The following is a 144,179-nucleotide window of genomic DNA, read 5'->3' as shown; positions in this document are numbered from 1 at the left end:
ATAAACAGAAATATTTAAAAATATACAAAATAATACATAATAAAATGCAGAAAATTCTGATTCTGTGTAGAATAGAAATACTTCATTACAAAGATTAGAATTATTCTGTACATTCAAGAATAGGTTGATCCCAGGCACAGTGGCTCACACCTGTAATCCCAGGACTTAGGTAGGGAAGACAGGTGGATCATTTGAGGTCTGGAGTTCAAGACCAGCCTGACCAACATGATGAAACCCTCATCTCTACTAAAAATACACACACACACACACACACACACACATAGCTGAGCATGGTGGTGCATGCCTGTAATCCCAACTACTCGAGAGGCTGAGGCAGAAGAATCACTCGAACCCAGGTGGCAGAGGTTGCAGTGAGCCGAGATCACATCACTGCACTCCAGCCTGGGCAACAGAGTGAGACTCTGTCTCAAGAATGGAAAAAAAAAAAAGAAGAAGAAGAAGAAGTAGTAGTAGTAATAATAGTGGTGGAAAAGGAGGTTGGCTTTGCAGAGCTGGCAGAAATATATGGAAAGAGAAAAAATATATAATATGAGCAAGAGCACAGAGGCAAATATCATTATTGTGTGGGAATCAGAAAAGAACAAACTGGTTACCTGAAAGTACTTTCCATGACTGTAGAAATGGTTTCTACCTTACTCACTGTTTTATACACATTACTATTACCTGTCCAACAAATGTGAATCAGTAAATAAACCAATCAATCTGTCAATAATGATCATGGCACGTTCTTACAATAGAGTTGTGGGAAATAGGTATATACACATTTAGAACGAAATCAAATTACGGATGATTTTAAGAGCCAATAAAGAAGGCAAGGCAGGGACCCATGAAACGAAGAGAATATTTGAGTGAGATTTATCAGGGGATCATAACAACATGCACTAGAAAGGTTCTGCATTTGAAAGAAGAGAAGCCAGTTGAAAATATGTTTTAGTAATACAGATATGTAATAATCAAGGTCTTGCATTATTTTCATAAAATTATTTAAAACACATATTTAAGAAATAAAAAGGTATGCATAGTGCTAAAAATAACTCATAACAGGAGAGTTCAAATATTATATAACTTTTTGACTGTTCATGTTCAATATTGCATTTTTGCTAATTTGGTGATCTGTTGTTCTTGAGTTGCACTTGCCTCTAATTATTTTCTTTTCTACTGTCTTCTTCATTCTCTCATCCCTCTTGTTTTACTCTTGAACTTTTATTTTTCTCTATCAATGTATGTAGCTTAAACAGTAAATACTAGAAAATTCCGGTTGCTGAGATTGTAATTATAATTGGCTACATTCTAGTTGCACAACTCTAATAAACTTAATTTTGACTTTGATAATATTTAATAATTGATTTACCCTAGAATAATGTTTGAAAAATAAAAATGACATTTAATAAAAAGTTGCTTTTGATCAGCAAGAGAGGTTAATATTCTTAGGTATTGTCTTGGTATGTATGCAATGTATTTATATTATAGTTAAGGTAGTATAGGTAAATGCCAGAAATTTATGGTCTGTTATTAAAAACTTTAAAAAGTCTAGACAATATTTCATAACTTTGTTTATATTTTATAGACTGTTATTTTCTTCACTCATGCCTTATTAATTTCCCATTAAAATTCTAACTTCAGCATATAATTTAATATATATCTATAGAAATACAGGTATTTTATAAGTTAAGAATATGTGAAGTAATAGGCAGTTATACAGCATCTTACGTTATATAGAATGCAAGCTGAGTCAGAAGACAAAAAAAACATAATTAGAAGAATTGCTGGGATTACAAAAAATAGAAAAGAAATCTAAGCCACAGATAAGCTTCAGTCCCACAATTACCTGCACCAAGACTGATGAAATTATGAGAAGAAAATAAAATATAAACCCATTTTCATGGATAATTTAATATTCAAAGTAGTCACTTTCACTCTTTCAGGCCATTGGGGGAATGATGCAACCAATTTAATGAATTACCACCCACATTAATGGCCTAAAGGGGTGGGGGATGATATACTTCCTCTGCTTCATATTACCAGGAAGTTTTAGCTACACTGAAAATCTATGTAGCAGGAGAACAGAAAACATATATTTATGTCTTAGACGGGATGGAAGCAACAAGTAAAATTTTTTTCTGATGAAAGCAAAAAAAAAAAAGAAAATTGATACCATATGCAGAAATTATTGCTGGATTTTAATGGGCTGAGATGGCCTTAGGAAGTAGAAAAAAATGACTATTAACTATTTCTAATGGTCCAAAACAACCTCTATCGCTACAAAAAATTGTACTCTACCAGTGCTCAGTAAATATGCTCCTCACTATCACCACTCCCCATCATGCTTGTGTTGACAACATCCATGAATTAAACAATTGACCTTTTAAAAAAAAAAAAGCCATGGTTACTTGAAAGCTGAGGTTTCTCTCTTACTATGCCAGTTTACCTAGTTTTGGTTGAGATGAGGAAAAATACAGCTGTGCATATAAAAGCTGTGTTCGCTTGAATGTTTGCATATTTGCCTTTGAGTGCAGGCATCTATCAAGGATACAAACCAAAGTGAAGCAAGAAGACTATTTAAATCACTCGTGGATCTGAGAGACAGAGAGAGACATCTACTGGTCCATTTACTACCAATCCTAAGTGCCTCCCCCTCCACTGTAATTAAGGTAACATTTTTCTCTTTACAGCTGACAGCCAAGAGCATAATTAGAGTCTAATAAAACATAGAAAAGTCACAAATGCAAAGTGAAATAAACAGTAAACACTGAGGGAAGAGAAGATCCCAGACTGTGATGGCTGGGTAATGCCTTAGATAAACTGTGTGCACATTGACACTGTCACGCTCTCGGCAGCCCCAAGTGTGCTGGTAGTCTGGTGCAGACAGACAGCTCAAATTAATCCCAAGAGGAGCGCATGACAGGCGAGTGAAGCAGACAATTAGAACGAAGGAGGAAATTGGAAGTGGCAAAGGTGTGAACATATGTCAAATTACAACTAAATGATAAATTACAATTCTGTCATTGGAATAAGCGGTAATTAAGAAAGATTTCAGCTATCCTTCTTGAAAAAAATAAGAGAGAACCACATTTTTTCCCCAGTTTAGATTTGTTTGCTGAATTGTTTCCATCCATCTCACACATGGTGCTGTATCTTTCTGACTTTTGAGCTGCATTATTTGTGTGCATTAAGGATAATTCTTTTCTTTCCTCTTCTCCATTTTCCAGACTGGCAGAATAATAGTGTCAAAATGAACAGGAAGCTGATAGTATCTGTTATAAAAACCTGCAGTGAGATTTAAAATAAATAAATAAATAAGAGAGGTTTGCTGCTGAAGCTGCTGCTGCAGTCTAATTATTTTAAACAAGCACTGCACAGTCCAGCTGACAATTAGGAAAGTCTGCTCTATGGCTTGGGGGATTCATATGAAACCTCATAATCACTGTATATACATCCTTTTCGTTTAGACAGTAATGAATGTGGGTGGAGTTTCTTGGCAGTTTTTGGTCACTTAACCGCAATTTAAAACAGCTGTGTAATTATCATGAGCGTTTGAATCCAACATCAAATTCCAATTTAGAGTTTGTAACACCTGTGGTTTGTAACAACCACTAGGACCAAGGCAGGGGAATGACAGAAACAAAAGTGCAATGCTGGCAAAAGCAGCCCTGGAGAGGGCACAATGTCCCATGGGGCTGCTGCATGCCAAGACACAGACAAGACAGGAATCTTCACAGTGGCAAATCTCACATGTAAACATAAGGTGCTGTGTGCAGGGAGGTTCACTTCAGCAAAGTCGAGACAGGATAGTCTGGTATTGAATTCTTTAAAAAAGCAGACATGTCTGACACATAACCCTTGCAAACTCTATTTTATTTAAATGAAAAAAATTAAAAATTAAAAAAAAACATGCCAATGGAAAGAGCTATACAGGTCCTGTACTCAAGATGAGGATTTGATTATTTAGCACATTTCAAAGGAGATAGAATTATTATTTAGTTAATATTCGATCATTAATTTTAGAAATGCAACAACAATAGGGAAGTAATAATGATAATTTATATGAGAATTTGGACGGAAATAAAATGTTTTGATAGGTAAGCAAAACATCTGCCACAAATCATTTTAATATTTATAAGATAAACTAAATATTCTTTGCATTATATTTACAGAAGAGTGACTAAATACAATTATATAGTGTTAAAAAAAAAGATTGGAATAGTGAAACTTTATCTTAGAACACACAGATATTTACATTTTTTTTTTCACCCTTCCTCTAGGGTAAAAAGTAGGCGAATATCTAAAAAACTAAATAAAATTCTCTAACAGAGAGGTCAGAAGCTCCAACGATCTTCTGGGATAAATCAATTTCTAGCAGCTGTGGCCAGATATTGTAGTTCAAGGCCTTGAAAGCTTAATTGGGGAAGCATGTTAAAAGTTAAAGGGCCAGAGTCATGTTAATTACATGAGGTTTTCCTTGTAGAAAATCTACCCAGCACAATGCTACCCTCCCTCTTCTGTAGATAAGGGTATGCTTCATCACATTTCTGTAATTTGACAGGGTTTATTTTAAAAGCAATATATTTAGGGTCATCTGTATGCTTCACAAGTAACAGAGCCTAATGTGTTCAATCATTGCTTTCTTAGTACAATTTAGGTTAAGAAGCCTCTGATATTGCATGCCAGAACTTTAGAAAGACCCAAATACAGAACAAATTGCAATCTGAGTTTTGAATCGTCCTTCTTTGGAAAAGTAAGGAGTGAGAAGAAAAAAGGCAGAATTATAATTGTTGTTCCAATACTGTTTACACCCAGAAATAGAAGTTCTCTTGTGGAAACTTGAATATAGGAAAGCAACCTAAAAAAAACTTGGAATTTTACTTCAAATGGAAAAAAAATTCATAAAATATAATCTGACCGAATTATTCTACATTTGTTAACTATAACAAAGTAAATGGTAAGCTATATAATAAAAGCTACATGTAGAATGATGTCAATAGTCAGATTTTAGACTTTGCATATAGAGAGAAACACAAATCAGGAGGAGCATTAGAAATCATTTTTCCAACCATCTAATGTTCCTCATTCAATTTATTTTCATAATGCTATCAGTATGCATCTATTAAGATTAAAGAGGTTAAACAGCCTTCTTCAAAGTTAATGGCAAAGTGTTAACTCCCTCCACAACATAATGCTGGTTATAAAGTCGATTTCTGGATGTTACCTGTTTTAATGGCAAGTTAAATCCTGTGTTTGCCACATCTGTTAACTTTCCAAAGAGCAGCCTCTGTTTTAATAACCACAGGGGTGTAGAATAATTTTGTTGAAAAGAAACATTGTTATACCACATGTTGCCTTAATATAGACTTTGGATATAAATGTAACATTAGAGACCTCTTTATCTAAAGATTCTCAACCTTAAATATACATGAGATTTGCATGGACTTCCTAGAAATCTGCATTTTGGACAAACATTCTAGGTAGTTTTCATGGAGATTTAGGCTCTACCCCAAACTCCCACTGGGCTGAGGCCCAAGAAAATTGTGAATACTGGAACAGGATAGCTGGGAATAGAGACCATCTTCTAATTTTCTGTCTTTTTCTGCCTATGGAAATTAAATGCTTGAGCAGATTACTGATATGTGCATTACAGTGGAATACTATCTTTCTGATTTCTATGTTCAATTACATTCTTAAAAAATAATTACAATTTGATAATCATGATTATTCTAAGTACATTATTTTCAATATTATTCTAAGTATATTATTTCCATTGATTCCAATTTCAAGGCTTTCATAATTTGGAGACACATATGAAGAGTGATAAGCAAAGCATTAACTGATTTTAGTCTATATGAAGTACTGAAGAATAGGAAAACATGAAATTATATAAGGAAATATTAAGAACTAGATCAAAGGTATCCAGAGTCTACAAGGTAGTTATTAAAATAAATAGTTTTCTTTAAATATTAAACGCTTTTACTGTTTAAACTCTCCCTATACAGTTGTTGGCACAGTTGCATACTTAATGGTTATATGTTCAGGTAATGATATTTCAGATACATAAATTCACTCTGAATATATTCTGAATGCTATGTTGAAATATTATTCAGTGGCCAATATCGAACTACATAAACTTGATTAAACATTCCACAAGCCTAATCTCAGCAGCAACGAATGGAGTCTCATTCAAAAATTTAAGAATGCTTTGTAAAGCATTGGTATATGTCCACTTTCAGTCTTAACAAAATAACTGGTACTGGACTTTCCCTCTCACCAAAAGAAAAAAAAAAAACTTTAAAAACTAGGAAAATAATATGTGTAGCAACTATTTGCCAGTGTTAAACAATAGGCAATCTAAGGCTGTGAACTTTGAGGTAATTACTGCAATCTCACAAGCTTCTAACTGGGAATATTTACTGTTCCAGTGCACAGAGAAGTGAAGCACAAAGGGAGTAACAATTCTGTTGCACTGAGGATGCAGAGATGAGAGTTCAAATCAGAACTTTTGAATTTTTAGCAGAATACTGGATAAAAAGGAGCAGCATAGAGTTAGAAAACAGAAGTCTGCATAGGGATTCAAAACATGGGCCTTAGCTAAGGGCTGGCCTGGACATACAGAGATGAAAATCCGCAGTGCCTATAGGTAAACTTTTGATGTTGGGCTGACTGCTGAATAGTGACACCAGAAGTTACAATCAGCCTAAGAGTGTTTGCTGACCAACTTGGCCATTTAGTAGAGATGCAGAAGGCCCATATTTTGGGTGTAACAAAAATGCCTAGAGCAATATTCAAAACTGATACAGAGCCATTAAAATAAAGATTAAATAAAGACATACAGGACTAAAAAGATTTTCCAGTTAATCTAACTGCCTGCCATAATAAAACCTAACAACATTTATTAAAATAAAAAGGCATACTCTAGAGGAAAGTTGAATAAACTATACCACATAGGCAAACCATCAGTTTTTGTAAATAAAGTTTTACTAGACCATAGCCATATATATTTCTTTAATTATATTTTGTTTCTTGTTTTTTTTTTTTTTTTTCCTTGTGGGGGGAAGGCAGGAAGGAAGGGAATAAGGACGGTAGGGAGGAAGGAAGGGATGAAGGAAGGAAGGAAGGGAGGAAGCGGGGAGGGAGGGAAGGGAAGAAAGGAAGTCAAGCAATGAAAGAGACATTGCCGACCTGGATCTAGAGGTTTACAAGTTTATTTCTTTTTTTTTTTTTTTTTTTTGAGAGAAGGAAAGAAAAAAAAAATAAGTAAAGGAGAGGAAGAAAGAGGAAGAGAAAGAGGGAGAGTAAATGGAAATATTGCTTTATTTTGAAAAAAATTGGGTATTAATAATGGCCAATGTTTCATTTAAACTAATGGGTAGGTGTGATGTGGTATTGACAAGAATGTATATTTTGTGTATTTGAAGTGGAGAGCTCTATAAATATGTATTAAGTTTACTTGTTCTGGATCTGAGTTCGAGTCCTTGAGATCCTTATTAATTTTCTGTCTCATTGAATCTAAGTCTCCTATCTGGGTGTTAGGATCGTTAGCTCTTGTTGTTGCATTGATCCTTTTACCACTATATCTTTGTTGCTTTAAAATCTATTTTATCCGATACAAGAATTGCAACTCCTGCTTTTTATTTATTTATTATTTATTTTTGCTCTCCATTTGGTTGGTAAATCTTTCTCCATCCCTTTGTTTTGAGTCTTTGTGTATCCTTGCATGTGAAACAGGTCTGGATGTAACATGCCATTGGGTTTTGGCTGTGTCTTTTGATTGGGAATTCAGTCAATTTAAATTATTTTTTGTTTCTTATTTCCTATTGTAACAGCAGAGTTAGGTAGCTATTACAGACAATATCTAAGCCACAACCTAAAACACTTACTATCTGACTTTTTAGAAAAATGTTTTTAAACATAGAGCTAGACTCATTACAATGTCTTACCACAATGTCTAACATACAATAAAAACATTACTAGACATGAAAATGAAAAAGAATATGATTAAAACTAACAAAAAAAGTAGTCTATAGAAATGAAAGAAATGACCCAAAGGTTGAATTAGTTTTCAGGAACTTATAAACAATTTTTATACATATGTACAAAAGCTTGAATAAAAATACCATTATAATGAATCTCAGCAGATAAATGGAAACTATTTTTAAAAGATCCAAACTACAATTATTAAACCAAGAAGCACAATATCTGAAGTGACATATACACTGGGTGACTTAACAGAAAATGAAAGCACGAAGAATTACTGAGTTTAAAAACAGATGAATAGAAATTAATCAATATGGAAAAAGGGCAGAAAATAGATTGAAAAATATTTATAAGAACTTGAAGGACCAGTAGGACAAGATCAAGCAGTCTAATATATATGTAATTCAAATAGCAGAGGGAGAGGATAAAATAGAACAGAAAATATATTTAAGATGTAAAATATAATGTTTGAAAAATTTCCAAATTTGTGAGAAAAGAAAGAAAACATCAACTGACAGATCTAAGAACCTCTATAAAACATAAATAAGGTAAATGCCTAGACAAGCACACTTAAGAAAATTATAATAAAAGCAAGTAGAAGCTGGAGGAAAATCATAAATGCAGCCATGGAAAAAAGAAACACATTATGCAATGGATAACAATAGTGCTGATAATATCAGACATTTTACTGGAGACAATAGAGGCTAGAAGGCAATGGCAAAACAGCTTTAAGGTACTAAAATTTAAAATGAGTTTCAGGGAGGGGACTCAAGATGGCGCTGTGAGAACAACCCAGGATTGAAGCCCGCATTGAATTCGCAAACGGTGAGTCAGTGCTGCATTTCCAGACTGATCTTTGTTGCCCACAGAACGGGGAAACTCCCAAGTATAAAAAGACACGGGACGCCAGGCAGTAGGTCTGCCTGGCGAAGCCGGCAGCCGGGGCGGCGGCGGCCGGCCCTACCCAGCAATCCCCACAGGGCGCGCTTGTCCGGGTGCCTTGTTGAACCGGCAACCTGAGACTTGAGAGGGCTGGACTTGAGACTGAACGAGACTTGCACAGTAGCCCAGCCCAGGGGATTGCAGGGACAGATTGGTTGGGATACCCAGTGGGACGAACAAAACCGCGATTTCAAACTATCCCGGGCAGACGGTCCGAGACGCTCTGTGGGGGAGGGGCGTCCACCACTACGGAGGCAACCTGCCCCAACTGATATACACGCCCACTGCTGAGGCAGCCAGCCGTTGCCGAGGCAACCCGCCCCAACTGAGATACACGCCCACTGCTGATGCAGCCAGCCGTTGCCGAGGCAACCCGTCCCTACTGAGATATACGCCCACTGCTGACGCAGCCTGCCGTTGCTGAGGCAACACACTACAACGAAGAGACTCCGCCGCAGGGCGTGGCGGAGACCACAGCAGAGCCCTCAGGAACAGCGCGAATCACACAACAGCAGGGCGGAGCCTCGGCAGCCAAACAGTGGCTAGTCTGCCTTCAAGCTGGGCAGGACACCTGATCGGACATCCAAAAATAAAGCCCAAACCCCTCAACACAGAGCATTTGAGAAAAAAAAAAAGGGTTGTTTAATGAGCTGTGTTGCAGCAGAATCAAACATAGCAGCCTAACAGCCCTGAATGAACAACAGAGTGCACAGCTCAGCAATTAAACCCCTATAAAGTACAAACTGTCTCCTCAAGCAGCTCCCTGACCCCTCTATATCCAAAAGACTGTCATTAGGCAGGCATCATCCTGGGACAAAGAGAGCAGAAAAAGAAACTGGTAGCATCCCTCGCTGTGCCACGGCTACTAGAGGTGCACCCCAGACAAGCAGGGTCTGGAGCGGACCTCAACAGTCGTACAGCGAAGGGGCTAGACTGGTAGAAGGAAAACCAAGCAACAGAAATACTTCATCATCAACATTCTGGGTGTCCACTCAGAGACCCAAACGAAAAGTCAGCAACTACGCAGACGACCAGCGGACAAATCCACAAAGATGGGAAGAAACCAGCGCAAAAAGGAGGAAAACACCCGAAACCAGAACACATCGCCTCCTAGAAAGGACCAAAACTCCTCACCAGCAAGGGAACAAAGCTGGACGGAGAATGACTGTGACGAAATGACGGAATTAGACTTCAGAAGATGGATAATGAGAAACTTTTGTGAGCTAAAAGATCATGTATTAAATCAATGCAAAGAAACTAAGAACCTTGAAAAAAGATTTGAAAAAAGATTCGAGGAAATGATAACAAGAATGGATACCTTAGAGAGGAATATGAATGAATTAAAGGAGCTTAAAAACACAATACGAGAACTTCGCGAAGCAAACGCAAGTTCCAATAGCCGAATTGACCAAGCAGAAGAAAGAATATCTGAAGTCGAAGACCAACTCAATGAAATAAAACGAGAAACCAAGATCAGAGAAAAAAGCGCAAAAAGGAATGAACAAAGTCTCCAAGAAATGTGGGACTATGTGAAAAGACCTAACCTACGTTTGATAGGTGTACCAGAAGGGGACGAAGAGAATGAATCCAAGCTGCAAAATACTCTTCAGGACATCATCCAGGAAAATTTCCCCCACCTAGCAAGACAAGCCAACACTCAATTGCAGGAAATACAGAGAACACCACAAAGATATTCCGCAAGAAGAGCAACCCCAAGGCACATAATCGTCAGATTCAACAGGGTTGAAATAAAGGAGAGAATACTAAGGGCAGCCAGAGAGAAAGGTCGGGTCACCCACAAAGGGAAGCCCATCAGACTCACAGCAGATCTCTCGGCAGAAACACTACAAGCCAGAAGAGAGTGGGGGCCAATATTCAACATTCTTAAAGAAAAGAACCTTCAACCCAGAATTTCACATCCAGCCAAACTGAGCTTCAGAAGTGAAGGAAGAATAAAATCCTTTGCGAACAAGCAAGTACTCAGAGATTTTGTCACCACCAGGCCTGCTTTACAAGAGCTCCTAAAAGAGGCACTACACACAGAAAGGATCAATCAGTACCAGCCATTCCAAAATCACACTGAATGCTAAAGAGCTTCAACATAATGAAGAATCTACAACAACTAACAGGCAAAACAGCCACTTAGAATCAAAATGGCAGTATCAAATTCATACATAACAATATTAACCCTAAATGTAAATGGACTAAATGCACCAATCAAAAGACACAGACTGGCAAATTGGATAAAAATCCAAAACCCATCAGTGTGCTGTATCCAGGAAACCCATCTCACATGCAAGGATACACAAAGGCTCAAAATAAAGGGATGGAGGAAGATTTACCAAGCTAATGGAAAGCAAAAAAAAGCAGGAGTTGCAATTCTCATCTCTGATAAAATAGACTTTAAAGCAACAAAGATCAAAAGAGACAAAGAAGGCCATTACATAATGGTCAAAGGATCGATACAACAAGAAGAGCTAACGATCCTAAACATATATGGACCCAACACAGGAGCACCCAGATACATAAGGCAAGTTCTTAATGACTTACAGAAGGACTTAGACTCCCACACAATAATAGTGGGAGACTTTAACACTCCACTGTCAATACTAGACAGATCAACCAGACAGAAAATCAACAAGGATACCCAGGGCTTGAACTCAGACCTGGAGCAAGCAAACCTGGTGGACATTTACAGAACTCTCCACCCCAAATCCACAGAATACACATTCTTCTCAGCACCACATCACACCTACTCTAAAATTGACCACATAATTGGAAGTAAAGCACTGCTCAACAAATGCAAAACAACTGAAATCATAACAAACAGCCTCTCAGACCATAGTGCAATCAAGTTAGAACTCAGAATTCAGAAACCGACCCAGAACCGCACAGCTTCATGGAAACTGAACAACTGGCTCTTGAATGTTGACTGGGTAAACAACGAAATGAAGGCAGAAATAAAGAAGTTCTTCGAAACCAATGAGAATGAAGACACAACGTGCCAGAACCTCTGGGACACATTTAAAGCAGTCTCTAGAGGAAAGTATATAGCAATAAGTGCCCATATGAGGAGAATGGAGAGATCCAAAATTGACACCCTATCGTCAAAATTGAAAGAGCTAGAGGAGCAAGATCAAAAAAACTCAAAACCCAGCAGAAGACAAGAAATTACTAAGATCAGAGCTGAGCTGAAGGAGATTGAGACACGAAAAACCCTTCAAAAAATCAATAAATCCAAGAGCTGGTTTTTTGAAAAGATCAACAAAATAGACAGACCACTAGCCAGATTGATTAAAAATAAAAGAGAGAACAACCAAATAGATGCAATAAAAAATGATAAAGGGAAAATCATCACAGATTCCACAGAAATTCAAACCATCATCAGAGAATATTACAAACAACTCTATGCGCATAAACTAGTAAACCTGGAAGAAATGGATAAATTCCTGGACTGCTGTGTCCTCCCAAGCCTAAACCAGGAGGAAGCTGAAACTATGAATAGACCAATAACAAGGTCTGAAGTTGAGGCAGCAATTAAGAGCCTACCTCACAAAAAAAGCCCAGGTCCAGATGGGTTCACAGCCGAATTCTACCAGACACACAAGGAGGAGCTGGTACCATTCCTTCTAAATCTATTTCAAACAATCCAAAAAGAGGGAATCCTTCCCAAATCATTTTATGAGACCAACATCATCCTGATACCAAAACCCGGCAGAGACCCAACGAGAAAAGAAAACTTCAGGCCAATATCCATGATGAACATAGATGCAAAAATCTTCAATAAAATATTGGCAAGCCGATTACAACAGCAAATCAAAAAACTTATTCATCATGATCAAGTAGGATTCATTCCGGGGATGCAAGGCTGGTTCAACATACGCAAGTCTATCAACGTAATTCACCACATAAACAGAACCAAAAACAAAAACCACATGATTATCTCAATTGACGCAGAGAAGGCATTTGACAAAATTCAACAGCCCTTTATGCTAAAAACCCTCAATAAACTCGGTATCGATGGAACGTATCTCAAAGTAATAAAAGCTATTTATGACAAACCAACAGCCAATATCATACTGAATGGGCAAAAACTGGAAGCATTCCCTTTGAAATCTGGTACTAGACAAGGATGCCCTCTCTCACCACTCCTATTCCATATAGTACTGGAAGTTCTAGCCAGAGCAATCAGGCAAGAAAAAGAAATAAAGGGTATTCAAATAGGAAAGGTGGAAGCCAAATTGTCTCTATTTGCAGACGACATGATAGTATACCTAGAAGACCCGATCGCCTCAGCCCAAAAACTCCTGAAACTGATAAACAACTTCAGCAAAGTCTCAGGATATAAAATCAATGTGCAAAAATCACAAGCATTCGTCTACACCAATAACAGACTTAAAGAAAGCCAAATCAAGAGCGAACTGCCATTCGCAATTGCTACAAAAAGAATAAAATACCTTGGAATACAACTCACAAGGAACGTAAGAGACCTCTTCAAGGAGAACTACAAATCACTGCTCAACGAAATCAGAGAGGACACAAACAGATGGAGAAACATTCCATGTTCATGGTTAGGAAGAATTAATATCATGAAAAAGGCTATACTGCCCAAAGTAATTTACAGAATCAACGCTATCCCCATCAAGCTACCATTGACTTTCTTCACAGAACTGGAAAAAACCACCATGAACTTCATATGGAACCAAAAGAGAGCCCGCATAGCCAAGTCAATTCTAAGCAAAAGGAACACAGCGGGGGGCATCACACTACCGAATTTCAAACTATACTACAAGGCTACAGTAATCAAAACAGCATGGTACTGGTACCAAAACAGAGATATAGACCAATGGAACAAAACAGAGGCACTGGAGGCAACACAACACACATACAACTATACAATCTTTGATAAACCCGACAAAAACAAGCAATGGGGAAAGGATTCCATGTTTAACAAATGGTGTTGGGAAAACTGGCTAGCCATGTGCAGAAAGCAGAAACTGGACCCCTTCCTGACACCTTACACTAAAATTAACTCCAGATGGATTAAAGACTTAAACAGAAGACCTGGCACCATAAAAACCCTAGAAGGAAATCTAGGCAAAACCATCCAGGACATAGGAGTAGGCAAGGACTTCATGAACAAAACACCAAGAGCATTGGCAACAAAAGCCAAAATAGACAAATGGGACCTAATGAAACTCCACAGCTTCTGCACGGCAAAAGAAACAGTCACTAGAGTGAATCGGCAACCAACAGAATGGGAAAAAATTTTCGCAGTCTACCCATCTGACAAAGGGCTGATATCCAGAATTTACAAACAACTCAAGCAGATTTACAGGAAAAAAACAAACAAGCCCATTCAAAAGTGGGCAAAGGATATGAACAGATACTTTACGAAAGAAGACATATATGAGGCCAACAATCATATGAAAAAATGCTCATCGTCACTGGTCATCAGAGAGATGCAAATCAAAACCACATTGAGATACCATCTCACGCCAGTTAGAATGGCGATCATTAAAAAATCTGGAGACAACAGATGCTGGAGAGGATGTGGAGAAAAAGGAACACTTTTACACTGTTGGTGGGAGTGTAAATTAGTTCAACCATTGTGGAAGACAGTGTGGCGATTCCTCAAGGCCTTAGAAATAGAAATTCCATTTGACCCAGCAATCCCATTACTGGGTATATATCCAAAAGACTATAAATCGTTCTACTATAAGGACACATGTACACGAATGTTCATTGCAGCACTATTTACAATAGCAAAGACCTGGAATCAACCCAAATGCCCATTGATAATAGACTGGATTGGAAAAATGTGGCACATATACACCATGGAATATTATGCAGCAATTAGAAATGATGAGTTCGTGTCGTTTGTAGGGACATGGATGAATCTGGAAAACATCATCCTCAGCAAACTGACACAAGAACAGAAAATGAAACACCGCATATTCTCACTCATAGGTGGGTGATGAAAAATGAGAACACATGGACACAGAAAGGGGAGTACTAAACACTGGGGTCTATTGGGGGGAAAAGGGGAGGGCCAGTGGGAGGGGGAGGTGGGGAGGGATAGCCTGGGGAGAAATGCCAAATGTGGGTGAAGGGGAGAAGAAAAGCAAAGCACACTGCCATGTGTGTACCTACGCAACTGTCTTGCATGCTCTCCTCATGTACCCCAAAACCTATAATCCAATAAAAAATTTAAAAAGAAAGAAGAAGAAAAAAAGAAAAAGAAAAAAATAAAAATAAAAAAAATAAAATAAAATAAAATAAAATAAGTTTCAGGTCGTATTTTATATGCAGCAAAATGTCCTTCAAAAAATAAGGCCAAATTTTCACTTAAACAAAAGCTGAGAACATTAATCACAAGTACAGGTACACTATAAAATAAATAAAAAAAGAAAATTATTCAATTTAAAGGGAAGCCACACTAAATGAAACTTCAATCTACAGGAAGGAATAATAAATACTGGGAATAGTAAGTATATGTGGAATATAAAATATTACCTTTTATATCTTAATTCAATGACAATAAATTACTTAACATTAAAAATAACATTGCACTTTGGTATTAATGAAATCTATAGATATACTATCTGGTTTTTATAAAATATGTGGAGATCTGTAGCTAAAAGGTAGAGGATACCAAAAGCACAAAAAAAAAAGGTAGAGGATGAATAGAATCAAAATGCACATCATAATATAATATGTAGTGAAATATAATAAAATGTTCTTAGCACTAAAGATACTGTGCTAAATTAAGGTTTTTATTTCAAAGAAAAATGTAAAATGATAATACCAAGATAAAATACAATAGAGAAATTAAAACAGAATACTAAAAATTTTATTAACCAAAAAAGGCAGCAAGTGAGAAATTAAAAACAAAATCAGATGGATAACTAGAAAAGAAATAGCAAAGGGATAAACCTATACAAACAAATGAACAATTATATTAAATATAAAAGGTCTATATTCTACAATTAAAACATTTGCCAAGAATGGATTTTTTGAAATACCTAGCTATATGCTTTGTACAGATAATTATCAAATACAAATAAACAGATAGGTTGAAAGTAAAATTGTGAAAACATATAAACTATGCAAATAATAGGTACAAGAAAAGTATGAGTTACTATATTAATTCCATATAAAGTAGACTATGGAACAAAAAGGATTACCAGAGATGAATAGAAAATATCTCATGAAAAGTTCAATCCATGAGAAATAATCTAACATGTCTAACTGTATATGAACTCAGTAACAATGCTTCAAAATTCCAGAAGGGGAAAAAATATCAAATTAAATGGAGAAATAGACAAATCCACAAACACAGTTGGAGGTTTTAACACCACTACCTTTGTAATCGATTAAATAAGTAAGCAACATCATTAGCAATATTGGAGGTTTAAATAACACTACTAACAACTGGACTTAATTAATCTTTATGAAACATTACAGCCAATACATTCATAATACATACATTTTTAAGTGCACTTGGAATGCTCTACATGATAGAAAATATGCTGGCTCATAAAACAGAATCAATAAATTTCAACACAAGTAGATCATATAGAATATAATATCTTTCCTTAGAAAGCCCCCAATATTTGGAGATTAAGCCACATACTCACAAATAAAAGAAGTAATTAGAAAAACAAATAGAAATATTGAACACTCACCCCAAGATCAAAAACAAGTCCAGATTTTTGCTTCTGCCATTTCCATTCAAAATTGTCATGGACAACCTAGCCATTGCAAAAATACAAGAAAAAGAAATAAAAGGCTAAAAGGCAATAAATGTTGGGAAGAACTCTTTTTATCCACATACAGCATGATTATTTTTTAAAAATGCATTAGCATTGTAGAAAATGCTAACACACAAAAACTACTAGAACTAATAAGTAAATTTTACGAGGTTTGAACTATAAGAGCAGTGTTAAAAAATTAATCACGTTTGTATTCTTACTGGTAACTGGGGTGGAAGTCAATAAACTACTGATTATTTGGTCTATTCTATTGTATGGATGTGATACTATTCTTCTCCAATTGTTGGCAAGACTATAGTTATTATAAACAGAGCAGTAAGACAACATTTTACATGGTGATCATCATGGTACCTTTGAATTGAATTAGAATACTATTTTAATTAATACGATATCATTAAGAAAAATAAAAACCACATGTTTGCATCCTAGCCAGTATCACTTTCTTGTTTCACTTTTCTGATGTACATATAAAGTCATCACATGTGAAGTAGTTTATAAGATACCTTGTTTGCCAAGAAAATTCTTTTCAGCACCTTTATGAAAATTAATCTACAAATGACAGATCTTTTGATGAACATTTCACTTTTGTCCTTTTGCTAGGATGCAGAGAATACTATGAACTGATAAGTGAAGTTAAATAATATGGTAATGAAAGAGAAATAAATACATATAATAGAGAGAGGAGGGAGAAAAGGTAGGGAAATATTTTAAAATTGTTAACGCTTGGTTTTAAAATGTTTGCAGTTAGGTCATATAAGAATTGTAATAAATGGAAGAGTGGTATTAGCTGGCTTATGCAGAGCTTCATTATTATAGCATTAAACTGACTGCTGTGCCATGCATTGCTAATAATTATCAATACCATTCTACCAAACTGACTTACCAATAGTTATTTATGAAGCCATTTGACAGAGATTCAAGAATTACATCCATACCAACTGACTAGAACCTAAATACTAAAGTATTTAGCCTCCACCACTGTGCACCTTTATAGCACTGTACATATTATAGCAGTCGAGAAGTATGCTTGCCACTTTTCTCTCAGAAATAATCCAAATAACTCTAGCACTAGCCTGTAAAACACAAATATTGGAAGAATATTTGTTAAAGTGTAATAATAATCTTTGTAAATGATAAGGAGACATCAAATAGAGTAACAGCAGGAAGCATATTAGTATTTTTGAAGAATAGTTATAGAAGTCCTAAAAATATGCATATTTCAACACCCTAAAAATCAGTGTTGTTTAATATTACCAAACATATAATTTAAATTACATCTACAAATAAAAGGGCAAGAAATAATATGGAATTTAACAATGCAGTGAATATTTCCACTTTATGAGGTTTGGATTATATTACAGCAATTTTTATATTTCTTTGAGCTTGAAATAAAAATATACATTCACATATCTTTCTATATAATTAATATCTTAATTTTTTCTTATTCTTTTAAAACAGCAAACAATTCTAGAGTCATTTTAGGTTCACACAAATTTAATAGGAAGATACATAGATTTCTCACATATTTCATGCCCCCATGCCTGTATAGCTCCCCCATCAGCAACATCATACCACAGAGTGAGGCATTTATTACGATTTATATACCTATATGGACACACAAGGTTTATTCTTGTTATCATACATTCTTTGGGTTTGAATAAATTTATAATGATATGCATGCATTATTATAATATCATATAGAATAGTTTCACTATCCTAGAATTTCTCTGTGCTCCATGTATTTATCCTTCCCTTCTCCCAAACCTGTGGCCACCATTATTTGTTTTACTGTCTCCAGAATTTTGCCTTTTCGAAAATGTCACTTAATTGAAATCATACAATAAGTTGTCTTTACGGATTGGCTGCTTTCACTTACTACTATACACCGAGGTTTCTTCTATGTCTTTTCATAGCTTGATACCCTATTTCTTTTCAGCACTGAATAATATTCCATTGTCTGGATATCTGGAGATATCAAAGCTTATATATTCATTCATATACTGTAGGTCATCTTAGTTGCTTCCAAGTGTTGATAATTGTAAATAAAGCTACTCTAAACATCCATGTACAGGTTTCTTGTTTGTGTGGACGTGATTTTTTAACTCCTTTATGTAAATACTACGAAGCAAAATTACTAGATGGCATGGTAAGAGTATATGTAGTGTTATAAGAGACTGCCAAACCCTCTTCCATGGTGGCTGAAACCATTTTGCATCCTCAACGGGAATGAATGAGAGCTGTTCTTATTCCACCAGATCCTTGCCAGAATTTTGTGTTGTCAATGTTCTGAATTTTGGCTATTATTGTGTAGTGGTATCTCAGTTTTTTAAATGTGCATTTCCTTGATGACATACAATGTGGAGCATCTTTTCATATACTTATTTTCCATCTAAATATCTTCTTTGGTGAGAGTTCTGTTAATGTCTTTGGCCCCCTTTTTAAAATCAGCTTGTTTGTTTTCTTACTGTTGACATTTAAGAGTTTGTTAAGTGATTATCACAGGGTTTTAGGATATGAGGTTAATATACAAAAGTTTGTGTATACCAACAATGAACAAGTGGAAATTGAAATTGAAAACATAGTACCATGTGCATAATGGGCATGAATCTATAGATCAATGCTGGAATAACTTGTATATTGATAATATCGAGTCTTCCTATCCATAAACATCAAATAGTCTTTCTTAGCTCTTAAAAGTAAGAATTAAGGATACCTAGTCCTTAAAACAATTTTCTTAGTTCTTTAGTCTTCTCTCAACAAAGTTTTATAGTTTTCTTCATATATATATTTTCCTGATTTTTTGCTTTTTAGTTTGAAGTGTTTCTAGAGACATGTATTTAAACTTATTGATTTTTTCATTGGCCAGTGACAAGTCTACTACTGATAAGCCCATCCAAGGAATTCTTCATTTCATTACAGTATGGCTTATTTCTAGCATTTCGTTTTGATTCTTTCTTAGAATTGCCATCTCTCTGCACAAAGCCTGGCCCTGTAAAAACATCCAGAAAATAAGTCTATTAACTGTCCTCAGTTTACACTGAAATTAAAGGAACACCCATATGCAGAAATGAGAAAGAACAAACACAAGAACTCCAGTAATTCAAATGACCAGAGTATCATATGTCCTCCAAACAACTGCACCAGTTTTCCAACAAGAGTTCTTAACCATGCTGAACTGGCTGAAATGACAGAAATAGATATTTTAAATCTCCAGGCTGATAAAGTCCAAAATCTCTGCCATATCTGAGTCTGATTCTAATGCTTATTTGGTCTCTTCTATGATTTTTGTCTTTTAGTATGCCAAGGAAGTTTTTGGTGAAAGCCAAGCTTTATACTGGGTAAATAAGACTCAACTAACTACACAGGACTTTAATGTGATGCTTTATATTTATCCACCTGAGTTGGGTCATCTTTACTGTTTGCTGTAGCTGTTATGTAATATTCTGGTGACCTTGTTTTTGTTTTCACTGTTGCCTGTGGATTTTCCCAAAGACTCCTTCTTAAATAGGGTCTAATGCTGAAGTTCTTTCAGCCATAATGTTCCATTACTATGCAGGAGCTTGATTGAGGTGGTGGTAAAGTGGCAGGAGGATACTACCACCCTACTATTAGATCTCTGTCTTTCAAGGAGTCTGTGTCCTTGCACTGTAACTTTTATAAATACTTCTAGGCCTTTTTATTTCCCCTCTTCATGTGAGACAGGGAAGCTCAAGGGGACTAGAGTAGGGTATTTCTCTTTTCAAGGTTGATTAAGTACTGGTAAAACCCAGTCAATTAGACTCTGCTAAAAGAGTTTTCCTTGAGGGCAAGTAATTTTTTAGGAGAACAGAGCACTCTAGGCTTCTTTCAGAATGGTTACTTTCCCCCTTCTCTGCCAGAAGCACGAATGTATATATCTCTTATTTTCACCCTGAGAATATGGTGGGCTTGTAGAGATAAAATGCACAAAGTAAGTGCTGCCCTTCTCTGCAAGATTGAGTCCCCAGGAGTTTTTTCTTGTTTGTTTTGATTTTGTTTTTTAATTTCTTAAATCAATACACAGACAATCTCTAACAAGTAGTCAATTACCCTGTAACTGTTACTATCAGAATCCGGAAGTGGCTTCTGTTCCCAGTAAGCAGTGATTCTCTGAATTTGCTTTTTTCTCCAGTTTTCAGATTGAGTTTTCTCTGTGACCTCGATTCTCTGATAGACTTAAGAACTGCTGATTTTCAGCTTGCTTGCCATCTTTCTTGTGATGATGGGAGTGACTACTTTCAAATTATTTCTATCTTGAACCAGAAACTGGAAGTCTCCACATGTTTTATGATATACATTTTTTATTTAACGTTTTATTTGCCAACTACTTTAGATTAATTGAACATATTTATAGGACTTATTTGTAAATTATTGGAGTCATTTGAGAGCTTGAAGATATCTAATATTGATCAGGCAGTATGAAGAACAGCGTAAGAACTCTCAGAAATTAGAAATCATAAAAAAATAAGGAAATAGATGTACACCCACAATCAGGAGACAATACAGAGAGGTTTGAAGGAATAAATATAAACCAAATGTATATAGTTAAGGTGATGAAACTAAGCATGTGCTATTTTGCATATTCCTACCAAGTGAAGCACTTAAGGAACATTAGTTCCAAAAAAATTTAATAGAGCTTATGGTTTCTCCTATAATATTTATCTTCTATTTGTTGTTTTTCTTTGCCAACGTTAGTTGATCTAACAGCTTATGGATATAAATTACTAACTGGAAAAATTCTTAAATCAGAAATAAGCTTCATAATCTTACCAAACAACACTTTTAATTGAACACATTATAGTGTGTAGGAGCTTTGACTCTGGAGACAAACTGATCCCAATTTGAAATTCAGCTCTCACACTATATTAGTTGGAATACCTGTTGGCGGGGGCGGGGGGAGAGAGAGAGAGAGAGAGAGAGAGAGAGAGAGAGAGAGAGAGAGAGAGATTGAGAATGCAACCTAGATACAGAACATAAAAATAGTTTAAACAGTTTAAAAACATAAAACAGAACCATTTATACAGTTTATTTCTCTTCCATGTAGAAGCCTGGGGAAGTTTTCTGGTCTGGCATTATAATTAGACAGTGCTGGGGTCTCAGGATCAGTGCATTGTGTCTCTTTGTCACACTCAGCACACAGCTTTGAGATATGTAACCAAGTAAGATTCAGTCTCTTTAAATATAGGACCTAGATGTTGCAAACAGCATACTTTATTTCAAACCTATTGACAAAATGTAGCAGTGTGGCTATATTTAACTGCAAGAGAAGATGGAAAATGTTGTACTTAACAGGGGTGTGAGTCACGTGCCTAATTTAAACTTAAGGTTTCGATTATTAAAAGGAGAAAGGGAGAATGGTATTGGGAGACATCTAGCAGTCTTCAAAATACTACTTATATGACCACAGGTAAGGCATTTAACCTCTCAGAGACTCAGTCCTCATTTGCAGACTAGGAATGTTGATCAAACATGCATATAAGATTGCTATTGAACATTGTCAGGCACTGGGCTGGGTAATGATGGATGTTAGTTATTATTATTAATGTGTATTCTTCATTTGAAAAACAAATAGGTAACAAGAGCCTCAATGGAAGTGTTCCCCGATCCTCTACTCATAATAAGTTAAATGTTCGCCCAGGAAGATTTTGAGGATTTTGAATTCAGAATTTGACCAAAATTTGCATCAGTGGTATTTCTATAGATGTGAAAAAAGAGCCATTAGCCAAGAATTGTGGTTATTTACCAATAATTTAAATTGACATTACTGTTTTTGATGGTCCTTATTTGCTAAAGATATACATTGGTGAAGCCATAATACTTTACTCGCGCTTTTAAAAATGAATCTATATGTTTTTCATTATTTGCTTATGATTCAAGGATAATAGCCCTTAGTTCCAAACTCTCTCAGATTCTGGTATGTTCCCACAAAAAATGTCCATGCAGAATCACCAAATAATCCATATGCCAAAGATTTTTAGTAGTTTTAACTTAAACTGTTTAAAATATTAAAAATTTAACATGACCATATGACATAACTGTATAGAAGCTGATGCTATAATATTTATATATTGTTTTTATTTTTTATTTAACATTGGGATTTAAAATTAGTAAAGTCACAATTTCCGGTAAGCACATTTAGCTCATATACACAAGATTTTTCTTTCTTCTGGAAAATGCTAATTATATATAATTATCATTAATTTAATTATCACACTTAACATTTGGGTGGGGCACTAAATATTTCATATGTAACTTTTACTTGAATAATGACTATTGAAGTTAATTCAATACACACTTCAAACCACAACAAATCCATGTCTTCAATGGCAATGATTCACGTGCAATGAATATTTCCTTACCTTGACAGAATTCATTTAGTCTGATTTCAACAACTATAACTGGTTTGTATACATCACTCTATGGAATATACACCATCATTATACTGTGTCTCAAACATTGGAGGTTATAGTGGATGCACTACATTGTGAAAAGTAAATCTACTGAATAAAATACAATTGATACAAACTTGAACTTGTATATAATTTTCAGTTTAATTCTGAAAGTTGCTTTTCCTTTAAAGACCCTTCTTCCCTCTCCGTCATCCATTTTCTGGATATACCAATGTATGCACTTAAAACCCAAAATAGCAATCTTTTTAACCTTCTAAATCTAGATCTCAAACTTGAAAAACACACTACTACATCAAGTGAGAAAAATAAAGGAAAATATAAGTTCTGCATTACAAACAAGCTAACATATAACTGCAGCAAATTGTGCACCTCCTTTATTTTAATATGCTGCAAGGCTATCTAGTACAGCACCATTCTGCTTACAGTTGAAGAAAACTCTGTACCTGATATTGACCTTTTAAAGAAACCAAGGACAATCTTTTTTACAGATTAAAAGACCATAAAAGTGCTAGTTCTGCCATTGCCAGAAGCACTAACTGAACCTCTAAAGAGAATTATTTGCAAGAAAAAAAAAAGATTTAGACAAGTTTCTATAATGTGCACCATACTTAACAAGAGAGATAGAAAGAAAAGTATATCAAATTAGCTATTAGGTAAAATGAATTAACAAGAGCGGCTTGATGTCTTCTGAGCCTGGAAATGTGTTGTGGTTTTGCCTTAAAAAAAATTCCTTATGTGTAGTCAGCAGGACTCTGGCCTTTTCACTTTTAGTATGCTTCTACAGTTAAGCTGCTCTGCTCCACACTCAAATAGCTGTCCACAGATGCTGCAAATTGATTTATCCCCAGATAATGGCTGCAGCTGATGGCCAAAATGTCACTGCAAAACTCTTTAGTGATTCAAGGTGTATTTCACCTAATATAACCTGATTTTAACCCTACTTTTACATGTATTAGCCTCTGCATAAATTCTTTAAAAAACATTCAAATTATATTTAATATTCAAATTTTCTTTTCTCACGTGTTTGGAGAATTTTTCTGTATCTAAACTTACAACATAGCCCTCAAACTATTGTAGAAGCTGCAGGAAAGAAGCCTTGCTACCCAGAGCTGGAAGCATCCAGGCTACACATAATGCTAGAGCTAGATTTCATTCAGAGGACACCAATTCAGATCACATTTGGGATTAAGTAAACATTACATAATTCCTCATAGTACCAGCAGAATAGGTTAATCAGAATGAATATGAATGACAGAAAAAAATTACCCTATTCTTTAAATAACCTTTAAGCATTATAAATATACTAGGGATCTATGTGTACAGAAAGTGTAACTGTGAAAATCTATGAATAAAATATTGCATTTTTTTAAATTGTGAGTATATATTATTATTTTCATTATCCACAAAGTGGAATACTTTCAGTTCAGGTTAATTCTCAATACAGATCTTCAGAAATCTTTACTAAATATGGTTTTTTCCTGAATACACAATCACATGTAGGGTAGAACTAAAATGGTTAAATGTTTATGAGTTAGGCCATTTCAAGTTTCAAAAATCTTGTGTATGAACTATTCATATGACTGATTTGAGCCTTTGAGGACATTCTTAGTAAGATGCAATATACAAGTAAGGATATTAATCTGACTTGGTTAAAGGAAATTCTAACTAGACTTCAAAATCTCCCTCTGAGAGTTTCTAAAAACATATTTAGTGGATTTTCCACTTCTGCTTTTAAGCAATACTTTATAGGCCACCATAACGAGTTCATTTACTAGTGATATCCAAAATACCAGGCAAAGTTATAATTTTACTAATACTTCACAAGATTTCTAAAATTACTTAGTATAACATGAATTTTTAAAATGCACATTGTCTGATCCCCATGTCTAAACCAACATTTTTTATTTCTTTAATGGTTTCTGGGTTTCCTGAATATTAGTGGCTGACCCAGTTTTACACATGGATTGAAGTCAGCCACTTTTAATGCTGAAGTAATATTATCAAGAAGATGGCTTTTTTCCAGAACCTTCTCCTTTTTTTAATATGTGCATGTTTACATTCTTCAAAACATGTAAACAAAAGTATTATCAACACATTCCATTCTAGAAAAACTATAGCAATTCTCTAAAAGCAAAGAGTTAATAATTTCAGAGCTATTTAATGTAGACTATTCCCATTTAGAGTATGTCTCAAATATAAGATGAATTATTCGACAGCTGATAAGGTCTACAGAAATTCCTAATTCACATAATAATAAAAAAATCACCAGACTTCAGGCATTTCAGTAAATAAAATATGTAAAATGCAGGAATAAATGAAAGAAATATCTGCAATGATAAATGTAAAGTAGAGAGAAAATTAGGTCACTAAATGGAGACCTGTATAATGAATCATTTGATGTCATATATAAAAAAACAGTTCAGTATTTATTGAAAAATGATTTTTAAATAGAAAGTTCATATACAAAGCATTAGTTTTAATTTGAGAAAAATAAGTAATTCCGTCATAATTAACATATTTATTACATAAAGAACAGATTACAATTCATTCCTTCTGTTCATGACAATATTAACAAATACCCCGTGCACTGAATTTCAGGCTCTGTAGGGTGATGAAGGAAAATGTAGAGAGGTTACAATTCTTAAATTAATGGTCATGTCTAAGAATCACTCACATTTCAGAACACTGACCACTGTACATTAAAAATTCATGGTGTTTTTAATTTTTTTTTCTTTAAAAACACTAATTTTTGTGAATAAAAATTTGTCAGTTATTGCTCTTAGATAGCTTGGGGCCAAGAACAATTGGCTGTGGGTTCAACTGGGTAATTGCTGTGCTTGAATTTTAACATATTGAGAGATAAATCACTGTGTGTTTTGATATACCTTTAAAAAAATCTTCTTTTCTCTTTAAATTATAAACTAATATAAACTTCTCATCAATGAGCAATCAACAACTTCTACAGAAGCGATAATATGTTTAACTTTTTAATTAATTTAATTTTACCTTATAAAGATAATTTCTCTTTATCATTTTGGATACCTATTCACTGAAATCAGGAAATTGGTGGCCTTTCAATATACAAATTTCATAAATTTAAAAATAGTATTCTTAGTGTTTCACTTGAGGTTATGTTATTTCATCTTTTATTCCAAGAAATGTTTCATTGAAGTAAATGGAAGGGAGTTTGTCCATGAGAAACAATAAGATCTTAATTGTGTTTTGCTGGATTTTTTTTCCTCTTGGTGAAAAAAGGGTAGAACTAGAAAAATCCCTGTTTCCCATTTATTTAACAAACATATTCACCTACAAAATAACTCCATTTGCTCCCTCCCATTTGTGTTTCTCAACTGGTTTACGACTGCAGCGTTTATGCTCATGTGCATCAACACCCGAGAGTGACAGGGTCTGATGTGTGTCTTCCTGCAGATGCAGTGCTCATGGTCAGGAAGGAATGGATGTGTAATACTGTGATGATACCAGCCAAGTAATATAATGTGGTGCCGTTAGGAACATTATTCATAGTTGATGAACACATACCTTTTCTAGTGAAACACATACATTTCAGAAAGAAATGCATAGATCATTTACTAAAGCACATTTATTATAGCAAAATGTGTACCTCAACTAATGAAACACATAGATCATAGAGTAAAATGATTATACTTACATTGAGCAGATTTAACCATTTATGGAGATTTTAGAAACAAACCAGTTTTTGTTCAGGCCAAAATTCGGGCCAAAGCAGAGTTGACAAATAATAAACTAAATATTTATATGGATTAAATATGACACAATATTTAATTATTTAATTGTATTTTGTATTTGACTGGCTATTTAAAACAATGAAGTTTTATGCATCTCCAGCTCTATAGTTTTAGCTACAGTCACTTATGCACAAATAACAGGATATATCTTTTAACATTCCTTCCAGTGAATTAACCAGCACTAAATATGAGTAGCAGTGAGAAACTGAAATATGATGTTTGGGGAAGGCAGGGAGCATTTGGGGGTGCCAATTTATTGCTTCCCTTCAAATAAAATTTAGCACTTGCCTTTTGACACAATTGTATTCCAGGACTAGCAGCAGATCTTGACACAATCTACCTTTATCTGCAGTAACAAATGCCAAGAAAAGCCAGAAATAGGATGTGAGTCAGTGCCCCTGCCCCTCCAGGGTCAGCAATAAACTATCAATTCCCACTGTATAAATTCAGTTAGCTCTGGCTCTCTATTGCCCTGAGGAATAGAGTGGGTCAAACACTTTGTTTATGACTAAGGAATCTCTCAGTACACCAAGCTTTGACCATAACCCTAACTCACCAGTGCTGGGGATAGATGTGAATTCCAGGCTCTTGTTTTAGTGAGAACGTAATTCACGTGCACAAACATTGCTCTGAGAAACTTTTCAGGATTGATCTGATTTGTGTCATTGTTCTGTGTTGTGAGTGAAAGACTGTTTTGTTCTGGCTTTGTCTTGAAGCCATGCAGAATGGCCTCTACCAACTTTTAACTTAATTTTGAAAGGTAAAACTAAGTCGAAGAATTATCTTCTCTATTTTGCTTCTCTTCCATCCTATCAGTACATGAGTTGACCAAAGATACAGAGAAGTAAGGGGAAAAAAAGCAAAATCAAATGTGAAAAATTATTCTCAAAGGAAGGTAAGCAAAGTGTTACGTGGATGCATAATAAAAATGTTTTTGTTCATTACTTAATGCAGTTTATCAGCCTAAATTTCAAATGCTTATCTACATTCAGAAGAAGTAAATCTTAATTTTATGTTTCATTTTTTAGGATCTTCTCCTTGACATTCAAGACAGTCTTCATTTTAGAATAAGACATTGCCCTGCTGATATTTGTAGTTGACTTGAGAACTGCCATCCTTTCCAACTTTGACTTGAGAACTTGGTTACAGATGTTTATTCTATTTGAAAGGTTCTATATAAAATGTCTAGTACATCATGATTAAATCTTTCATTTGTAGTTTGTTTTTGTGTTCCCTTCCCCCTACTGTACATCCTTGAGTTCTTGGGTATAAGAGGTGTAGGGGATAAATCTGAATTAACTGTAATATTCAACGTAATAAACAATGAATTTTTCACTGAGATTCTCCACGTTTTTCTTAAGATATAGGAGCTCATTTCATTATTTGTTGAACCCTCCAGTGACCCTGGGATTTCACTATATAATTTATGTTTCCTGATACAATTCAACAGTGTAATCTTATGATTTATGTGCTTCATTTATAATTTGATCATCTCAGTATAATGCATGTTTTTCTACATGATTTATGTACTTTATCCCATAATATATGTGTTTCACTATATGATGTATGTATTCATCAGCTATGTATTATGGCCCTGGTGGCACAGTCCTAGAAAGGGAGGTAGAATACCCCAGCCTGAGGGTAAGTCCCGAGGTTAATTGCAATCAATTCACCTTCCACACAATTACACTTTCATCTGCTGGAGCTTGTGAAGTGAGCATGCTTACCATGGCAGCAGCAGGGAGGCAAGTGTGCCAGTTTCTTTTTTTCTAGATCCAAGAAAAAGCAGATTCCATCAGCAGATCAGGAATTTGAAGCTCTACAATATGGTTTTCTTTGAAAACAACAACAACAACGACATATTTTCCATATTATTAATCACATTTCCATTTTTCTGATATAACCTGATTTAAGCTACAATAAATACATATTTACAGACAGACTGGCAACAAATAAACTTTTATTTCAAATAAGCAGTTTTTAAAAATAGTAATTATTTAAGAATCATTGAAATATCTCATAGGGAGCTCTCCACAAAGCACACTTTCCAAAGGACTTTCACTAAACTCCTTTGCTGAACAAACATCACTGAGGTCTATGTCAGGCATTTTTATTTTCTGAAGGCTTCTTTTCTGTTACATTTGCTCATCCATTCATTTACTCAACAAACACGTATTAAGCTCTTCCTTTGTTCCAGGCTAGTATAAAATAGACCAAAAGCCTGTCTTCATAATGTCTGTATTCTGTGGTAGGAAACAGAAAATAAGCAAAATGGGTGAGTAAAGTAAATGATACAGTAGACTGGGATTTGATAAGGGCTATACAACAAAATTAAGCAGGGAAAGGGAATTAGAGTTCCCAGTTGGAATTATGACATTTTAAAAATTAAGTTAGACACTTGATAAAAGCTTGACTGAGAAGGAGAGACAATTGAACAAAAGGAGTAAGTGGAAGAGAGGACGAAGATGAGTTCAAGGAGGTAGTAAGGGAAAGTAGACGAAGCAGGGCCACGTGGAACACTGCCAACATTTTAGATTCTACTTTGATCAAGGAGTGAGGCCTGTGGAAAAAAAAAGAGATATCACATGAGCTGACTTCTGCTTTGAAAGGACCACTCTGGGTACTCTTCAGGCCCATCTGTATGCAAAGGTAGAAAGATAGGGACTAGTTTGGGGCCATTGCAATAGTCCAGGCTACAGGTGAATGCAGATTGGTTTAGGGGGACAGTAATGAAGACAGTGAAAAGTAGTTGGACTCTAGATAATTTTTTCAAGTTAAGCTGACAGAATTCTAAGAGGGATTGGATATAGAGAGTGAAAGAAAGAAGCCAACTTATTTGCAAGGACATTAAAGTAGAAGCTTTAAGCGAATACTTGAATACTGCCGAATTATTATTCACTTGGAAAGTGCATATTGATAACCAGAAATTTACTGACCACAGTATTTTAGTTCATGTTTTCTTGATACATATTCACACCATGTCAAGTCCTTTTCATGTCTTTGTTCAGTGAGTATCAAATGCGTTATCTTCCAAACTGATTTAATCTCCAAATAGGTCAATTTGGTGTGTGTGATTATTTTTATTTCAGGAGTATAAATAAAGCAAAAGAATGGAGAAAAATTAAAGTGTATTTAGTTATTGTGCTTTGATTTGTTGAAATTATTTGAAATAATTCCATTTACATTTTGTGATTTTATCAATATAATCTTAAAATGCAATCATTTATAATGACTAACATTTTATTTAATCCCTTAATTACCAATTAGTAAAAAAGCATATAAATATATTATTTATGTTTAAGGTAGAATGATGTCTACTTAAGATATTAAAAATATTTCAATACATTTATAAACATATAGTTTTCAAACAACAAATAACATTTGTGTTTTGGCCATGAAATAAACCAAAAAATAAGATTTATTTCAATATTTCCATCTAAGCCAAATTTATTTTCAAACCAATTTTAAATTACAATGATAACACTATTGCCTCCCAAGCCCTAAAGATAGTACAAATGTTGCACATTTTTAAGTCTGAAAGGTAATTTTATAAATGTTTTAAGATGGGGCTTCAGGCATGAAATGCCTATCTTTAGAAAATAATTATTATTTTGGTATCTATAAGTAGGTTTCAGGAAAGAAAAGGATTAGAGAAATCTTGACTAATGTTTCACTAAGTTAGAAATTTTAAAAGAACATGCCTCAACTGAAACAATCACTTTAAAATACGTATTTTTTAAATTCAAATAAATACATTTTAACATTATTATCAGAAAGGATTTCTTAAAATTATTGGGATTGTGAATTTTGAAAGTAAAAGTGATTAGTAGTAATACAAAAGTAATTTCCCAATGTTTAAATATTATTCAACTCCAAAGGATGAGCATTCTTTATTTCAGTTATACTAAGTAGTATATTATAGGTAAAATGAGAGACAATTAAAAATATATGAAAATGCTTACTCTTTCCATATGTTTCCTTTTATTGTCCAATAGAAAAGTATGTTTTAATGTAATTTAAAAGATAGTTTTATAAATTGTGTGTGTGTGTGTGTGTGTGTGTGTGTGTGTGTGTGTGTGTAAAATCATTAAAACTGAGGTTTTGAGAATGCTCCATTATGCAGGATTTGAGTACATAATTTATGGGGTCCAGGCCCCACTATGTCTATTCTTTATGGCCTGGGAAATATCATCAACTCCTCTGCATCTTTACTTCTAAAATAGTGACGAATGTAAAAGATAGTCTATATGGACAAGGAGTGGTTTAATAGAAAAATCCCTGTGCTCCTTCACGTAGGAAGATAATTAGTAAAACTAAAAAGAAAGAGTCAAGGCATCCAAGTTTCCTTTACACATATATAATTCAAACACTTCTTATGTACTAATTACTGTGTTAATTTGTCAGGCATTCAAAAATAATTAAGATTACCCACTACAGAATGTATTCATTTACTAGGGGATTCAGTTATTTATAAACAATGTGTTAAAAGCTATGACAAATAAATAGATAGGGTGCTGCAAAGTGTGAAATAAATTCATCTAACCAGCTTGATCAAATCAGACTGAAAGAAAAGACTTCCATTAAAATTCCTGGAAAAGGTGGAACATGTACAGAGACATAAAAGGTAAGCACCAACTCAGAAGAAAGAGTAGGGGGCATAGTAGTAAAAGAAATTAAAGGAGCAAAGGCCCAGAGGTAATTGAAATACTAAGGCTTCAAAGGCTATAAAGATGAGCAGTCAAGGGCTTAACCAGGAAGGGTAGACAAAAATCAAATTCCAGAGTATTTGAATCTTATCCTGCAAAACACAATTCACCTTGCCTTGTGCTGGGTACACAGGTGTGTTGTGAATGGATTTACACCTGTGTCCCTTTCAGCTTTCAGATGAAGAGACAGACTCGGTTTAGCAAGATCCCCAGTGTAGCCATCTCAGACCTTGGACCATTGTACCCATTTTTGTCACTGCGCTCCATAAATATTATCATTTCCTGTAATGTCATGACATGAAAAAGTTAGGAATCATTCTTTGGTCATGGTAAGTCTTAAATAGTACCTGTCAAAAGGCAAATTTGTTTTAGCCAGACACATCTGCTCAAAGAAGTATTCTCCCCACCAATCCAGGACTGGGAGTCCCTTCCTATGGCAGGAGAGAACACAAGAGGCAGGCAGAACACAAAGGAAGGCAGGGTGCTCAGTCTGCACCTGGGCACAACAGAGCTACAATGCCACACCATCATTTCTGGGTAATGAGGGAAGCTGGCAGCCAGAATTTTGCAGAGCATATTGGAAGGAAGCAAAGCTTCCTAGTAATGCCTCTGTTAAACACTGGGCATTTAATAGGAATCTTGAACAAATGTATCTGCAAAGAAATGGGAATGAGGAGCCTGTTATAACAAAAGGGCATTCCAGTACAGATCAGCATGGGGCACTCGGGAGAGGCCTGTATAATTCAGCAAGCTCAAGGAAAGGAGGAATCCACAAGCACCAGAACGGAAACTCAATGTCTCAGTCAGATTTCTCAAAGGAGTTTCTCCAGTTCACTAGTGGTGAGAAGCTGTGTATTTACATCATATTTAACTAATGTTAGTTAACAAACATATTTCTAGTATTTTCAAGATTCCAAGAGCTGTTGTATGTCTTTAACAAATGTGGTTACATTTGTAACAATTATGGCTACACCTTGTAACAATCCAGTGAAGTTGTGTCAATAGAATCTATAAGCATTCTGATTTTACAAATGAAGAATAAAACTTTCAAGATTACACAGCTATAAAGTGATAGAGTCAAGATTCTACCCATTTATTTGGCTCCAGAATCAGTGACCTTAATGACTATGCTCTGTTATCTCATAAAACTCTACGTTCTATGATTATAATATAATATAACATTAGGGTATAACATAATAAATATATAATATGACATATCTGTATTCAGGCATACAAAATCTATATACCTTTCAGTTACTAATGTTTTTACTCCCAACAATCTATTTTTCATACACCCATAAAGAAAGCTCCCCAAAATATTAATGAAATACAGATTATACATTATCTTCCATGAAATCTTTCAGAGGTTTCGCATGGTTCATAATTTAAAATCCACAGTGGCCATGATGGTTTAAAGATAATCTATTATCCATTTCAACCTTCAGCTCCCAGGGTCACAAAAGTTTCTCCCTTTATCACTCAAAGCACTCTATTCAATTCACTTGTTTTGTTCTTCACTAGACTCTTTGGTGGTGGACTCCTGATCATTGAGATTGTTCCTCTAGCGTCATCTGTCATAACTCTTCATTGATCACCCTATCTGTAATAGATCCTTCCCACACCTTTTTAAATACCATCCTGACTTCCTCCATAATATTTATCATTCTTTGAAAAAAATACTTTAAATTTGTTTACTTTTTACTATGTATGTATTATGCCTATTGTAGAATATTAACACATGGAAGCAGTTCACTTACATGAGTCATGCCAGTACCTAGAACAGTATGGCATTACCTAGAACAGTATGGCATTACCTAGACAATTGGTGCTCAGTACTTCTTGAATATGTAAATGCATTAATTATCCAAGGAAACAGATTAGCTAAACGCTCAATCAATGATAAAATTATATTTATTTCTGAGAAAATCCTTTTAATAGCTAGTTAAAAATGAAATTTTTATTATGAAATTTCCTAATTTTTATAGAATCAAAATAACATAATGCACAAAACTGTGACATTTACAGACCTGCTTTGAATCCTGGCATCTTTAATTACAAGTTCTTTATGAGCTTGTGTAAATTATCTAATCTAGTTATGCCATGGTTTTCTTAAATTTATATTGCATCACTACATAGTGCAATGTGTAGACTAAGTAAAATAACATAAAATCTTTATCATAGAAATTGGAACTCAGTTAATGTTAGCTATCATTATTACTATTATTAAAAAATTAAAATTAAAATCTCCCTTTTACATTAAAAATTTCAAAATGAAGATATATTGCTTTAATTATTCACAATAAGATAATATTGCTGATTTGTCTAAAATATATTTTTATTATTATTTTGTTTTTTAGTTTTTAAATTAAGATAACGGTGTATGGTATACCATAACTTGATGATATTTTCTTTGAAAATAAGGAAAAAAAATAATTGCTCAATTTCAAATGATGAGGATTAGAATCCAAACATATTATACGTTTTTGTACAATGTTAGAAGAAGCAAAAATGATTTGTTTAGATTCAATTAAGAGTAAATGTACAAAAAAATTATCCAACATTTTATTTTAGCAAAAAGTATAAAATCTACCCTATTAAAATATCCAACATATTTATATTTAACATATTCAACACATAGCAATGTTCAATTATAGAAATTTGAAAGACATACTTAATACACAATGGTAATGACATGCAACCCATATCTATTTGTCAGTTCAGTGACAACTATGGTATGGCATTAGTTTGGTGACACTGCAGTTATGCAAAAAGAGTCCAAACTCTATATAAAGTATTAGTTACCTCACCTAAGAAGAGTGACATACTATAATACTAGTTAGCTGTTTTAGTAAGATACGCAAAGTGGTCATCCTTCAGAATGCTTAGAAATTACATTTCTGTGGCCAGTAGCCATTAGACTTGGAGATTTGTTTCCAGTCAGTGTTAATAAATGTTTGTATTTTTTTCCCCAATATCAGAAACACTTCATTGGTCAGTTGTCCAATTACAAAGATTAGAATTTTGTCTCACAATTTTTGGTACTACTTTATTAAGTCTAGGCCATCTACTCCCCTTCAAAAATCATTTATTACTTAATTTCTCCTCAAACTAGGATTTTAGAGGAACTGTAAGTCAAGAAGAAAATCTCAGACGTATTGAACATAATATATATATATTGGTTGACTGATAGTTTTTGCCTAATCTTTTACAATAAATAAATGCTGGAAACTATTGTTTCACTGGAGACTGTAACAGTAAGTGCAATTCTTGTTAGTCATACCTAGGAAAGTTATCAAAGCAAAATATACAGGTTGGAGAGCAAACAACCCAGCTTCACTAGAATCACAAAATGTGGTTAGCTTGCCTGGTGGCTGTATATATCAGAATACATGTTGTTTATTATTATCTATATGTATTTTTATAATTCTTTCCAGCAGGAAAGTTTTAGAATAAAGATTTCAAAACTCCTGAAGGAGAAAAAGGCTTGGAGTGAACTTTATACTTCTCTTTCGTTATTAGTCTAGTTGGGGAAACCCATGTTATTAGAGTAAGCTAGCTATCTGTTCATAGCACAAAATTCATATGATCTGTCTGGGAGGCACAGGAGTGAATAAACACAAGAGGTCATCAGCCATTTTCAAAATTTTGTATCTAAAAGAAATTATCATCAGCTTGTTCCTCAGCTCTGGGATGCATGGTTTCACTCATTGCAGGCTAAACCACAGCTACGGGACTGCCTTTCCAAATGGACATCTTCCTTTCTAAGTTAAAATCTATAAATCACGTATAAAATGCTTTCTAAGAAAAAGAAAGCCTATTTTTAGTTTCCCCTAGAAAACAAGCAAACTTGGGAAGGAGGAAAGTGAAATAAATGAGTCTGGTAAATTATAGTCATTAAACCATCTATGAAAAATCTCAATTATCCAGCCCCCTCTGCTGCTTCACCTAGGCTTTCCACACTGGAAGCTCTGTGAAGCTTAATAACTCTAAAAGCATCTAGATTTTCTTTCATTGATCAGATTGTCCTCTTTTCCTTTCTGATTTTCATCTGTTTGGCAGTGAATGTGAAAAAGAGGTTCCTTGAAGCAGCTCAGGAAGGAAGAAAAAATTTAAAAGGTCCAAGCAAATAAACTGTTAAACTGCAAGCAGAGATGTACAACACAGTTCTCTTTACATGAGGCTTGGGAGGCATTTTACTGAACTGTCTGTGAAAGAGCTATGTAAAGCTAGGGGATTGAGGGAGTTGAAGTGAGAAGGCACAAAATTGTAATGCTTCCCAGAGTGGTCCAGCTCAGTTCCATCCCCCAAGGCGCCTCCCCCCCACCCCCCTCCCCTTTCCTCCTCTAATGAGAGCACATTAAGCCTTTCTCAATGCCCTCATGTGCTCTTACACTGCAGAATCCTTGCATTGCAATGCACAATGCAGTCCGAGGATTTCTAACATTATAAAGAGAGAGAAAATGCTTTCTAGACAGCTCATCCAACCCCTCCCTGGCGCTCAGCAGGGATTTAAGTGTGTCTACTTCTACTGAAAGTAAATGCATGTTTTTGCCCCCAACTAAAAGGGACTTTTTCCCTGCTTCCTGCTCACAAAGGCATCCATATATTCTCTCTGAATCTTACTCTTACACTGTGGACATTGTCAGAATTTGGAATTGTAGACCACACACACATAGTTTATGCTCTCGGTTTATAATACTTTCACATTTTATTTCCTCACATACATTGCCCATTATTTTTAAGCTCTTCACAGAGATAAAGGAAATGTTTAACCTAGCTAGGAAAGCTGGAAGTCCAAATTAACTTCAGGAAAAATTGCTCCACTTTATTTCTATTTTGCTTTTATACTCTCTCTCAACTGTGTAGGAATCCGAGATTATGTTTTCAAAGAAGTATCCAAAAAACTTCCACCGTCCAGCTTCTTTTGACTTCAGTGAAAATTTAATATAAATAATTAAAATGAGAGTGCCTCTTCCTTTGGGATTTCCAAGATTATGTATGTACTATATTCAGTGAAGAAAAACTCTGAATGTTCTTTGCATGAGAAATGCTTTTCAAAGACCCGCATTCTGCTGTTGCTCAGCCCAAGGACAGTTTCTGAGTCACCAACTGGCACTACAAATGATGGACAGCAGAATGAAGATTCTGTTCCGACCAGAGGTTAAATAAAATACTTGTAGGAAACCAAGCAGCCCAACCCCTGCTACTGTCCTGGGTCTCTCCCCTGCTGGCAGAGTATTAGCAACATTTATGAAACGTTGACCTGATAAAAGCAAATGCAACATAATGATGGATTTAAAATAGGAGAAAGTTTGACTTATCTAGTGGAGGAAGAATGTATAAAGGTTTGTAGTTTTAGTCATTTTAGGTTATTCTTTTGTTATAGTTGTTTCCTGGAATTTAACAGTTAACTCCCGCCCCTACCCCCAAAGCAGTTCATCTACTAAAACAAGCTCAAAGCCGCAAGTGGGAAAAAAAAAATGTTCCATTTTTTAAACTTTCATCAAGGAAAAGAGCTAGCAGTGTTGGTGCTGTATGGGATTACATGACAGAGATTTGTCATGTAGGCTCCAGGTGAAAAATTAAATGTAAATTGTTAACTGATAACTGGGCATTGGAACTCCAGTCAAAGGGAACAACTATCACTCCTTCTATTTACCTTGCCCTGTATTTTCCTGAGGTTGTTTTTGAGAGGAAAACTACCACCCTCCCCACCCCTTTCAAGCTAAAATGAGCGGCTTCATCAGTCTCAGACTGCCTATCCGACAGAGATTCAGGGTCAGTTTAGAACAAAGCAGTCAAGCAGAATGCTGAGCACCTTGAGGACAGAACAGCTGGATGAAGATTTGCTATTTTCTCTTTGGTTTGCATTTTGCCAATCATTTTTTGTTCCTTGTCTCCCAGGTATAACTTCTATCTAATATAATTTATTCAAGTCAACCAGTATTATTGACTAATACCTATGTACAATGAAATAAAGAAATGTGCTGACAACTGGGAAAGGTGGATGATACTATAGTCAAGGTCTCCTTGACACAGGTTGAGCAGGGGTTTTTACCCAGTGTGTGACAAAGTGATTTTCTCCTGCACAGTTTTCTAGCTTTCCTGATAGATTTGTACCCGCACCTCAGTGGGTCACTGCTTATTCCAGGTTTACACCGGGCTCCTAGACATAAGAGCCCACCTCTCCTTTGCAAACCAGAAAACAATTTGCTCAGCCTAAGGGCATGAGGAGGTGCATAGGCCCTGATAGTCATTTATTACTATTACTTTGGGTTTTATTTATTTATTCATTTATTTATTTATTTATTTATTTTTGAGACAGGGTCTCATTCTGTGGCCTAGACTGGAGTGTAGAGGCATGTTTATCTTTCACTACAGCCTTAAACTTTTGGGCTCTAGTGATCCTTGATCCTCTAGTCTCAGTCGCCCAGGTAGCTGGAACTACAGGCATGTGCCACCACACCCAACTAATATTTTTACATTTTTTTTTTTGGTAGAGATGAGGTCTTGCTCTGTTGTTCAGGCTGGTCTCAAACTCTAGATCTCAGATGATCCTCCTACCTTGGTCTCTCAAAATGCTGAAACTACAGATAATGCCACTGCACCTGGCTCTAATAGTCATTTATTATAGGAGTTGGTACAATATGCTGAGTTCCCAGATAAGAGAGTGGTCACTCTCACCTGGGAATATTAAGGAAAAGTATGAGACATTTGACCAAACACATGATTTAATCCCTGGTATCTTGACTGGTTCAGCTCTAACCTTTGACTTTTCTTTAATTGGTCATCCATCATATAAGCTATCATTACTACCTGCAAACATGATTAATTACACCAAAATGTATTGTTTTTACATAGCAATTTACAAGTAAACCAAGTTCATGGGAATAAACACACACATATACTATATAAACTCTTCTAATGTCGGGAACGTCTAACTTCTACAGAGTCCCATTTCTTTGGTCTCCTCAAGGAGGTAACTGCCTCGTTATCAAATAATAGTTTCTAATCTAGTTTCCTCCCAGTTTTCTGCACGTGTGTTCTTTAATCTGTATGTTTTGGTACAAGCTCTTCAGAATACAGTGGTCACTCTAAGAGGTTCTTGAATTATTCAGCATCCAGGGACTTCTTAGTCTTAGAATTTACCTAGTTGCTAAGTAGAACCATTGTTTGTTCTAACTTTCAATATACTTGCAATTCCACAAAGAAACTAAAATAGAAAGTAAAATGATTTTGGCTAGCTCAGTATATGCTTAAGTCTAGTTTTGAGGCAGCTCTATAGCCAAGCATTTCTGACAAGGGGCATTTGCCAAAAGCAGATTTTCATACACTTTCCCAAGTTTTTAAAATTGAGTTTGAGGTTTTATTGCTTCTTTTGCTTTTTTTCCAAACTTAGTGGCTTTCTTTTACTGGCTTGTGCTCAGCTTGAGCATACAAGAAAATAAAATAAAAGTTAACATATATCATTGGAGATAGGCCTGAAGAACTAATTTGAATGTTTGACATATTTTAGTTAGATAATCTGACAGGGAAAATTTCAGGTCTTAATTAGATGCTTTAATTATTCCTTATTGGTAAAATGAATCTTTATTGATAGAATTTGAAACAAATTAAGAAATTAAACTAAAAACACTGAAATTTGTCTTTCCTTTGTTGTAATTACTGTTATATTTTCAAAAATATATCCTGATTGCTTATCTCTACACCGTTCTTTTCTTTTTTTTCCTAGCCTTTTATTCTTGTTTGGGATGCCAGAGAAAATAAGTCAGATTTAAAAGCCACTTCACAGATGTAGTTATTTTTTTCTGATTAGTAGTAATCATGGGAACTTTTTCTATAGAATATCTAAAATTTAAATGCAGTCTGGAGGAAGACAATACGCCTTTGTGTCTGTTGAGTGAAACCTCCTATTTGCCTTTGTTGTCTGAACGTATTTCACCCTTCTGTCAAAGTGTGTCCACTCTAACCTTTCCTTTCGCTCTGCTGGCATCTCTCCAGTCTCCAAAATGCATGTTTGACTCTCATCTGACACCTTTATCTGATACAGTCACAACACTTCTTTGCATAATGAGCAGGCATTCCCTACCCATCAGAAAGGTAATTAAAAAAATGTTTAGATTTTTGTTTTCATAGACGTAACAGTATAAATGCAACTTCTGCTCAATTAAGCTCCAGTATCAGTGAGAGGGGGAGGGGAGGAATGGTTCTTAAATAAGAGTGGATTTTATGCTTCTATCTTAAAACTGGAGATACGGATTTGTGATTTTTCCCTCCCCCATGGAAAGAAATCTTTAAATAAAGATGTCTTCATCTGAATTGACCACCGTTTATAAAAGCAAATCTGGTTGGGGCTCTGCTGCTTATGCTGAAGGAACATTCCTCCCCATTACAACGGCATTTGCACATTTATAGGAGGAATAAAGAAAAAGATGCATGATACATGTGAAGGAGCCTTCTCTCTGCCATCCAGAGAAAGAAGAACTAAAAGGATTATAAAAGTTCAGATTAAAATGATATAAAATCTAGCATTTGGCTCCAACACTAGTGCCTTGGTCCTCTGAAGCTAATCTGTATGCACTCTGTGACCTCCTCGCAGCGAACCCTGCTAAATATATTATTCCCACGGGGGCTTTCACTGCTGCTTGGTGTCAGAAATCAATATGTATGAGGCGCGTGGATGGGAATTTCTAATAGATCTGCCTGGCCCTGTGCTGCTTTTCAATATCTGCCTTGGACTATTAGTGCCGCCTCGGTGCCTGTGAAATAACCGAGATAATCTTTTAAGGTGCACTGTTAAGGTGGAACCCAAATGTTGCTGTTTCAATTAAAACAAAAATTATATTCATAAATCAGTCAGGTCTGTGTAACCTTGTATAGTCACTCTGGAAGGCTGATTAGAAACAAGGTGGGATTTAAAGCTTTTGGGAGTGCAATGTTATTTTTAACTTCTACTTAGAGTTTGAAGAAAGGTTTTACATTTTAAGTCTAATAATGTGTTATTTGGAGAGGGGTATAAGGTTAGAAATGAAATTTATAAATCTGACAGTTCTTGAATCAAACTGTGTGTGTGTGTGTGTGTGTGTGTGTGTGCTCACCTTAAGAACAGAGAAAAAAGAGTCATATGGTTAGCAAAGTCATTTTCCCCATATTAGATGGGAACACATTTGCACGTTGTTCTTTTTCATGTAATTTATTCACACTAAAATTATTGCATGAGTGATTTTTTTGGATAACTGTACAAATTAATTTTATCATCATCAAGCAATTGTGCCATGTCTTTATTTATACTTATATCCGTACAGCTATTTGGAGATAAAAGTGTGCAAGAAAGTAGTTCATTAAAGTTTCATGTTACCCGCCCTCATTGATGAATACCTTTCTTCAGTAGCTCAGTAGCCTGAGCACAGGGCAAAGGCGTGTTGGTCTGAGCAGTGTAGAGAGACCACAGCATCAGTCTGGGTTCTCCTTGTTTTCCTCTTTGTTTGCAGGTTAATGCTCAGAGGAAGCTGTTCTGGCTCAATGTACAGAGATGCAGCACCCCAAAAATCTAGCAAAGGTACTTCATCATTACTGGTAGTGTTAGTATCATTATTAGCATCAATGGAGAACAGGGAGGAGGTCTGTGACCCACACCTACATGCATCTGGGTCCTCATGCAGCAAGGCTGGGTTCAAATCCCTGCATGGTGTGGCACAAAGAGAGCCCTCGCCCAAGAGGATCATGTTTGGTCACCTTTAGCTCTGTTGCCTTGTGAGGCTGTCACCCTACCAAAGGTTGACGAACTGGAATATAACTCTTTTCTGTTTTTCTTCTTTTCTTTTTTTCTTGCACACTTCACTTAGCACAGCACAATCCACCTGACAACCTTCTGAAACGCCTTGACTGCTTGTCGGGCCTTCTCTGGACTGTATGTGAGGCCACAGCATACAATTGGTGATATGGGGCTCTAAGCTGAAAACATCAAAAAGGGAGCACCAAAAACCATAAGGCTAGTAACCCTCTGTTCATTAAGAAGCTGCCTTTAAATAATAGCTCAGTCTACTCCGTCTTTTTTTATAGTGATAGCAATATAATTGTTGAGGGGAAAAGTACATATTTTTTAAGAATACTCATTTTTCTATTTACTTTCTGATTTTCCAAAAATTGAAGAAATTGAACTTACTAAACTGTAAATATTACTCTCAGCACAAATTTCCTAGACAACATGTAAGAAAACTCCCTTTAAGGCAGTTTCTCTTTCACATTTTTTCTGTTTTAAAGATGCTATCTCACAGGTACATTTCTATGTGCTCTATAACTGCACTTCAGAATTATAAAAAAAAAAAAGTTTGACACACAAGAAACCAAACTTGTCTTTGACTTCTTTGTTCAAGATATGGAATTATATGCATTCACTTTATTCAAAATATCCAAAACCCATAAATAAAATGTAAATATTTATAAAGTATTGTACCACTAGATTTGTTTCTTTTTCTCTATCATCCAGAATGGAGAAAACAAGCCAGTCAGCTCAATTTTCAACTGGGCATATAACACAGTCATGATCTCCCATGAGAAATTCCCAGCAGTTTAATCCGTCTGGAAGTCCCTCTCTTCTAAATCCCCCTTCTTTCAAACCTTCAATTAGAGATTTGTGAAAATCATCTATGTGTTTTCGGCATCTCCTAGAGAGGTGTGACTTCGGGAAGCACTGGCCATAAGCTTCAGCATTAGTGAGGGGAATAATAACAGCATTTTATAAATGAGTACTCTTAACTAATATCAAATTTAAAAAGGGAGGAGGAAAACAAAACCCACCTATACAGTAATGTTAAACTGTCTGCTTCTATACTGGCTGAATAATAGTAACTTCCTGAGCAATGTAATTAAACGTAAAGAAAAGTAAAAAGGAATACATTTTAAAGGTGACTTCTTATCAAGATATTGATGCCTAAGATCAATTCAAGCAAAACATATAATAAAACAAACAGCAGCAGTGATAACAAAATGTATAATAAAAATGAGTATAGGCATAAGGTGTTTATAATAACACAAAGATACTATTTTTTCTCAATATTCTTAATATCTCATTTTTGCTTAATATCCAAAAATGCCTTGTTAATGAATTTGCATAATCTTTTTTGGTATTTCTTTCTTTCACAGAGTCACTACAATTATATCTGTTACAGAATGCCTGAAGAAATATATTGCATAACATCCTTATCCTCATTAAATATCAATTACTTCTGTAATAGTTTGAACACAAAGAGAAATGACCATTGAAATCTCATGAATCTATCCATCTAAGAAAACAGAGAACTTTTCCTTTGTGAACAGATGCTCCAACCTGGTGGTCAAAGATAATAAAATCTTTATTTTACAGTCAACATCATTGATGCAACATCTGTCATCCAGCCAAATAAGGGGAACATATATTCAATCACTTCTGCACATACCTAGGATTGAAGATAATTTGAAACATAGCATCAAGCTATTACCTAGCCAGAAAGTCTAAGCTCACATAGAAAGGCCAGGTTCATACCTTGGCATTTTTGTGCAAACCTAGAAGAAAAGGGCTTTGTTCCACAAGTTCTGTGCCCTTCCAATGAGATAAGAATTTCCTAAATTGAGATTTAAAATGCATATGAATTACTTTACTTTCTACCTTTGTGTTCATTTCTTTGCCCTTTAAGTCAATACACAAGATATATATAAGAACACAGTCATTGACTAAATACATCACAAATACGGGAAGGAAAGTGTAGAAGAAAGTATAAGGTAAATGAGTTGCCTCCTCCTATGAAATTATAAACTCCTTGAGGACATCAAACCCATTAATATGATTTGGCTGTGTACCCACCCAAATCTCACCTTGAATTGTAGCTTCCATATTTCCCACATGTTGTGGGAAAAAGCTGGTGGGAGATAATTGAATCATGGATTGGGTCTTTCCCACGTTATTCTTGTGATAGTGAATAAGTCTCACAAGATCTGATAGATCTGATGGTTTTATAAAGGGGAGTTTCCCTGCACAAGTTCTCTCTTTTGCCTGCTGCCATGTAAGACATGACTTTCATCTTCCACCATGATTGTAAAGGTTCCCCAGCCATGTGGAACTGTGAGTCCACTAAACCTCTTTTTAATAATAAAAATAATAATTCCAGTGTTGGATATGTCTTTATTAGCAGTGTGAAAACAAACTAATACACCCATCATCTTGTTTTACATTTTTCATAGATCCAATTATTAGGTTGGTACAAAAGTAATTGTGGTTTTTTCCATTACTTCTAATGTAAAAATTTTATTGGGCCTCTGTAAGCTTTGGCCTATGTGACAGACTCTGCAAATAAAAGGTTAATAAGGTTCAATGCCCACATAGAGTTTATATTCAAACAGAGGAGGATGATCTGCAAATAATAATTATTACACAGTAGTAAGTTCAATGTATCCTCTAGCTTCATGAAGTCAGGTTTTCAGTAAGCTTAACTCACCATGATAGCCCCAATGCACAGTCTTGCCCTCTCATATGGTTACTCAAACAACCAATGTTCAGCTTAAAAAAAAAAAAAGCCACTCAAGGTTTTCCTAGGAGAAAGAAATTTAATATCAGGAACTCACTACAAAGGACTTAGAAGAGCTACAGGAGCTAAAAAAAGGAAGTAGGAGCCAGCAAGTGCAACAATATGGAGAAGAAGATTACCCAGAGCTCAAGAAGCTGTTCTTATACCCAGGCTGAAACCAAGAACCATGTGCTGACTATTTGAGCTGGTGGAGGCAGTGAAACTAATGATTACACTGTTGGAACTACACCAAAGCTGAGCAGGAGAGACCCAAAGAAATACACTTGTGCTAATCCCACTGGAGGTGCTAATCCCACTGGAGGGGCTACTGCTGCTTCTGCTGTTAGAACAGCATTGCATAAGCAGGAGCTTGGAGCCCCTGCTGGGGCTGCCATGGTGGAAAGCATCTTCTGAAGCTGGGACTGAGAAGGAGCAAAGATTTTTTTTTTCTCTTCGGTCTTTGGATCCCTACCAGTGTAACCCATTGGTGAAATCTAACAGGTGGCCAGCTGACAAGGCAGACTGGAAAAGTACTTTTCAGGCTTTCAGCCTGCTGGGATACAAAGAAGGAGAAGGAAGGGTGAAAAAGACGCTAAGAGATAGGAGATATGTAGCCAGCCAGTAGCTTTTCGGATAACACGTGTTGAGTGAACAATTGACATATATAAAATAGATAAATGTAAAAGAGAAAGGACTGGTAACTCTGTCTAGAATTATGTTTAACTCTAGTGATTTCTAAATATTTTTGGCAGCAAAATCTACATTTTTTCAAATAAAATTGTAATAAGAAGCACTAACATATATTAAGTGACAAAAGCAGATACTTAAGTTATAAGTTCAAATGTATTATAAAACAAGTTACAAGTTATTGTAGAATTATTGAGAATAAATAAAAGCTGTTTTGATAAGTGAAAATACTTTTAAATAGTGATTCTAGTTGATATTTGCAGTCAAGAGCCATAAAATTCTAACTGAATATTAGTTTTCTTGAATCAAGCACCTATACACAATTGTAGGGTTTCAAGAAAAATTAGAACAGTTCGATAACCACAAAAATTAAAAATTAAAAATAATACATTTGAAAAAGTCTCAAATTATAACAGATATCAAAAGGTTCATAGCAATAATAGTATTTCACTATAGTGAATATTAATTTTAATATAGTTAATTATAAGAGATGTATGTATGTCCAGACAATATTTAGTTTGCTAAAATTTAACAACTGCATATGGCAAATGTTTTGAAATGCAAAGATTCATAAGTAGTTAATAATCTATATTTATCTATAGCATTTATGATACTTCATCTCCTTTTATAAGATCTGATAAGATAGCTTTGCCCACATCACTCCTTTGCTCAAATATTTCAATATTTCTTCACAGTGCACAAAATAAGCAATAAATGACAAGCTGGCCTAGAATTCAAGGACTCCTAATGTCAAGAATATAACTAATATTTCAATCATATCTTTCCAGATTTATTTAGATAAATTGTCTGCTTCAATTCATTGGTCCCTGTACATTATTCACATTTTTCTGCCTTTTCACTTTCAATCAAGTCATTTCCTTTATCAAATTTTGTTCCTCATTCTACCTCAGAAATAACTCTGGATATCCACACCTATATCTACTCCAGTTGCCTTCGTGGTATTTCCATCCTCTCTCTCTTTCACTCTCTTTCTGTGTGTGTATGTTTTGGGGGTGGGGGAGGGCTGTTGACAAATGTAAAACTGAAGTTGAGAGGACCATTTACCAAAATTCAAGTGCAGGTAAATTTTTTAAATAAAACCACCCAAAAGATGATAAAGGATGGTGAAGTCACAAAAGTATTTATGGTATATATTTTGCTCACAAGCACCTATTATAAAATTTAGTGCTAAATATTTGTTGAATTAATAAGATAAAATAATTTTCAGACATGCCAAAATATTATAACATAGATAGGCCTCTACCTAGCTCTTCTCACCATAAACAGATATAAAAAGCTAATTAAGGTATTCACTTACAGAACCAAAATTTACTTTCATGATCCTTCTCAATATACTATTTAAATCAGCCATTATTTAGCACTCAGAATGGAACAGAAGACAGTTATTTGCCATGCATTGACACACATCCAGTGTATTAGTGTGTTCTCATGCTGCTAATAAATACATACCAAAGACGGGGTAATTTATAAAAATGTTTAATTGACTCACAGTTCTGCAGGGTTGGGGAAGCCTCAGGAAACTTACACTCATGGTAGGAGAAGCAAACACATCCTTCTTTGCTGGGCAATAAGATGGAGAAGAGCTGAACAAAAGGGGGAAAGCCCTTATAGATCTGATTGTTATAAAACAAGAGATAGTAGAACTCACTCACTGTCATGAGAACAGCATGAGGGCAACTGCCTTCATAATAAATTACCTCCCATCAGGTCCCCCAACAACAGTGGGGATTATAGGAACTACAATTCAAGATGAGATTTAGGTGAAGACACAGCCAAACCATATAATTTAGTCTTTAGAATACAGTAATTTGTAATTTCATTTAATATTTAATGTTATATCAACATTTTGCTTGATCAACTGGACTATAATTCATGTGAAGACAGGGAGAAAATATATCTCCTCAGCCTATACAAGCCTCTACTCATAATGTGTAATTATTAAATATTGGTTTAAAATGATGAAATACATGCAGAAGCAGGGGATTCTGATTTATTTCTTTAATGCCCTCTGACCAATGAGTATAGCTCAGGAGAACTTAAAAAATTACTGTAGAACATGTTCCCATTGCTGAATGTTGGACTGCTATAGAGCATACTGAGTTGAAATTTCTGACACAAATCTCCTGAGGATCACTGTCAAATATAAGGCGATTTGAAATGGACGTAAACTCTTCTTCTGCCTCTACCCTTTTGCTTCAAAGGTATTCCGCAATTAGCGATTTCTTCCCATGTGCTTAAAATATAGCAAAGAAAAACAGTTTGTACTATTCTTTTTATCTGCAAGTTAAACAAATGTTGTCCGGTCTTGCAAACAATGATGTGATCAGCTCTTCTCTTAATGTTATACAAAAATAAACCCTCATCAAATGAAACTATACATAAATATTAATATAATCAGAGAAGTGGGGTAGAGTGATAGGAACTTTTAGTGCCTTTACTCATAAAATCAAGATGTAGGATTCGGTGTGAGTGGTATAAATCCAATCACAATTATCATCAAACAAAACAGTCATTTACCTTGGCAGCTTGGGTTTCACCATTTTTACAGGATGAACAAGACAACAGCAACTACACTGCAAATGAAGAACTGTCTGTCCATGAAGACTGACAATAGCACAGCTCTCTTTTTTAAGAAGGAGGAAAAAAATCCTTATTTTTCATCATCTTTCCAGTCTACCTCTAAAACACATCCTGAAGGAAATGACTTGTTTACAACGTGTGGAACAACCCATTGCTCCTATACTCTCTATTCATGAAAATAATAAGTTTGATAGCAGTTAAAGTGTTAAGATGAATCCAGTCAGGATCCTTCCAGCAAACTCTCATTCATCATGCCTGGCCCCCTATCATATCTCCTAGTAGCTAGATAATCCCTTTTCTATTTTGGTTCAGAGAGCTTTATGCACACTACCTCATTAACTTTACAAAGGGCTGGGTGTGATGAAGAGAAGGCAAGTAACCAATATGAGACCTGGAAACCAGTTGCTGAGTGCCATATGATGTACCAAATACCCATGTACAACTTATGCAATTGAGTTTATCAACCAAAATTTCTAATCATTTCTTTTGCTCTTACCTCTCTTAATGAGCTCATGAGTCTTTACATAAATGTACAGTAGACAAAGTTAAACAGAAAGTGAATTCTCTAGAAATATCCTTTAGTATATGTATCATTAACCAGGATGATTCTGTCAAAAAATAATTTTAATCAACTAGCTACTTTAGACTAGCTTTGTACTAAATAAAATGAGATTGGTAGCAGCAAGTTAACATTATCCAAATTGGCTATTTACCTACATGAATTTACCAGCTAACTGTTCAGTCTTCAAGATAACTTCTGTTGGGTAAACCTAACCTGGGTAGACATATTTTATTTTAGTTTAGTTCTGGGATACATGTGCTGGGCATGCATGTTTGTTACATAAATAAACATGTGCCATAGTGGTTTGCTGCACCTATCAACCCATCACTTAGGCATTAAGCCCCACATGCATTAGCGATTTATCCTGATGCTCTGCCTCCTTTCACCCTCTGACATGCCCCACTCTTTGTTGTTCCTCTCCCTGTGTCCATGTGTTCACATTGTTCAGCTCCCACTTATAAGTGAGTACATGCAGTATTTGGTTTTCTATTCTGTGTTAGTTTGCTGAGGATAATTGATTCCAGCTCCATCCATGTCCCTGAAAAGGATACAATCTTGTCCCTTTTTTATGGCTGCATCATCAGAGTGAACAGACTATCTATAAAATGGGAGAAAATTTTTGCAATCTATCTATGTGGCAAAAGTCTAATACCGAGAATCTATAAGGAACTTAAACAAGCTTGCAAGAAAAAAACAAACAACCCCATTAAAAAGTGGGCAAAGGACATGAACAGACACTTCTCACAAGAAGATACATTGTCACTTGTGATTAATCTCTATAGTTGATAGTCTTTTTCTTTCATTAGTTAAACTCAATTATAAAGAAATAATTTTCTGACAGATCCATGAGAATAGTATATTCAGTGTTTCATGTAGTATATTCAGTGTTTCATGTAAGTATGAAAAATGCTGGAAACATAAGAAAATAACCAAACTGGTCTCCAAAATGTTGTAATGATAATTCTGAACTTCATTTCAATGGTTATGAGCTGTATTAAAATATTAGATATTTTTTTAAACTGTAAAATGGAAATCATAGGTTTTAACCAAAATTCTGTATCATATGCATTAACTTCTCTTTGTAAACCTTTTCTTCATACTCTCTAACACAGTTTTCCTTTTCCCACCAATACTTTTATTCTAAATAACCAGTCAAGTATGAATAAGTGAATCACTCTATTTGGATTAATAATGAATATGAATTTATTGCACTCTTTATTGCACTCAACACAAGGACTAAAAATTGAGGAATACAAAGTACCACAACCATCAAAACATTTAACTATTTTTAAACCCATTACCTGTAACTCAACCCCTCGGTCTACCTCTATTTGTTCCCTATCTCAACAAATACCATCATCACTGTCTGTCCAGTAGGCTGAAGCTGGATACTAGTAACTCCTATTACCCATTGTTCCCACACACCTAGAAAAGTCCTTTTTATAATGTCTCTTTATCAGTTTTTAAATTGATTGCACCACCACTGTCTATGTCTAGAGCGCCACTGTCTATGGTCTGAATTATTCCCTGGCTCATCTCTATTCAATCCAATTTTAATATGTACATGCAAAGTTGTCTACTGGAATTCCAAATTTGATATTGCCACATCTCAACTCAAAATTTTCCTCTAATATTCTATTTTCTTCAGGGTAAAATTTAAACTTACAATAAACTGTCCTTCATAATTGGTCATAGCTTCACCCTCCAACCTTATCATTTTTACTTCTACTATTTCTGTGTGTGTGTAGCTTAGACTACTAAATGTTTATCAAAATCCATTCATTTTTCAACTGTTCACATAACAAGACTTCATTTCTCACCATCTCTTACCATTTGGAGTGCCCATGTGACAAAATTCTTACATCCCCGTGGGATGTAAGCAGAAATGATATGTGTCACTTCTGCATCAGAATAATTGAGAAATTTGTGTGTCTTTTCCTTGGTATCTTTTCCTATCTACCAGTTAAACGAGGAAGACTTAAAGACTCAGAAAAAAAAAAAAAGAGAGATACAAGACAAAAGGCTAGATCCCTGGATTATTACATGGGAAGCTGCTTTACCAAGACCACTGGCAGTGGAATAGAATTTGTGATTTATCTTTAACAGCAATTGATTTCCTCTTAGTTTGTACTTGACCCTTATCCTAGACACATACTTTCCCTAAAATGTTTCAGGTGCTTACTCAGTTCCAGGTTTGGCACATGATGCTGACTGTCTAGAATCCTCTGACTTTCATGTTCCTTTTATTTATCTCACTCCTGATCATCTGCTAGATTTTAGATTAAAATTCACTTTGACCAACTATCCTTGACCAGCTTAACCCTCTCTAAAGCCATACCTGTGCTCCTGTTATATGAATTTCAAAACCTTGGACCTACCTTATTTAAGAACTTATCACATACTCACTGTATTATACTTTCCTGTTGATCTGTCTATCCCACTAAATCTAGCAAGCTTCTTAAAAAGGAAGTCTATGACATGATTACTGTTGTATATTTAGCAGGTTACACAGGAAATGGTGCCTAGGAAGCATTTATATTTAAATTAATGTCATTGATAAACTATTTTTTTGAATCAATAAACTGATTATATTTATTCAAATTGCAAATATTTATTGATAACCTATTACATGACAGCTATTATGACAGACAAATTGATATAGTGGTACACAAAATAATCCAAGTTCTTGCCCTTATACAAATTAGTGTGAGTGGGGTAAAGATGAAAATTGTGCTAAATGTCAAGAAGAAAAATTAGATAGCAAATAAAAGAGTATGAGGGTGGGGGAACTAATTTGAATTAGAAAGTGAACCTTCTCTGATGTTGAATTCTGAAATAAAGTTTGCTCTCATTCAGTGGAAAAATTACCTCAATCATTATTTATAAATAAGGAAACTGTCAGTACAACATGGAAGTTGCATTGGTTCAGACAGATTTTTCCATAGCAATTCACTATTTTATTCCTCTAAATTCTCACACAGCTGAGTCCAGCTTGCAAGTGACAGAGTGGTATAGTACTATGCACGCTGCTCATTCGCCCCATGCTCCAGCTCTTAGCTTAGTCTGGCCACGTACTCTGTCATAAAATCAGTATTGCAGGGGTCTCCCTACTGGATATACATTTTTTCTTTATCTCTGTGACTCAGCAATCTCCACTCTTCATTAAAATACGTCCATAAACCTTCCATTACTGATTTTTATGGGTAAATATCCTGTATTTACTCATGTATCCCTTTATGAATAATTATGTTAACATATTTTTAAACTGTTAATATTTTCATTAGGATTATTACTGATTTGTATTAGCCCATCAATTATAAACTTTCAATTTTCATGAAAATATGAAAATTTCATGTGGTTGGTCCCAGATCTATTCTTGGGATATACACTTCATTATTTTTCTGTAAATTTTATGAAATGTAAGCTTCTCTAGGAACCTATATATTGGGTTATAGTCAAACTATATACCTTCCCTGATTTTCCTCTTCCTTCTTAAATTGCTTTCATACAGCTTTCTATGGAAATTAATAGATGCCCTGCTCTTCTTGCCATATACCAAACACTGGGCATGTCATTCGGTTCCATCTGTGTACAGAAAACCTGTCCAAATCTACCTGTCTGTGAACTTGGCCTCTCCATCCAATTTGGCAAGAGTTTTCTGTACACAGCATTTCAGACTTTATGTACTGTCACTAACAGAAATGAAATGTGGAGAAGACAATTCGGCTTATCATCTTGCAGTGACAGAACTCTGTGCCTGGTTTTTTTTGTCACACTAGGTAATTCCACTGTATCAGCAGCAGCCGCAGAGGAAATCTTGGAGTAATTGTCAACTCATCACTGTTCTTTGTTCTATAGCTTCATTTTCTTTAACTCCTTCTGTAATTGTTCTTATACTTCTCAAAGTTAGCCTTTCTTTATTATGCTTTCACTTTATTCCCTTCTTACATGTATCATATTAAAATTTTCTTATCACCAGACTTTGTGTGGGCCAGAAAGATATGCATCAAAATCTTTGCTTTGTGAGATCCAGTGCAGGTTATTTCACCCATCTGAATCTCTACTTTCTCATAAGTAAAACAGGAATAATTATATGCACAATTGTTTTAACATTTGAGTAATGGTATATAAATTTAAATTAGATGTCAAAAAATATAAAATCAAATTAAAAACAAAAACTGAGCAACTATTTGACAAAAACCTAAAAACATTAATATTATATTTTAACATGTTTACAAGATGCTAAAAAATACACTGAAAACCTAGTAAAAATATAAACATTGAAAAATATACAGCTTTGGAGTAAATATTCAAAAATACATAAGGAATTCAAACAACTCAGTAGCAAAACATAAATAACCTGATTTAAAAAAGGGCAATATCCAGGCTCAGTGGCTCACTCCTATAGTCCCAGGAATTTGGGAGGCCGAGGCAGGAGGATTACCTGACCTCAGGAGTTAGAGACCAGACTGGGCAACATAGTGAAGCCCTATCTGTAATCCCATATACTCAGGAAGCTGTGATGTAAGGATTGCTTGAGCCTTGGAGATGGAGGTTGCAGTGAGTGAAGATTGTACCACTTCACTTCAGCCAGGGTGTCAGAGAGAGACCCTATCTAAGAAGAAAAATAAATAAATAAATAAATAAGCAATGAACTTGTATTGACAACCCTCAAAAGAAGATATACAAATGGCCAACAGGTATACAAAATTGCTTGACCTCACTAAACAATCAGAAAAATGCAAATTAAAACCACAATGAAATATCATTTCACACCTGTTATTATAAAAAAATAATAAGAATAACAAGTAATGGCAAGGATCTGGAAAAAGGGAAACACTTGAAAACTACTGGTGGGAATATAAAGACATCTAGTCATTATGGTAAACAGTTTGGAGATTCCTCAAAAAATATATCTATATATAATTACCATATGATCCAAGAATCCCACCACTAGGCATATGTCCAAAGAAAATAAAATCAATATGTCAAAGATATGTGTGTACTCCCTTGTTTACTGCAGCATGATGTGGCTATACCACAATAGCCAAGATTATGGAATCAATGTAAATGTCCATTAATGGATGGATGAATATGGAAAATGTGATATATACATATACAAAAATTGAATACTATTTAGCCATAAAAAGAAGAAAATCCTGTCATTTGTGACAAGATAGATGAACTTGGAAGACACTACATTAAGTAAAATAATCCAGGAGCAGAAAGACAAATGCCACATGATATCACTCACATGAAGTCTCAAAATATTAATCTCCATAAAAGTAGAAAGTAGAATGGTGGTTACCAGGGACTGAGGTAGTTGCAGGGATGGAGACTGGGGAGATGTTGGTCAAAGGATACAAAATGTCAGTTTGATAAGAGAAGTTTAAATATATATATATATACTGTACAACATTATGACTATAGCTACTAACAATGTAATATTTTTTGAAAAATGCTAAGAGGAAGGATACAAATGTTCTTACCACAAAATAATTATGTGAGGTGATACATGTCAATTAGTTACAGTTAGTCACTCCATGATATATGTATACTTCAAAACATCATGTTATACACAATAAATACATACAATTTTATCTGCTAATTCCAAAGACAGAGAGGGAGAGAGAGAGAGAGAGAGAGAGAGAGCACTACACCCTTCTGGGTATATTCTACTTCTTTGAGAAGTTTTACACTTTACAGTTATATGGAAATATTATTGTAGGCCACAACATTATTCCTCAAACTAATTGTTGTGCAAAATAAAAATGGTAAAGTATGAAGTCTCTCTTAATAAAAAAATATTTAAAGGTCTTATTGTTATTCTTGTGTCATAACCATGCAGCCTGTTTAATCCTGGACTTTCTGTAATAGGCTTGACCCAATCTGATGAACCATAATCAGAGGTTGTAAACTTCATGGAAAAAAATCACTGGACTCAGGGTTGGAAGATCTTTACTGACATTTAGCTTTCTTACTAGCTGTTTGGCCATAGCAAGATACTTCTCTGAATTCAGGTTATAAATCACGAAAGATTTTTAATTCTCAGGATTGTTTGTGCAGGGTGACCATAAGCAGATAGGCAGCTTTTGTGTTGTACAAAGGCACCCATACAAGAGAAAAAGTAGGTTTAAAGCTACTACTGTCTGTTCTTCAGTGACCAAATTAGAAGTCCTGGAGTTGGGGCCATCTATCAGGAGGAGATGTGAAATTTTTCTTTCTAAAGTTGTCTTTCACTTATTGAGCCCTAAGCTTACATCTGCTCAGAGAGCGTGCTCTTTCTAGTTGACTGAAAGTTTCCACATAGGTTACCTGATTGTGGAAACTGTAACAACAACAGCAACAACAAATCCTCAAAAGGTAGTAACTGTAGAATTCTACACACATATAGAGTATTGTTAATTTTAAAAACTTTTAAGGAAAAAATAGAGCAAATATACAAATAGTTATCTAACAAACTAAAAACTAAAAAACTAAAATTATGGGAAAGACTTTAATAATACTAGTAATTGGGCAAATGTCAATTAAAATAGCTACAAAATATTATCTTTTTATAAAATTAGTGAATAATAAAAGTCAATATTGAGATGACAATGTATTGAAGAGACACAAACTGCTAGCAGTTTAATTGGTACAAACTGTCTTAATTATTTTTGCAAAATTTGTCAGAACCTTTTAAAATATTCTGACTTAGTAAATTTCCTGAAAGCTCACACCGTTAGCATTCTCAGAACTCTCCTTTTCCTAGGAAAATAAATAAAATATAAGGCAATCTTGCCAAGAAATTATGAAGACAGTCATATTGATGAGGTCACATAGCTAAAATAACTTCTTACATAGCATTCTGAAAAAAATGAGAGCTATTTAAATAGACACTTTTATGCCTTAGTGCTTCTTTATGTGATAGACTGACTAGACACAAATCAATTAAAATCTGTGAAATGTTCATGCATTTATATATATGAAACCGACTTACTTTATTCAACAGATAATCAAGGGAATATTGTTCAAATGCGTACTTTAGTTTACCAGATGTATAGCCAGAGGAGAAACTGTCCCTTATGTATGTGTTCATATACTTTTGTTACAATATTCCCAGATAAAATTTAATATGAAGAATATTTGCTATTATTCTATTTCTTTCTGGTACAATTTCTTGCTTGGTAGTTTTACATTAAAAAAAACTTACCATACTTTAAGTTCTGGGGTACATGTGCAGATCATGCAGGTTTGTTACACAGGTATACACGTGCCATCATGGTGGTTTACTGCATCCATTGCCTTGTAATCTACATTAGGTATTTCTCCTAATGCTATCCCTCTGTAATCCTTCCACTCCCTGCTATTCCTCCCCTAGCCTCCCACCCCCCCAGACCCTGGTGTGTGATGTTCCCCTCCCTGTGCCCGTGGGTTCTGATTGGTCAACACCCACTTATAAGTAAGAACATGAGGTGTTTGGTTTTCTGTTCTTGTGTCAGTTTGCTGAGAATGATGGCTTCCAATTCCATCTATGTCCTTGCAAAGGACATGAACTCACCCTTTTTTATGGCTGCACAGTATTCCATAGGGTATATATGCCACATTCTCTTTATCCAGTCTATCATTGATGGGTATTTGGGTTGGTTCCAAGTCTTTGCTATTGTTAACAGTGTCACAATAAACATACATCTGCATGTGTCTCTTTAAAAGAATGATTTATAATCCTTTGGGTATATACCCAGTAATGGGACTGCTGGGTCAAATGGTATTTCTATTTCTAGATCCTTGGGGAATTGCTACATTGTCCTCCATAATGGATGAATTACTTTACACTCCCACAAACTTAAAATAATTATTTTTCTAATCCATCTAATTCCTTAGGGTATCCCTTTTCCAGTAATTCTTTGAATTTGCCACCAATTTGCTGAATTAACTATCCCCACTTTTACTGTCCATGATCTCCTCACATTCTCTTTCCTTTTAACTAGCTTAAATTCTATTGTAAAACCATTTTAATTATTATATTTCATACACATGCCCCCCTTGCCCCCTCTATCTCACCACAGTTATTTCCACTTACATCTAATTCTCTAGTTACATTAGTTTACACCTTTGCTGCTGAACATGAATGGAGAATAATCCATAGCCATGTTGACTGTCTTTACTTTTAATCAATGACCACAAACTTCAAGTTAACCCTTATCGCAGCCTGATAAGTGTACTATGTTTTTCTAGTCATCTCACATTCCTTTTTTCTTAAACTTCTACTTCTCTATGTTTCCCCTCCTCTTATTCCTTCCAACCACCCCGTGGCTCAGATTATGACTTTGTTTTCTGTTACACTAAGAAAATAGAAGCAATCAGAAAAGATATTTCTTATTATCTTCTCACCAAATCTGACAAATCTGAATCTAATTTGATTATGGAGGCATTCTATGTGATTCATTTATTCTTATCTGAAGAATGAAACAGATTTATGTGATAGGTCCACTTTTATTCAATCTATTTCTTTTAGGCTAATGTTAAGGTTTCAGGAACTTACTCTGCAGTTGCTATTTGGGTGTGTATAACGCTTTTCTGATAAATTCTTTTTCTTTAGTAAATCATGAATCTATCCAATGATTCCTGTGAAAGTTAGCCATAAATTGTTATGTATTGGCATTGTCCATCTAATAAGAATATTCCAGCTTATGGGCCATGTTGCATAATGCATAGCATTAACATTCATCTAAGGAGTCTTATCTTTGCATTTTCCTTCCCAAGGCATTTCTGATTCATAGCCTTAGGTTACAATTCAAAAAACTACTACAGATAGGGAAAGCAGGAACCTGGTACAAATGCCCTTTCTCTTTCCAAATTGGTTTCAAGATCTATACCACTATGTAATACTGAACTATATGTGAAATTTGTGGCAGTTCTAAAAGAAGGATATAACAGTCTTTAGAGCTTTGGTTCTTTTATCTCATCTATAGTGTGCTACATATGTGAGATAGTTAAATGACAGTGAAAAACTGCTGCACTGAAAGTCAATATGAGTAAAAAAAATGATAAAATAAGTTTAGATTAAGAAATAAAAGTGTATAAAATTAAATAAATGGAATTTGAACACAACACAATAAGAAAGCAGCATGATGTACTGGAAAAGCTAAAAGGTCTAAATTCTGATCTCAGTTTTACTAGTTTTCAGTGTTGTAACATTAGTTTAACTCTTAAAGCCAGAGTTTCTTTAATTGTGAAATTAGGAACATAAGATGTCTATAACCTAAGGATATTGTAAAGATCTAATAATATATATATATGAAAGTGACAATTGAAATGTCTAGCATACTCTGTATATTAAATAACTTTATTTTTAATCATTTATTCAATTTTGCTAGTACTGTCCTTGTCATTTTTAAGTAAAAAACCCTTCATAAGCAATCTCAACCATTTTCAAAGCAGCAGCTATTTATACTTTATATTATAGACATTTGAGCTGGTGCTCAAATATATATCATTGGTTCAGGGCTTTTATTCGAACTCGTTTCTACTTGTAAGTGTCCCACAAAAAGCTCAAACCCAAAGTGAACTCGCTGTCTTTTCTTATTTTATCTCAAAATGTATCCTTCACTGTACTTGACATCTCATGAAATGGTACTACCAACCACCAAGCCAGTAACCTGGGGATTGCCTTAGGACTCTTTTTTTCACCTCCATTTCCAATATGTGGACAGGTTTTAACAGGTCTATCTTTTCAACATCCCTTTATAACACCATTGCTTTAATCAGCACCTTTACTTCTTCCCCTATGTTTTTGTTCAAGATCTTTAAGAAAGATCTTGAATCTTGTTTTCCTTCAAATGGGAATCACTGTCACCAAAGTAATTTGTTTAAAGGAGGCAAGGATACCATCTTCTGGTGGCCCCATGGTGAACAGAATAAGGTCCAAATTCCTTAGGTTGACACATTGACTCCCCAAGATCTGCAGACCTTTTTGAATTCATGGGCCACTGTAAGCTCTGGATATCGTGAGTTTGCTGTTGTCTACACATACGATAATGTCCCATGCTTTCTTGCTTCACCCGTTCTAGTCTCTCATGCCAGAAAGGCCCTTCCTCCTTATGCCCAGCTCTGTAATTTTATCAACCCATTGATGACCCAGTTCATCTTTCCTGGTATCACTTAAGCATTACTACAAGAAGCCCTCTCTGATACCCTCTCCCTATAGAACCAAATTACCTTCTTTTTTGTGACCTCTTCCTATAACTCCCAATTCATTTATATTTGCATGGATGACTCCATTTCTGCCATTCAAGTTCCTTACCGGCAACAACTGTATCAAATTTCTCAGGGTGTACCCAATCTGCATCAGTCAGTTCAGGAGACAGATGCCACAGTCAAAGTCTGCAATTTGAGGAGCATTCAGTAATGACACTATTTCAAAGAGTGTGGGCAGGAATTTGGGAAACCAATAAGGAATAAGATAGAATCTGGAAGCTCACATAGAGGGAAGCCATACTGAAGAGTAAGGGGAGGGAGTAATTACAGAACACTAAGAAGATAATTATGTGGAGAGGGCTTCCTGGGGCCAAAAAGCTGTGGTCTTTTCTACAGGGATGCCACCAACCTGAAGTAAACCCTGTAGGGAGAGTAACTAGGGCAGTAAATACTCCTGTTTCAGCATCCTCCCTCCCTGCCAGTATTTCCTATATTCTGAACGCAGTCCAGATGCTGGAGGGAAATGCATGCAAGCCATTAACATAGCCCATAAAGTTAGTTTTCAGGAGGTCCAGAGCACATTGGAACAACAACAAAAAATATATAGTACAGAATTTAAAGGAGCTGACAGATCCTAATAGTTTAAAAGGTGTGTGTTGAATGAAAGTTAGTTGAATTATTATTCATGTGCCTTTGAAACCTGTAAAAAAAATGGACAATAAAGAGTTAAACACAAATGCTCTGAAATAGCATTTCTGCCAGCTTTATACAGGATTACATTGTGCAGCCACTTAGCTGCTTCAGCAGAGAAACGCTTTAAAGGGAAAAAACAGGAAGCACTGGAGAGAAGGTTTTGTCATATTTCCTGGGGGAGAAACGTATTCCTGGTGGTGCTACCCAGAAGGTGGGCTTTGCTAACAAAAAGGTGATGTTTTTGGAGGATAGATGGAAAAAAAAATAGGAAGGCCTGCATACAAACACAAATAAACTAGTAGACATAACAAGAGCAATGTCAAAATAAGACACAAGGATAAAGAGAAGTGAGTTTTAGAGACAGGTGGAGAAAAGCAGCAGCGGCATGATGAGAAAGGAAGGAGAAAATGGAGAAATAAAGTGAGATAATAAGGATTTACTGCAAGGAAAGCAGGCAGTAGTATCAGGAGGAAAATGAGATATCTGCAGAAGGAATCTGTAAATCGCCCACAAAACTCATAACAACTGTGAGAGCCTTGGAATAGCATGTCTGCCAGCTTGGAAAGATTGCCCAAGAAATGACAGCCTGCTCACCCAGCAGGATCTGCAAGGACAATGCTGGCTCTTCAGGAAAACAACATTGTAAGACCAAAAGAAGAGAAGAAATGGTCTGGGACCCACACTATTCAAATCCAGACTAATGAATTCCTAACAATTAGTTAGAGATGTCTTTCATTAACTGTACATGTACAGATTAATTCTTTGCTAAACTGATTATCATTTTAACATTCTGTGTATATGAAACTAGCTTCAAATAAATCAAATAGTTGATTAAGCTTCTAATCATTAGGTGTCAAAATACCCCAACCAGGTATTGTCTATGAAAAAATACGTGACTTCATGGAAGTCAGAAAGGAAAAATCATATGAGACAGTGTGACACAGTGCTCAAGAATGTAGGCTTCAGTATCAGACATACATTTATGTCAATTCTTGCTCTACCACCAAGCAGATACATTAATTTTTAGTCTCAGTTTCTTTTTTTATAAAATGGGGATAGTGCTTATCCTTCCTTCACAGGTTTCTTATGATATTTAGAAGAGTTCAGACATTTTAAATCATACATAGTGAATGCATATTTAACACAATGCCTGGCACTCATTAATTGTTCAAATCCTGAATTATTACTATTTCCAATGGAGCATACTCTTTATTTGATTTGCATGAGGTTAAACTTTTGAAAACTTTAACATTTTGAGAATTATAAAAATATTGGGCAAATCTAAGGTATCATTGGCCAGACATGGTGGCTCACACCTGTAATCACAGCACTTTGGGAGGCCAGGGATGGTAGATCACCTGAGATCAGGTGTTCAAGACCAGCCTGACCAACATTTCTGCTAAAAATGCAAAAATGCCTAAAATCTCAGCTATTCAGGAGGCGGAGGCAGTAGCATCTCCTAAACACAGGAGGCAGAGGTTGCAGTGAGCTGAGATCGTGCCATTGCACTCCAGGCTGGGCAACAAGAGCAAAACTCTGTCTTGAAAAAAAAAAAAAAAAAAAAAAAAAAAAATATATATATATATATATATATATATATATCATTATTACATATAATTATTTATAATATAGGGGGATTGACTGAAAAAGTAGCTTAAAGATGGTAATTTTTAGTACATCAAGATGCCATATCTAAATAGTATTGTTGAGTCATTGTATTGCATTATAAGTACAGGGAAAGATAAATAAAGGATATTATTTTGTGAATTAACTACATATCAGTCAAACTATAACGTCATAATACCTAGTTATTCCAGTTTTTTAATCATATTTTTCTTGAGTTATATGGTTTGAAAAATAAAATATAGAGGAGCATATCATATTTGTATTATCTAAATCATTAATAATTTCAAGAGTCATTCTACTTTACAAAGTTTCTTAAAGTGTTAAACACATAGTGGGTGCTTAATGAATATTAAATTTTTTAAAAGAAATAGATGAGACTTGTTTTGATCAAAATTTTGGTATAAGTTAGGAATCAAGCTTGTGGAAATAAAGTTTTATTGATTATTCATTTTAACCAGATGAAAGTTTTTGTAAATATAACTAATGTACCTAGCTAAATAATGAACAGGTTTTGAATACTGAATTAATGGATTTGAGCTGAGAAATAAATTATAACACATTCCACATTCATTCATCATGCCACTTCCCAACTATCGTCAATAAAAAAAAGATGAAAGTTAGGTCAAAATTTATCCTTGCTTAAAATAATTCTTAACACTGTGGAATGTCTTTGCCTTAACTCTAGAAAGTATATTTTTGAGTCAAATAATTGTATTCTTTATTTCTATTTATTTATTTCTATTCTTTATTTCTATTTTCTAGAGAGTAATTGTAGAGAAATGTTTGAGAAATACCCTTGTTTAATCAGAAAAAAAGCAAAAGTAGCAGTCATTGAGGCTGCAGTGTGCTCAGGATACTCGCTAGATATGCCTCCTTGGTGATTTTTGTAGTTCTTGAAAAAAACTTAAAATATGAAAGGACCTGAGGTCAAATATTAGAGCTAGTTTTATCTAGAATTGAATTGTATATAGTCTGTATCTGGAACATCCATAAAATCAATTCAAAGCCATCCTCTATGCTAATGCCCCTGCATAAAATGACACACTACACTCTCTCTTCACTAACAATGACTAAGTTTGGCAGTGACATTATTTCTGAATTTGAGGTATAGGAAGAAAGCCAAATGGATATGTGGTTTTTGAAGACCCCCAAGTGCTTCTACTTGGTTTTCCTTCTTACCATCTCCCTTCTGAGAATCTCTGAATGGAAAATGAGAATCTCAATGTTAAATGGAATATACATCTTCTGAAACACACACACAAAACACTCATTTTCAGAAGCTAAAATTAACTGAGCACTTACTTTGTTAGACATATTTTGACTAAAATATATTGTCTAATTTGAACTTTAAAATAGCCTTAAGAAGTTGACATTATTTTCAACTTTACAGATGAAGTGCCTAGACACAGTGAAGTTAAAATACTTGACTAAGATTGTAGAGTAGGTTAGTGGTAGAACTGCGGTGTGGCCCTACGCTGTCTGGTTCTAGAGCTTGCACTCTAAACTATGAGAATATGTTGCAAAGAAAACATATTTTGACTAAAATATAAATAAATATGATTATTTTTACATACAATGCATAATTTTGTTGTTTGATACCACTCTGTCCTTGCTTCTGCTCTCAAGGCAGCCCTTCTACATTTTCTTTCCTTGACCAACTTCTATCCGTCCTCCAAAACTCACCTTAGTTACAGGCTGCTCCAAGACTTCCATTGAACAAACAAAAGGCAGTGGGCTTTCACATGTAATGCCATCAGAGTTCTTTATTAATTCCTTCTCCTACAAAGTTTTTATAGGTATCATGTGTCAGGCTCTGCACTAGACATATATATCATTTAAATTGCTAATTTTAAAAACTGTCTAGTTTTAATGGCAGGCCTTTATTAAACTTTGCCTCTCCAGAGTCTGGCAAAATGGCTAGCACATAGGCTGCTTATTATTTCTAAAACTAAAATAAAGCTCAAAATGTTGTATCTAGTTACATCAATATCAATGATCCACAGTAATAGACAAGGCCTTTTCAGAATACCAGAGAATCTCTACCAACATAGGTAAAGATTCAGATGGAACTGTAAGCCTCTGCTATTGCCAGTTTCCTGTAATTTGTTTAATTAATATGATCAACATTTTTAAGTACTTCTACATGTCAGGTCCTATGTTAGGCACAGAAGAGAATACAGGTTCCAAAACTGAATAAGGCTTATTCCCAACCCACAAGGAGTATATAGTCTACTGGAAGAAACAGAGGGTGTACTGGGCTATTTTAAATGAGTGTGATAAGAACCACCATAATAAAATTACAAGAAAAAAAAACACTTTGAATTGGACTGATTCAAGAGTACTTTCAAGAAAAGCAGACTTCTGGATTGCAACTTAGAGCTCTGCTTGGTACCAAAGGGAACTTCAGGAACCAAGAAGAGCCTAAATAGAAAAATTGCAGAGAAATAATATTTTGAGAGATTGATATTTGCCTCCTGTGATTTTTTTTTTGTTTTTATCCCTTTTCCTATTTTCCCTTTTACATTAGGGGAGAGATATTACAATACGCAAAGACAACCCTCTTTATTTTCAAAAGCCAAAGCCTTTAAATCTCAAAACACAAGGATTTTGCAGTAGAAGAAGCTAAGCCCTGAAGGATTAAAGGCATAATGTTTATTCCATAAACAAGGAATAAAGAACGAGACTTCCTCACACAGACTACGTAAAGATTCCACCAAGGAAAATGAAAAATAACCCAGGAGGAAGCTAGGGCTTAGATGCTGGTAGGTTTCTGGAAAGAACCCCTAATTCTGATCTACCCTAACTTTGAAAGTTATAATTAAATGCTTAGATAGAATTGAGATACCCAAACCAGGATGAGACCTATTTAAACCTAAAAATAAGAATTGTAAGATCTAGCCTTGATCAGGCACTTAATAGGGTCCGGCATTATTCTTACCAAATTTTATTTAAGTAATAATCAGATTATAAAGGAATTATCATTTTAGTTTCACCATTTTGTAGATGACAAAACCAGGTCACAGAGAAGTAATTGGCCCAAAGTCCCTCAATTAGAAATGGCAGCGTTAGTATTTGAACCACAGAAGTCTGATTCTAGATAGTGAAAGGGCTAAGGTAATGCTTCCCTTCTACCTCTAAAGGTTTGTTGAAAATAAGCTGACAATAGGCAGATTTATATGAGAAAAAGGCATAAAAATGTATTTAAAGCAGACTATCATGGAGCCATACACAAAGTATAAGATTTAAAGAGGGGCCAGATGGTTGAGACTTTCAAAAGTTCTATATTTAGGTGAGATGTAGGGAGACTTTATTTTGTAAATAACACTCTTGGGAAGCTGGTTGAAACCGAGAAGTTAGGGAAACCTAGGGTGAAACTACACAGGAACAAAGGTTGCTTTTTATGCAAATAAATTTTCTTAGATAGTCTCTTGAAGAAGCTGCTCTCAGATGAAAATCTGTCTGGGTGTAGTGAGGACTTGCAGCTATCTTCTCTCCAGTGGTAATTTTGTTCTTTTTTTTTTTTTTTTTTTTTGATGAGATTCTTAAAGAAGCAGTGTCTCAATGCAATTCCATTTCTTTGGGAAAGTTACTTACCTACTCAGATAAGGAAATTCCAGAGAAAGTCTCTCCTGGTGCTTCAGGAAAGTAAGAGGATCAGAGAGAAAGGAAGCCTGGGAAAAGCCAGAGAGAGAGACCTTAAGGCTGCTTCTTTAGTTCATCATACTAAAGCACCATGTTTTTGGATATCATTTTCTGAGTCCCAACAGGCTCAAAATCACTGTGCTAACTGAGGAAGACAGAATTACCTAAGATTTCATTTCTAACACAAGCTAGGATTAAAGATCAACATGAAAACAATGAGTTTGGTTATAAAAAAAGAAAGCAAGTTACATTTTTTTTGAGTAACTGAACTGCGGACATAATCACAATGACAGATTTTCCACAAATGACTTTTTAATTCTTCAAATGGTTCTGTGACTGTAACTATTATTATCAATTTAAATATGAAAAAGTGGATCACATATGTAAATTCATCTAAAATGTCATGATTAGTATGTATCTCAGCAGTATTTGTACTCAAGGAATTTGACTCCCAAATCTATATTCTCAATCACTATACCATTGATGTGCTAAAGAAATGGCGACTGCAGGCTGGGCATGGTGGCTCACACCTGTAATCTCAGCACTTTGGGAAGCTGAGATGGGCAGATGATTTGAGGTCAGGAGTTCAATACAAGCCTGGCCAACATGGTGAAACCTCATCTCTAGTAAAAATACAAAAATTATCCAGGCATGGTGGCACACACCTGTAGTCCCAACTACTCAGGAGGCTGAGGCAGAAGAATCACTTGAACCCGGTAGGTAGAGGTTGCAGTGAGCTACAATCACACCACTGGACTCCTGCTTGGGTGACAGAGTAAGACTCCATCTCTAAATAAATATATAAATAAATGGCCACTGAGGTATACATAAAAATGTGCTGCTTAGGCCAGGCACACCTGTAATGCCAGCACTTTGGGAGCTCGAGGCAGTCAGATCACCTGAGGTCAAGAGTTCAAGACCAGCCTGGCCAACATGACAAAAACCCATCTCTAACAAAAAATATAAAAATTACCCAGGTATGGTGGCTGGTTGCCTGTAATACCAGCTACTTGGAAGGCTGAGGCAGGGAGAATTGCTTAAACACGGGAGGCAGAGGTTGCAGTGAGTGGAGATAGAGTTACTGCACTCTAGTCTGGGTGACAGAGTGAGACTCTGTCTCAAAAAAGAAAAAAAAAAGTGTTGCTTAAATCTCTTGCTATGGGAAACATGACTGACTGATGGCCCCAACTACTGTTCCTCTAGGGCCACCTCTGCATTCATTCTAATGCTACACTTTCTACTGGTTGTTCCCATTCAATAACGATCATGGCAAGACAATGTATGGGACTTCTCCAACATGGATCTTATCCCTAGGAGGCTCCTCATCCACCTAACCAAATCTTTACTGAGCTGTGCTGCAGTCTGAGACTCTTCCTACCTAATCTCCTTTCTTCTCTTCTCCTAGCATAGCTATCAAACTTCTATCATGGCTAAAGCCTACCCTCACAATCTGCTGCTTATTTCCTCTCTAAATCTCTTACCTGTCCAGTTATTTTTTGGCATCTGTTTTTCTGTGGACCCCGACAAATAGAAGTGGTAGAGAAATGAGAGTGGTCTGAAGAAAAGACATGATGCATGGGGATTTGACTAAGGCTCACTAACCAGTAGTTTTCAGTGAAAGTCGAATCATGAAGAGTCCTTGACATAAGGCGAGGTTGCTGAAGATTTCACTGGGTGATGATCTACCTTGTAGGTATAATGGTTCAAGCATTTTAAAGAGAATCAAGTTGGCTAAATTGTATTGGTATTGACTTCTTGTATAGGGTAAGAAACTGAGAGCCACTAGTGCAAGAGCCAAAATTACTGGATAGCCTACAAAAAGCCTGTATCTCCTGGAATGGAGGAAAAGCACAGTTAAGTAAGTAGTATGCCAAAGATCTGAAAAAGTCAAAGAGACCCAGAATGCTTGGCAAGGGCAGATCTGTTATGCTAGACTTAGAGTCCTGGTTTGGAAAATCTGGAATTTTGGAATATGGGATGGGGACACAACCCTGAGGATGCTGGCTCTGCACAATCCCGTGATCCTTCAGAACATGCAAAGCAGGGGAGTTCTATATCATTTCTCAATGTTCTTGCAAGATTTAGCTGGCATGTATCCTCAAGAGCCTCCAAAGTAGATTTGGGTTTGCATTTAGAAAATGTGTCACCAAAAGGGCCAGAAAATAAGACTGGGTAAGGAAGAATTCATTGACTTGGGGGCACATTCTCTAGATTTAACTTTCTCCAGATTTAACATCCTGACAAAGGCCCCCCGGGGAATGAGCAATCTTGCTGCTTGTGTGGATCAGGCGAGGCAGCTCTTTCTTGGAACTTTGCTATAATCCAAAACCCATCCTACCCAGTCTTCCATCCTAAATGCAGGTGTCAGATATTCATTATGTCCTGAAAATTTCTCACAAACTTTTGCTCCTTCCTGCAATAAATCTCTGGTATCTCTTATCCTGTCCTATTATCTGCTTCTGGGTGGACCTATACTAACACAGAAAGTAAACACAGTCCTAGGTTCTATAGGAGAAAAATAGGCAATGAGGCTGAAAACGAAGCTCTGGATCTGGTCTAGCACATAAAAGCGCAGGCTGAGGAATCATGTCTTAACCTAATGAGAAAATGGGTGAGATTTATAGTTAGCATTTAACATAAACAACATTTGTTGTCAGTATAATAATTTGGGCTCAAGGGCAGGGAAAGAAAAAAAAGGGTTAAAAATCACACATTTGAAAGTTTTTTAAAATCTCAAAAATGTGAGGTAAGACTACAAATGTCTTTAGTGTGGATGCATGAGATGCTTATATTAAAATGCTTGACTAAGCAATGGCACATAAAGGAGCCCAGTAAGTCTCCCTCTTGCTCTCTCTCTTTGTTTCTTTTTCTTTTCTTTTACTTTAGAGGTATTTGAGAAATGTGAAGGCCCATTTAGGAGGCTTTTTCATTTACCCCAATTAGCAGGGCTCTGGTAAAATAAAAGAGATTGGACAAGAGTCCATTTAAGTTAAGGAAACATTACCAGATTGTATATGAAAAGTTACTACATTTGCAAATGAATATCCTGTCACCACAGATCTGTTGATGCCTGATGAAATACGATTAAATAACAATTAATGGAGTACTATTTGCCATTGGATATAAAGTATTTCCAGGGCTGAAGTTGGGGTGGAAGGGAGATCTCAACAAGGTAGGCTTCTTTCAAAGTTTTTAAAGTTTGTTCAGTGAAGTTTTTCTTTTTTATCCTCAATACTTTCCATTACTTGAAATTCTTCTTTTTTTTTTTTTTTTTTACAAAATGGATAATTTAAAATATATCAATTACTCTTTTAAAAAAACAAAACTAAATTGAAATTAAGTTATGCTGATATCAGCAATTTCTAATGTAGATGAGGCATATTCAAATGTATGCTTGTGTGGTGTTCACTTTTTTTGGAGAATTTTTTTGAGAAAAATTATATTTTCTGTAATTACATAAGTTTGTGACCCTTGCATTTTATGATACAAACTCTAAAAATTACGTTTTCTGGGATGAATAATGTAGTCGATCCACTTAGGTGATTTTTTCAAAGAGGAGGTGTGCAAGTAAGTAATTAAGCATTAAATTAAGCTAAATATTATAGACCAACAAAAATAGCAGTAGTTATATTTGAACTATCCACTGTCAAATGTTATAAGAATACTTTCTGTCAATCAGGCTGTTAAGATGTACATGTTTTAATGTTATCAATACTGGAAACATAAAAGTCTATTTTAAGATCTGCTTCATTTTAAAAGTTGGTGTTTCTGTAATACATGCATGCCTGTATGTGTATTACACTAATGAGTCAGGAGTGAACAATTCGAAAATTTGTAAATATGAATACAGATACATTAAGTCTAACCTATTTTTAGATAATCTGTTTTGTTTAGTTTGAAAGCATTCATTATCACAAATAAAAGAAACAATAAGTTTCCTACAAATATATTTAAATGTCATACTTCTTAAATTTCATGGCAATGTCCCTTGAATCAGATTTTTTATGTTATCTGTAATAAAGGTCTGCCTGTTTTAATCCAAAGAGAGTCTCTTAAGTGAACTCAAAGAGAAACCTAATTCAGAATTCAATAAATTTTTCTTTCTTTGCATTACCTATTTTAGGAGTTTTGTTTTTATAAATATATTTTTAATCTGTCTACATGTCTATATTAATATAAAAGGCCAAACTATCTTATACAGTTATTTTCTCTATTCTAAATTGGAGACCAAGAGGGAACAACCTTTATGTCTGCACAAAAGCCAAATATAAGCCGTATCTTTATAAAGCAAACATACTTAATTTTAGTTACTTACTTTTTTTCTATGTTAAATACTGACCTGTTGGGTAACAATTCAAGTATGTATTCAAACACTTGGGAATATTGCTTTGTTTCTCCAACATCAGAGGCTCCAGTTGTGTGTAGTTACTCCCTCTTTCTCTATTTAATAAACTAAAAAAGTAATAAAAATAAAATAAAAAATAAATAAAAATGTAAAATATATATTTTAAAGTTTTAAAGAAATGTAAGTGCCAAGAACATTGTGAGTTTCTATTTCTGCAGGTAGCTGTTACTGTGTTCGCCTGCCCTGCGTATACTCCTTTTTATTGTGGTAACAACTCTTCCTCCACTTTTTCTCCATACAGCGGCTCTCCTCTCTTCCCAGTCGTGTTGGGTCAGGTGAGCTGATTTTATACCCCTAGCTCTGGGTGGAGATATTGCGCATATTCACTTCACCTGTCCTGCCTGATGACCGACTTCTGTCTCTTTGCATCAGTGATTCAGGGACAGGTAAAAGATTCATGATGAGCCAGATGAAAATTCTCTCTCTCTCTCTCTCTTTCTCTCTCGGGAACTTTTTGCTAAGTTACCAACTGAAATACTGTATAACTGGAACTGCTGATGACCATGTTGTTTCTGAGAGTGATACTAAAATGATACTAAAAAGAGTAAAGCTCAGGTGAGGAACGAAGGGAAACACACCTGACAATAATATTCCCTAAACACCCAGACTCAGCCATGCTGATTTCTGGGCTTTTTAGTTACACAAGTCAGTAAATTGTTATTTTTCTTTAAGCCAATTTACCTAAAAGTGTCATTTGCCACTTAAAGAGGTTGTTTTAATTAGGTTCCTCTAAATAGAATAAGAGAAAAAAAGACAAGGAAGCGATACCTAAACAAACTTCAATGGAACTACAGCTACCTCTGTTAAAACTCTTCAGGCTAGGAATTTCTTCATATGATAAAGTAGCATGAAGTCAAATGCTTTCCTTGCTTCTGTATGGCCCAATTGAAGTTGACATCTGTCAGACAAGCCACACATGCTTGAATGACCAAACGTTATGTAAAAGGAACGTGAACTGCTAAAGAAATTGATATCTTTATTTTCTAAGGAGCTTCTGACATCTGCTTTTTAAGTTAGAACCAAGTCATTCAAAAACTTAGTTTTTCATTTTATACATGTGAGTTTGCTACGCCCATTCTTCCACATCAAGTATTATGGACTATTACTTCAAAGTATCTTTTGTATACTAGATTTTCTCTTTTTTCCCATCGTATTTCAGTTTGGGAGATTTCTAGAGACATTTCTTCATGGTCACTAATTCTTCTTTCCTCAGCTGTGTCACTGAAGACATTTTTAATCTGTTACTGTGTGTTTCATTTCTAATATTCCTATTTAATCTTTTCTCGTAGTCTCCATCTCTCTGGTGAAATCACCAATCAGGTCTTGCATGTTGCTCCCCTTTCCAGTTATAGCCAATGTCTAGGTACATTTTTCCTGGTAAGTTGGGGCACAACATGTCTCTTCTCTTTGTAGATGCCTCTTCTTAGGCTTGGGGCTAGTTGGTGTCATGTGACATCAGCACTCTCATAGACTCAAGAAAAGTCATGAATTTTCTGTTCATCTAGGTTTCTTCATTGTAAAGTTGGGAGTGGTACTCTCTGACCCCCTATATGCCTAAGTGGAAACCAGACTCCTGTATGCAGGATTTAGTCTTTGACCTTTTCAACAAAAAACAAACACATTAAGCCAGCTAGCACTACAAGCCATCGTTTACCTTCTCCAATTTTGCCATTTTTGTCTTCATAACAATGTCGGTATAGTCATTTAAGTATTATGTTACCTATAGTTTTATTGTCTGATAAAATAATAGCATAAAATAGGAAAATAACTTAGCTGTCCCAGAAATAATAAATAAGAACTTTCTTATGAGCAAAAAGTAATTGAGTCTAAGATGAACAACGTTAAAGTGTGCTGAGACTAACACAGTGTATTTCTCCATACACTTGCCCTCCTCTCTTCTCAGTCTTGTTGGCTCAGGTGGGCTGATTTTACAGCACTAGCTCTGGAGGGAGGGAGTGAGCATATTCCCTTCACCTGTCCTGCTTGGCTTCAATCATACTTATTGGGCTGAATCAAGCAAAGTGTAGGTTCAATAATGAGGCAGCAAAACACAATGAAAGAATCTGTGTAAAATGCATGTTAAAGTTGGTGGCTAAAATCTGATTTGTATTTTGGGATGTTGGAGCTTGTGTTAGTTCTCTGAAAACACAACCGTTCATATAGAAACCTATTGCTCATCTTCTACACAATCGAAATTTGCACACATTTCTATAGAAATTAGCATGACCATAATGGATAGACTTTTGCTGGAAAGGCTACCAAACCCACGGTGAATCATTTTCTTCATTCCAGATATAGTGTTGTGTTCATGTAGACCCAATCACAGATGTAATGGTATTCTGTATGCCTGTGTGTGTTGTGTGTGTGTTTATGCATATACATGACTAATTAATAAAATAGATCTTTCAAGTTAACCAAATAGAGTTATCATACAATTATACAGAAATTAATTATCCTATTAGAATTCCAGCTAAGATCTGTTTCTCTGCCTCCTCCCTCCTGTGGTGTCCTTGTCTATTAACCCTTAAATATAACATGATGTAGGAGCCACATATTATTTCTCCTTTCTTCCTTCTGTCTTTTCTTCTATTCTGCTCTCTCTCCTTCCCTCTTTCATCCTTTCCCCTTATTTTCTCTTTCTTCTCTTTATCCCTTTTAGTCATTTCTTCCTTTCATTCATTTTTCCCTGCCCACTATCAATTTTTCTGGTTCTAGTAAAAAAAACCTGATTTTCCCTGGAGAACTACTTTTCTTTCATTCTCAGTAAACATTGTGTGAAGAAGCAGTATCCTCTGCCCCAATTTTAAGAAGAGGCTAAGATTAACTAAATCTTTGCTTAGCCTCCTTTACAGGTTGTTAGGAGTTGAACACATGATCCAATTCAACCAAAGGAATCCACCCAGTATTAATTCTGAGATTTTTTTTCTGAACCTGTCAGGAACAAAAATTATTCCCTAAACAGTAATTCTTAGCAATGGAAAATAAACTGTCCAAGTGCTAGAGGCCACAAAAGACACAGATAAAGTCTCAGAATAAAACCCAACTGAGAGTACTGAAAGGACAGAGAGAATAGGATAAAATAACATGGGTTTTGCTTCAGTCTTTCCTCAGGACCTTCAGTCATCTGAGATGTATTCCCTTCACTGTTTTATCCATTGTGAGTAGTTACACTTTCTACCTTTTAAACAGAATAACTTAATATGAAATAAAATATTCTAAACAGCTTTCATTCTCATAGAAACCATTTACTCTTCTAGACAACAAGAAGGCTAGTTACATGAGTCTAACCATCTGATTTAGTGGTTCTATTTTAGCACATCAACAAAAGACTGGCAAAGTTAGAAATAAGGTTATAAAGATAAGGAAAAATTAACTTTCCATATTCTCTGTGATTTTTTTCCTCTTTCCCTACATAACTATTATGTAAATTGTAATTTGATTACAAACCTCAAAGTAAAAAATGGTGCACTTGATTTCCTTTTAAATACTTTAGGAGCTCTAGTGAAATACCTTTTCAAACTATAGCCCATTATTTAAAAACCTGTTTACTCACTATTCTCTAATAAACCTTTAAGTACTCTACCAAATTAGACTCACCTGGAAGTCATGTGTTACATCTCTATTTAAAAGTAAGTCAATGGGATAGTCACTTACCATATAAGCATCAAAATGATCCATAGAGTTTATAAAGTAAGATATATTAATGTCATGAACAAAATGCAAGTGTATCTTTCAATTACAATTGATATTTTAGTTTACTGTGGGTGTCAGCTGTAGAAACAATTAAAGAATTCTATTTAAAGTTACTTGAAGCAAATAACAGCTATATCAGATTTCCCCATCTAATGGAATTCCTTTTAAAGATAGAAAGGATCAACAGTTATTTTTTATCTAAATCAAGAGCAGGTTTATTTACCTATTATATGCCACTTCCACTAATAACATAAGGAATGTATACATAGATTACAAAACGAAGGATATAACTGTACAACATTGGCAGCGTGTGTGATGATTACCCACAAGAATTAATCAGCATTTCTCATGCCATACACAATGCAGTTAGAATAGAAACAGCAAATCTGTTCAAGGAATGCAAACAAGCTGCATAAAAGGCTAAACAAGTAAAAGTATATCATCAACTATGACTCAAATTACATCTTTAAATTGTGTGCCAGCTTCCTTTAAATTAGCTATTTAAGAACTTGGTCCATGATAGACTTTATAAACTGAAAAATACTGTATCTTCTCAGGTTCACAATTTTGTTATAATATCAGTGTGGGAATTGCATTTAACAGTTCAGCTTTTAAATTAAACTTTACTTATACAAGTGATATATTGCTGTGGATATCTATGTATTTTTTAGTATGGAATCTGTTGATGAGCCTCAGAAGTTCTGTAGCCATCCATGGTGACAATGGGGCCCAAGCTCCTAAAGAAAGTGTAGACTGTAGTTTTATTTCTAAATTCTTTACAACTCAAAATTCTTTATTCGTGTTATTTTTGTAACATTCTCAACATTTTCTACCAAGCTGTGAAATCAAGTATTTCAGTTTTTATTGTAATCATTGCTTATTTTCTTGTGCTGGATATACTGAAGTCCTTGGGATTTTAATGGCCACATCAATTACTATTCAGTTCTTTGGGGTTTGGAGCTAGTCATTATTTAGTCCTCAGAACTCAAGTAGTAAGGATTCAACTGCGATCTTGTGCTATGTAGAGATTCTGCCAGATAGCAGGTCTTAAAATGAAACTTAGGTCCAATAAAATTCTGATGCAAAATACTTTCTCTTTCCATATAAAATATAAAGAAATAATTATCTACTAAGCATTCCCCCTGGAATGTATTTTGGCTATTAGTGAATATGTTTATGATAAACTATGCAAAGTCTAGAGGATAAAGGAACAAGAATAGTAAGTAGTAAAAACTTTGCATTCTAATATTTCAATAGTCACGAACCAACTTCCCTTATGAAGGAAAGTTTAGGCAAAACTGAAAATCATATTACCCCTTTCTTGTGGTGGGAAGTGCACCCAAATTAATCTCAATTCTCAATTTGTAGTTTTTAACAACTACCCACTTTTCTATTCAAATATTTCAGTGCCTAGAGATATTAAATAGCAATAACAGAATTCTCTGCCTATGGAGTAACCATTCTTTTATTCCTTTACTTTCTTAATAAACTTGCTTTCACTTGACTGTAAAAAAAATAGCAATAATAATCTATTTCCTTCAATGGAATTGCCAGCGAAGACTATAAGGACAGTAGTTTGTGTTATACAAATTTTAGTAGAATTGTGCCTAATTTTTTAAGCTTACAAATTATGGCCAGAATCAAACTTTTAAATCAATACTTATATATGTGTCAGGAGAAAAATATTGTCATGTAAAGTGTAATTATTGCATCAGAATGATGTATATGGATAAACATAAATAAACAAGTACATGCTTTTACATGCAGTGGAGAGGGGATAAGTTGAGGGGGATGAATAGTTAACCACCTGTGGACAAAGGGTAAAGATTGGGGTAATACTTAAAAGAATGTGGGTTACCAGGAAAAGGAGGAACTGGAAGAATTCACTTGCAGAACTTATGCATGGGTTTCCACTTATTCTCTACTTTGTTCAGTAGCAGAGATGGGCAGTAACCATGTGATAATTATAGGGAGGGTGAAAGTACAACTGTTGTAGATGAGCCCCAGGTCTGACTTTGACCATCCTCTCTTGTATGTATCTACAATCGCTTCTTTAATAGTCCCCTCCACCCTATTTCCACTATCTTCATTCACTTGGATTACAGAATTAGCTTCCCCAAAGTGTTCTCCCTCTTTTCCCCTTGACCCTCTATAGTCTAGTCTCAACGCAGTAGCCAAGGGTGTCCTTTCATAATATATATCAGATTCAGATTATGTCTTCTTCTAATCAAACCCTCCAAAGATTTCCTTTCTCACTCTGAAACTAAGTCAGAGTCTTTAACACGACACTACACAATTTTGTCTGTTTTTTTTAACTATATTTTTTGCTCATCTCTTATTCACTGCACTTCAGACACAATGGGCTCTTTCTGGACCCTGAAAATTCCAGACCCATTCTTGTCACAAGGTCTTCATATCGGTTAATTCCTTTTGCCGGGTAGGCTATTTCCAAGTTATTTATGTGGCTCACTTCCTTGCTTCTTTCATGTCTTATTTCCAATGTCATCTTCTCAGTTAGGTTTTCCTTAACTACTCATGTAAAATTCCAATCATCTTCCTTACCTTTTCACGTTACAGGTATTCCTAATCAGTCTCATTTCCCCTCCTAAATTGCATTCATAGAACATATTACCATGTGATATTTGTGTGTGTGTGTGTATATATATATATATATGTATAATTTTATATATGTATATATGCATTTATACTTATGCATGTGTATATACTTATTTGTTAATAATGTCTTTTCTTCCAATAGAAAGGAAACTATGAATTGCCTAGATAAATGCAGAGCACATGGTAAATATCTGTTGAATGAAATAATTAATCAATAATTGCTATGAAAAGGTATAAGTTACTTTTAGAGCCTATAATAGATGAGTTTTGACAGTCACAATAATTAGGAAGAAATTTCTTCTAAAAAAGGAATCCAAAATTTCTGAAGAATGAAGAGGGATTATCCAGGAGAAGAGAAAAGGAAAGGGGATTCTAGGTATTAAGAATAATATGAGTAGCCAGGGGTAGTGGCTCATGTCTGTAATCCCAGCTACTCAGGAAACTAAGGCAGGAGGATTGCTTGAGACCAGCAGTTGACACTGCAATGAGCTATATCGAACCACTGCACTCCAGCCCGGGTAGCAAAAAAGAGCACCATGAACAGAATGTTCTGAGGTGGGAGGGAAAACCCATTTTGCAAATATGGGAAACTACAGTTTTTATTTATATGTATAAATAGGACTTGCAGAAACTGGAAGAAAGTCCAAGTGGTTGGAGCTTAGAGAGAGAAAGGAGCGACATGATATGTAATAAGATTGCAGAGCCAGATCCCAAATGGCCTTATAGATCCATTTGGGGTTTTATTCTAATAACAATGGGAAGTTTTCAATGATAAACATGGAATCACATAAATGTGTGTGTTGTGTTTGTTTTAAAAGGTTAACTCAAGCTGCAGCAGAGAAAATATGTTGAAGACAGATAAAAATAAATGAAGGGAGAATATTGTGGTAGCTATGAAAGTAATCTCCATGAGACACGACAGCAGTTCAAACTAAGCCAGTAGTATTTCTCAGCACTTTGGACTTACTCTCTTCTTTCCTGCCATTCTAATCTCTTTGCCTTTACCTCCAAGAGTGCTTAACTCTTACCTCCTTCTCTCAGCTGGAAAAATGTTGAAATCGAAGAACTTCACTCTACCATTTTCTACCGCTCCTCCACATGTTGCCTGCTCTTTTTACAACAAAGGTTTTCCACAGTTTTTATGTATTTGTATATTTGTTTCAGCCATTTGGCTGAGTTCCATGGTGATGGTAAAGTGTCAGGAATCATGTTTTGTTCATCTTGATATCCTCAATAGCTGCTACATTGAAGACACACAATAATATTTGTTGAATAAATGTGAAATTACGTCAGTTTGGTGGTCTGTCAATACAAAATGTTCATAATGTTCTTCTCAGTACTACTCTGTAGACATTGTGAATTATTTTCAGATAAAGCCTTTTTCTGTAGTCAAAGCATAAAAGCTACAGACCAAGTTATATATTAGTGATTAGATTTTCACTTGATGTTCAAATATATAAATAGCCCAATAGCATATAAATATGTCCCAAATGTTCAAATTATATGAAGATAAAGAAAGCACTAGAGAAATAAATTATATACATAATATTCAACAAAATTCCTCAAATGGCTAAAAATAGGATACAGTGAACTAAAGTGGCAACTCATTAAGAGTACCTAACAAGCCCAAAAGAGTTCATGTGTCTTCACCAAATTTTCTGATTCCCAGGGAGTAGATTAAGCATTATGAAATGCTGAGTCATCAACTTTAATTTCCACTGTACAACAGTGACAGAATTCTTTCCACTAGAGATTCTTAATAACCTAGACTGGCCCTCAGCTATTCTGAAGTATGCCCTAAACTCTGTTGAATAAAACACATATACACACATATACAGATTGATCTATCTATATACACACACACACTTGTGTATGTTTATATGTGCACATACACATATTAATTCAATATTAATGTTTTAAATAAAATTATAAGGCAAGTCATGGAAATAACTTTTTAAAAAAGTTTTTAAAATATAAAATAAGGATTTGTAGTTGTATTTGTTTTAGGAAAGTATCAATGGTTAATTAGTAACATTTAAATGTGTTCTTTACCGACTTCCAACTATGCAGTTTTCTGGAAGCCGTAGAACTTTAAGTAGAAGATTACCTTTCAGAAAAGTTGTAAAGAGAAGATCCTAACTCAAACCAGGCAAACATACTCTCCATCTAACTGTTAAAGAAGTCATGCAACTCAGTTCAGTATTAAAAATACTTTATACTTATGTTAGACATATGAGTAGCTTTAAAAGTAGTGTTCTTGGAAAGAGAGACATACATTGCTTCCAATTTGTGAAAGTATAACTCCTGTTAACTGGATTTTTTTTGTCATAAGTAACATATTGTAAACAAAGCACAGTCCTACGTAAAAAGATAATTTGGTCGATACTTCATTTTGTATAAGTACATTGAAATTAAGAAACATTGACTTACAAACTGGCCCCAAAAATCGGAATTTTAAAAGGTAATAATATAGATCACAAAACAATGTAGTAGAATAAAATATTAGAAACAAAATTTTGAAATAAGCAAGTTTTATGGATAATTATGCTACTTATGTAGTGTATGCAAATATAACCTGAAATTTGTGTTGTTTACTTCAAATAATATTTTCTTCTCCATTAAAAAAATGATAGTATCCTTAAACACAGAAACAGAAAACCAAATATCACATGTTCTCATTTATAAGTGGCAACTAAATGATGAGAACACAAGGACGCATAGAGGGGAACAACAAACACTAGGACCTTTCAGAGGATGGAGGGTGGGAGGAGGGAGAGGATTAGAAAAAATAACTAATGGGTACTAGGCTTACCTGGTTGATGAAATAATCGAAATAATCTATACAACAAACCCCCATGACGCACGTTTATCTATGTAACAAAGACTGCACATGTACCTCTGAACTTAAAAGTTAAAAAAAGAAAAGAAAGACCAGGTGCAATGGCTCACGCCTGTAATCCCAGCACTTTGGGGGGCCGAGGCAGGTGGATCACCTGAGGTCAGGAGTTCGAAACCAGCCTGGCCAACATGTAGGTGAAATGTAGGTGAAACCCTATTTCTACTACAAATACAAAAAAGTAGCCACCTGTGGTGGTGAGTGCCTGTAATCCCAGCTACTCGGGAGGCTAAGGCAGGAGAATCGCTTGAACCCAGGGCATGGAGGCTGCAGTGAGCTGAGATCACACCATTGCACTCCAGCCTGGGCAACAAGAGTGAAATTCCATCTTAAAAAAAAAAAAAAGAAAAAAGAAGAAGAAGAAGAAAAAGAAGAAGAAGAAGAAGAAGAGGAGGAGGAGGAGGAGGAGGAAAAGAGTGGAAATAAATGGACAGCAGCTTTTGTAGAAAATGCAGAAACAAAAACAACTTTTACCAATAAAGACACTTCAAAAAATACATGTTTGTGCGAAGTCCATATGAAATTATCAGACTCAATATCTAGATAAGTTATAGATACTCCCTGCCCCACTTGCCTTTTTGGTTTATTCAAACTCTCTTGAAATATTATTATTTTATCATTACATATAAACATCCAAATATTTGTATCCTTGATGGTTTCAATTAAAAAACAAGTATTACTCTGAAAATTCATTTAAAGCTATTTGCCATATTGTTGTTTCTTATCCCAAAATATGATAAAGAAGCACAGTGACTTACCTGAAAATTTTACTGAGTATTCAGAAACTCACATAATAAAAACTACCTAATTATTTTTTCTCACCATATATATTCAATTCTGTTGCCTTTGCCCTATTTTATATTTTTGATATACTAACAGAACACATACTAATGTTTAATAAATGTATAAAAATGTTCTAATATAATGTTATATTCTATAGACATAAACCCTTTTAATTGTATGAAGTTCTGTGTTTGAAATCATATTAAAGATTTCCAAGATATTAAACCATGTTCTACTTTTTTGTGTAGTTTATAAGGCATCAAAAAAATTGGACCTTGTACTGAGAAGCAGTGAAATAAGTGTTAAGTACATTCACTACCAACTAATGAGTAACCTGGGTACCACAATGTTCCATAATAAAAAAGTAACACAATAAAAATTTCATCTCAGAGTATTGCTGATGGTGGCTGAAGACAGAATTCCAGTGTTTCATATTTCTTCAGCACATTAATGCTTTCAAGTAGCATCACCAAGACTTTTCATTCATGGTTAAAAAAAATGCATGAGATATTTTCTCCTGGCACACTTATGATGCAGAAGGAAAGAGAAATGTTTGGGTGCGTTCAGTTATTCCTCTATTTAGACCTTTTGAGTTTTCAACAAAAATACATTCTCTAGAAATGGATATAGAATCATGTTCTTTTTTCTTTTCTTTCAGTATATGAGAAAAAATATATAAGGAGAAACAAAAACATCACCAGACTATTTTATGAAAGATTCACACAAAGCACTCATTCTGCTGACACAAGGGCAAGTGTAGAATTATAAAGTTTTTTATCATAAACAAAATTAAATTTTTATGATCATATGCTTACTGTTCAAAATCCCACAAATAAAAATTTATCATGGAAAAATAGAGGTATTTTGAATACTAAAGTCCTTTATTCAACAACACAGAAATTTCACAAAAACAACTTTACTGGGCAAATTGAATGTAATTTTTTTTTACTTTTTTTTTTTTTTTTTACAGTTTTGTACATGCCCCATAAGTGATTTTCTTTAATAAATACACTGTTTTCCAAAACCGCTTTTTAAATAATTGCACAAGCATACATACACCTTACACAAATATCTATTAGAAAATTTAATAGATAACTGCACAGTTCAGAAGAGGAGAACACTGTGGAAGGAGTACATTTTGTGGCCCATGTTCCTGAAATATCTGTTTTGCAATTGTGAAAATGGAATCCCTCCTAATATAGTAGCTGTCTTTTATTCACGAGGAATACAGATCTCAGTGTGAAATGCCAAATTTAATATAAAAAAATCTGAAACATTTAGCTGTTACATGAGAACCAACTGTTCGATATCACTGTGAATGTAACCATGATCAAAGACCCACTACGGCTTTTTGCTGAATGTATTTGACCCTGAATAGTGTGCTCATTTAACTGCTTTCCTTTTTTCACTATTTGATTACAGATACTTATCAGCTTAAAGACTTTATATGCTTTAGCATTAATTGCACAACTTACATGTCAGGGTTTCTGAATGAAAGGAAGGAAATATTCCTTTCTTTTAGTGATTGCTTAATATTAATTCCTGGTAAGCCCACCATCTCTCGCTCCCTATAAATGTGTTTAGAAGAAGGAAATTGAGTGTTGGGAAGTAAGCAACAGGAGACATTTTTATATACTCCTACAGTGGGGGAAGACTATTACTATTTTCTCTCCCAAGGATGGATACATTTCTCCACTTGTAGACAGACCGGCAGAATCCATGAGAAAGCCACTTTGGTCTGAAGGCCTAGAAAGAGGTTTGCATTAGCGATGTTCTTGGTGATGTTAGGGTGCTGAGTGACAACTGAAAAGGAAATTGGCTCACTGCACTAGGTACCAATGCCTCAAGTATTTTCCATGCTCTCCCCAAATGCTGGCGATTATGGCATCTCTCTATCCACACCTAGGGAGGACAAGATCCTGTGTGAGTAGACCACTCTTACAAAGTTTATTATTCAGTTTATCTGAGATATAATTATTAAGTTGTGTAGAGTTGTCCACACAATCTACATTCTGAATTTTCTTGACACTGAATAATGAAACATACAGTGAGGAATTTTTTTAAGTTACATTTCATTGGTATTTTAGAATCATGAAAAATGTAAACCTTCAAATCATTGCCTTAGGGTTATAATGATAAACTTTACAAGTTCTCAGTACATGGACATGTGAAGAAGAAAACTAGAGAAAAGTCAGAAGAGTTATATCTTTCTTCGACATCACCAATGAGAACTTTATATGCACCCTACGTTGTATACATGGAGTTTAACCAAAAACATTAAAAAGTGGGTGGTATAAAACAACAATATCAAGAATAAAAAACATAAGAGAATTAATGAAAAGCTACATTTTTTTCATTTCAGTAATCAACACATTTTCTTTCATTAAAAAATGAATTGACATGAAAAACACCACAGTTTACAATATACAGATTCATTAGTTCTTTTAAAAAGCAAACAAATAAAAGCACACCAAGACATGCAATACTAGAATGTATTTTAGACTCTCAGTACACTGCTATGAGATCTTTATGTTATTGTATGTCTAATATAGCCTGAATAGAAGTTTGTTTCACTTCTGTAATAACAATCATCTCATCATTTTCCAAAAAGCAAGGCAAGTTTATCATTCAAGTGTGAGGGTAAGTTTTCACTTACTTGTAATTAATTAGCAAATTGGTAAACAAAAAGAAAAAAAAGAAAAGAAAAGAATGGAAAAAGAAAAAGAAAGAAAACAACTGATACAGCTCTCATTAGTCCCACAGCAGTTGAAACTCTAGCTAGAAACCCTCTAAGAAATATACATCAAGTAAAAAGCTATCTCAAAATGAATACAGTATACAGCACATTTTAGCTTGTAATCATTAAATTCTTATCTCTAAACATGGATGGATGTAATGAATCATGAGTTGTTCTTGAAAACGCTTGTTGACCATAACTGTGGACCATGTATTCATACTCTAGGTCAGGTAAGTCACACTTGATTTTCACATTGGCATGTGTGCATGCTTTGTCCACCCTCCCCCCAGTAATCTCACCATGAAACACTCTTTCTGCTTTTTAAAAATATTTTATGTCCTATCATATCTCATTCAAAGCTACAACTAAATTTTTTAAAATATTCACCTGCTAGTCTTTCCTAATCTTTACAGCCTCTTCCATTGTACCATTACCCTTTCTCTTCTCAAATTATCTTTCTTCTCATGATTTACTTTGCTAACATTTTTCAGCAAGCTAATGGATGTAGAGGGTTAAAACAACTGGCTAGTGGAAAAAACAAAAAGTTGCAGTAACATGGCAACTTTGAAACTCTATGATTTTTGGTAAACCCTATTCTACTCCTGAAACTGAAAATAGCCTTTATAACTGGGACAAACAATAAACAAAATGAAATGTAAATATTTGTCCTGATAGGATGGCCTTAAGAACTCTATGATAAGAAAATTAAATTCTACATGAAAAGGTAGCACAAGTTCTATGAAGCATTAGATCCTTTGTGTGCAGGTGGTGGGGGGAGGGGTATGTCTTACATTTATGAGATTCCGCAGACCATAGCCCTGCCTTCTCAGGAATGAAAGCATCAAGTAATAACAAGAATGGAAATGGCAGCAATGGAGCATTTTTACTGAGGGACTAGGGGAGACCACTAGTCCAACTAGGTGGCTATGAGAAAAGAAAAGGAAAAGAGATAAAACGCTTCACTTTTATGAATGTGTTTACTTCTTAGTAAATTAAAAATATATCAAGCCATGCCTCAAGGCAGAAGCCTTCAACATATTCAAGTGTTAAAACTACCCATTTAAATTAAAATATTGGGGTACTTTTCATTCAGTTTTTTTTCCTACAGAAAAAATAAGAAAAAAATTAAGAAACAATAAAATGTATACAGCCCATGTTGGGCTGGGGAAAAAAGTCAGTTATGGATTTTTTCCTCCTAAGATATGATACTTTATTCTTTAGCCTAGAAAACACTTTTGTTAAAAAAAATTATACAACTGATTCTGCATTTTCCAACTACTCTGAGTACTCCGCCTTACAGTGCAACCCAAGACAAGTCAACTACACTAAGTATTTGGGAGGTATACCCTTCTGTACAGCTCGTTTGTAAGCAATGCAAGTGCATAACCACTACTCTAATATAGTGCTCAAAAGATTAATTGAAACTTTCATAACATCTTCCCCTCTTACAACAATACAACTGAAGGTAATTGGTGGATGCATCGTAATCTTTTAGTCTTATAAAACTTGGCATCAAGTCTCTATGGAAAGATGCATGGCAAAATGGTGCCAGTGCTGTTGCTGCTTCTAGAAACAACTGGCAAAAAATAGTTAAAGCTAAAATTTATTGCTCCAGATTTAACTTGCAGAACCATACTGTTGTGTACAAACTGTTAATCTCCATAGATGCTCAGACATGATTGTCTCCTTGTGTCTAAACACACAAAATACAAGCTGCTATCTGTACAGTTTACAGTACCGAAACACATATATTTGAAAATGAAGTATAGATATGTACTTTGCAAAGATACATGATTTTACAGCAGGGGTTTACCCAAACTTATTTTTTATAGCCACTTTCAAAATAGACAACAACTTCACTAGTATAGCTAAATTACATCAAAGAAAGAATCAGTGTATTGAAAGTAAATAGACTGGCCAATTCTCCAATCTCCCACATTATTTTTGTCTTTTTTCTTTTCTTTTCCTCTTTTTTTTTTTGAAGAAACCCCTATAACGTAAAATGAAAATAATTTCTGGATATTTTCTTCAGTGGTGGACTAAGCAGTTTCTTAAAACAAGACATTAGTTTGCCCTTCATTTCCAAATGCCTTGAAAATAAGATATACTACTGCTTTAAAAGAACCATCGGAATGCTTCAGCGCTGGGAACAGGTGTTCTCTATAAAAAAAGAGCAAGAAAACAAGTTAAGCTTTCTTTCTATGCCAATATAAAATTAGATTTTTCTCCTTTACACTTCAGCAATATTTTTAGTTACCAATATACAACATAATGACTTGTATATTTCAACATTTAATAAAAAGAAAAAATGCTCAATCTTAGAACATGACAATAGAATATTGAATTTAATGCTAACTTGCTGAATGTACTGATTAAAACACATTGGTTTAAAAACATAGGAAATGCAGCCTGAAACATGTATAGGAAGCACAATAAAGGGAAAGTTCAATCTCTTAACCAATATTAGGAAAGCCAGTCAGCACAGGTACTTAAAATCTGTATCTGCCTTGCAGAATGCCAATATTATTTTGAGTGGATCATCTTACTGTCAGGATAACACAGAAGGCACAATCATATAATGAAAAAAGAAAAGATTCACTTTTACTGGTTAGCTTTCTACATTAGTCGTTTCTCATGATATTTGTTTCAAAAGACACAATCAGCTATGCACATGGTCTTAAACGTGAATGAGACATATAAGCATTCTATGCAGTTAAAATGCCTACAGTTGAATTACTCTGCCTCCAGCCACCCTAACAATTGGAAAGCTGATGTTCAGAATTCAGTTAAGTAATTTATTCTGAAGATTTTCTTAAATGACAGGATAATAGCAAATATCAATATTACCTGCAACATATCAATTATTAAATTCTAAATGTATTTTATAGTCTAATGAGAACTATAATAAAAAAGCACACTGTTTCAAAGTGAGTTTGTATTTTCAGCAAATTAACATATATAAAAAGCAAATTGATACCAACAAATGACATTAAATTAAGCAAATGACATTAACTACCCTACTGAAATGTAAACATACTATTAATGGTACTCCGAAGAAATATCAAGCTAGCACCAAAGTATAAGCAATCCTCTTAACAAAAAACTTATGGTTACTATGAAGTTTGCTTGTTAGGTAAATGGTAGTTAAGCTTGAATTTTTTAGGTACATTAACATCCAACAATTCCTCACGCTATTTCCTTCTTTTAAATTCATTCTATACAATAAAACAATCACATGAATATACAGTGAAGATATGCAAGGAACAACAAGCTAAGGATAGATTCTCCTGTAAAAGAAAGTTGATTTCATTCCTTAGACCAGCCCAGCAAGCCTGTATGAAATGCAAGATGGATGCTAAGAATAAATAAGTCTATAAATTGATGTGTTGAATATAAGGTGCCAATATATTTACTAGGCAAACAAAAACACACGAACACATACATACACACACATTCCTTGTAATACATCTTAAAACATTGTTAATAGCACCTGAATTCTGTATTTCAGAAAATAAATACAAAATTCTACTAAAAATCCTCTAATAATTGAGGTTAACTTTTACTTACTTTCTCACATGTGTTATTTGGTTGGCATTATCCTATTGTAATTACGTCACCTAATAATATGTGTTGATTAGGATGTCAATTAGAAATCGATAAAATAAATAAGTATTTTGGAAAGCAAACCTGCTTTTCACTATCTGTGGTAAAATAACTTTTTAAAGGATTGTCGTCACAACCAACACAATAAATTTCAAAATGACTGTATTAAGAACAAATCATTGATAAATGACTATCTTCCTCCTCCAAGTCTGCATATACATATACAGAACAAAATTTACCTGTGCAGTGTTTTCTAAACAAAAAATTCATTATTCTCACGGAAATTTTACTGATCTTATTAACATGTTATGCCTTACTCCTGAGAGTTTCATGGTTTTCTCCTTTCCAGCTCACTATGCATACCTGAATCGCAATCATTGGATTCAGTTGGTTGGTGAGAAAAACCCCTTTACTACTTTCTAAAGTTAACTTTGAATAAATGTAGTAATTACATACTTTGATTACATTAATCATTATTAAGAAGCTATATGAAGTAATATGAAATAGAAATGCCCATCCTAATACTCATGCTTTATACACACACGTAAGCAATAAATGAAAACTTAAAAGTTTATACCAGATGCTAACTTACTGGCTGATGCCAACTAAGAATAAATTTTATATAAGTATGCACACTTATAGAAATGTAGTCATTTCTAACGAGATAAGTTAGATCCAAGCATATTCATACAATTATAGATCTATGGTTACAGATTCACATATGAAAAATAAACATGTGCATATATATTCATATATATTCACATTTATGTGTATATGTATGACATAGAGATGCCAACTAACTCTCAGATGCCAACTGGAAACAAGATTATAAATATATACTTATGTAATCTTGTATCTTGATAAACATATATGTTTACGAAGATAAACAGCAAAAATATATGGAGTACATTTTTTAAATGAGATGAAGTCCTTATGTTTTAGATATACTTTTAAATCTCTTTTCCAATTTTTTGCTCTTCCTGTGCCCCTTTCAGCTACTCAATTTTATTTGCTTTCAGCTACTCAATTTTATTTGGAACATTCAGGAAAAGCAAGCTTATACAATGCCATTAGGGTCAAAGGTCATTGTTGTGAGGGAAAAAAGATCATCATTTCTCAATAGCTGTTAGCAGTAAAAATTAATTAAATAATGCAAACATGAGAAAAGCAGAGCAAAGGTTTTCTACACTTACTTGATGTTACTGTGCATTGTGATATTACTATGCATACACTGAGACCAGTATGCATCCCCGGATGAAAGAATATGGACAGTTTATTGAGGAATAAGTGAGAAGGTAAGCAGAGAAGCCTCTTTTAAAAATTATTTATTCCTTATATTAAGATCCTTGAGATCAAGAAGCCTAAAAATGATTAGTTAGTAAATCACCAAATAACATGTGAGAAAAATTAAGAAAACTACTGGTGCAGTAATTAGAAAAATAATCAAGGCACACACCAGAAATTTGTAGTAAGATTTCTTTAACAGTTGTATTTCAGGATTGAAAATGTGTCAAAATTCTTTAGTGTCCCATAGCTTACACAAAACAGGTTTCTATCCAATCTCCTGCCCAATTTTCATCAGGAACAATGAAAATGTTCTTTAGGACTGACTGAATTTGTTTCAGACAAGCTGGGTGAAGCAACAATGTTTTCATAAATAAATTATTGAGTTAAACTATGGGTTTCTAATTAAGTTTGTCCTAATGTGGGGACACATATTTTCTTGTTCTGTCAACTAATGAGGTCATCCTTGTAAGAGAATTTTATTTTAAATGGTGCGGGGTACTCAGCACACCAATGTGGGGGATTAAATACCCTGACCGGCTACCTTAAGGTTATATAAATTCAAAAGTCCCAGCTAGGGATTCACACTCTTGATGAGATTATAGTGACTTTCTGAATCTCAGTGATGCTTGCAGGGGATCTTTATCCTGAGTGACAGGAAAGCCAGATTCCCCTGGAAGAGAAGGGGGTGGGGAGGTAAAGAATAGAATTGAGTTGATCAGCATTGTTTAAGGCAGCCTTCACTGTTCATGCAGGTGCAAACACTGACAAACAGCCGTCTTGCTCCCAGGAGGCCTGTGGAGAACCCTGCAGCCCCAGCTATTATCCAAGAACATTTTATATTTACTTTTAAAAATAAATTTTAAAATTAGTAATGTTCCTAGCAGATAGACATTTCAGTTCAATTTTCATTAAATCAGCAGTGAAAAATAAAACAACCTAAAATAGTAAAGCATTCTAAAAGTTTTCAACTTAAGAATTTTAGCATGTTTCTCTTTTCTTTTTCTTTCTTTTCTTCCTTTCTTTTGTTACTTTTTTTGAGATGGAGTCTCCCTCTGTCACCCAGGCTGGAGTACAGTGGCATGATCTCAGCTCACTGCAACCTCCGCCTCCCGGGTTCAAGCAAATCTCCTGCCTCAACCCCTGAGTAGCTGGGACTACAGGTGTCCACCACCACACCTAGCTAACTTTTGTATTTTTAGTAGAGACAGAGTTTCACCATGTTGGCCAGGCTAGTCTTGAACTCCTGACTTCATGATCCACCCACTTCAGCCTCCTAAGTGCTGGGATTACAGGAGTGAGCCACCGCGCCCAACCTCATGTTTTTCTTTTCTTACCTACTAAGCAGTCATATAGAAAGTGGTATCTTCAGGTGAAGGATACATCTACATATGCTTGTCAAAAATACGTCAAGTATAATAAAACATTGGCTCCTAAAAGCTGAAAATGGGGCATGTCTAACTCTGTACATATGAGGATATGTGGATTGGCCATTTATGTTTACGTATAGTACATAAAATGTAGCAGTATTTACAAAATTGCACTTAACACAAATCACTTTCAATAATGTCAGACCTGAGGTTTCAAAGAGGAAATTAATGATAACTTTTGATGCTGAAATTCACCTTAAATACATACAATTTTAAATTGAGATCATAATTATGACACTAGAAATGTATATAACTAAAGTTAAATATATCTTTCCAATATTTATTCATATACTTTATAATTTAAAAATTTCAGTGACTCACCGAGGCCTTCAAACTTCTACTGTGAAACAAGATGGCTCTCATGATTTCCAACTGGAGGTCACTATTTGGGGTACCATTGTTTCTATACTAATCAAAAAATAATTTCTTGTTTTCCCATTTATTATTAACTATGGAAACAAAAGTCATAGAATTATTTTATGATTCCCATATGAAGCATACTTTTTTCCCAACCAAACAAAGTAATTTCAGGCCGCAGTTAGTAATACCATTTATTGTTTAATCTTTTGAAATACTGTTTTCACTATGAGGAGTCCCATTATAAGTTTCTTAGACTCCTTGGCATCTAAGTCCTTGATATTGGAAACCCTCACTGTATTCAAGTCTATCAGTTCACACTAGAATGCAAAGACCTTAATGAATCACTGAAATTTTGCAGTGGAATGTACGTAAAAAAATATGACAAAAGATAATAATAGAACCCAGTGTTTGCTTTAAGTTATTTGATTATATATGTTTTGTTTGTGGCTACATCTAAAACTTTCAAACTTCAGAAATTTCTGGATGAACAAATGCAAGAAGATTCCTTATGGTGAAAAAAAGGACCCTTTTTCTGATTTGATTCACGAAGAATCTAAAACATTTTCTATATAGGTTCAGGATTATTTTACTGACAAAATTTCAAAATCTACTTGGAGAAATGGGAAACTGTATTATATACACAGTATTGTGAATGTGAATAAACAGATTAACAAAAATTAATATATAGTAATACAAATATTTGAATAAATAATTATGATATAAAATAATGCCTAGCAAAGGTGAGTACCTCCCCAACAAGTTTTTAGTGGAAAGATTGTTCTATATTCCATTTATAAATAATACTATAGTATAATACATTTTAGAAATTTAGAAATAATAATACATACAAATTTATAAATAATAAATCATTTCTAAAATGTATTATTATACTATAGTAACTATAATAGAGTTATTAGAAAGCATTGGTAAAGCATAGGTTAATAATATAAGAGAACTGTTAATGATAACCACACAGTCCAACAATTTATAACTATTATGAATAAAACAACATTTTATTAGTAATACCTATATTTAAATTTATCTGGAGTAATATAAGTATATAGTATTTCCACTTTTTAAATTGTACCTCACTTACTTTTTTCTTCTGCTCTGTTGTAATAAATCTGTATAGTATATGTAATATATAGCAGATTAATTTTTCTCATAATCCAGATTCATTTATCAAATAACTGTATGTCTTTGGTGTAATCACACCTTAATTTGGCCATTATCCAAATATAAGCTATGAACAACTTTCAACATCAACCACTAACTGAAATATTAGACCCCTATTTAAAAAGGGGAAAGCACCAAATATGTAACTAGATAATTTTGATGACATAACTTTTGGAGGCTTTAAATATGATTATAAGGAACATTCCACATTTTGGTTTCCAAACTGACATTTATGACCAAGCTTTCTTTGATTAATAATGGAGGACTAGAGATGGGGTTTTCATTGATACTGATTCTGCCTCGGCTGTTGCTCCTGTTGCTTTGTCTTGCACCCTACACTACAACCACCACAGTTACCATAACCACTGTGACAGTATGATTTTAGACTGTGACAGTGTGACTTTAGAAGGTAAACCTGGCTAACTTCTGAAAATGGAAAGATGACTTCATAGATTATGTTGTAAAGGTACTATGTCAAGTCCATATGGTGATAAAGATGGTCAGGAAAACAGCTGTTTAAAGGAGAATGTATGTACAGGGTGAGCATGTGTTGGTAGGAGGTAAAAATGACAGTTTAACATCATGATTCACAATGGTCCAGAAGTGACCAGAAAATTTACCTCCTTTTGGCTATCGATCTAATGTAACTACTTTAGTTAATCAAGTCTCTTGATAATGCTATGTATGTATGATTATATTCAGTTAAATTTTTGGTAAAAATACTTCAAACCACATCATTCTAACAAATAAGTAAATTTAGTGTATTAGAAATGGGTAGTTTAGTGGTTAAAATATTCTTAAACATAAAAAATAAACTACAGTATGAGGGTACCATGGTAAGCAGAAAGAGAAAAATCTTTCAATGATTCACAAATTTAAAAGGTATTTATCAAAAAATTGTACATATTCAACCTTATGTGTAAGAGAGAATGTGAAAGAAAATTAGAAGTAAAATTAAGATTTAAAAAGTAAAAATTAGGTTAACAAAATCAATACTATACATTTAAGAATGGCTGAATTATTTTATGTATATATATATTCATATGTTCATATTTCATTGGCTATATATATATAAATATATATGGCTATAGAATCTAAATTTATGTACCTATATATATACATGAATAAATATGTGTGTGTAAAAGTTCCACAATTCAACTTCTTCTCAAGTAATTCCTGTTGAATGCAACAATATAGCATTAGGTGAGCTCACTGGTAATTAGCCATTGAAATACAATGAGCAGCCTTTTCCAGAGCAAGTGGTTGGACAATTTTGAAAATCTTGTTAACTTTAAAGCAGTTAGTGAATTTGTATCAACTTTATCACTTTTTATTGAAGAGAAACATAAATATTCATATAAAATATTAGAAAATGGGAAATCACTTATAAAATCTTAAGAGGTGATATTTAACCTGACTATCAAAGCTATGATTTGGACACCCTTTAATTTATATGAAAATAGTTACACTTAATCTCCATAAGCAAATCAAAACGTTGCATCTCTTTTATTATAGTTCTGAGATTTGAGAAATATTTATTTCTTAATTACATAAAAGTGAAAATAAGTTTGACAGAAAAGTTCCTGTTAGGCTAAGTCAAGTAGCATTTTGAATATAGTCACTGAACTTCATTTGGCTCAGAATCTGTTATGAACCATCCAGCCACTGGGACACAGTCAGTGTAAAATTCACTGAATTTTATGTTTCTGCTTATTAACTACTGAGAAAAATTTAGAAAACTTTAATTCCAAACATTTCAGTCAACAAGATATCACCAAAATAATGCACTTTGAGTAAAACTATAGTTCTAAGAATAACATGTAGTTTTTGTTGTCCCTCCCTTGCTCCTTTTTCTTTCTTTTCTTCCCTCCCTTTTCTTTCCTTTTCTCATCTCCCTCCCTCTATTCCTTCCTTTCAATCGCCATCATATGGAATGCTCAAATTCACACTCTGACTTTGACTTTTGGTCTTTGCGCTTAATTCTCTTTTAAAACAATAAAATTAAAAAGTATACAGTCAACAACTAATTTAATTTTCATCAAATCTTTACACATTTCTTGTTTATAAATATACTTTGGTTAATCAAGAAGATAAATGCTATGAAGCATTTTCCACTACCATAACATCATGGTAGACATTTGCTCTTGTGCCAGAACAAACCGTCAAGTATTTAGATTCTAACTTCTCCTTAGGAAGTTTTCAGGAACTACCCCTTTTTCTATAAGTATCATGTGTTCCATCCAAAGTATATAAATATATATACTCAGTAGAACATAGCCACATTTAGATAGTCAATTGACAAGCAAAGTAAATAATAAGCTTAGTTTTTCACCATAGGATTTATAAGATGTAGTGATTGATATCCTTCACATAATCATTCCTTGGTAGCCTTTTTTATATGCACAATTCTGTATTTTCTCAGCAATTCTCCTTATGATTATTTAAAATGTACACTGGCATTTTGTACCATCAGCTCATTATAGGGACTGGATAGCCTCGAGCTCCCTACACACTGTCATTAGTTTTCCCATCTTGGCTTTTCCATTTCTAATTGCAGTTTGCAGACTTGAAAATCACTTTCAATTATTTAAAAAACAAAAACAAAAACATAATTTTCCCAGAACTAATTTTTCCAAACTGGAAAGAAAAATAAAAAACCCAAATACATAGTGATTCTAGTGGACCTAAACCCAGACCCATGACATCTTTCCACAAATTTTGAAACATTATTGCTTCTCATTTCTTATTTAAACCAGACTCAAGATGACCTTAAGCATGCCATTTCTTTTTGTCAATATGCTATTTCTGATTTTCCTTAAATAGTAGCAATCCTGTAACCTGAATTCCCTTCGTTTCTTCCTTGTTTTCCTTCCTTCCTTCCTTCCTTCCTTCCTTCCTTCCTTCCTTCCTTCCTTCCTTCCTTGTTTTCCTTCCTTCCTTCCTTCCTTCCTTCCTTCCTTCCTTCCTTCCTTCCTTCCTTCCTTCCTTCCTTCCTTCCTTCCTTCCTTCCTTCTCCTTTCTTCCCTCCCTTCTTTCTTTCTTCCAATATGATCTTTTCTATTCTTCAGGTAAAATGTAGGTTTCTGGCATTCTATAAAATATGACTTGAAATAAAACAGAAAATATAATACTACAGAATCACATGAGGTAGCAAGGCAGAGATCACATTAGTCTGTATTACTTATCTAGTCGTGGAGAACTAAACCAAGATGAGTCAAGCAATCCTAAGGCTTTTAAATAGGTGTGAGATTGCTTCAAGAATTTTCTAAAATTTTGATGTTACTATAATTTTATCAATTTGTCCATTTCTTAGACTAAAATAAAAAATATAGAGAATCTTAAAATTTTTATAAAAATTTAAAAATATAAATAGGCCAGGTGCTGTGGCTCATGCCTGTAACCTCAGCACTGTGAGAGGCTGAGGCAGGTGGATCACATGAGGTCAGGAGTTCGAGACCAGCCTGGCCAACATGGTAAAACCCCATTTTTACTAAAAGAATACAAAAATCAGCCAGGCATTATGGTACATTCCTGTAATCCCAGCTACTTAGGAGGCTGAGGCATGAGAATAGCTTGAACCCAGGAGGTGAAGGTGGCAGTGAGCCGAGATCATGCCACTGCACTCCAGGCTGGATAGACCAAGATACCATCTCAAGAAAAAAAAAATTAAATAAAATAAAATAAAAAATAAATATATATATATTATATTATATATATATGGAACTAAGTAGCTTAGATGAAGGACTAAGACCTAGAGCTAGAGCATTACATGGGTATTGAAAAGAGCAGAAATAAAGAGCATTTAGCATTCTTTAAGCCAGGATGTATGTGTGTATATACGCATTTACAAATATATGGGTATGTATGTATGTATGTATCCACAGAACTTAAACAAGTCTTGGAAGATAACAGTTCCACCTAAACATTTGTTAAATTGAATTGAATTTATCAAGGGTTTACTATGTGCTAACTAATATCATATATTCATGAATAGACAGCATAGGTATAGACCTGCCTGGAATAAGTAAAAGCACACTATTTGTAGAAACATTTCAATTTTACTCTTTATCTTGTTAACATTGATCAAATACAATTTCTTTCCTCACTACCGACTTGTTGTGATGTTGGTGTTGCTAGATTAGTGTTTTTCAAACTTGACTGCAACCAGTTATAAATACATTTTACATAGCAACCCATACACATACATTTCTTAAAGTGTACATAACTGAAACAGAAGTTGAACAATACTTACTATTACTACATGTGATAAACTCTTATATTTTCTGTTCTGTTCTATTCTAATATACCTTTTTTTAAAAAAAATAAAGTTTTACTCTGTCACCAAGCTGGAGTACAGTGGCATGATCTTGGCTTATTGCAACTTCCAACTCCTGGGTTCAAGCAATTCTACTGCCTCAAACTCCTGAGTTGGCGTGTGCCACCAAGCAAGCTAATTTTTGTATTTTCAGTAGAGATGGGGTTTCACCATGTTGGCCAGAATGGTCTCAATCTCCTGACCTCGTGATCCACCTGCCTTGACCTCCCAAAGTGTTGGGATTACAGGCATGAGCCACCATGCTCGGCCTTCTAATCTGCTTTCTAAAAACTCAGGATGGTAAATCAAAACATTTGTTTCATGGACCACAAACATACTGTCACCTGCAGTTTGATAAACACACCTCCATACTATAAAAAAAATTTTAATTTTCAAGGGTGCAGGAAGAATCAAAAAGTCAATCACTCCAGTGGAAGTGCTAAGGAACTCCTTTCATTGGCCAGAAGTCTTAGAGAATGTGGGGGTTCCACCCAGGTTAAAAGTCCCCTTCTTCCACACCCCTTCAGACTCCATGTTTGGGTCCCCTTCCATGAACACTCCCTTCATGGAAGCCGTCTTTCTCTCTCCTGGATTTCCCCTCTGGAGTCCCCTTCCACACTCTCCTAGAAGCCTGTCTTCCCCTCCTAAACTCCCTCTCTCTCTCAATCCCCTTCCACTCAGTGTGGAAGCTCTCTTTCCTCTCCTGGATTCCGTCTTTCTGGATTCTCTCACTGGGTGTGAGGAGAGATTTCCTCCTCTGGTTTTCTCCCTCTGGGAACCCTTCTAACTCAGTGTGAGAGAAGCTTTTCTTTCTCTCATTCAGTGTGAGAGTTAGTTGTTCCTTTCTCTCTCCTTCTCCTTTTTCTCTCTCTACATAAATAAATCACTTTCTACAAGCAAAAAAAAAAAAAAAAAAAAAAACCAAATTCCCATGACAAGAATCACATGAAGAAAATCTAAAGACCATGCCACTTCACAATGACTTTAACTCTACATATAGCAGTGTTACAAAGATCTAATGTGTTTCTCTTATGATGGAAACAAGCCAATGTTCTCTTCTGTTTTTCATGGACTAAAGGTAGAGCAGACAAAATATTTCATGTTTAATGGAAGACTCCACATGTTCTCATTTCTTATCCACCTACATATGACTGTTAATTTTATCCTTTTTTTCTTATCTTCACTCCATTAAGATCATCACTTATCTAATTTAATCTATTTAAAAAAATTGCCAATAGAGAAGTTATTCCCAAGCATAGTTATTTTTCTACCACTCATTCGCACATTAGTTCTCGCCATTTCCACGATTAAATTTATATGGTCTTCACTTAGAAATGTATTTAATGTTGTTTCATTCTCTAAATTTTTGAGATAATGTATCTTCTCTGGCATTTGCCAGATTTGCTGAAATAAGCAAAAATGTCCATAATTTTTCCTAATCAACAAATATATATCCCTTTTTCTTCTCATCCTACTTGATCTTTATCGTTATAGTATTATCAATAATCCAGTGTGGTTTGGTGTGGGGTTTTCTGTTTTTGTTTCTTACTCTTTGGGGAAAAAAAAAACAAAACAAAAAAACCCCAGCACTTTTAGCACCGTTTTTCCCATAGTCTGACACTTTACTTTCTCAAGAACGTTTTCTGAAATATGAATTTTAATGCAGAAGAGACACAAATGGGATACCATTTTCCACCCATCTTGGAAGTATTCTCTTTTAGTTACACTTTGGAATTATTCTACCAAATGTTTCAAATGCATAAGTAAAAATAATAACATCAGCTATAACACAATCTGTTTTTCCTTATCTCTAATTCATCTGCCACTCCTCTCAAGCCTCAGCTCTGACTCTCAAACCAAAAGTATTGAGTCAAGTCATTAAAAAAGTTATCTTCCCTTTTAAAAAATATTTTCCAACCTCTAAAAAGCTTTTGTAACTGCCAAAGCAAGCATATACCCATATTCCATTTTGTCAAAGTTCTTTCTAGACACTGCATTGCCTTCTGGCTTAAGTATTCCTTTCTCCTTTCTCATCTTTCTTGGTCAACATTACAAATCTTTTAGGGCTTATCACTGTTCTCCCCCAGAAAAACACCAGCTTTTTCTATTACCGCTTAATAACTGTCTTCGTTTTTTACAAATAGTCTGTTTTTAGTAAGAAACAAACAACAAACAACTGCATATAGCTACTTCATTTTTAAGTAAAAATGAATATCTACCTGTTTTATTTCCTATGTATACTCCTATGTATATATTTTCCAAATTTGTTAAATATGTTCTTTCCAATATTTGTTACATAGCTTTTCCAACTAGAGTTCATTTATTTTTTAAAATAATTCTCTTGACCTCACAAATTCACATTTAGAATATCTCTGTGTCTTGGAAATAGTCAAATCAAAGTATTGGGTTAGTAATGTGAAACATACACACATACATTTATGAAAATATATAAAAATTAATAGTGGTGATGTGTCCGTGATTTAAAAAAAAAAAGAAGAAAGAGCACTAAATAATTGAAATTGGCTCACCACATTGACTGACTTCACTGAGTAATATGCTCAGTTTCCTAAGACAATGCAAGTATAGGAACAAGGAAACATGTTTAATTAGATTTATCTCTTTCCAAGTGAACTCAAGCCATATCTTTGTCAAATGGATGATTCACACAAATATGCAAAAAACACATATCATTAATAGACATCTGGGCTTTAATGTCTGAAAACTATAAGTAAACTGTTGTGTTATCTATAAATATGGATGCCTTCTTCTCCATATTGATGGTTTTAAAATTGGACTGAGAAATTATATTTTTATAATATAAAAAATATATTTTTTAGTTTGCCAACAATATTAACCTACATATAATATTAACAAGTTATAAGGTAGGTTGATATTACCTTCATCGTATTGATGAGAAAATAAAGTTCAGAGAAGTTATGCTGATGTACCTAGAACATTGTTCATCTGTTAAGTTACTTGATACTAGTGGCTCTTTCCACAATTTCTTACCTATGTGGCCACAGGGACCACGGATTTTAAATAAAAAGAAATGAAAATCTAGAAGTTTAGTAGTACATTTCCTGAATATAATTTATATCTAGCTTTATATAAACCAAAGAAATACAACTTGAATATGAGGTATTTGAAAAAGTAATTGCTTGTTTGCCAAAATCTCTTTAGAAAAAAAAAAAATGGATTGGGAAATGAATGGTTTAAAGATTAAGAAAGTGGAAAACAAAAACTTCAGCAGGCTTGATTTCATACCTAGCTATAGATTCTTATTCTTTTAAAATAAATTTAGAGAAAGCTCAGAAGTTTTGCACAGGAAAAAAATACTTCTCATAATGTTTTAGAGTAGAAGTTAACAAGCCTGCTGGGATCCTTTTAGCCCCTGCAGAGCTAAGTCTTCAACATTATTAAATGGCTGTCGCATCTGAAGTATGGTGCAACATAACTCAATAAACAACAGAAAACATATGATGCTAAATGGAGGGAGGCTTTTCGATTACTCCACAGAATAATTCAATTTCAGGACAGGTGTTTGCATGTGATGGAACAAGATATGACTCAAGGATAAAATCACCCTTATGCCCCTCTCCCAATATTTTGAAGCTCCTAAGAATAACAGCAAAATGCTAGATTTGAAAGTATGTTTAAAAAGGACAGAAACACAGAAGCACAAATGAAGGAACAAACTTACACATGCACAAAATTCTCAAAATTTAAATGGATTACACAAAATATGTACTTTCTTTAAAACAAGTTTTTATCAAAGATAATGTTTCCTAGAATGCCTTACTTCCCCAGCTAAGATCATCTGACATTTTAATCAGCAACTAAAATTTATTTATTACTAATAAAATTTAAAGATTTTATTTTCAATTCATTTTTGCTTTTGAAAAACTAATCTGGGAATACAAGAGAAATTATAAAACAATTAGTCCTTTCTCCAATTGTATATTTACATGGGCCTCTAAATAAATCTTGAATTTAACTTATGACTTTAGATATTTCTATATGACAAATAGAAGAGTTTATTTTTAGTATTTTGTATAATGTGAGTAAAAATAAATTTAAGGAATTAAAGCATATCCATTTATATTAAATTTATTGAATAGTAGGACATTTTGTCAAGCTTTTTCAGAGCAAAATAAAGTAAAATGTTTTCTGTGTATTCAGGCAATCTGACCAATTGAGGTTCAGCAGTAAATTCTAAGAGCACCAACAGCTTCAGAAGACTTTCTTAAAAGCACACTTTCAACCTATGCCTGAGAAATATTCAAATAGTATGTTTAACTTTGTATCCAGATTTGTATACAGAATATTCCAACAATGTTTCCACTCCAACATGGATCTTGAGTCTGGAACTTGTTCAACAATGTTCCAACTGGAGTAAATATGGATCAAATGCCTGTCCTTTTTGCATGCCTTTCAATTTTCAGTGTTACAGGCTATTTTATTAAACTGTTCTGTATTTATCAATCTATAAGTCTGACTATGCAAAATTTAACTATAAATTTAGAAAAGTAGAAGACCAAGACTAAACAAAATATAGAGAAATACCTCAGTAACCAATTCTTTAAAACCTTGAAAAGCCACACAACTTTAATTACTTTCATCACTATACTTTTCATTCTTAAAACATCCAAATATTTTTCTCAGATTAAATGGAAACCTAGTTTATTTTAAAATTTGTTTTTATATGCTTTGTGATCGCTTGCTTATATTTTGTTTGATGATGGCTGAATTTTAGACATTCTTATGGCATAATTTATAAATGAATTTTAATTACTTTATTTTACTATTCCTAATTGCCATCTAAAACATGGCTTAGAATTTACATGTTGTTTGGATGGGTGAGACTACTGTTTTCATTTAGGAAGTGTTAAAAATGTATGCTTTGTAAGTTTGTGAACTGACAGTTAAAATTGCATGTATTTACTGTGTATACAACATGATACTTTGAAGTATATAAAAAACAACTTTAGCTCTCTTGTATTAAATCTAGCGATGGAAAAATAATCTCATTGAACTTGTATTGCAGTCTGATGCTTGGCCACAAATTCATTTTGTGGCTTTAGTCAAAGATAAATTTTTCTAAGCCCTTTCCTTATTATTTATAAAACTGAGGTGCTTTTTCCTACATCATTTACATGCTACACTCTAATGTTAACATACTATTATTTTGTTTTGAAACATTTCCTCTTTCACTTTTATACTCAATTATATATTTCCATTTTTTGATTAAAATAAAAATTTATATATTTCTGCTGGCAAGTTTCTTATTCTTGAGATGAAAACTTGAAAACTCATTTTTATAAACTATGACATAAAAGAAAAACTGGTGGATGTTTCCATTGAAGCCATGAAACATTTGTACAATATCTGTAGATATTTTTAAAATCACCAAACTTAAGAAATGTATATGTTCAATTATTGACTTGTTTTATTGTTTAGCTAAAAGCTCTTAGTTTGAGTGACACACCTATTTTATACAAGTTAATTTCCTCAGGAGGCAAGTGCCATCTTCCTGCACACATTACAGACAGTGCTTTGTCCAGAGTTTTACAATTGCCATTTATAGTTGGGGCTCTTAGAACTTAACAGCATATACACCATGTCCCTCCTCCCCTGTTACACTCTTCCTAAGTAAGTTATCAAGTTTGAGACAGTATTTGAATGTTTTCCGCCAACCCTTTTAAAAGCTCAACCTAACTTGTGGAAAAGTTATTGTTGGCCTGTACATTCAGCAGACAGATTTTTAAGAGATAAAAGAAAAGAAAGTAAAGAAAAATAAATTGGAACCATCCTTTTTCCTTATTTTCCAGTTTCTCAATGTCTTCACTGTAACCTGCCCTCGTTAGTTTCTTCTCCAGCTCAAGGAAAGCCTCGGTGGTGACAGTATGAAACTCACTGCAAAGAGAGCCAAGAGTGGGGCCAGGGAAACCTCCTGAGGCACTGTTCACTAATTCCATAAATCAACTAATGGGAGAGAAACCAGATCTGTGTGGTCTGTAATGCTGTCCCACAGAGATCAATCATGTCACCTGAACAACGTTCAGGGACTAAGAGGCTGGGGTTGCCCATGGGACAATGTTATCCTTTGAGTCATAACAGATTGGGATATTTTTAAAAGTTAGAACTTAGTATCAGAAATGTAGCTGTTGTGAATATAAATACTAAAAGATTATCTTTGCAAAGGACAAAGTGTTATCATGTAACTTATAAGGATCTCCTATATGATCACATTTATTAAAACATCTAGGAACTTAATATTTTTCATTTAGGATACAAGTTTTTTAAACAGTTTTTGTCACACAAGGGACAGACACCATTTGTAATGACTGCTTTGAACAATTAGTGGCTATTTTTTTTTAACAGAGTAATTGACTTAATGAACAGTGGCTATGCAAATATACAGAGCATAGTGTAACAGAAAAACTAAATGTTTTATGTGTGTTATCATATCAAATAAGATCAAGGGGGCATTTTATAAACACATTTCTAGGGCATCATAAGGTGCCTTTAAGGTGAGACTAAGCAGAAAAATAGAAATCAGTAAGGCAGTTTTAAAAGCAACACTAGAGAGGAGGTTTTGAAAAAAATGTGAATGAGGGTCCCAATACAACCAGGTGAGTCTGTCTTCATTTCAGTTTTCTCACTCTGAAAAAAAAAAAAAAATCTGACTATGCCTCCAGTCTTTGAGATGAGAACAAGTCAAAGGGAAGAATGGCACATGAGGCTTGAAGTGATCAATAAGAATATATATATATTATGAATATGAACCGGATGTTAACTGACAACCGTAATTCAAAGCCCACAAATATTAGCTATGGAGTTTACATCAGGAACCATAGGTGATATCCACAATGAGTCCCCACATAACTACCCTCAGCCAGGAACCCATCAGATCTCTAAAACATTTTCTCAGATGAGGATGGACCAAATTAAAGAGAGAAACCAGGTCACCAGGGGGACTTTTCACCTTCCAGCCATTCCTGTTTCAGCTTTGGGTCAGTCACGTAAGCCCTGTCACACTGACATGTGCCCAGCTGGCTTCCTACAACCATAACTGTGTGTTTGCATGTGGATTTAAGACAGTCATGATGGCATTGTCTTTTTTAATGATCTAGATAGAATCTTAGACAATTTTTAAAAACTTTTTCTTTCATTTAGCCAAACAGCCTTGCGCTAATAATCTTAGCCTCGAAGCACAACCCATGCTCTGATAGAAGGGGTCTGAAGTTAGAAGATCACCTTAAAAGTTCAAAGGAAAAAAAAACCCACCTTCCTCTCCTATCCATACCTCACCTTGTGAAGATTAACAGGTTTTTGTGCATGAGAATTTTTTAAAAGAAGAGAATGTAATTTTATGGGATTTTGTCATCAAAATGCTTGAGAAATTTAAATATCACAACAAGCTTGTATTAAAACTACCAAAAGAAAAGAAAATCATACCAGCATAGAAACTTGTACAGAAAACCTGCTGGTACTCACATCAAACTTCTCCAAGGTAATTATTTATTAAATCAGAATTATTCAGTTACCACATACTCTAAATTGGGATGCTGGTAGTGCCATGAGTCTAGCTAAAGATGAGGCCTAAGCGCAGAACCAAAATTATAATTCTAGATTCTACATTTCAAGAGGAAAAATGAAAGCCATGTTGTCCTTATCAATTGGAAATTAATAATTTCAATATGAACTGAATTTTAATTTCCCATAGTCCTTAGAGACCTAGAGAAGTTTTAATAAATTAATCCAGAAAGAAGATTCCAAAGCTATTTTTTGCCACCTAAGAAAATACATGGACCTGCATTATAGTTGCTATTATCTTTGCTCAAGGAAGGCTGTCAAAAAAATGTAATAAACCATTTAGGAGTAAAGTTAAACTTTCCAAAAAGAGACAATTTACCTTATAAAGAAGAAATGCAATATTTTGATGAAACTGATCATACTCAATAATGACATCAACATAATCCTGTTATTTTTAGAATCACAGAGTGCTATCTAGTTTGACTTACACAATTAAAGGTTTTTTTAAAAAAAAAAAAAAAAAAACGGTATCTTCTCTGTGTTCAAACCTGTCCCAAAGATCTTTAACCTTCCTCTTTATTCTTTTCAAGACTGCTTCCCAGTTCATAAAGAAAACTTCTCTAAGCAGTACTTACAATTTTTAAAAGAATGTACAGATACCCCTCAGATGATAACTTATGAGAGCCACTCTCATCATGCAATTCACCCCACAGAATATTCCCAAATGCTAAATCCACCACCTGCAGTCTCATGCATATATGAACATCTAATTATCTACCCTGTAAATTTTATCAAGGGATTAACTATAATTACTTGTCCACATTTCTTTGCTTAATATACCACCAAAACCATTTAGCTGTGATTTTTTTCATTTTCCCCCTTGTTTTGATCAGGACACAATATAAAATTTTTATCAAACCTATCAATCTCTGTATTTAGCATAATTAATAACCTCATTTAACAATTACTTTAGTGATCACCTGTTCAATATCTGTTTTAAGGACATACAGGTAAAAGAAATTATTATTAGCCATATAAGGTAGCAACCAAAACTTGCTACTTTGCAACCACAAAATGGTTACTTTGTCCAATGGAGAGACCAAGGGAAATACTTCTTTTGTAATGAGTTTTAGAAATTACTCATTCTGAAACTACATAAAATAATTTTTAAACAAAATCACCATCATCTTCCTGAAATTAACTAATTGTATCCCTTTATTCTAAGTCACATCTCTTTAAAATTTGAAGGTGGAAATTTGCTTTCTACACTGTTTCAGCTTTCTCCAAAAGTATCAGATATGCAGAAAATACAATAGAAAACATTCTCCCTTGATTAGGAGAAAAACTATTATAGAAACGGGTAGGAAATCCCCTTCTGAATCCAGGTGTTTCAGCTTCAATGAATACTCTTGTGTGGTTTGTTGTTTTCTGTTTTAATGAGAACAGGCTTGTATGCCACAAACTGTGTCCTCACTGTTATAATTGGGCCACTAACTTAGCCAATAAACTTGTATAGGATGTGATGTGTCCAGTCCTTTGGGCAAAGATGCCCCACCCTTTAATAAAGAGGAGGGGGCATTTTAAACCACCAAGGGAAAACACTGAGAACACTGACTGTGAAACTTCAGATTCTTCAAACCAATTACATTATGGTTTTCCCCAGAGATAAAAAGGAGGGGACCCTCTCTACCAGAAGGGCGGTGTCACGTGAAGTGAAGCTGGGGCGGGTGGTGGAGAGGCCAATCCTTTCGCAAACCACCTACAACTCTTACCACCTGAATGAAGCTTCAGAGATCGGGTACTGCATCTTGAAGCCAGACAAGAATCCCTGAAGGGGAGAGGGAGTGAGGAGGGAAGGGGGGAGACTGGGAAACAAGAAATCATCTCCTCTGACCTCTAGTGAAGTGCCAGGTTTTTTCTTTAGCTCTTCACATTTTCTAAATTTGCAGATCTGGTGTCCCGTTTTGCGGTTCCTGCAACTGCTGCAGACGCCACAGTTGATGAGCCTCTTGCAGGGCACGCAGACCCCACACCTTTTCCTCTTCTTCTTGGCTGGGTTGGCTCCGCCAGCTCCCCCTGAGGAGGACGAGGAGGAGGAGGAATGATTCTGCGGGCAGTCTGCCAGATTGGCAATTTGAAACGCACTGTCTGTGACGGCTGCTGAGGCTGCTGCGGGGGAGTGAAGGGCTGTCATGACGATGACCCCTGGAGGTAATGAGATGCCCCCTAAAGCCGGGATAGCGGAAAAAGTCCCCACGCGCTCGGGGAGATTCATTATCTCTGCTTCAGCAGCGCCGCATTTGAGCTTGTTCATGCATTCCCCCGCCAAAGGTCTGCAGTGTTCAGGGGATAAGGTGGAGAGGAAATTAGTATTTGCCATTTGCAACGACGGCTCTGGCGGGCAGCCAGCTTTCCCCAGCCTCTGGGAGTCGTTTCGGTGGTGCATGCTGGTCCTGCTGCCGCTGCCGCCGCCGCCGCCGCCACCGCCGCCGCCGCCACCGCCGCCACCGCCGGCGGGGAGGATCGCCGAGGAGGAGGAGGCGGAGGAGGAGGCGGCAGCGGAGGAGGATTTCCTGCCGCCCCCGCCGCCCCCTCCCCCGCCCCCGCCCCCGCTGCCGCCTCCCCCGCCGCCGCCCCCGCCCCCGCCGCTGCCCCAGAGCATGGCGGTGGCGGCGGCGGCGGTGGCCGCGTTGTCGCAGTTCCAAGGGGACATGCCGATGCGCGCGGCGGCCGCGGCGGCGGCGGCGCTGCTGGGGAAGATGGGGGTGGTGATGCGCGCGATCTTGGCAGCCTGTGGGAAGGCGCCCCCGTTGGTCTTGTAGAAGGAGGTGGCGAAGGAGCGGTAGCGCTCCATTTCCGAGTTGTAATCCACAAGGCTGTTCAGAGCCCCCTCGGGCAAGTGGCTTTCCTTGGGCAAGCCCGGGGCCTCCGGGCTCGGCCCGGGCTCCACGCAGACATTGGTGTTCATGGTGCAGGGGGGGAAGAAGGGGTGCAGGGTGGAAGTGGGGACCGCCTGGTCCGACACCTGGGTGGAAAAGGGGGAAAGGTGGGGGGGAGGGAAGGGAGTGATGGTGGTGTTGGGGTGAGGGCCGAGGCGGGAGGGGAAAGTGGGTTCGGGTGGGGAGAGCAAGGTGAGGGCTGCTTTATTCCTCTCGGGGGCTCATTTCCACACACGGTGAATTCCCAGGCAGCGTCTTCCTTTGCATTATCCTCCAACTGTTACAACTAAAATAAAGAAAGTCATTCCAACGAGCTGCACGAGGAAAAAGATTAAAAATAAATAAACAGCCTCCCTCACTAACCCACCGCCGACACGGAAAGCTCCCACATTCTTCCGTCAGGTCGTTTGCATAAGAATCATCAAGACGTGACCCCCCCCACCGCCCATCCCCCCCCAACGCTCCCAACCCCCGCTCCCTCCCTCCCCACAGCAAACCACAGCTCCTCCCCCCTATTCTTATAACCCTCCTGAGAAAATGTATTAATAACCGGGATACCCAGGGAAACAGGGAAAACGGGGGTGACAAACGCCTAAGGAAAAGGGCAATTGGAGTGCTAAAGACATGCAAATCATGGGTGGGAGGGCGATACTACCTATAAGCAGAGGGCATTTAAACATTATGAAATGTGTGAACAAGTGCTGCCTGGGCATGCAAATGCTGTAAAGTAGAAAACAGCAATGGCCCTATAGGAAAATGAACAGGAAATTAGCAAATGAAGTACTGAGAAAGTCTACAATACATCCGAGTATCAACTGTAAGCAAACACAATACAACTGAGAGCTAAGAGACTGCCCACATACAATCTGAACTAAAGAGGCAGGGAAAAAAGAACTACCAGCTGCCACAGTGTCCTTCTGTGTCTGCGGTCATTAGTTTGAATCCCAGCACAGCTGGCTCTGTTAGGGTCTTAATTCAATGGACCAAGGACAGGTCTCAATTGTACAAGCCATTTGGTGGTGGGGCTTGGTGAGGGTAAGAGGACGGTGTTCTACTTTTCTTTTTTTAAGGTAGAAAATAAAGATAAGCCAGATAATTATATACATATATAACCAATGTCTCAGATTTTAAACCAAGTGCCTGCAGCCTCTGTAAGAATATTCCTAATCATTCTTAATGGAGATTGCAGTCTATTCCCAAGACAAGAGGAAAGCATAGGACTTCTTGAAAAGGATCTCTCACAAGCACTGATTTTTACATTGAGTAAAAGGGGGGGGGGGAGCCTTTAAGGTGCTGTTTGCTAGAGAAAAATAACCAGTAAAATGATTTTTTTTTAAATTTTGCTCTTTTTAAGAGGAAAGTTTAATGTTAACTGGGTGTTTGCATTCATCTCCTTGCTTACAGGCCATTATTATGCTTTAAGGAGAGGTATTTTAGTTGTTTATTACAGAGGGAGAAGTACACCACAACCTTTTAAGAAGTAAAGCAAAGACATAAAGTGTATATACACCTAAAAAAAACAGTTTCTTTGTTTCCAGATTTTTTGGCCAGAATCTCTTTTTGTGACATGTTTTGAAGCCCATAGATTGGTCTAGAATGTAGAGTTCAGGGAATTCTACATGGGGCCCACTAGTCTCAGTCTCAAATATTCAGAGTTCAAAATGGTTATCAATTATAGTAATTATTTTATAATTACTTATAATTAAATTAATGAACCATTTATGCCCAAACTTTAAGTGCAAAAACTTCAAGACCTACTGATGAGGTGCTTTAAAAAGAGGGGTTTATGTAAACAAATCCCTAATAGGCAAAGTAAATCAAGATAAGGAACCTCACCCCAGGCTGGATTAGAAGCTTGCAGGCATCTTTCAATCACAGCAAGTCCCTAATCACTCAGGAACCACCTCTGTGGTTTCGCATTAGGGAAAACTGCTCCCTTCTGAGGTCTGAGGGCAATACAAAGGGTGCCCCAAAACGCTCTTGGCTAAATATTCCTGATGCTTGAAAGGGGTGGGGGAAGAACCAGAAAGAATATGCATATAGCCTCAGTTTCTGCGAGTCACATTGTAACTGCAAGACCATAATAACTGCCACTCAGTAAAAACTAGTTATGTCAACCATGCATTAGATATCATCACAGTGAGTGGAGGGAAATTTTTCAACGTTTTAGTCTTTTGACCTTGTTTCAAATAAAGAAATAATTTAATGTCTCTTTTTTAGAGTCTTAGAGTGGTGTTTCCGAACACAAGCTTTCCTTGCTTGTCTGATTGCCATCACCTCCCCCCTTCCTACCTCAAGGTTTAATACCACCAGAAACTGTAGAAAATGATTATGCCCGGTATCCAGGTCATTATTGTTTAATCAATGCATCTCTGGAGCATGAAAAAGGTACCTAAGCCACAGCTATTGTTTGGATTTTATTAAAAAGCAAAATAAAACACACACAAATAACTATAGTTCTATTCCATAGCTAAATTAGAGATCCATACTTCATGATCCTGTTTTGCCTTTAAACAATGTGACTGTACATGCCTAATATTGTATGTCTAGTCTACCAGAGACAGAGATCAAAGGTCATATTTAACATTCAGGAGGAGGGGCGGGTGCAGATTAATTAATAAATTAATATAGCGACGCTTTTCCTTGCTGGAGTCCAGCATTAATAATCTACTTTCACAATCCCAACGGACAGCAAACATTTAAGAGAAAAAAAAGCCAGAGAAAGAGAAAGAACAATCACTTACCAGTCTCTTTTTATTTGGGGAGCCTTAGAATTTGCAGACGCTGCCAGTCTGCCTTTAATTAGTTGCACATCACCCCCTAACACAAAGAAACACAAATCCAGATGTGTCTTGGCAGCTCCCAATTACAACTTTAATACTTGTAAACAAACTGTTGGGGAGGGGGGGATAAATAAATATGCGGATCAAAAAAAATACCTGTAAATGGCTTTTTTTTCTTGTTGCAGAGAGAAGGAGGAGGAGATGGTGTTAGTGGTGGGGGTGGAAGGAGGAGGAGGTGGGGGGAGAGGAAAGAGTCGAGTGTGAGTGTATGTGTGAGAGCGCGGGGCTGTTGTCGGTGGTCTCTCCTCTCCCAGCGCGTTGCTCTCCGTCCGTCTCCAGTCGCTGTGTGCGAGGGAGGGAGGGAGCCGGGGAGTCTCTCCTCTCTCTCTCTCTCTCTCTCTCTCTCTCTCTCTCTCTCTCTCTCTCTCTCTCTCCCCCCCCCCCACCCTCCCCCCTCTTCTCTCTCTGTTTGTGTGTGTGCGTGTGTGCGGTTGCTGGGGGAGGGGAGCGCGAGAGAAAGGCGAGGGAGGAGGTGTGGAGGCTGGGGGCGGGGGCGCGGGGTGGGGGTGATTGGCGCCGAGGTGAGGAGGACGCAGGGACGTGGACACCTACTGATGATTGGCTGCAAATTACACGGGGAACAAGAGGCGCACGCGGGCCAGCGCTCCTTTTCACAAATCCTCTCCTCGGCGGAGGAGCCACGTTTCCCTGCTCGCCTGCGGATCGCCCTCCCTCCTCGCGCCGGGCTCTCCGGCTCAGCCCAGCACGCAGGGCTGTTGATTATTTTCTTTGCTCTCGGAGATAATTGTTTGGAAGGGATGGAAAGAGGGCGTTTCCGCCACTCTGTGTGGGTTGTGTGTGCGTGTGTGTGTGTGTGTGTGTGTGTGCGCGCGGGTGTGTGTAAATAAACTTGTCTGGGATTTCTGGCTGGGTTGAGAACAGCAATATAAGAAAGAGAGAAAAGGTCATGTTTGTTTGAAGAATGCGCTTAGTTCTTACCCAATGGCCTGGTTTTAAATAAATTTCCTGGTGTACCCAGGAAGACATAAAAAAAAATTACTATTTAGATCTTTAAAGTAAGGGAAAACGGACCAGTGGAGTTTTTCAGACCCTTGAGATACTATTATGCCAGAATGTAAAAACTCGGTGATTTGAAGCTTGGCCAATCTGAAAATCCATCTCAATCTCTGTCTCTCTTCTACTCTTCTCTTCTCTCTCTCCTCCCAGCCCCCTCTTTTACTATTCCATCTGGTAGTTCCAAAGATTAAATCAAAATTTTAACTCACTGCCCTATTTTTAATTTCAAACTTTACTTAAACAAAAACTTTGGTATTTCAATCTATTTTATACTAGTATATGATTAACATTTCACTTCTTGCCACTTGGGAAAACACAGTTTATGAATTGAAACATAAATATTTTACCTCAGGTCAAATATAAATAAAACTCGTTCATAAATGCAGCTGTAAATTAACCTCTTCACTGCTGCCTCAAATAGAATGAGATATTTGTGGACACATGCTATCCTACTACTAAAGCATACTCTAGTGGAAAAGTTATGAAAATAGGTTATAGAATTATGCATCCTTTTAAACAACTTTTTTCTGAGAGAAAAACAGAGGCTAATGGTAAGTTACAGAGTAGGAAATAAAATCAGATTATTTAAATGATGAGTATGCAATATTATATTTTCAAAGAATCAAGGAAAATATGTTTTGTTTCTTTGATAAGAAAAAATGCTGAAAAACCATTTTAAACCATTTTATATTTGAATTTTCAAAAGATCAACTTTGACCATATCAAAATATTTCCAACTATGGAGGATAAATTGTTGATAGCAGGTTTAAAACTGTGGTGTGTGTATGCCTAAATGAGGTGCTGTTTCAAGAGTGGGCTACTACTGCAATAGGAAACAGGTGTATTTTGTAACTCATTGATTAATGTATATGTTTTGTAATGGTTAATAATTATTCAAGTTAATAAGATACTTTTATACCTGTGCTAATGCCTTGTAAAAGCAAAAAAAAAAAAGGAATTTTCCATTTGATTTTTTTGTTTTAGCTAAGCTTCATAGGAAATTTGTCAGGAAAATGCAGTCACTTTTTAAAGAGTGAAAACATGCTGGAAAAATGATAGATTCTTAAACATCTTTTCGCAATATTTAGAGTATCAGTCCAATGTTGGAAAATTTGTAGTTTATAAATAAGCAATGTTTCTAATCAAATAAAGACATCATACTTTCTTTTGCCAAATTTTCTTTTCTAGAAATTTTCCTTTTTGGAAATTCCTTTTCTCATGCTTTCCTTTTTGGGACTCTTCAAGCTTACTTTCAAAATGAAATCTTAAACACATGAGAGAAAATATGCTCAAAGTTCCAATGAAGTTTACTTTCCAGCTGATAAAGGAAAACTACGGAACACTTGATCTTAATAATTAATAATAGTAGCCCCTATTAGTGACCCATTAGTGTCAGATCCTGCACTAAGTAATTTGCAGATATTCTTTTTTATCCTTGCAATAATTCTGTAAAGTGCCTATTATTTCCATTTTACAAACAAGGAAATTGAGGCCCATAGAAATTTGGTAACCTAGATTATGTCATGAAGTAAGTATGTTACAAGTTTGAAATTTGTACCCAATCTGGTCAATTCCAAAGCCTTATGTTTATAACCTCTACCCTAGTCTCACTATTAATAATTAATCAATAAACCTCTGGATACTAGATCCTCAAATTTAATTATGATTGTAGGCCCCTAGTTGATATGGCATCAATTGAATTTATAAAATAAATTATAAACAATATACCTCATTGTTCTGATAGAGCATTCTGTTGCCTTTCTACTAGGGAATTTATTGCAGCTTTAGCCAAATGTGATTAGGGGAAATCTTTTTTGGATCTATCTCAAATCTATTTTTTTATACTAGTGTACACACATATATGAAACATGTCTCACACTAGTCTATGTTTGTCTTCTTTAAAATGATATATCAGGGTTTTGATAATAATTGCTGAGAACACTCAATTCTTTGTTAACTGTCTTTAAGTCCACAGTTCTATATGATGTACCAAAAAGTGAGGCTGTCTCCTCTGCAAAATGTCTATTACAGTTCCCAATTACCTGAAAGTGGTTTGTGCCTTTGCCCTGCTTTATGATTTTTTAAAATCTGAGCTAGGATGGAGTTCAAAGTTTTCTTAGATATCCTGATGGGAATTTTTTTAAAATCCCAACTTGAGCATCACATGAAAAAAAAGTATCCCCACTCTGCATAATTTTTTTCTGCTCTGAAATATTTTTAAAGTACTGCTACTTTCCATCACAATCATGACGAATATCATCATGAATCTCCAAAAAGGTAGCATATTCTGTTAAATAGACCTCAAAATTTTGTCAATACAAAAACCACAGAAGTATATGTTTTCTCGTTTAACAGTCCAGGGTGGGAATTTCAAATCAGAGACCATGCTTCTCTATGAGTGCTCCATAGATTAAGATTCCTTTCATCTTGGGGCTTTTACATCCCCAATGGACTCCTCATCAACTGTATCAAGCTGGCACAAGAACATGGAGGAGCTTCTTAAAGGTCTTGGTCTTGAGCTGGCACAAGAACATGATGGCTTCTTAAAGGTCTTGGTCTTGAGCTGGCACAAGAACATGATGGCTTCTTAAAGGTCTTGGTCTTGAGGTGGAACATAGCACTGTAGCTCACATGCAATTGTCAACAGCTCTTTACATGACACTGCTAGCTGCAAAGATTACTGGGCAGCCACCTCCAAGATGCAGCTTTATTACTGTGGGGTAGAGAAACAATTTTGAGAGACAGCTGGCTGTCTTCCACAAAGAGTAACACAGAAGGAGAATAATCTGATGAAGAGATTAAGTAGACCACAGAGTGCTGAAACTGACCTTGAAATTCCTCTGCTCCCTGAAGTTATTTTGCTGATTACCACTGAAAGTCTTAATGACTTTAGGGAAAGTTTGACAACTATGAAAGAACTAAGTTTTCTTAAATACCTGTAGGATAGCCAAGACAAGGTTAGACTGTTCAAACAAGAATTTACTGAAGAGTAAAGAAAGCAGAAGTAATACATTCAAAGGAAATAGCATAAATAAAAAATAAACTAACAGAGATAAATCTTGGGGACCTGAAGCTTGTCTGCTGCTGTTTTCAAAACCAAAGGATAATTTTTAACCTTCCACTAATGAGATGTTCACTATTAATCATAAGAAAATATACAACATGCAGATCAGATAAGGGGTGTGAAGCTTTCTTACCTACTATCCAAGACTCACATCTCAACTCATATTCATGGGCTCCAAGGACTACTTCTTTTTCCGTAGTAATTTACTCTGGATGTAGTAAATAATCACATCCTTTACAGAAGAAATATTCCCTTAAAACAAATAGGGAATAATTTCTTTAACTATTTGACTGGCCAAAAACCTACCTAGAATTTTTGTTTACTTGGCTCCTTTACCAGAATTTGAGTTGGTTAACATTGGGAATTGTGTCTTATTCAGCCTTGCATCCCACCCCATACCTACTATGCCTACCACATGGGTCTGAGTCATGCATATTGAAATAAAGTAGTACACATGAAATGTATGGAAGTAAATTCCTCATTGCCTAGAAGATAAAAGTGAAACACTCATAAAATGAATTTTATGGAGCCGTTCTCCAACTGGTTCCATCTTTTGTATCTAATCTGCTATTATTCCTTCCAAGAGTCTGCTATTCTAGCAGATCCACTTTGCTCAGAAAACTTCATTTGCCTTATGACCAGATGGGGAGGAAATCTTTAATTAATAATAAACTGTGAGCTAAAATGAAGTACAATTATTTCCATAAAAGAAATTTTTGCACATACAAAAATATAGTATAATGAAATAATATTTTTAAATCCCTTAAGAATGTTTTCTGAAGTTGTCTTGGTGACTTAACAATTTGGATTTGATGAAACTACTTCTTCAAAATCAATATTCTGCACACCTGTTGTTTTCTTTTACTTCTAATTAAATATTGATACATCGTTATCACAATGCTGACCTTCATATTCAAAGCTGGTACTTTTAACCTGCCAACACCACGGGTCACGTGCTTTGAGCGGTTTTTCCAGCTATCTTTACTCTCTTACCTTGTCTTTCTAATGACTACCAGAAGGCACTTTTGGAATGACTGGCCACTGTTCAGGACAAAAACCGTGATAATTGAGGATAATGAAAATAATGGGTTCACAGGGTTAAACCCATTATGTTGGCCTCATTAACACCATATTCAAATCAACTAAGCTAATCAAGTACCACACATATTTTTATATACAGTTTGGACACTAGACAAAGGTGTACCAAGTATTATTTGAGGCATTAAATTTTAGAATTGTTCTTTGCAAGATCAAATTTGGTCTAGCCCAATTTTAATTTACTCATGATATGTTTTCTCAGCATATAAATTATCATTTCTGTAAAACGACAGCTCTGATACTCCATGCAACGGGCTATCCCCAAACACAGCAATCCAAACTTTCTAGGTAGGCTAGAAAGGGAAGAATGTCTTTTCTCCCATAGAATCACCGACAGCTTGATTTTTATTAGCTATAGTTTTCCTTGTACTTTCCCATTAATATTTGGTATCCTTTGTTCATTGAATTATTAGAAAATACAAACGATAATATTCCAGATTTTTTCAAAGTATTTACTCAGGAAGGAACCAGTGGGTCACTTTTGGTACAAAACATCAAGTGATGATAAATAGCTTCCACACACAAACAGATCTAAACACAGATTTGTAATATGGGCCCCAAGCTGTTCTTGGTGGTCTCTCTTTTCCTCTGCCTGACAGTACCAAAGCATCCCATGCTGGCCTTTGTCCAAGGAAAATTCACCTTAATCATAGAACTACCTGTGTGCCTTCTGGAAAGATAAATCTCTTCAAATAGATAAGTAATGGTAACGTAATAGAAAGTGTGGAAATCCTATGGTGAAATTTATAGTTAAGAGCTAACCAGGAAACACTGTCCACAGTGCTCAGTGTGCCAGTAATCTGTGTTCTCCTGACAACAATCCAGAATGTGGTGATGCCACTTCCTTCTGCTGTCAGCCATTCTCTTCTGCACACGTCTTCTTAGACAGAATTTATAGGTCACTGGAAATCAAGTAACGTAGTCCCCTCTCTCGTGTCTTCTTATTCTCTCTCAAAACTCCAAACTCAATAACTTCGGTAACCAATGTTCTGTTAATATGTCACTCAACAGGAAGAAGTGGACCTTTTATTTAAAAGAAGTTTACATGCAGACACTGGACATTTTATTAACAGGCCTCTGAATCTTCAAATTGCTAGACAGGACTTACCCGGTTAGTAAAAACAAGCAATAAAATATCGTCAAGAATTTTTAATAATAGAGATACTTCAAGAATGCACCTTGTAAAGACATAAAATTAGGTTTATAAAAGTCATATTTTTAAGTTCCGTGAAACTCCTAAATTAAATCTGTCTTAAACCATTTCCTATTATATAACATTAACTGAAATCACCATTTTTGAATTTGCCATTTTTAAGTAGAATAAAGAAATTTTTACAAAATGGTTGTGAACATAAAAATTATATTTTTTCCCCTGGACTTGAGATTTTAGGCTTCCAGTGTAACCTGGATATCTCCATTTGCAAAAATACAGGTCTGTTAATATTAGTCTCAGTATTTTATTTGAAATCAAAGCCACTCTTTATGCTTGTTTTTTTATTAATGTGTGTTTCCATTTAGTTTATCTTCGATTAACTCCCTTTATAAAAAAGCATATCAATTTTTCTTTGTTGAGAGGAAGAATTCAGGATAATATCCCTGAGTTGTTAACATTCAGTCCAGAAAGGTTTTTTTCCTTCTCAGTGCTGACCTTTGTTATGCCGTAGTTATAGCAACAAGAAGAGTTCCTTCTGTCTGTCTGTTGTGTTCTCTTTCCAAACTAATGACAGTCTTTTATATGCTGTTGTGTAGTATGGGGAATGCTTTACGTGCATTGATTTCTTGATTTACTGATGCATTTAGCTAAACCAGCAATTTGAATGGAAATTTTTGAAATAAATGCAATTAATTGAAGTGGAATTTGCATATTATATATGTTATTTATGGAATACAAATCTTTCATTGAGGCATTTTTCTATATTGTCTTCAAGCTTCCCTGATCAACTTGCAGTTTAACTTCTCAGTGATCAAGTTTATTTATCCAATCATTATATATTCTTAATCTAAACAGAAAGAGAGCAAAGATAGAGCCCCTTCTAGGGGAGTAACATGATGTAAGAACATGTAGTTTTTCTGCCAACCTGGGCCATACAATCATTATGACCTTGGGCATTCTACCTCTCATTTTACCGATCTGGAATATCAGTTTAATTATAGTAATTACCTATCTCACAGGATTTGTGAGGTTTAATTAATGTTAGCAAAGTGTTGGAGCTATTTAGTAGAGAAATACCATAAAAAGCAAACTACTGAAAATCACAACTATCTTCTCCCCATATAGTACTTAATTTTACACACTCCTTTTCTTTTTTTCTTCAGAGTTTATTTAACAGTTATTGCTTTTTTTCCCCTGTACCCTTCATATCTACATCTATGGTCTTTGCTACTTGAGACTTCCTTTGGATGCAAAATATAGCCTCTGCCCCACTTTTGTTAGATTGCGCAATCACTTCCAGGAGCTCAACATTTCTGACTCTAACTGGATTGGGATTAACAGTAATATCTGAGCACGTAGCTATGGCTACATAAGTCCTTTAAGTCACAGTTATAACTACCAGTTAACAACTTCAATTTGATTCTCAAACACCTTTTGTTTGGATCCATGGTGTTAAACAAACTGAAGTAGACTTCCAGTTTCTTTCAAAAGTTCTGAAAGTATTGTGTCTACATTCCATCCTGGAAATAGTAGCTATAGCTATTATTAGTGATGGAGTCTCTAGTTTGCTGGCTCTTTTAGCATTCCCTGCTGTCTAACATTTGTCCACCTAAGCATTGGAATTTGTAACTCAAGCCTCTAAGTACATTTGTGCTAGCTGTTCACTGCATAACAATGCCTGACCAAATGGACATGTAGAAGCTGGAATCCAGCCCATTGCTCTGCTTGCCAAGCCATGTTCTGGTGGGTCTAATTTGCAAAAAGGCATTCTAGGGGCCAGAAATGGCCTTATCAGTATCTCCATTATAGGCCAATTGAGTAAAGCAATGAACATCACAGACATCTTAATTCATATTAAAAAGTTACCATCTCATCTTTGAAATTATATCCCACAAGATTATATTTAGATTAAGATGAAAATCATATTCAGTTTTATCTTTATCCCTTTCTTTGTGAATGCATTTCTCCTAAAACAGATTCCAATATGAACTGATTTTCAAATAGGCTGTAAATATTGTGAAATTTTCAATTGTATGAACTCATTGCCATGGAATCAGGAGCTATATTTCACTGAACATCAACAAAATCACTAGTAATGTGAATTGGATACTTGTAATAACTTTGTATTTATTTCTTTGGGAACAACTACTCTTTAAAAAGAGGGAGACACTGTTCTGACCTCAGTTCCTTTCTGTTATCTGCTAATATTTTATAATGGTAGCAGTGTTTGAAAGAGAAGTTGTCTTTACCTATTTGTAACATGGCTCTTTTAAAATGCATGATGATATGATGGCATTTCCTTTAGAATGTTTCTATTTTAAAAGATATCCTATTCCTGTAATTTTTGGCTAGTTTATATTAGTTAAAAAGAAACAACTCTGTTACCCAATGGCAGCACTGATTAATTTACATACCTTTCTTTACCAAGTATCAAGAGTCCAGAATTTGAACAATGTCCAACAAAAGCTAGCCTCTAGATATTTTACTGCTAATCTCCTTGCAGAGGAAATCCAGACCAGTATATCCATTCCTTATAGAAAACAAAGTAACTTTATTCTTTACCCATAGAGAGAAAGAAGGTTTTCAGAATTCTGAGTATATGTAAGAGAAAATTACTCAAACTGGCTTAAATGATGAGGTCTCTTTGTAGGGCAGACTAGAGGCAAGGAACAACCTGTGTGCCTTACAGATGTCATGCATAAATAGTTTTCTTCCATCTTTTTGTTCATCATCGCCATTATTTTGTTTCTTCCTTCAAGCAGCTCCCTCACAGTTACTGCTTACCTCTTCAACATCATATCCATGCACAAAAAAAGCATTCGGGGAAAGAAAAGAACTTTGTGTGTTTATATCTTTAGAGTAAGAAACTTTCCTAGAAGCCCTACCACTGACTTCCGCAAAGATCCTATTACTCAAAATTGGTTTACATGCCCACATATAAACCAACCATTTTCAAAGAGAATAAGATTGTTTTATTCTTAGTATCTACTGGACCTGTAGCTAGAAATGGAATCATTCTGAAACATGTGACAGTGTGAAGGATAGGAAATACCTGAACATAACCATGATTCTGTTAAGAATGAAGAAGATGGGGAATTGATGGTTGTTGGTGAGACCAGTATCAGCATCTGTTGTCTTATATAACTCTATTATCACTTGATTTCTATCGTCTTAGAAAAAGTAACCAGCCCTAAATCTCATGAAGCATGCCAGATTACATGTAATAAGAGAGGGTCAGTTTATGGATGCCAGATCTTTATTATGAGTTAATAAGTGAATTATAATTTCAGCTATGAATGCCTATAAGCAGGATTTATTTTTAGCAACATGGCTTTCCTGGCAAAGTTTTGATTTACTGACCTATCTTTATTGAAACTTATCTCATGTTCATCATTGCAGACCTTTTATACTGTGTTACATAAATCAGGGAGTATCTGAGTTTGATCTATAAGATATAGGGCTAAAAACTCTGGATGTAAGGAGAAAGCAAAGAGAGTTAGGAAGTTAAAAGAAGTTGAGAGAAATGATTTTTAAAATGGCAGGGTACATCTATTTCCATAATTAAGTACATTTTGAATATTTTCCTCTCATACCTTCTACTGGCTCTTAAAACTATTACCTTAACATATTTGCAAGTCATCAGACGCAAAGTAAATAGCCAGTCCTTAAAATTTCAAGTTGATCCCCAAACTGACTCAAATTTGCAAAAAATCTGGCATAATTTAAAAGTAAATAAATAGAAGCAACACTTAGCAGAAGGTTCCTAACATAAACAAAGCTGTGCACGTTTTGTTTATTTATGAGATCCACGCAAAGTGTCATATTCATTTAAAAATATTCAGCACGAGAGTGATTGATTTCAAAAATTGAATAGAATTAAGGAACATAGGCATTCTTTAAAATTTAAAGTTTGATAAAAGAAAGAATGGCTATTTTTTCTAGTATTATGCTTAGGAAAGCATTTTTCTCCTTTATGTCTGTTCAGAATTTTTTTAACATTAACTGTGAGAAAAATAACCATTTTATTCAAAAGTGCATTTTAATCCTAATGTGGCAAACCCCACTATTCATGTAATACCTGTATGTTGCTCAAAATTAAGTGTTACATATTAAATGTGAAATCTCCTAACTTAATCTTTTTTATCCAATATATTTTATAGCATTCTCAAAATACAAAACATGTTAAAATCCCTATCCTTATGAAACTTACATTCTATTGTCATATCTTAATTCAACTAATAGCCATTTACTCTTTCTTTCCAGCTGGGATTATTCTTTAACACATTTTAATTGAATAAGTATTTTTTAACATGTTATGTACATGGCATAAACTGAGGGAATGAGAAACTTCTCTTGAAAAACTAATAATTTAATAGAGGGTACTCAGGAAACACACGCGCAAACTGATCTAATATTATAATTATCTCACGTCTTCTACAAAAAGAAGAATTTAAGTAAGTAAAGGATAATGAAAACCAGACCCTGAACACTTCTATATTGTAAGTATCAATAGAGTGCAATAAAAGCAACCTGGAAGGATTAGATAATTTGGAGGTCTGAAATGCTCCTGAAGAAAACCTCACAAAATAAGTCTTTGAAATGACCAAAAAATGGAGAAGGGGAGAAAGAATATTTGGCATAAAGTACCTGGCATAAGCCAAAGCTAGGGGAACACAAGTGCATAGCAGAGCCCAGAATGGTATGCTGTTGATTTTGGTTGCAGTAAAGAGACATCAAGAAGAGACAAGTGATGGGAAAGGAGACCCAGGAAGAAGAATACAGTTAAATTGCATATAGCCTTTAAGGGTATGCTGAGGAAAAAGACTTGCTTAGAAGTAAAAAAGAGGCCAATACGTGTTATTTCAGGCTGTCTATGATCATTTGCATTTTTTGGTTTATTTTGTTTTAAAGTATCCCTCTGACTTAAATTGGACAAAGGGATTTAGAGGAGAGACATTTGTCCCTTAGCAGCATTTTAGATACAGATCCCAGCAACAGAATGGAATAGGAAGGAGACAGTGTAGACAATTTGAGGAAAACCTACAGTTTATTTGAGGGAAAGATAAGTTTCAGAGGACAGGGAGGGTGATTCAGAAAATGTCATCTGGAAGGGAGATGACTCCCTTCCAGAGTCAAATAAACAAAAAAAGAAGAAAAAAAAGAAGGAAATAAAGAAAGAGAAAGAAGAAAGAAAGAAAGAAAAAGAAAGAAAGAAAGAAAGAGAAAGAAAGAAAGAAAGAAAGAAAGAAAGAAAGAAAGAAAGAAAGAAAGAGAAAGAAAGAAAGAGAAAGAAGGGATATTCCTAAATTGAGTGAATGACTGATGCTCAAAAGTCTACAAAGGCTTGACAGAAGCTTCTAGGGGCAATCCTAGAGTTGTGCTCAGAGCAGTTTTTAAGCATTAGTTGGTTTGAAAAGAGATGGCAAACTTCTATTACTACTGCTGCTTGGAGTACAACCCCAAAATTGGCTTCTACTCATTTGTATGCCAAAACTATGGTTATTTCATGATTTATTTTATGGGAAACCATTATTTATTTTATGTGGAAAAACAGAAAAACTAGAGACTCTTTCTACATATTTGAGCTTGCCCCCAGATTGAAACCTGCAATTGTGGCAAAAAGAAAAGCCTGTCAGTAAACAGTTTCAAAGGCCTAATGGTTACATGGATAATTGTGCAGTCAAGATCATACCTTTTCTGGTCTTCACACTGCCATCAAGATGATGAAGAGACTCCCATAAATTCAAACTTTTGCATACTCCCCAACACTCACCTCCGTCACTACTGGCCAAAGACCATTAGGACTCATCTCTTTATACACTTTCTCACTACTGTGTCAGTCACAGCCATAAACCCTGGATTCCCAGAGCATTGTTTATTTTCCAATTTCAGTTTCTGTTTTGCTCTGTATATCCACCTTTTAGTAGCCAACTTCTGACACCCTTAATTCTTGTGACTGAATGTCTGCCATCAGCAACGCCCCCTGCATTCTCAATAACTTCATCTTGCTCTTGTTGCAATGTGGCTCTTTGGGAAGCACTTGCATGCCTGTAGTGCTCTCAGATGGTGATCATGGGAAAGGTTCCTTCTTGATCTTCACTGTCATTTCCAGACTGTTCCATCCTATTCAAACCCTGTTCTCCACTGCTATAACAGTAAAGCCATAAGAGTGTGATCCCTACTTCTGTTCCTTGTTTACATCATCTTAAGGACTGAAGGGCACTCTTCAATCTATGAAGACTTTAGCTGTAACTCTTGGCTCACACCACCACAACTCTTTCCTTGATTCTGAGTGTTTTCAGTATTTAGCCATATAATTCAAGTGCTCTTGCCTCCTTGATCACCTCCCTTCAATGATGTTTTTCTTCCACTCCCCCCCGTCACTAAACTCTGTGGTCACACTCTAGACCCACTGTCTATACATCAATTCCTGTATTTCTAGATCACTTTCTCAAATCTTTGGCTCTCAAATATCTTCCAATGGTCCCTCCTACTGAACCTATAATCCATTGATTGAAACTTCATCCTCCCATGCCTGTTTCCCTACATACTCAGCTTGGTCAATCATTATAAACATTCCCTTTCAAACACTCTAAATTTTCTATGATCAATCATTTTGCACACTCCCTTTCATAAACTTCAATTCATTTAGCCATCCCTTAGCTAAACCCTTACTTTGGGGTTTGTAAGCTGAGTTTAACCAAAGTAAACACAGTAAAGGAATGCCTGCTCCATGTCTTTACCTGAATAGCCACATGGCTGGAAAAATATTTACAAATATAAGTCTCAGGTTAACTTCATGGCAGTTATTCAAGAGGGTCTCTAATTTTGCAGAATAATTATATTACATTTACTCTTCCTTTCTTTCTGTTTTATATCTTCTCTTCTCAAACCACTAACACCAACTCCCTGTTCTTTATTCAAGTTTCTCCTTTACTGAGTTCATAGAAACTACTAGACTAGCAGTTTCCATGAGCTCCTGCTGTCATATCTACTTACCTTCTAGTATCTGTATACAGACATTCTTCCTTTCCTCCCACTGGAATACATTCTGCATGTTTCTGTTTAAAGACAAACTCTCCCACCCTCACTGGACAGCACATAGAGTCTCACTCCAGCAATTCTCTCATTTGTCCTCATTAATTATTCCTCTCAACTGTATTATTACCATTATAATACATTTTATAGCCATTTAAGCCATATTTTCTCCCTCTACCTATCACCCCATTCACTCCTTAGACAGTAAAATTTCTTTAAAAGAATGGTATATACCAATGTCATATTTGCCTTCTTCCTTTATCTGCTGAACTGACATTAGTCAGTCTCTTTTCAAGATTTCTAGTGACTGTACCTTGTTAAATTCAAAGATCAACTTTAGTCTTCCTCTTATTTTACCCATAATCAACAGTTGATTTTCTCATTTCAGGGCTTTTAGAAAACCAGTCCCCTGATTTATCTCCTTACCTTGCTATCCTCCTAAAACTGAAGTGACCCAGGGTTTAGACTTTAGACTACATTTTCTTATCTGTTTACACTCACTGTCTTTCTGATCTCATCCAATCTCATGGCTTTAAATTTCATCTGTATCCTAGACATTCCAAAATATAAATCTCCAGTCTGGACTTTTACATCTAACTACTTTAAAATTTTACTTAAATTATCTAAAATTGAACACCTCTCTCCCTTAACTACCCTAAAACATACTCTCAGGTAATGACAACTCCATCATTCCAGTTGCTCAGATCAGAAATCTTGAGGTCATTCTTGTAACTCTTTATCTCTGTGATGGTTAATATTATGTGTCAGAATGACTGAGCTAGTAGATAGCTGGTAAAACATTACATCTTCCCAGAAACACAATAGTGATAAGCATCCACAGAACACCAAGGAAAAAAAAGAAAAGAAAACATTTTATCTAGATGTGTCTTTGAGGGAGTTTCTGGAAGAGATTCACATTTGAATCAGTAAGCTGAGTAAAGATTACCCTCACCAGTGCAAGAAGGCATCATCCAATCTACTGCTGAATTGAACAAAAAGCAGCAGAAGGGAGAATTCTCTTCTTAAAACGAGACCTGGGACATATACTTTCTCCTGCCCTCAGACATCTGTGCTCCTGGTTCTTGGTTTTCTGGACTTGGACTGGGACTTACACCACTGGCTTCCCTAGTTCTCAAACTTTGGGGCCTGGACTGGAACTATGACTTTCCTGGGCCCCCAGCTTGCAGATGGCAGCTCATGGGGTTTCTCAGCTTCTATAATCACAGGAGAAAATTTCTCATAATGAATCTCTCTCTCCTCTCTCTCCCAAAAGGGAATAAAAAGGGAGGCTAAAGAAGCAAAGAGAAAATCAGGGAATAAAAATGCAAATTCTGAGATGCAGGGATGAAAAGCAGAGATTTCAATTCTGATTACCTGTATTGTTTCACTGAAGCAAGAGGTGAGGAGTATCTGGTAAAAGTGAGGGCCGATTCAATGCATGAAATCAGTGGTAAATATCTGACACATTAATTTTGGAAACCAATGAGGGAGGTCCAGGACTTAACATAATATATGTCACATACAAAATGCTCAGTGAGTATGTGTTGGCTTTAATTCAATTAAGTAAGCAAGAGAATGGTACGTTGGCTAAAACCAATATTGATAGTTAAATCTAGAAGAAACGAATGTATACCTTTAGAGTGGATTTTTAGCCGCTCAGGAGCCAAATGCTAAGATATGTGTGCTTGGATTGATGCAGAGTAGATGATTGGCATTGTGAGTGTGGTCAAACTTTACATGGAAGATAGAATTAGTATATATTAATATGCTGCTAACAGTAACAGTAAAGGCTTAGTGAGCTTTTGGGCAGAGGTTTCCTCTGTATCCATCTCTTTGTGCTCACTACAGCCCTACCCGATGTATACCTTAACAACCCCCATTTTCCAGAGAAGGAAAATAATATTAAATACCTCCCTCGAGTATAGCTGAGACTCTCCTTGTTTTAAACTGTGTTGACATTTGCTATGCTTTTCTAGTTCTGAACTTAAAGGAGATGAATCAAAATTCTCTTTATTCACAAAATGTTAGCTATAGGCTTTGGGTTCAAATTATTAAATTACTTCTGAGGTAATTTTGGCACTTAAAATATACCCTATTTAATTTTCACTATATAGTTTTAACATTTTGAATTTTTATAAATATAAAAATACATTTCATAATAACCTGTTATTGTCTTTTAAAAAATTTTACAAATAATGTATTTGAAAAAATATATAAGCCAGGATGTTGCTGGTAACTCAGAAAAACAGGGTAGAGTAGGGCCAAAATTGATGATAAAAAGACTGAGTTTAATTACACAAATTATCAATAGGCTCAGAACTGCCTACGTATAAATAATTCTTGGTCAGCCAGGATATTTCATTTTGATCATCGAATAATGTTCATGTCTGTCTCTGGTACCTCTGTTGACGTTTCTCCTTTTTGTTATGAAATATAACAGGTATATTAAAAATAATAGGAAGTGATATACCATATAATATTTACATAGATTTTAAAACACCAACATTTTTCCCATTTCTTCATAATTTTGAAAAGTAAGTGAAACAAAAGTTATAGGTAGATTTGAAAGCCTATTTATACTCACACAAATTCTCTCTAGTGGTAATTTCAGTAATTAATTTGGGTCCCTAATTCTGTACATATTCTTTACATATATGTAGCAACACTATTATATGATAACCATAATTTTGCAACTTATGGTTTCAGGCATTTTCCTTCTCCAAATCTTCCAACACACTTAACAGGTGCCTTTCTTTAGCTTTACATTTGTCATTCCCTTTTCCAGGAGCATATTTCCTTCAAGGTTCAACATGGCTAACTTCAAGTCTTTTCTTCAAGTTATTTTCTCAAGGAGACCTACATTTTCCCAATCTTTACTGAAAGTCCAACCCACCACTTCTCCTCCTCTCACTGCAGTTCAGCCATTCGATCTTCTTCACATAATTACTCTATTTTTTCACATGGATTTTACCAACTTTTCGGTTAACATGTGCTGCACCACCTAGATTTTTCCTTTACTCCCCTAAAGAGAGTCACTCACTCCCCTATTGCTGGTGGTGACGTATGAAGCTAAACTGAGTTTCCCTCCAACAATTGCCCTTAACTAAGAGAGCAGCCTCTCTGAAGGTATTGGCCCTACTATGGGGCAGCCCACATACAATGATTACCCTTTGCAACAGGCTTGATGGTCTGTCCCCCATGCCTCAAGTTGGAAAACTGCCATGGGCCAGATAAACTCTAGAACTTCCTGTAGGATCAACCAAATCTTCTGCTGCAACTGCATCACAGCTCAACTTCTCCTTCTGACCAGTTTTTCTCCTCCTATAACTCACAATTGTGTCCAAGACCTCTATCCAATATTCCTTATGTACACACATTCTTGGATATCAGAGTTCTATGAAAATTGACCTATGACTTTTGAACTAGATTTGATCCTACAAAGCAGAGTCTAAAAAGGGATGTTTGTAGGCTCATGATCTTTTATGGCCAGCTGCCAATAAAAACTCCTTTATTAATGGGGGTAGATGGAATATTGTTAGGTCCACATATTTGCTTGCAGTGAAATTATTAAAATTTTCTGTGATGTGGAACTGGGAACAGATAGGCATTTAGAGGAATTTACTGACAAGTATGCTATTCCAGGAGTTAGACATTTTCAGGGATAATAGTACTTTAAAAAAATTTGGAATCAGATGGCTATTTCTTCAGGCCAATGATACATTAGAGAATGGCAAGAAAAGTGTGAGGGTTATTAACAATCAATATCAAAAGTGTCTCCTGTGGCCAGCAGAGAACAAAAGCTAGAGATTCAACATTAATTAAAAAGAAGCACACTCTTTAAAAAGGGGAATCCTCAACTCCAGAATCTGCTATGCCAAGATTAGGTCCCTGATTTGAAAAGAGTAGAGCTGTGAAAACTGGGATGTGGATATCTGAATTGAAGCACTTCCAAACGTTGACTCTCCAGATTCTCTTGAACTCTTTGAGACTGTCACAGTGATATACTCCTCCTTGCTAATTAATGGGCTGGCCTCCCTTTGCTTAAAGTGTCTGCCTTTCGAACCGATAGTGCTCTGTTTAGGATATGCCACCACTCTCCATTCCCTATGCTCCACACAGTAAGCCAATAACTGTGTTAAGTCACAACCTAACCCACCTGGGAAGTGATAAAGTAGCAAAGGGATTGTAACCTGAAGGAAAAACTAGCCAGTGGGTCCTGGCAGTATATGTGGGACTGGATTCTGAGGATGCTAGACAGAAGAGAGTTTATTGATGTGAGAACACTCTCCAGGTTACACCATTTAAAACCTATGCAAGGTCTCTGGGATGTGGGGAAACAAGGTACTAGGATGACTCCTAGAAGCTTAGAGAAAGTAATGGACTACACTCTGTGAGGTTGAAGTGCCAGAACTACTTTATCTTACAGTTGTAGAGGGATCAAAGGGTTCACAGAAGTGGGCATGCTACAGTGGATATACTAACTAGGTCAGAAAATCTACCAGACCACTATGATGCATGAGATGAAATTTCATTTACCAAAGGAAAAAGGCATATGCTGGTGAGAAGGGCATGGGCATTACTGAGAAGCTCAATGGTGGCTATCTTCTATCAGTCAGGGATGAGGGTTAGAGATGCTGTTAATAACTGGACTCACTGATAGCAATGGGATGCACAGGATCCCTAATTAATGGAGACCAGGTGGCAATGCTGAACTGTCAGACACCACTTGGGGAAATTATTATAATGAACAGCAACATCAGAGTGGCAGCCAGGAGAGAGAACCTGCAGAGAGCTTTAAATGTGGTTAACAAAATACAGCATGTCTAGGTATGGTAACACATATGTGCAGCCAACAAAGATACAATATATACAATCAAAATAAAGGGTGGAAGATGAAGAGGCCGAAGGAAGTCACCCAAATACAAATGTTTCAAACCCTTTTCCTGATTCCAAGCCTGAGCCAGTTTTGCAGACCTCGAAATTGCTGCTTGCAGGCTAGACTTTTGTCTCAGAAGGAAGAAACCTGCCACACCACAGAAAGTTCACAGTAATGATTCTCCCAGTCCCTCCCAATCCAACCTTGCAATTTACTTGGGTACTTGTACCGTGAAGTAAGTGAAGTCAAGATTTCCTGGACACAAGGTCCAAGTTGACACAGACACCTGGGGAGGCCCAAAGCAGCAAAAGTCTCCAAGCCCCAGGTGTGGCTCATGGTGGAAACACTGGAACCACTGGAATCACTGGATTTGTAGACTTGCTTGGTCTTTGAATGAAAAATTGAAATAGACATAATTAGCTTTTGGAAATACCCAACATTTGTTCTTTGGCCACAGGCTAAGATCTTTCATGGTGGGAAAGGCAAAAAGTCAAAGTCCCTGGAACTTGCCCCTCATAGTGGTCATGGAGGAATTGATATTGAAACCAGTGGGCAAAGGATGTGAACAGACACTTTACAAAAGAAGACATACATGAGGCCAACAAACATATGAAAAAATGCTCATCATCACTGGTCATTAGAGAAATGCAAATCAAAACGACATTGAGATACCATTTCACGCCAGTCAGAATGGCGATCATTAAAAAATCTGGAGACAACAGATGCTGGAGAGGATGTGGAGAAATACAAACACTTTTACACTGTTGGTGAGAATGTAAATTAGTTCAATCATTGTGGAAAATAGTGTGGCAATTCCTCAAGGACCTCAAAATAGAAATTTCATTTGACCCAGCAATCCCATTACTCGGTATATATCCAAAGGATTATAAATCGTTCTACTATAAGGACACATGCACACGGATGTTCATTGCAGCACAGTTTACAATAGCAAAGACCTGGAACTAACCCAAATGCCCATCTATGATAGACTGGACAGGAAAAATGTGACACATATACACCATGGAATATTATGCAGCCATCAAAAACGATGAGTTTGCGTCCTTTGTAGGGACATGGATGAACCTGGAAACCATCATTCTCAGCAAACTGACACAAGAACAGAAAATCAAACACCACATGTTCTCACTCATAGGTAGGTGTTGAACAATGAGAACATATGGACACAGGGAGGGGAGCACGACACACTAGGGTCTGTTGGGGGGAAATAGGGAGAGCGCCAGCAGTGGGTGGGGAGTTGGGGAGAGATAGCATGGGAAGAAATGCCAGATATGGGTGAAGGGGAGGAAGTCAGCAAATCACACTGCCACGTGTGTGCCTATGCAACTATCTTGCATGTTCTTCACATGTACCCCAAAACCTAAAATGCAATTTAAAAAATTAACAAAAAAACCTAATCTAAAGCTTTAGATAAAGAGCTTTCATTCTTAGTTTTGTTGAAATTTCCTTTACTAAGTATTCCCTCCTAACAGATCTAATTTGAATCTTTCACTACCGCTTGCTAGCTGTATCACCCTGAATAAGCATCTTAATCTATTTGCCTTTGTTTTCCTCAATGAAGAAAAGGGAGCATGGTGCCTGATTTGCAGAATTCCTACACAGATGAGGGATAATACACTACAGGGCCAGCTACAATACACAGCAACATGAAAAAAAGAAAAAGAAAAAAGAAACCAGGGGATAGTAAGCAAATTGTGTCCACTATTAAAGACATCCTAGACTCAAGGTTGGTGACTTGCATTATGTTTTCATTTAATTTTCCAATTAGGTCTCTAGAAAAGTTGGATGGATCCTGGGTTTATGGCTTACAATATCTCTAGTAAAAGGAAACCCCAGATGCAGTTGCTTTGCTAAATAAGCTGTTTCTGCTAGAGCCAGTTAACAATGCTTGAGGTCCATGGTATGTAGTAAGTGAACTAGCCAGGGTATTCTCTTCCATCTCTTCAGAAAGGAGGGCAAGAAACCATTTCTATTCACTCTGAATGGACAACAGTGTATTTTTACAGTTTTTATATAACACTACCTTAACTCTCCTGTCCTGAATCAAGATTTATTCTGAAAATATCCAAATGCAGATTCTATTGGCCTATTTGTCATATTCTCAGAGGGAGAAAACTTCCAGCAGGGGGCACAAAGAGCATCTCTCAGTCATTAAACTGTTGCTATGGTAGGTCACTTTGGGCTACTTGTACCTATTTCCTTCTGTTCCCTTAGTTGTAATTCCCAAGAGTATCCTCCAAAGTACTCCTAAATGCAAATCACCAAGTACGACAGCCTGTTTTCTCAGGAACTAGCCTTCACCAACTTTTAACCTATGGTAGTATTTAACTCATTTATTGCTCTTATTGTTTATGTTCTCTTTCCTTCCTCTAGAATGTAAGATCCATGAGGGTGAGAATTTTTGTTTGCTTTCCATCCAGATGTAACCCAACACCTACAACAGATTCTGGCTCATTAAATACACTTAAGCAACATTTGACTAAGTGTATATTACATAAAAAAGCCTAACTTATTAACTTTTGGATATTATGACTGGTGCTGCAACTCATGCCTCTGAAAACCATTTGTCTTTTAGAGCATCTTTCTACATGATTTAATAACAAATAGTTTTATAATTTTTCAAATTATCTAAACAATACATGTTTATTTTTACTCAAACAACATAGAGACATGTAATAGAAAGGTAGTCACAACCTAGAGATAAATACTATTGGATGACCATTCTTTAACATGTGTAAGTATTGTATCAATGCATTTTCAAGTTTACCTATATAAAATATTACGGATTCTTTTTTGTTATTTATATCTTTACCTTTTGTTTTGTTTGGCTACTTATACTACCTCCAGCTCAATTACTTTCCCCATGACCAAGATTATATTCCTCTTTTCTCCGTGCATATGTAATCATTTACAAATGTATTTATACCTTTTGGGTTTGAGTATAATTTGTTTTAGGTATTGTGAGGGACAGAGGCATCATCCAGATCACTCCTCAGTGAAGAACTAGAAGCTGGGGGGTTCTAACAGTAGATGCCTCAGTCTCTGCAGTGATTACTAGCTTCAGAGAGCTGCCTCACCCATAGTCACACCATTTCCTAAGCAGCCCACATCAAATTACTAATCTAGTTCAGAGTATGACTTACTGGCCATTTGGACCCAATGCAGGGACACTCTGATGGCCATTTTAGCTCTAGACCTCCCCATTGGGTCAGCCAAGATTTTCATCAGGCTTACTTCACAACTCAATTTCACCTTCTGCCCAGTTTTGCTTTTTCCCTCCCCTGCTTATAAATGTTGATTCCAGGACACTTCCAAATAAATACCTTAGACTTCATCTCAGATTCTGCTTCCTGGGAAATCTAACCTGTGCAAGGAATAGTACTATGTATTCATCTCTGCTCTCTTGCTTTTCTCTCTCACTATAATCACAGACACTGACCCAGACAATGGACATAGAGCTGAGGCTTTCTTTTGAATAATGATGTAATTTTCCAGCATTTTCATGCACCATAATTTGTTCAACTTTCCATACTAGGAAACATTCTAGTAGTTTCCAAATTTCATTTTTAAACACATTTTCAGAACTTTAAAAAGTTCTGAAATAAATGTCCCAGTCACAGATCAATTTAAACTCAAAATTACATGATTACTTACTTCCAAAGTTTATATTACATTTTTTTCACTAATCAGTTAGCCTTAATCTTTTAAATGAAGTTCACATTACTCCACTTATTACTTTATGTATTTTTTGAGAGTTCCAATATTATCAACACGGGTCAATAATTTTTAAAATTCATGGCTAATAGCTATAAAATTAAAGTTTTCTGAACATTTTAGTCATTCTTCTTTTCCGAATTTTTTGAAATATATGAAAAAAGTACTATCAATATTCTTCTTTAGATGGGATAAATTGCTCACACAAAAGTAACAAGGCTGCATTTAATCCTCTCTTTTTCAGTGCAGTAATTTCCATGCACAGAAAATAAATATTAAAAACTATAAATTTTGAAATCACAAATACTAGGTTGGGATCCTAGCTATACAAAATATTACATGTGCAATATCCAACTTACTCAAACTCTCTCAATTTCAGTTTTCTCATTTGTGAAATGTGAATGGCTTGCTGGGTTTAGTGCGAACTAAAGATTTTGTAGGTTCATTATCTGGCAAAGTGCTTGCATAGAAAAAGTAGTCTGTAAATCATTATAATTATTTTCTTCATATTTTTGGATTTTCACATAGAGGTGTGTGTGTGCGTGTGTGTGTATATGTATCAATGCTATACTCACACTTTTTTCTTCTAATAGTTTTTTTTTTCTTAAACAAATCAACATTTTCTCTGCTTTATGAAAGTAAAGAATACTTTAGGTATTTAGGCTGGTGCAAAAGTAACTGCATTTTTGGACCGTGAAATTTAAATCATTATGACTAGGCTCAAATACATCTATATTAATCAAAATAAGAACCATATGATGATACATTTTTGCCAATGAGAAATAAGTTTCTTTATTCCAGTAGCATAAAAATCCATGGTTTGGGATTCAACAAATTCTTGGAAAGCATTTTCTGCATCCTGCTGGTTTTGGAAGCATTTTACCTGCAAAACATTGTGGAGATGCTTGAAGAAGTGGTAGTCAGTTGATGAGATGTCAGGTGGATATGGAGGATGAGCCAAAACATGGTAGCTCAATGTGTTCAACTTTGGACGCATTGGTTGTGCAACCCATGGTTGGGAAGTGTCATGGAGAAGAATTGGGCCTTTCTATTGACCAATGCCAGCTACAGGCATTGCAGTTTTTTGTGCATCTCATTGATTTGCTAAGCACAGTCCTCAGATAAAATGGTTTTGCCAGGATTTAGATAGCTATAGTGGATCAGACCATCAGCAGACCACCAAACGGTGACTTTAACCTTTTTTTGGTGCAAGTTTGGCTTTGAGAAGTGCTTTGGAGCTTCTTCTCGGCACTGAGCTAGTCATCACTGGCTGTCATATAAAATCTACTTTTTGTAGCACATCACAATCTCATCAAGAAATGGTTCTTTCTTGTTGTGTAGAATAAGAGAAGACAACACTTCAAAATGATGTTTTTTTAAATATTCACTTAGCTCATGAAGCACCCACTTATAGAGATTTTTCACCTTTCCAATTTGTTTCAAATGCTGAATGACCCTAGAATGGTTGACACTGAGTTCTTTGGCCACTTCTTGTGTGGTTGTAAGAGGATCAGCTTCAATGATCACTCTCAATTCGCCATTGTTAACTTCCCATGGTCGGCCACTATGCTCCTCATCTTCAAGCCACTCATCTCCTTTGCAAAACTTCTCGAACCACCACTGTAGCAGTTCCTGGGCCAAATGCACTATTGATATTGTGAGTTGTTTCTGCTGCTTTATGACCCATTTTTAAATCAAATAAGAAAATGGCTTGAATTTGCTTTTTGTCTAACATCATTTTCATAATCTAAAATAAATATAAAATAAACAGGAAGTAATAGGTCATTAAGAAAAAAGCAAGAAATGAGCATTAAAATGATGTCTAACATAACCACATTTATTTAAGAACTTATTCCAATATCAAAAGGCAAATTTCAACAATGCAAAAATGGCAATTACTTTTGCACCAACTTTATCTTATCTTTTCTTATCTTTTACCTCCTTATCTTATGTGGGCTTTGTGATACCTAATTAGATATATTTACCTCCTTATACAATTTACCAAGTCAACAGAGTATAGTTCTTCACCCACATGAAAAAGCAGAAGTGGATAGAAAAAGCTTATGAACCTGATAAATTAAGCCAGACTTTCACCTTCAAAACAGAAACACACACACACACACATACACACACACACACACACACACACACACACACACTCAAATACTACAGTTTTAAGGAGCCAGGTCAGATCCAAATTAAAACTTTTGCAGAAGCCTCACGTGGAATCAAGTTATATCATTTCTCATACTCTGTTCCCTGGGCCTAAGGCCATTTTCCTCAGCCCTTCGTATATACAAGTCTTTCTTTCTGTGGAAAGAGCAAGAAGCTGCTTTTTGTTTGCAGATGATTCTGATTTACCTTATAGGTAATAGGTAATCTTTTATATAGTTCCACTAGTTCAAATTTTTTATTTTTCCCTCTATTTTGTGATGTATTATTAATCTGGCCACATTTTACTGTTGGTTTTTATCCCCCTTGATCTCCTAGCTTTCTTTTTGAAATATTTCTTCTACTCTGTCTACTAGCTCTACTAACCCAGGAATATAGAAACATTGCTGACAGAGGATCCAAGATGGCCAAAGAGGAACAGCTCCAGAGTGCAGTTCCCAGCAAAAACAATGCAGAGGGTGAGTGCTCACTGAATTTCCAAACAAGTTTTCACTGCCCACAGACCAGGAGATTCCCAGGCCAAAAAGCACCATGAGTTTTCAGCATGGCTGGAGCAGTGGGTGGGCGCACAGAAACTTACACAAATCTGGGTGGCCATTTCAACTGGTGCCTGGGATGCCTGGGAGACAGAGCAGCCCATTCAACTGAAAGGGAGGGGGCTGAGACAGGGAGCCAGGCGATCTGGTTCAGTGGATACCACCCCAACAAAACAAGCAATCTGAAATGCTCTGGATTGAGATTTTCGCAGCAAGCACAGCTGGACCCGGGACTGTCCAGCTCAGTGGGGGGAAGGGCGTCTGCTGCTACTAAGGCAGTCCGCTAATGCCAAGGCAGTGCACAAAGCAGCTGTGCAGAGCCTGTGGCAGCTCAGCAATGCCTCTGCTAGCAGATTGTGACTAAATTACTATGTGTGGGGCAGGGCATCTCTGAAAAAAGGCAGCAGCATGTCAGGAACCTATAAATAAAGCTGACCCTCCTAAGTCAGAACACCTGAAAAAAGAGGTAGTTATGAGTTTTGCTGCAGTAGACTTAAAGGTACTTGCCCAGCAGCTCTGCATGGAACAACAGAGCTCCCAGCACAGCACTTGAGCTCCTATAAGGGACAGACTGTCTCCTCAAGCAGTTTGCTGAACCTCGTATACACAAAGAGACACCTCATAAAGAGGAGCTCAGGCCAACATCTGGTGGGTACTCTTCTGGGATGAAGATAACAGAAGAAGAAACCAGCAGTGACCCTTACTGTTCTACAGACCCTGTGGGTGATCCCCAAGCAAGTAAGATCTGGAGTGGACCTCCAGCAGTCCTGCAGCAGAGGGGCCTGACTGTTAGAAGGAAAACTAAGAAGGGAAAGAAATAGCTTCAACATCAACAAAAAGGACATCCACTTAGAGACCCCATCTGAAAGTCACCAACTACAAAGACCACAGGTAGATAAGGCCACAAGAATGGGAAGAAACTAGCGCAAAAAGGATGAAAACACCAAAAACCAGAAGTTCTCTCCTCCTCCAAGGGATCATAACTTTTCACCAGTTAGGGATCAAAGATGGAGAATGAATTTGATAAATTGACAGAAACAGGCTTCAGAAGGTGGGTAATAACAAACATCTCAGAGCTAAAAGAACATGTGCTAACCCAATGCAAAGAAACTAAGAACCTACATAAAAGGTTAGATGAGATGCTAACTAGAATAAACAGCTTACAGAAGAATATAAATGACTTGATGGAGCTGAAAAACACAGCATGAGAACTTTGCAAAGCATACACAAGTTTCAATAGCCAAATCAATCAAGAAGAAGAAAGGATATCAGAGATTGAAGATCAGCTCAATGAAATAAAATGAGAAGGCAAGAATAGAGAAAGAAAGAGTGAAAAGAAATGAACAAAGCCTCCAAGAAATATGGGATTATGTGAAAAGACCAAACCTATGTTTGATAGGTGTACCTGAATGTGACGGAGAGAATAAATCCAAGCTGGAAAACACTCTTCAGGATACTATCCAGGAGAACTTCCCCAACCTAGCAAGGCAGGCCACCATTGAAGTCCAGGAAATAGAACACCACAAAGATATTCCTCAAGAACAGCAACTGCAAGGCACATAATCGTCAGATTCACCAGAGTTGAAATGAAGGAAAAAATGCTAAGGACAGCCAGAGAGAAAGGTCAGGTTACCCACAAAGGGAAGCCCATCAGACTCACAGCATATGTCTCTGCAGAAACCCTACAAGTCAGTAAAGACTTGGGACCAATATTCAACATCCTTAAGAAAAGAAAGAACTTTCAACCTAGAATTTCATATCCAGCCAGATTAAGCTTCATAAGAGAAGGAGAAATAAAATTCTTTACAGACAAGCAATTGCTGAGAGATTTCATCACCACCAGGCCTGCCTTACAACAGCTCCTGAATGAAGCACTAATCAAGGAAAGGAACAACCAGTACCAGCCATTTCAAAAATGTACCAAATAGTAATAAAGACCATAGACTTAATGAAGAAGATGCGTCAACTAATGGGCAAAACATCCAGCTAGCATCAAAATGGCAGGATAAAATTCACACATAACAATATTAACCTTAAATATAAATGGGCTAAATGCCCCAATCAAAAGACACAACTGGCAAATTGGATGAAAAGTCAAGACCCATTGATGTATTCAGGAAACCCGTCTCACATGCAAGGACACAAATAGGCTAAAAATAAGGGATGGAGGAAGATTTATCAGAAAATGGAGAGCAAAGAAACAAAGCAGGAGTTGCAATCCTAGACTCTGATAAAATGGACTTTAAACCAACAAAGGTCAAAAGAGACGAAGAAGGGCATTACATAATGGTAAAAGGATCAACGTTTCAAGAAGAGCTGAAGAGCTAATGATCCTAACTATATACACACCCAATACATAAAGCAAGTTCTTAATGACCTACAAAGAGACTTAGACTCCCACACAATAGTAGTGGGAGACTTTAACACTCCACTGTCAATATTAGACAGATCAACAAGACAGAAAATTAACAAGGATATACAGGGCTTGATCTTAGAACTGGACCAAGAGGACCTAATAGACATCTACAGAAATCTCTAACCCAAATCCACAGAATATACATTCTTCTCAGCACTGCATTATACCTACTCTAAAATTGACCACATAATTGGAAGTAAATCACTCCTCAGCAAATGCAAAAGAACAGAAATCATAACAAACAGTCTCTCAGACCACAGGGCAAACAAATTAGAACTCAGAATCAAGAAACTAACTCAGAACTGCCCAACTTCTTGGAAACTGAACAACTTGCTCCTGAATGTCAACTGGGTAAACAATTAAATGAAGGCAGAAATAAAGATGTTCTTTGAAACCAATGAGAATGAAGATGCAACATACCAGAATGTCTGGGACACATTTAAAGCAGTGTCTAGAGGGAAATTTATAGCAATAAGTGCCCAACAGAGAAGTGAGGAAAGATCTAAAACTGACGGACTATCGTCAAAATTGAAAGATCTAGAGGAGCAAGATCAAGAAAACTAAAAAACTAAAAGAAGACAAGAAATAACTAAGATCAGAGCAGAACTCAAGGAGACAGAGATACAAAAAAAAACCCTTCAAAAAATCAATAAATCAAGGAGCTAGTTTTTTGAAAAGATCTAGAAAATAGACAGACTGCTAGCCAGGTTCATAAAAAAGAAAAGGGAGAAGAATCAAATAGATGCAATAAAAAAATGAAAAAGGGGCTCTCACCACTGATTCCACAGAAATACAAACTACCATTCAGAGATTACTACAAAACATTCTATGCATATAAACCAGTGAACCTGGAAGAAACGGAAAAATATCTGGACACTTGCACCCTCCCAAGCCTATACCAGGAAGAAGTTGAAACCTTGAATAGAACAATAACAAGGGCTGAAGTTGAGGCAGCAATTAATAGCCTACCAACCAACAAAAGCCCAGGTCCAGGTGGGTTCACAGCTGAATTCTACCAGACCTACAAAAAGGAGCTGGTACCATTAATTCTGAAACTATTCCAAACAATACCAAAAGAGGGAATCCTTCCCAAATTCTTTTATGAGACCAACATCATCCTGATACCAAAACCTGGCAGAGACTCAACAAAAAAAGAAAACTTCAGGCCAATATCCATGATGAACATAGATGCAAAATTCTTCAATAAAATACTGGCAAGCCAATCGCAACAGCACATCAAAAAAAGCTTATCCATCACAATCAAGCAGGCTTCATCCCGGGGATGCAAGGCTGGTTCAACATATGCAAGTCTATAAATGTAATCCACCAGATAAACAGAACCAAAGACAAAAACCACATGATGATCTCCATTGATGCAGAGAAGGCCTTTGACAAAATTCAACAGCTCTTTATGCTAAAAACTCTCAATAAGCTAAGTATTGAAGAAACGTATCTCACAATAATAAAAGCTATTTATGAAAAACCCACAGCCAATATTATACTGAATGGGGACAAACCAGAAGCATCTCCTTTGAAATCTGGCACTAGACAAGAATGCCCTCTCTCACCACTCCTATTCAATATAGTATTGGAAGTTCTAGCCAGAGAAATGAGGCAAGAAACAAAAAAAGGGGGTATTCAGTTAGGAAAGGTGGAAGTCAAATTGTCTTTGTTTGCAGACGATATGATTATACATTTAGAAGACCCCATTGTCCCAGCCCAAAATCTCCTTAAACTGATAAGCAACTTCAGCAAAGAGTCAGGATATAAAATTAATGTGCAGAAATCACAAGCATTTCTAACACCAATAAAAGACTAACAGAGAGCCAAATCATGAGAAAACTTCCATTAACAATCGCTACAAAGAGAATAAAATACCTAGAAATACAACTAACAAAGGATATAAAGGACCTCTTCAAGGAAGACTACAAACCAGTGCTTAAGGAAACTAGAGAGGGCACAAACAGATGGAAAAGCATTCCATGCTCATGGTTAGGAAGAATCAATATTGTGAAAATAGCCATACTGCCCAAAATAATTTATAGATTCAACACTATCCCCATCAGGCTACCAATGACCTTATTGACAGAACTGGAAAAACCCACCTTAAACTTCATATGGAACCAAAGAGAGCCCGCATAGTCAAGACAATCCTATGCAAAAAGAACAAAGCCAGAGACATCGCACTACCTGATTTCAAACTATACTACATGGTTACAGTAATTAAAACAGCATGGTACTGGTACCAAAACAGAGATAGAGAACAATGGAACAGAACAGAGGCCTTGGAGGCAATGCCACACATCTGTTATCATCTGATCTTTGACAAACTTGACACAAACAAGCAATGGGGAAATGATTCCCTGTTTAATAAATGGTGTTGGGAAAACTGGCTAGTAGTGTGCAGAAAGCAGAAACTGGACCCCTTCCTGACACTTTACACTAAAATTAACTCCAGATGGATTAAAGACTTAAACATAAGACCTAACACCATAAAAACCCAAGAAGAAAACCTAGGCAAAATCATTCAGGACACAGGCATAGGTGAGGACTTCATTACTAAAACACCAAAAGCCTTGGCAATGAAAGCCAAAATAAACAAACGAGATCTAATTAAACTCCAGAGCTTCTATACAGCAAAAGGAACAATCATTAGAGTAAACCAGCAACCAACAGAATGGGAAAAAAATTTTGCAATCTACCCATTTGACAAAGGGTTGATATCTAGAATCTACAAAGAACTAAAACAGATTTATAAGAAAAAAAATAAACAAACCCATTCAAAAGTGGGCAAAGGATATGAACACACTTTTCAAAAGAAGACATATATGAGGCCAACAAACATATGAAAAAATGCTCATCATCACTGGTTATTAGAGAAATGCAAATCAAAACCACATTGAGATACTACCTCACACCAGTTAGAATGGTGATCATTAAAAAATCTGGAGACAAAAGGTGCTGGAGAGGATGTGAAGAAATAGGAACACTTTTATACTGTTGGTGGGAGTGTAAACTAGCTAAACCATTGTGGAAGACAGTGTGGTGCTTCCTCAAGGACCTAGAAATAGAAATTCCATTTGACCCAGCAATCCCATTACTGGGTATTTACCCAAAGGATTATGAGTCAATCTACATAAAGACACATGCACACATATGTTCATTGCGGCACTGTTTACAATAGCAAAGACCTGGAACCAAACCAAATGCCCATTGACTAGATAAGAAAAATTTGTCACATATACACCATAGAATACTATACAGCCATAAAAAGGGATGAGTTTGTGTCATTTTAGGGACATGGATGAATCTGGAAACCATCATTCTCAGCAAACTGACACAAGAACAGAAAATCAATCACCATATGTTCTCACTTATAGGCGAGTGTTGAACAATGAGAACACATGGACACAGGAAGGGGAGCATCACACACTGGAGCCTGCTGTGGGGGCCAAGGGAGGGACAGCGGGGAGGTGTGGAGGTCAGGGAGGGATAAAATGGGGAGAAATGCCAGAAATGTGGGGAGATGGAAGCAGCAAACCATATTGCCATGTGTGTACCTATCCAACAATTCTGCATGATCTGCACATGTACCCCAGTACCTAAAGTACAAAAAAAAAGCGGGGGGAGGGGAGAGAAGGGGAGCAAAAAAGGAAAAAGAAAAGAAACATTGCTTATGATCTTTCATCTATTCTCTAGGTGAACAGTGATTCAACTGAACCCAGAATCTCTCACCTGTTGGAGATTCAATCCTTAAACCATGAGTTAGAAAGCAGCAGAGTGGAAGAAACAGAGAGCCTCTAAAAGTCAACACAAAAGGGGCAACGTATTATCTTTCAGAGAAATCACTCTATGTTTTTACCCTAAGTTTGTGGCAGAAGAAAGTGAACCCAAGATGAAACTAGCTCTGAGAAAAAGACCAAATCTCATTTTGATGTGGTCCTTTGTGAAACATTACAGAGCAGAGCTGTATCAGATTTTAGGTAGTATGTAAAAAGTAGCATTTTAGGATGGACTATGAGAATATGTAAGAGTAAAACAAGTGTTCATTTGGAAAATATTATTAGTGTGACCTTTATGAAATATTTTATTAGTAGTTTACAACCTATTCCAATTGGAGTATTTAGAAATATGTAGGGACATTTCAATTATCAGAATGTCTGAGAGGCATTACTTGCATATTGTTGGCAACGATAAAAACTATAAATGTCTTTTGGGTACTCCTGGAAATCCAGCCAATAAAGAACTGCTTTACACAAAATGTCATTAATACTCTGAGAAATACAGTGACATGGATATAATTATATTGCCAGGCTAATCATAGCCACACTCTTATATGTTACCTAGTATAACTCAGTCTATAATGCAGCAGGTACACCTACACCCACCACCTCTAATTCTACAAGATGTATACAGCATATATTTTGATTTAGGAAGTCAAAAAAGTCCCTTGCAAGAAAAATCAGAAAAAATCAAAATGTCTAATGGAAGGAATCTCCCCTTTCTACTGCCTTATCAGCTAAGAATGCTTGTTTTTAATAAAATATATGCAACCAAGAAAACGAACTGGCCAGAGTCAGAGAACCAAGCCTCACCAAGGCCAAAAGGTTTTAAATATTACACAGACATATCTGTGCATACAAACACACAGATAGGTACATATAACTTATTATTCAAATCAGCAAGGACTAAGACAGTTTTGCTATGTTTACTTAAAAAACTTCTCTGAGGAGAATGTTAATAAAAAATGTACATGATAATCCACAGGAATGATATTGAACATTCTCGAGATACTGAATGGTTATGAGATGGATTATCATTGCTACAGTGTAAATAGAAAGACTAGTGAAAATTTCCCAAGCTGCTAAAGACTTCTCTTTATCCAGGTGAAAATGTTTTTAATTATTTGTAAAAGTGCTAATGTGCTCTTTGATAGCAGGACAGAGGTTTGGACATTTATATCATCAGGTGGAGAAAGTTATACCTGACTGGACTAACAGCTGCAACATAATTTTTCTGATTGGCATTGTGTAGAATATAACAACCTAGACAATTAGAATGACCTAATCTTTTTGATGTGCATATTTTAGTAACGATACAAATTTTTTTACAACATTTGATTCAACATTTCTCTTAAAGATTTTCTTTCAAGATATTTGAAACAGATGATCAGTGACTAGTTATTAGAAAATGTACTTAGTATCTGAATAGTTTTCATCAAGAAAGATTTTGAAAGGTAATTCGTATTTTGAAAGTTGTATAAATAAATAAAAGTGCTTCTTTTGTTTCCAGGATCATATTCTCACCTCTATGTGCTAGTTTTTACATGCTAAAAATTCTCAAAAATTCTCCCCTGCCCCTTTTCCCTCTTTGCACTAGCAACTGAAGGAAAACTCTATCATACAGAGGAGATTCCATTCAAAAGTACAAACTTCACAGAATTTCTATAATACAGCCAAAAATACAAAAATCAGATTTACAGCATGTAACCCTGCCCTTATTTTTATGCTTCAGACTTTTAATGATGTTTGAATTCTATCCCATGTCTAAAAAAACATCTAATATCTTTGGTCCAGTTTAAGATTCAACTTAAAAATAATCCAAGACAAAAAGACAGATGTCATAGAAATTGTAGTCCAGCCATACCAGGAGAGAGGTACTGACCCAAAGACTCTAATCCTCTAGACTACCTATGGAGCAAGATGTCTTTCCACTTATATCATCTCCATGTGTAACTAGTACTTTATGATGCATAAGTAAAATCTGAGGTTCCATAGCTTTGGAATATTAGATACTATTAAAAGAGATGAGATTGGGACCATTAATGTCACAAGCTGCTCAGGAGTTGGGCAGACCTGCTCTCTAATCTAGGCTGTACCACCTGCTGAGTTAGTCTTTGATCTCTGGATGCCTCATCTTCCTCGAGACTCATCAGTTGAAAATGATCACTTCTAACTTGAAATTCTATAATGTTGAAAGTCTTTATCTTTCTGAAATTTCTATAGAAGTTGCAATAGAAGTCTGGAAAATAAAACAATAGAAAACACTCATAGTTTTACTAACCTAATAAAATAAAACATTCTCTATGTTACCTAAATAGGTATGAAATATCTTCTGTGCCAAAAATTATGAGCACAAGTACAAGGCAACGTCCCAAATGGAAAAAAAAGTTATAAGAAACATTCCAGAGCATAATGTCTTCATATATAAAAAACTCACACAAGTTTAAAATAAAGACTCACTCCAAAAAAACAGGTAAATAAGGCAAAAAAAGTGATTTACTAAAGTCAAATTTTAAATCACGAATGAACTTATGAATAAATGCTCTAGACTGCCTGAAAAGCCTACCATTTTCCTTTTCCCATACTCTACTTCCCCATATCTTGAGACTTTCCTTTTGTAATTTCAATTTCCTCTCATCATCAATGGCCACCCTTTCTCTGCACCTAGTCCATTTTTTAATTATGTCTCTTCATTCTCTATTGGGAACATTGAAATAATCAGGCAAAAATTCTTTTCAATACCACAGCATCGTATCTATACATCTACTTGCATTTGTTCCTGGACTTTCTATCCTCTTATTACCAGAGTTAAACTGTAGCTATTGCAAGAGCCAGACAAACCCTGTACTTGTTTTCTGAATCCTGCAAACCCTTATCTTTTCCAGGGCATCTACAAGATACCCCTTTTCATTCCTGTGTAATCAAGGTCTTTCTCTCCAGAATTATTCCAGTACTCTAAAAACAGACTCACTTATAGCATCGCGCATCCTAAAAGCAAAGAAAATGTATTGCCAAAATTTTCTTGTCTTTATTAACCACCAGACATCACGCACAAATAATCTACTCTGGCTGTATTCCCTCCTCCTCATTTGTTTATTCTTCAACTTGCTGCAAGTCAGTGTCTGAACCCACATCTCCACAGAAACTGCTATTGTCAACTCCATGGACCACATGTCGTCTGCTATTCTAGTATTACTTTCTATCTCATTTTACTGGCTCTCTCAGCAGCATTACTCCCAGTGATGACTCCTGAAAAATTTTTTTCTCTTGGATCAGGGATACCCCATTCACTAGTTTACAGGCTGCTTGCTGTCCCATTAATTTCAGTCTCCTGTGCTGGCTCCTTCTTTTTGAACTTGATCTACATACCACAGTGTCTCAGAGTTTGGCCCTAGACCACTTCTCCTTTTGGTCTGTTTCTCTGGATGATCTTGCATGGCTTTGAATGTTATCAAAATGACTTCAACTCCAAGGTCTCTGAACTCATTTATCTACCTGTCGATTCATAACTTCACTTTTATATTCCATAGAACCTCAAAAATAAAAGATTCCATGCAAACTTCTTATTTCGGTGTCCCTCACTGCCTGGTTCTTTCATAGTTTTCCCATCTCAGTAAATGACATCACCAGCCATCACATTGTTTAAGATGAAACCTAGGAATGAGTCATCTTTGACATCTTTGCAACCTTCCCCATAGGAAGTCCAAAGTGAGTCAGAATGCTTTTTTATTCAAAACATTTCAAAAATAGAAGCACCGTCATGTCCTATAAGGTACGAAACTATAGTCTTCTACTTTGCCTCTCTACTATCACTTGATCCACTCTTTTCTACTCTCAACCCAACAGCCAGAATGTGTAACACAGGGTCTGCTTAAAACTCTCCTAAGTCCTCTAGTTGTACTTCTAGTAAGCTCTGAGCACTGCACTAAGGCCTGCAAGACTCCATATGACCCTCCCATTTTATCGTTCTAACCTTAGGTCACAGGACTTTTTCCTGCTTATTATACTTTGGCCTCACTAGCTTTTCTGTGTTTCCTAAATACTAACTTTGTTGCTGTCTTAGGACCTTTACTCTCAAGCTCATCTCTACCTGACAGGCCCCCACAACAGAGCATCAAACACGTGGTTCATTCTTTAGACTTTGGATCTCAGTTATTTCCTCAGAAAGAATCTTCTCAAACCACCACTTTGAAATGCCTCGACTCTCCAATCAAGGAGTTGTTCTTCAACAACATTTCTTTTCTTCATTACTATCTGAAACATTTGTTTCAATATTCTTTGTTTGTTTATCATCTCTCCTACTAGATTATAAGCTTCTGATTGGCCACATATTTACTGTTTTATGTATCACTTTATATTTGCTACCAAAGCATGCAATATATATTTGTTGAATAAATTAGTGAGTTCAAATCACTTCAGATACCATAGGAAGAAGCTAATGAACTACCATTTGAAAGTTTAACATAAAACCTTAAATGTAGCATTACAACATCATATAACTGACTTCTTCCCTGAGCTCCACGTATGTAGAAACTGCTTCCTCAGTACTTTTACTTGGGCATCTTGTAGACTCAAACTCCACAGATTCGACACAGAATTTTTTTTTATTTAAACCCTCATCAATCTATTTAGTTCCCAATTCCCCTTTTCCTCTAAGATCCTGAAGATAAAACCTAGAATTTTTGTATATGTTTATTACACACACACACACACACACACACACACACAGAGATCCCATTATACTAAAGTTACATATGCTGTAATATGTATTTGTGGGTGTGTATTTATGTGCAGCTGTCTATCTATATTTTAAATAAAATATACCAAAGTGTACATGATGATTTTATTTCCTTGGGCATGCGAGATTCAGAGTAATTTTGTATACTTCACAGTATGAAAAATATGTGTTTATATAGTTTTTTTTCCCCCTATGGTTTTGTTTTGTCTGTATGGTCACTTATTTTTTAAAAAAATGTATGGGTTTTCTTGTGTTTCTTTTTTTGTTTTTGTTTTTTTTTCTTTGTTTGTTTTTGGATGCAGGGTCTCTCTCTATCCGCTACGCTGGAGTACAGTACCTAATTATAACTCACCACAGTCTTGAACTCTTGGGCTCAAGCGATCCTCCCACCTCAGCCTCCTGAGTAGCTAGAACTATAGGTGTCTGCCACCAAGCCTGGCTAATTATCTTATTTTCCTTTTTTAGAGACAGGGCCTCACTATGTTGTGCAGGCTGATCTTAAACTTCTGGCTTCAAGCCATTTTCCGGCCTTGACCTCCTAAAGCACTGGGATTACAAACATAGCCACTATACCTGGCTATGTGTCATTTTAATAGAAAAAAGTAAAAACTTATAAAATTGAGGATTCTATAATTTATGAACTAGGGTATTAAGGAGAGGATTACTAAATTTTTCCGGTTCAGTAGCACAGATTTCAGTACAATTATGTAGATTTAACTGGATTCAGTTAAGTCTATAATAGCAGAGAAATCTAGAAAAAATGACAACTTTGTATGCCATATTTTGGGATGTCATTGTTATTATGTATGTAAAGGAAAGTGAACAGCTAACTGTAAGCCTCAAGAGCAGATTTATAATTTTCCTAAAAGATAAAATTATGTATATATATATATATATATACACATGTATATATATAATTTCTAAAGTAATATTCAAATTATCATTACCACCAAATGTGTGGAAAACAAAACAAAGAGAGTTCTACCAGGAAATTACATCTTCTAAAACTATTGATTATTATTGTAAAGACAATATGTTTGTGTAGCCAGCAGTCATATTATGCTATTTTTGCAACATGTGAGTTAACTGCCTTGAATGGGCAGGTTGCTGGTGCATTTGCTGGTGGTTTGATCTGCAAATAGAGAAAAAAGTTTGGATTCAATAAATAATGTTTTCTCTAGAATCCCTGCATTATTTTTAAATTTATTAAAAATATATTGTTAAAATAATTACCAGTCTGGTGATCATCCCAAATTTCTTATACTTTGTTGGGGTTAATATTTCTTTCTTTTCTTCAATTTTTATTTTAAGTTCAGGGGTACATATGCAGGATGTGCAGGTTTGTTATACTAGGTAAACATGTGCTGCACAGATCATCCAGTCACCTAGGTATTAAGCCCAGCATCCATTTGCTGTTCTTCCTGATGCTCTCCCCCTACCCCGACTCCAACAGACTCCAGTGTGTGTTGTTCCCTCCTTGTGTTCATGTGTTCTCATCATTCATCTCCCACTTATAAGTAAGAACATGCCATTTTTGGTTTTCTGTTCCTGTGTTAGTTTCCTAAGAATTATGGCTTCCAACTCCATCCGTGTCCCTGCAATAAAGATGATGTTGTTCTTTTTTATGACTGCATAGTATTCTGTGGTGTTTATGTACACATTTTCTTTATCTAATTTATCATTGATGGGCATTTAGGTTGATCCCATGTCTTTGCTATCATGAATAGTGCTGCAATAAACATATGCATGCATGTATCTTTACAATAGAATGATTTCTATTTTGAGGTGTATATACTCAGTAGTGG

General features: G+C 35.5%; 1 protein-coding gene and 1 long non-coding RNA gene across 3 annotated transcripts; one reads left to right on the top strand and one right to left on the bottom strand.

The window, feature by feature from the left end:
* Positions 1-79,391: 79,391 nt before the first annotated feature.
* On the bottom strand, positions 79,392-107,042 carry CXXC4 (CXXC finger protein 4). 2 transcript variants are annotated; one of them, XM_035293207.3, is made up of 4 exons: positions 106,849-107,042; positions 106,654-106,729; positions 102,865-104,195; positions 79,392-83,426 (listed from the first exon to the last, which is right to left on the bottom strand). In XM_035293207.3, the coding sequence occupies exons 3-4, from the start codon at positions 103,936-103,938 to the stop codon at positions 83,382-83,384; spliced, it is 1,119 nt and encodes a 372-aa protein (XP_035149098.2). In that variant the 5' UTR covers positions 103,939-104,195; positions 106,654-106,729; positions 106,849-107,042; the 3' UTR covers positions 79,392-83,381. The 2 variants fall into 2 exon arrangements, with proteins under 2 accessions (XP_035149098.2, XP_002806703.5); XM_002806657.7 differs by lacking the exon at positions 106,654-106,729.
* Positions 103,086-139,151, top strand: LOC103791921 (uncharacterized). Its single transcript, XR_618474.5, has 3 exons — positions 103,086-103,181; positions 131,259-131,360; positions 137,554-139,151. It is a non-coding gene; the product is annotated as an uncharacterized LOC103791921 (long non-coding RNA).
* The last annotated feature ends 5,028 nt before the right edge of the window (positions 139,152-144,179 follow it).

Source organism: Callithrix jacchus, chromosome 3 (genome assembly GCF_049354715.1).
Source record: "Callithrix jacchus isolate 240 chromosome 3, calJac240_pri, whole genome shotgun sequence".
Classification (NCBI taxonomy): Eukaryota; Metazoa; Chordata; class Mammalia; order Primates; family Cebidae; genus Callithrix; species Callithrix jacchus.
This window is presented reverse-complemented; position numbering and strand designations above follow the sequence as displayed.

What these genes read in the sequence shown, in the direction of transcription:
- CXXC4 (XM_035293207.3), bottom strand. Translation starts at nt 103,938, where the DNA reads ATGAACACCAATGTCTGCGTGGAGCCCGGGCCGAGCCCGGAGGCCCCG. An exon ending in AACCTGGCACTTCACTAGAG is followed by an intron (nt 83,427 to 102,864) that starts GTCAGAGGAGAT and finishes CTTTTTTTATAG; the next exon opens with AGAACACCTGTTCCCAGCGC.